We start from the raw sequence: 144,179 nt of genomic DNA, 5'->3' as shown, positions 1-144,179 counted from the left end.
TAATTTTTGGGTCAGGAGCACTAGTCTAGATGACACCAACATAAACTAGCATGCTACAAAGTGCTGACTGCACATAATGGCACCCTTAAAACCTCACAAAGATGCCATTAAATAAATTGGGACCTCAGTTGACCTCCACCTTCTGAATACATTTCCATGAACTTTGGCAATAAGCATTTATTCTGTGTACGGGCCGTCTCGCACTAGATCTGTAATTCCAGTCCATGCTGCAGAGATGTTTGAGTAGGCCTTGTTACTGAAAATGCAGTTCATTGTTCATATTGTTATGTATACAACTTTTACAATTGTGTTAGTATATGTTTAATATTATTAAATGCTGTAAAAGTATTGTGCATTGTTAGTTCATGCCAACTAATGCAGTTAACTAATGTTAACAAATGGAACCTTATTGTAAAGTGTTTCCATTTCTTTATAACATTTGTTAATCTTGGTCAATGGTAATTTTTATTATAAATCAATGATTGTTCATTTTAGTTTTGATCCATTAATGTTTACATGTAGCATGTATTTATATTGTGAAAAAATCTACAGCTAAATGTTGGAATTAACATGAAGATAAAAATGTGCTCCAAGTCTCACTGTTAGTTCACATTAATTTAAATGTTAACAAATGCAACCTTATTTTAAAATGTTACAGATATGTTGTGTTACAATGGATGAAAACTAAACCTATACTAAAATTAAAAAGTGTCAAAAAAATTAAAAACTATTTATGCAGCATTAAAACTAACTTCAACTAAACTGAAGAAAAAAAAAAAAAAAAAATTACGTTTTCAAAACTATACCCTTCCCATTCTTCGGATGAGACGTTAAACCAAGGTCCTGACTCTCTGGTCATTAAAAATTCCAGGGTACTTATACTAGAGTATGGGTGACCATGGTAGGGATGGGAATTGTAAAGAATTTAAAGATTCCGATTCCTCAACAATTCTGGTTCCAGTAATGATTACAGTAATCCTTTTAGTACTTTTTTTTTAAGAATTTTTTTGGAAATGAGAAATGCTACTATTATTGTATTTACTGCCCTCTGCTGTATGTTACCAAATGAGAAAGTATAACAAATCAGAAATAAATGTAATGCAATTCTTGTAAAAGGTGTGTATCTTTAATTATACACTGTCATATGAACAATGAGTCAGTAACTGCACTGCTTGTTTTAAGTCTCACAGGTCATCATTAAATTAACAGTAACAATTCCAGAGACAGTTTAATCTGTGTTATGTAGCCTAATGTTGTACTTCAGTCTTGTGAGACTTCAACAGTTCTTATTTCATTTCAAGTTGGACATTCAGAACTTACACATCAGTATAAGATTGCTTGTATACAGGACTATATTGGAAGTGCTCTGTTTCGCGCTGTAGATTCAAAAGCAACTGCTTATTAGATTATTTTGGGAATCAGACTGTATCAGAAGTGCTGTATGTTTTGCACTGTAGATTCAAAAGAACTAGCTCCTTTGAATAAGTCTTTCGGACATCGAACTATACCGGAAGCACCTATGTTTCGCGCTGTAGATTCAAAAGAGCCAGCTCGAGGGTCATTCAATCGGGAATCAAACACACAGGTAAAGCTGTGTGTTTACAGTGTAGAGTCAGTAGAGCACAGTGCTGCTGCATAAATGTGCTGCTGGAAACACTGTCAAAGTATTTCAGGATGGTGTTCCTGTCACGAAGATCATACGATTCCAGTATTTTTTAAAGAATGGAACTGTTTCTCGATTCCCAACCCTAAACCCCTGTATCCTGCCAAATTCCCCCCATTTGCCCTTATTAATCATGGCCTCCTAATAATACCCATCCATGAATTGGCTGTATCACTCTGGCGAGCTGGTGTGTGTTGAATGTACTGGCACCCTATGGCTGCCGTCGCATCATCCAGAAGGACTCTGGTGGTGGTTAAGGAGAACCCCCTGTTCATTATGTAAAGGGCTTTGAGTGCAGTCAGAAAAGCACTATAGAAGAGTAACATTCATTCTAGTGTTGGGTACGAGTCCACCTTAGTCGAGATCGAGTCAAGTCTGAATCTGTGGCGGAGCTAGGAAAACAAAAACAAACAAGCCTTTGTGGTTGCCGCCCCCCGAATAGCAATGGGAATGTAATTAATGGACGTAAGGTAATGATATATAAGGTGGAGTCACAGAAGGAGGAGAGGAGAGAAGGAAGGAGGAGATAGAGAGGAAAGCGAGTATCTGAGTGGAGAAAGACACAGCCTCATCAGCTGGGTGCACGCTGTGTTTAGTGCTGGAGCGATTGCGGGAGTGTTCCGAGGAATTGTGCTCTGAGCTTCAGATACCAGCGCAGAGCATGTGTGGACTCGAGCTGAAGTGTGTTTCAGCCCGGGTATCTTCCTTTCCCCTGGAAATCTTTACCTATGATTCCCTGTTCAAAGCTGTTTCCCCAAGTCGCCAAGAGTAGCAGTTCGGCTGAACGGCTTGCTTCACATGCACACATACCAAACACCCACACCACCTTCGCCACACGCATTAATTCATGCACCTCTCCCTTTGTTGTATGAGTATACTAATTTTCCTTTTTTATATATTAATTTCTTTTATATAGTGAACAATATTTGAATTAATATTGTTTGTATTTTCCCTTTGTTTTTTGTTTTTTTTGTTTTTTGTGGTATTTTTAATGGTTATTAGATGAGAACTGGACTGAATGCGGGATTAGATCGGATCCTTGGCCTTATCAACATTTACTATTATTTGTTTTTTTGTGTGTGTTTCTTTTTTTTCCTTTCCCCAACTGATTGATGAGACAAGGTGTAAAAGGTTCATGTAATGTGTTGTTTTGGTTGTTTTTGTGAAAATATGATTGGAAACTGATCTAAAAACCTCTTTTTCTCGTGAATTTATTTTATGTTGGTGTAGAGAGGTTAAAAAAAATATATATATATATTATTATGTATGTAACCGGTGGCTTTTAGAGCTTATCTGGGTTTTTTGTAATTTTGACAGGCTTACTCCTGTCTGGCGCCCAAACAATTTAATTTAGGTCAATTTATTTAATTATTGATTTAAATTGTTTTTTTTTTTTTTGTTTGTTTGTTTTTTTCTGGGAGCTGCCACCGTTACAGAAGTAGCATTCTAACAGGGACTTTAAAAAAAAAAAAAAAAAAAAAACGAATGGAATCACTTGAATGATTTGAACACTTTGTATTTACTTGAATTTTGAACTGTATTACAAATTGTGATTGTGTGATTATCTGCTAAGGTGTTTTATTGAAAGAAAAAAATATTGTTGTTTGTTATTTTCCTTTGATATTTTCCTTATTTCCCTAATTGCCCAAAAACTTGATATTGAACATATTAAACTTCATTTACTTATTTTATTTGTACAACAATTTGCATTGCCCATTTACTTTTACACACACTACAAACCTGGCCGCTTCCACTCCCCCTCAGTCAACTTTTTGTGGAAATTGGTCCCTCAGACATATCAACCCCAGTCTGGCCACCTGTGCAACAAACCCAGCAGCAACAAAGACTACTTCCTCCACCATGTGTTCCCACCATTCACTCCACACCTACTCCGTTCAGCAGCACCCCTCCAAGGGCCCAGGTGGGTTTTGCCTTCCCACCACCAGGCGCCAGATCTCCTTTCCAACTGGATCACATGCAACTGTGTACTTCCTCCAAAGTTTCACTACCATCTTCAGGAGCACAGCATGACCTGCCTGGCTTCCTCCCAACTCCTGGAAAGGACATTTATCAGCTTACTGCACATGTACTAGGGAACTTGGATTATCTGTTTGACTGTCTGAAACAGCAGGATAGAGCTGTGAAAGAACTTACCCAAGAATTTACAAAGACCTTCAAGATGCCAAGCTTGAGACATTGACTACAAAAACCATTGAGTCTAACCATCAGCGATTTCTGAACACAATAACTGCAAATAAACGCTATGAGGAAGAAAACGCAGATCAAATGACCAAGGCCATGAAGGTAATGGTGACAGGAGAACTACAAAAAAGGGAAATTACCTTAATTTCAGAAGTTCGCTTCATGGTGGAACAGCTTCAGCTGGAGCTGCAGGAGGACATTTGAGCCACACAGCAAAACTCTCGAAAGGACTGTGAACAGCTTTCCAAAGAGATTAATCAATCAACTGAATGCCCTACGAGACAACCTTAAAGAGCTGCAACTGGAAATGAGTAACTACTTCAAAACACCCAAAAAGGCAGTGGCAGACCTTCAAAGAAGTGTACCACAATCACCTCCCAACACCATTCCTTCTTTACCTCCACCTCCAGTGACTGCACCAATATCGCACCCTACACCTGCTGTCAAAAGTGATCATTTAAAGTTAACATTTCCCACAATCGGAAGACCATCTGATGACGCTGATCCATTGTTGTACTTAACTCGATGTCAGGACTTTTTGGCCTTACATCCCCTGGCTGACGTTGATATTTTGGATACCTTCTGCACTGTCCTGTATGGCATGGCACGTGATTGGTGGGGAGTTGCTCAATCCTCTATTACCAGCTGGGACGAGTTCGAATCAGCTTTCCTCTCAGCATTCCTCTCTGAAGACTATGAAGACAAGCTGGCTGAGTGTGTCTAAATTAGGACACAGGGAGAAAAGGAATCAATTAGGGATTTCGCCTTCACGTACAGAGCCCTATGCAAGCAATGCAAGCCCACCTTAACGGAGAGCGAACTGGTAATGATGATTTTTAAAAACATCAAGCCTTACCTTGCCAGCCAACTTCGCAGCCAAATAAGCACTGTGGATGAGCTAGTGAAACTGGGTCATCAGCTGGAAAAGGATCATGCACAACAGTTGTACTACGAAGGACGCATAATAACTCAACCCATACCACAAAGACCCACCTCTAACTGACTTGCTGAAAAACCTCCAGTCCAGTGTTGGAGATGTAAAGGACAACATCCGCCTGGAAATTGAACACACTGTTCCACCCTTCATTCCACACATTCTTCCAGTCAGCATCCAACTGCTGGAAGTAAGCGTTCCTTCCAACCTCAGAAGTCAGGAGGTCTGCCTTCTAACAATGCCACGTCTGTCACAGTTCCCTCAAAATCATTCACCAGGTACAAAACATTCACTTCCACTGCTTCTAACAAGTTTTTTTTTCCATACCTCAACAGTTAGTTGTTCCCATTAGTATTGGAGCCTGGAAAGGAAAGGCCATAATATATACGGGAGCAAGTTATAGCCTCCATGAGAGCCTGTGGTTGGAGCTTGCTCCACATGACAACCTTCATCCTTTGGCCATTGGTCCACTCTATTTGGCCAATGGCGAGGCCGAAGTACATTTAGGATGGACAAATATACAGATAACACTTCACAACAAAGGCTTCACCATACGTGTTGCCATTCTCACCTCCAAAGCCCTGGCTTATTTCGTAGTCCCAGGCTTGGACTCCATCTTTTCCTGTGGTCTACAGATAAATGTAGCCGACAGGATATATTAATTCAAGTCAACCCCCGATGAAGAGTATCCTTTTCAACCGGGCCAGGCCAGCATTCCAGTTGGAAAACCCCAGCATCTGAAAAGGAGACCACACACCAAAAGTTCAAACCAGACACTTTCTCTACTCAGTTCCATTCCTCCATCACAATTCCCACAGGTATCACAACCACTAGATAGCATGGATGACCAAACCTTAATAGAGGCAGCGGTAAATGAAGCACACTTACCTCTTGAAGGAAAACATCAATTACTTCACATTCTAGAATCCAACCCACATGTCTGTACCCTCCGGCTTGTAAGGACAACTGTTATTCAGCACTGCCTCTACACCACTCATCCAGTACCCATTAAACAATGTCCATATCGGTTAACACCTGAAAAACAAGCTGTTGTGAGAGACCAGTTAAAGGAAATGATGAAGAATTGTATAGTAGAACCATATCACTCTGCTTGGGCCTCACCTGTTGTTCTGGTCCCGAAAAAGGATGGAAGCCTAAGATTCTGCGTAGACTACCGTAAGTTTAATGCCATCACCGAGAGAGATGCGTATCCTCTACCGAACATCACAGAGATCCTGGAATCCCTCTCCGGAGCAGTCATCTTTTCCACAATTGACTTGAACAGTGTACCCAGAAATCTCAAAGAAGTTCAGCGGATTGAAGGGATGGTACCCAGACTCTCCCAAATAGCTGAGCCTATCAATGCCTTGAAGAATAAAGGATGTGCATTTCAGTGGTCAAGCTTTTGATCAGTTGAAGGCCTGTCTCATTTCTCCTACCATCCTAGGTTATCCCGATCTACAACTGCCATTTGTGGTGTATACTGACACCAGACTGGGTGCAGTCTTGACGCAGCAGAGAGACCAAGGTTTTGAAGAGTTTATCACCTATGCCAGTAGAACCCTAAACAAAGAAGAAATCAATTTACTCCACGACCGAAAAAGAATGTCTTGCGGTAGTTTGGGCACTGGAAAGGTGGCAACATTACCTTTAACCTAAACTATTCACCATTGTTACCGACCATTCAGCATCACAGTGGGTGAAGAGTTCCACAAAGACTACCAGTCATCTTATTCGATGGGCTCCCCACCTACAAAAAGTTGATTTTGTGGTCCAGTACCGCAAAGGAAAGCTCAATGTGGTACCTGATGCTCTTTCTCGGATGCACTCCAGACCTGGATGTAACCTGTACTCCACCCAAAAGGAGGATCCAAAACTTCCAGTTCTGGTTGCTGTCATCTAGATGGAACAGCACAAAGATCCTGAGATCACAAAAATATTTCAGACATTAGCAGAAGATAGTAATTAATTGAAAGATCAATATGAGGTAATCGAGGATAAACTAGATTACACGACTCACCTGCCCAGTGGCCAAGTCCATTACCGAGTATATATTCCTAGTAGCCTAGTCCCAATAATCCTGCAACACTACCATTCACATCCCTTAAGTGGTCATGTAGGAATCTACAAGACTTACAAGAGGTTGCACAATATCGCCTTCTGGCCTGGAATGTGGATGGATGTGGAACAGCATGTTAAGAGGTGTGTGAAATTTCAGACACTTAAAAGTGAGAACCAGAAACCTGCTGGAAAGATCCAACAAGTCACCACCTCACATCCAAACAAAATGCTAGGAGTAGACCTTATAGGTCCTCTGCCCTGCAGCACTCAACAACATGAATATCTCCTAGTTTTTGTGGATTATTTTTCACAATGGGTTGAAATGTTCCCCATGTGGAAGGCCAATGCCCAGATCATCGCATCACTTCTCTGGAAAGTGATTCTTACCCGGTGGGGCGGTCCTGATTTCATCTTGTCAGATCGAGGTACACAGTTTGTTTCGGCTGTGTTCCAAGAGATATGTGCAAAATGGAGTGTCACTCAGAAAAGGACTACCGCATATCATCCACAAACTAACATGACGGAATGAGTAAACCATACCTTAAAGCAAATGATCTCTGCATACATAGGTGACAACCACAAAAAATGGGACCAATATCTACCTGAACTGAGGTCAGCAGTAAAGGAGTCCATCGGAATGTCCCTAGCCGAGCTCCACCTGGGAAGGAAGTTACAAGGACCAATGGACAAGTTATTGCAGGGCCAGAATCTCTCTCCCACGTTCCCTCCTATGACATTGTCAAACATTTAACTCAATTGCAATCAAGAGCAAAAAAGTGCAGCAGAAAAGCCAAATTAAGACAAAATAGGAGTTATAACAAAAACAGAAGAGAGAGTACATTCAAAGAAAAAGACAGAGTGTGGGTGAGAAATTTTCCCCAGTCCAGTGCATTTCACTACTTCAGTGCCAAACTAGTGAACAATTGGAAGGGACCTTACCGAGTGATAATGCAGTTGAGCCCACTGAACTATCCGGTAGTGCTGGAGGCCACTGGAGAAGATGTCCGCACTGTCCATATATGTAATTTGAAACCGTGTTTTCCCAATGCCGAAAAGTTAGAATCCCAGGAAAAAAAGAAACTCCTTGAAATCTTCCACGAATCCTCTGACGAAGACGAAGAGTTTCTGGAGTTTTGAGAAATACTGTCCTCTTTAACAACCTGGGGTTGTTTTCTCCAGGGGGGGAGAGTGTGGCGGAGCTGGGGAAACCAAAACAAAAACAAACGAGCCTTTGTTGTTGCTGCCCCCCGAATAGCTGGGAATGTAATTAACGGACGTGAGGTAATAATATGCATAAGGTGGAGTCACAGAAGGAAGAGAGGAGAGAAGGAAGGAAGAAGGAGATAGAGAGCAAAGCGAGTATCTGAGTGGAGAAAGACACAGCCTTATCAGCTGGGCGCACGCTGTGTTTAGTGCTGGAGCGATTGCGGGAATGTTCTGAGGAATTGTGCTCCGAACTTCGGATACCAGCACAGAGCATGTGTGGACTCAAGAGCTGAAGTGTGTTTCAGCCCAGGTATCTTCCTTTCCCCTGGAAATCTTTACCTATGATTCCCCGTTCAAAGCTGTTTCCCCAAGTTGCCAAGAGTAGCAGTATGGCTGTAACCGCTTGCTTCACATGCACACATACCAAATTCCCACACCACTTTCGCCACACGCATTCATTCACACACCTCTCCCTTTGTTGTGTGAGTATATTAATTTTCCTTTTTATATATTCGTTAATATAGTGAACAATATTTGAATTAATATTGTTTGTATTTTCCCTTTATTGTTTTTTTTTTTTTTTTTATGGTTATTTTATGAGAACTGGACTCTTGAATCTGCCGATTTGAATACGGGATTAGAGCGGATCCTCGGCCTTATCGCAACATTTATTATTATTATTTTTGTGTTTTCTTTTTTTTTCCTTTCCTCAATTGAATGATTAGTCAAGGTGTAAAAAGACAAGGTGTTACTGACGTTACTGAAGCAAAAGATGCATTAAATTGATCAAAAGTGACAGTAAAGACATTTGTAATGTTTGCCCAGTTGTCCTGCACTCTTTGAATAAAGCTCCCGCACCTGGGTTCATACCTAATCTCCTCTCTATAGTATCATTACAGCCTGATAGTATTTTGCCATCCTTTTGCTACTGTTTAAGTAATAAAAAAAGGTCCTTAAACAGGTCCTTTTGAAGTCATTGAGACATTATGAAATAACTATTCCTGTGCCACTGCTGAATCTGAAAGTGATACCATCCAGTGAGTCTGGAAGCCATCTGATTATTTTCTAATGTTTTTGAGACATTTCAATGTATTTTGAAGTCACATGCTTTTACGGATCTTCAAGTGCCTTATATGTAGTCCCCTGGTATATTTGCCATAGTTGCCCTTTTGGGTCTGCTGCTTTGTCACCCTCTAAATCCAGTATTACTTGAAGTAAGCCATTTAAAAGAAGAATAGTAGCTCATCTCTCTTTGTTATATACATTGGACTGAAAATGTATATATTTTTTTATTCTTTATCAACACAAAAGCCTGTTCTTTTATGTAAGCCTGTTTTTAATAAATAGTATATAGTTATGCATATTATGATCAAATAAATATATTGTATAAATTCTATATGGCGAGACTAAAAAATACGTACTTTTTAAAGTGTACTAACATTATTGATGTTTCTGGATGAGAGTGGCAGAGCACGTGTGGCAATCTCTTTCACGCACACACATACAGCACACGCGCGGGCGAAAGAGAGAGAAAGTACATTACTGCTAAATGTAACATTTATGCATTAGCAATGGTGCGTAATATCACTACTTGTAAATGCATCATAAACAAAAAAAACAATATTTTTGGTAACATTTAACAATAAGATTCCATTCGTTATCATTGGTTAATGCATAAGGTATTATGACATGAACTAACAATATAGTTTTTCAGCATTTATTAATCTAAGGTAGCCTAATGTTAATTTATAAAACATACAGTTGTTCATTGTTCATGTTTGTTCATACTGTTAAAGTATACAACTTTACTTTTAAAATTGTATTAGTATATGTTCAAATTAATATTAGGCAATATTATTAAATGTTGTAAAAGTATTGTGCATTGTTAGTTCATGCCAACTAATGCAGTTAACTAATGTTAACAAATGGAACCTTATTGTAAAGTGTTTCCATTTCTTTATAACATTTTTTAATCTTGGTTAATGGTAATTTATTATAAATCTACGATTGTTCATTTTAGTTTATGATTCATTAACTAATGTTTACATGTAGCATGTATTAACATAATTTTTATTGTGAAAAAATCTACTAGTAAATGTTGGAATTAACCTTATGTTGCTCAGCCCAGTAATCAACAACCTGACTACCAGTCAGTTGCTCCACTTAGTGGCCAGCAACTAGCACAGCCCAGAAGCCAGGCCAATGGCCAGCCACTCGCCAAGCCACCAAGATGTCAGCCTTTGCCTGTTGGTTCCACACCTTTTTTAGGTACCAGGCCAGCCCAGAATCCAAGCTTTGGCTTTATCTTCAAGCCTAGGCATCCAATAAATAAGTTGCTACGTAACTCGGCACAGCAACGCTATCAATTTCTTACCCAGTACAGTAACCAACAACCATCGACCACCAGCTACCAGTCTGTTGCCCAGCCCCTTAGCCAGTTAGCTAGCAACAATAAGCCTGTAGTACAACCCAGTTACCAGGCCCCAGTAAAGACTGCAGAGCCTAGTTCTGGTTCTGTTTTGCTACACAACCACCAGCTCTCTGCTAGACCATTCTAGTCAGCATTTAAGCAGCCTAGCTACCAGCCCCAAATCTTTTCCAGCCTACTGCATCCTGCCCAGCTGGTTCAACCAAACGACAATCCTCTTGCAATGCCAGGACAGTCCCGATATGCTTCTGTGTCACAGCTAGCCCAAGCCAGCTACCAGAGTGTTGTTCAGCCAAGTAGCCATCAACAAGCACAGGTCAGCAACCAACAATCAAGTTACCTGCCTCTCGCTAAGCCAGTGCCATCCAGATATTTTTCCTACACAGCCAGCACAATCCAGCTACCAGTTTCAGGCACAGTCTGACAGCAAGCACTTTACCCAGGCCAACTACCAGTCTTTTACACCGTCCAGAAGCCAACACCCAGTACAAGCCAGCTACCAGACCGTTATGCAGCCCAGCAGCCAGCAACCAAGCTGCCTGGCTCTTGCAAATCTGTGACAGTCCAGTTATGCTACTGTATCTCAGCCCAGTGACCAGGTACTGCTAGGGCAAGATTCATACAGGCCTTCCTCCAGGTTCAGCTACCACTCCCTAGCTAAGCCAATGCAACCCAACTACAAGCACCCAAATAGAACGGATTCTTCCAGCTACCAGCCTCAAATACTGCCCAGCCGCTACACTTTAGCACAGCCCAGCTACTATCCCCCTGCCAAGCCAGTGCAGTCCATGTATCTGCCCAAATTACAGCCTGGATACCAGCCCTCTTCCATGCCAGGGCAGTCACCAATATCTTACCAGGTCTGGTTCCAAATACATGGAGGAGCTAAATGATACACCTCTTGCTCAAAGCTATGGCTGCAACCTGGCTTGCAGTCGTCAGTGCCGGAGCAAAGTCAAGCAATTGCAACAAGTGAATTCATAGATGTATACTTGTCTTGCTGTTTTAAACTATTCTGATTTTGGAATTATTAACAAACTTTACCAAGTGGCTTTTACATTTTTTTAATCACTTTCTTTGACTGATTCAAGGTGCTGTATGTACAAAGGAACTGGATATAGCAGTTTTATCAAACTATTATTTTTATTTATTATTTTTTTCTCCCCTTTTCCTCCCCAATTTGGAATGTCCAATTCCCAACGCACTCTAAGTCCTTGTGGTGGATTAGTGACTCACCTCAATTTTGCTTCTGTGTCTGAGACCGTCAACCCGTGCACCTTATCATGTTGCTCATTGAGTGCGTTACCACAGAGACATAGGGCGTGTGGAGGCTTCATGGCATCCACCGCAGCATCCATGCACAGCTCACCACGTGCCCCACTGAGAGCGAACCACATAATAGCGACCACAAGGAGGTTACCCCATCTGACTCTACCCTCCCTAGCAACCGGGCCAATTTGGTTGCTTAGGAGACCTGGCTGGAGTCACTCAGCACACCTTGGGATTCGAACTTGCGAACCCCAGGGGTGGTAGTCAGTGTCTTTACTCGCTGAGCTACCCAGGCCCCCCTTATCAAACTATTATTAAACTTTCCTGTACTTTGTTTGGTTTATCTGCAGGGAAGTTAGTGTGAAATGTGGGTTACCAATTTCAAGCCAAGTGTTCTCCCTTGGGTGCTGACATGTTTGTGTGATGTCACACTTGCATGAGTTGAAAGTTTCCAAGTTGGAATTCTGACTTTAAGTGGTGTTCCTTTGCACTGTTCATTGTAGGACGTTGGAAAATCTAACTTTCTGAGTTGAATAGAATGCAACATTAGTCACTTTGTCTTTCAAGTCATAGCTATGGTTTAAGTGTTAAGCAAGTATATTATTGCAGTTATCTCTCCAGCTATTTGGTCATCTCAGTTGTCAAATCTTACAACTTTTATGAAGATTGATCTTTTAAATGTCAGTGAAAACATTTTTAACAGTGAATCATGATACAGTCTGTAGCATTCATACTTATGATTAAAAAAGGGAACTAACACTCAAGCATTGCTAAACTCCTAAATAACAAGGAAACCATTAATGCCTTGTGATTAATTTTCTGCATCTTTTTCAGAGTCATGTGCACAATTTGCTTGAATATGTCGGTATTCAGTGCATTTCTACTGTTATCTCTTTTTCTCCAGATGCTGTGCATTATAACATTTAACAAAGAAAACCTGCATTTGGTGAATGCAAGGACTGCTGTGTGATAGCAGCATGGTAAGTGTCTATTTGCCACAGAATGAGACAGTGAGTGATCTGACTCTACTGTATGTCACTATCCTTAATTTTTTCTGTCAATTACACAATTTATATATATATATATATATATATATATATATATATATATATATATATATATATATATTATTATTATTATTATTATTATTATTATTTTTTTTTTTTTTTCTTAATTTATGGTGTTTTACATGGTTTTATTTGTACACAGCTTAGCTGTAACGCTTTGGCCATACAAATGTATAAATGTTTGTCACAGGTGCCCAGGATCTTTTGCTAGCTTTTGAAGCCTAATGTGTACTTGAATTAAAAGACTTGTAATATTAGACTGAAACTTCTATTATGGGATAATGGCAGCTACAGCTCTAGGAAAGAAGCTGTGCTTTAGTCTGTTTGTGCTGGACTTGATGGCTCTGTACCTCTTCTCCGATGGCAGGGGGACAAATAGACTGTGTCCTGGGTGGGTCTGGTCCTTGTTGATGTTGCAAGCCTTTCTGTGTAGTCGGCTAGCATACACAGTGTCCAGGTCTGGCCGCTCAGATCCTATGATCTGCTATGCTGATTTTACTACACGAAACAGATCTCTGCGGTTTTCAGATTTATAAATCCAGATTTCTGTGTTTAAGCCAGTACAACCCAATTACAAGCACCCAAGCAGAGTGGAACCTCCGAGCTTCCAGCCTCAAAAGTTGCCCAGCTGCCACACTTTAGCACAGCCCAGCAATAGGGGTGGAAAAATGCATCGATGCATCCCAGTGCAAAAAATTTTGATCCATCGATTATTACATTTAAGAATCGATTATCATTATGTATTAATTCCCAATGTGTCTGTCTCATATTACATGAACATTCTCGCAGCATACACAGAGCAGAGCACAGAGGTTAAGGGGAAAGAAAGCACACTTTGATATTTTTATGCAGACAAGTTCACCCGGCGAACCTACATAGGATAAAATGGATGGATGGATGGATAGATACTGTAGATAGATAGGTAGATAGATAGATGGACTGATACTGCAGAGTTCGAATTTCTGTGTCATTATTCAAAACTATTTGCATCCATTTGACCATGTAAGTTGTTGTTGCCTTCTACCCCGATTTTGATATATTATGTTAACATTGTTTTTGTATCTCCATAAAATGTGTCAATTCTCCATAAAACAGTTTAACGGCAAACAGAACTTGGCTTAAATAAATGTGACTGGCGGCAGGCATTGGCTGTGAATGAAAACACTCACTCGTTAATTCATTCTCTTTAGTGAATGCTACAAACAGGGAGCGATTTTAGAGTGTTCTGAAGGGAACTAATCAGTTGATTACAGTCACCTGTGATTGGCCAATGACACACGGCAGCCGCAAAAATATCAAACATTTTTATCTTTCATAGTGTATGCTGCAAACAGTCCTGCATGACAATATGATTGAATTCTCGTAAATGGGCTTGACAAGCGGATGTGTCTCTGTTTAGCCACCTGGCGCCTCTTTCCCTATTCCAAAATGAAGAGGGACCTCACGGTTACCACGTATTCCGTGTTACCATCTTTACATGCTACTAATATACAGTTTTTCATTCTATGACCCTGCTGACCCTGCTCGATTAAAACCTGGATCATATCTGCCTGCACATGACATTTCATCTGTAATTACTGGTTTCGGATTTCAGCGCCGTAATTGTTAGGTAGAGAATCGTAATCAAATTGAATCATTATCAGAGCCAATTGTCACACCCCTACCCAGCAACTATCCACCAGCCAAGCCAGTGCAGTCCAGGGGGTATTCCAGGAAGTGTGTTAAGCAACTTACCCGGGTTAGTTTACTCAGAGTAAGCAGATAACATAAACTTTTGGTTCCAAAAACTGAGGTAACTTTCAGGGTGTTAATAGCCATAGCAACTTACACTCTGAAATCACCTGCTCAAAGTAGGTTATATTCAGGGCTCCAGACTGTGACTAAATGGTTGCATTTTGTGACCATTTTTCCCAATAATGTGATTAAAATTTGCAAGAGGTCACATTAGAGCATCTACAAAGTTGGCCGACTCTCTGATTGTGCGTTGTCATTTTTTGTAGTGCATGAGAAATGTCAAACAGCAAACGTTCTAAAAAAGAAAGGAAACAGCTCTACCTGGATCAGTCAGCGCAGAGATGTGCATTTACATGAGGACTTTTACCTTTGGTTACTATGATCTAATTGCAAATACCACAGTTAAAACTATGGATAGCCTGCAATTGAAAAAAGGCTTTGTTTGTCTTCAGATGACTCTGTATTTTTATCAGCAAGATCCTGATGAAAAGAAACTGTGAAAGAAAAATAATTCCCACTGTTGTCCCACTGCGACACTGCGACATGCGATGAAAGGTAATTTTTTTATTTTATTTTTTTTTTTTGTCCTTACCTCCTAGCCAACATGTCCAAGTGGGCCCCACATGGGATTTAACTGGATAATATGGGCATCATCTGGGCATGGGGTAAGGGTGGGCTTTTAGATGGGCTGAATGTGGGCCCCAGCTTGGTTAAGGTTGTGGGCCACAGTTAGGCTGCCCAATATTTTTTTTTTTTTTTTAGGGTACTATTGGGCCCCATTTGGGCTATAGACTATATAAAAATTACTTAATTGCTGTTTGTATTTGCAGTTGATTTCATTTAATAGGTAATAACTATGATTGTATAAAATAAAAAATATTGATTCATTTTCAATTAATTTAATATAGTTAAAAGAATATGACATAATTCTGTGCATTTTTAAATTGTTTTGTGTGTACTGTGTGTGTGTATATACACCGATCAGCCACAACATTAAAACCACCTGCCTGATATTGTGTAGGTCCCCCTCGTGCCGCCAAAACAGCGCCAACCCGCATCTCAGAATAGTATTCTGACATGATATTCTTCTCACCACAATTGTACAGAGCGGTTATCTGAGTTACTTTAAACTTTGTCAGTTCAAAACATTCTGGCCATTCTCTGTTGACCTCTCTCATCAACAAGACGAGAGAACTGCCGCTCACTGGATGTTTTTTGTTTTTGGCACCATTCGGAGTAAATTCTAGAGACTGTTGTGTGTGAAAATCCCAGAAATACTCAAACCAGCCCATCTGGCACCAACAACCAGTCATGCGATTATCTAATCAGCCAATCATGTGGCTGCAGTGCAGTGCATAAAATCATGCAGATACGGGTCAGGAGCTTCAGTTAATGTTCACATCAACCATCAAAATGGGGAAAAAATGTGATCTCAGTGATTTGGACCGTGGAATGATTGTTGGTGATACTGGGTGATCAGTGGATATACTGAGTGTTCATTTGTTAATTTATTTAGTGATATCTTCACAAAATGTGCTGCTCAAAAACTATATTTTACTTATCTAAATAAATCACAGAGCACTTGCATGCAGTCCCCTCCCCCGCAAGCTTTGACAATTGACGTGCATCAGCATGCCTCCTCCCGCCTTTTCGTTTACAGTAAAATAAACGGTCACCACCTGAACACCATCATCTCCTGTGTGTCAAGGAATATAAACTCTCTTATCAAGGTAAGCTATAGATTTAACAAACACCTGACGTAATCTAGCAATTGAAAGATTAAAGATCATAACAATTGCCGTTAGCTAGCAAATTGTCCTATAAAATGTGGGGGTTACAAATAAAAATCACTTTTGACTCTTTAGCGGTGTCAGAGGATTTTTATTTATTTATTTATTTATTTATTTATTTATTTATTTATATATCTAACAGTTTTTCTCCCTTAAGGCCTCATGATAACGGCCGAGGCAGTGACGAGATCAGAGGGAGAGAGAGAGACAACCAGTTTACTTGAAATGACCAAATTCACATTTTCATAAATGACTCTTTTCCATTAAATATAACTACATTGTGTCAAGGTCCAAAAAAGTACCTTAAAAGTAAAAAAAAAAAAAAAAAAAAAAACCTAATCAACTTTTGTCACAGTTGTTTTCACAACGCACAGAGAAAAACTCATAAGAAGTGACATTTAGGACAAGAGGTGAAAAGTTGTTTATTTATTTATTTCACATTTGGTACAACATTATGGGTATGCATGGGGAAACAGACGGGTTTACTATGTTTTTTTGTTTTTTTTCACTAAATTTATATGACAAATACTTTTTTTGAACATTTGTCAAACAAATATTATAAATCAGTCTTCATGTTTAGGTATTTGTGACCTTGCCTGTGGTGGTCGCCTTTCCATTGAAGAGCTTTACTGAAGTGAATGATGTGCAGTTGAAGCTGTGAGTCTGACTTACAGAAAAATGGTGTGTTCTCGCATAAGCAAATGATACATTTGTTACAATGATACATTGAGTTCTAGATGCAGGGTGTGGTTCTGTGTACCCACTGGCTTCACTTACCCCACTTGCCTCTGCTGCACTGTAACCATTACGAAAATGTATTTTCTTGTGAGTAAATATATTTTCTACTATATATTTATTTACATCTCAACTTTAGGTCTAAGTCCTTGGGGACATCGGAGGGAGGAGCTACGAGTGTGTCCAAAGAATTACCAGGAATGTCTTTTTTTTTCTCTCTCTCTCTCTTTTTTTGACAAATGACCTTGCCCGTCAATTCAACCTCACGTGGTGCCATGGCAAACAATAATTTAGAAACCCATGTCTCTTTGATACTTTGCATGTTATAAAGACATTTCAACATCCTTCATTTACTTAAAGCTACACTGTGTAACTTTTTTTTGTTAAAAAATGAGAGAGTGCAACAAAAATCCATCTTCCAAACCATGTTTTTATTTTACCCAAATACACTTAACCTATATAAACCTATAATAATGATTTATATTTTAGAGCTGTTAGGATGGATTTCACAGGAAATTGCATACATACGTCATTCGCCCGTGCATGTTGACATCATATCTGTACACAGAGAAAAAAGCTCCGGCTACTGTAGCACGTGTATGGTGTGGGAGTAGCGTGAAGCTGAAAGTTTGTCACAACGAAGAGAAATATTGGCCATGGATCATTCAAAACGGCAAACCTCCGGGGAATCACTGGTTATAAAAACAAAGAAACCCAGAACAGAGACTACAAGCAAAAAGGGAAAGCGACAGAGTCTGTAATAAAACCCGAATCAACATCGGCTTGGCTTTTCAGAGGCGGCGACAACTCAGATGGCTTTTTCTTACTCAACAGGTAAGATATTTTATTGATATGGTATATGTATAGTTGTGTAATCACACACACACACACACACACACACACACACACGCACATCCTGCAGTTATAAAACTTCTATAAATTAGTTACTACCATGGTCTATTTGGCCAGAGTATCCTGCAATTATAAAAACTTTACAACGTTTGACCTTATCAGACTATCAATCATTATGTCTAATGTTAATCAAATGTTGCCTAACTTTTGTAACATCATTTATTTCAAAACATCAATGTTTCCAATAAGTCAAAACAACAGCATAAAATATGGCACTTATCTGCTCAGATGACATGTTTTCGGAAATCCGTCTTTTCCTTTCTTTCGTTATTTATTTGTCCATTTGCTCTGATAAAATGTCCTGTATTCATGTGTACACCAGTGCCTCGAACCACATTCATTCACACTGAGTAGCAGAGCCGAACCACAACTTACGTCATAACCAAAACTATGTTCTTCCGCAGACGCATGCAGTTTTATTTTTTTAACCACTAGAGGGCCAAAAGTTACATGGTGTAGCTTTAAGTAAACAAAGTTTTTTTTACATGGTATTTTTTTTTTTTTTTTTTTTTTTGTGCTGATAGGCCTATGCTTATGTAACTTGCTTCATAGCTAAACACTTTTGCTCTCTGTGGGAAATTGTTAATGGGTTTGATGAGCTGTGCCCTTGTTGCTGCAGTAGAAACCTTGACTTAAAATGAATGAATTATTTTGATTCACTGGTAACCTGAAGCAGAACCCTTTGTTGCAAACTGTCAGTAAGAAAGAACTGGATCCAGCCTTCAGTAAACCGTTTAGAAAATGCAAGAGACAGAGATGGCAACTGTGCCTTAAGAGCCCAGCAGGACCTTGAACAGAAGGCAGCACAGTCAGATTTATTCAGCTGTAATTTTTAACATCTTAGAACATGTGTTAACCAATCAGAATCAAGCATTCAATGGCACCGTGATTTGAGGAATATTAATTAATTTCTTAATTTCTTCTCATCATTATATCTTGGGGAACAATTCTACTTATACCAGATTTTTATCCCCCAAAACAGTGGTATAATAATAGGGATGTCTCTGAAGAATTGAATAGATATGCTTTTTTTTTTGTCTTTTATTTCATGGTACTGCTGAATGCTTGATTGTAATTGGATGACAGATGTTCCAAGGTTTTAATTTCTCCTATATATGTTAAAGGTACACTCAGTATTTTTATACAGAAAAAAGTACAACAGTACTTTTGAAAAATATGTTTAAAATCATGTACACATACACTATATTGACAAAAGTATTCGCTCATCTGCCTTTAGATGCATATGAACTTAAGTGACATCCCATTCTTAATCCATAGGGTTTAATATGACGTCGGCCCACCCTTTGCAGCTATAACAGCTTCAACTCTTCTGGGAAGGTTTTCCACAAGGTTTAGGAGTGTGTTTATGGGAATTTTTGACCATTCTTCCAGAAGCGCATTTGTGAGGTCAGACACTGATGTTGGACGAGAAGGCCTGGCTCGCAGTCTTCGCTCTAATTCATCCCAAAGGTGCTCTATCGGGTTGAGGGCAGGACTCTGTGCAGGCCAGTCAAGTTCTTCCACACCAAACTCGCTCATCCATGTCTTTATGGACCTTGCTTTGTGCACTGGTGCGCAGTCATGTTGGAACAGGAAGGGGACATCCCCAAACTGTTCCCACAAAGTTGGGAGCATGGAATTGTCCAAAATCTCTTGGTATACTGAAGCATTCAGAGTTCCTTTCACTGGAACTAAGGGGCCAAGCCCAGCTCCTGAAAAACAACCCCACACCATAATCCCCCCTCCACCAAACTTCACAGTTGGCACAATGCAGTCAGACAAATACCGTTCTCCTGGCAACCGCCAAACCCAGACTCGTCCATCAGATTGCCAGATGGAGAAGCGTGATTTGTCACTCCAGAGAACACGTCTCCACTGCTCTAGAGTCCAGTGGCGGCGTGCTTTACACCACTGCATCCAACGCTTTGCATTGCACTTGGTGATGTATGGCTTGGATGCAGCTGCTCGGCCATGGAAACCCATTCCATGAAGCTCTCTACGCACTGTTCTTGAGCTAATCTGAAGGCCACATGAACTTTGGAGGTCTGTAGTGATTGACTCTGCAGAAAGTTGGCGACCTCTGCACACTATGCACCTCAGCATCCGCTGACCCCGCTCTGTCATTTTACGTGGCCTACCACTTCGTGGCTGAGTTGCTGTCATTCCCAATCGCTTCCACTTTGTTATAATACCACTGACAGTTGACTGTGGAATATTTAGTAGCGAGGAAATTTCACGACTGGACTTGTTGCACAGCTGGCATCCTATCACAGTACCACGCTGGAATTCACTGAGCTCCTGAGAGCGGCCCATTCTTTCACAAATGTTTGTAGAAGCAGTCTGCATGCCTAGGTGCTTCATTTTATACACCTGTGGCCATGGAAGTGATTGGAACACCTGAATTCAATTATTTGGATGGGTGAGCGAATACTTTTGGCAATATAGTGTACATGAAATGATGACTCTAGTCATATCTTAAAGGGATAGTTCACCCAAAAATGAAAATTCTCTCATCATTTACTCACCCAAATGCCATGTCAGATGTGTATGACTTTCTTTCATCTACTGAACACAAAAAACGTTTTTAGAAGAATACTTCAGCTCTGTAGGTCCATGCAATGCAAGTGAATGGGAGCCAAAATTTTGACGCTCCAAAAAGCTCATAAAGGCAGCATAAAATTAATCCATATGACTTAAGTTGTTAAATACATGCCTTCTGAAGTGATATGATAGATGTGGGTGAGAAACAGATAAATATTTAAAGGGTTAGTTCACCCAAAAATGAAAATCCTCTCATGATTTACCTCCCTTTAAGCCATCCCAGATGTATATGACTTTCCTTCTTCAGCAGAACCGAAGTGAAGATTTTTATAAGCACATTTCAGCTCTGTATGTCCATACAATGGAAGTAAACAGGTGCCATCAGTGTCCTGGTCCAAAAGGCACATTTAGGCAGCATAAAAGTAATCCACATGACTCCAGTCAATCAATTAATGTCTTCTGAAGCAAATCGATAGGTTGGTGTGAGAAACAATTAGATAATTCAAATGTTTTTAACTTTAAATCGTTGCCTCCGGTTGCTGTTTGAAATGACCTAACTTTTGCATGACGTTCGTTCCTCTGTTGTAAACAAAGCGCTCTCTTCCAACTTCTCCCGTGAACGTGCCATTGTGCTTACATCACTGATACGTCGATTGCTGGCAGCAAGCGATTTTTTTTTAAAGTTAATAAAGTTTTAATTATCAGTTTGCTTCTGAAGACATTAACTGATCGACTGGAGTCATGTGGATTACTTTTATGCTGCCTAAATATGTCTTTTGGACCAGGACACTGATGGCACCTGTTTACTTCCATTGTATGGACATACAGGGCTGAAATGTGCTTATAAAAATCTTCATTTCGGTTCTGCTAAAGAAGGAAAGTCATACACATCTGGGATGGCTTAAAGGTAAGTAAAACATGAGAGGATTTTTATTTTTGGGTGAACTAACACTTTAAGTCAATTTTTGCTAGAAATTCTTCTCCCTGCCCAGTAGGGGGCGTATGTATGAAGAATGTGAATTACCAAAAACACAAGAAGAATGTGAAAGTTAAAGTGGAGATTGACTGAGCAGGGAGGATCATTTTTAGTAAAAATTGACTTAAATATAAATATTGTTTCCCACTCACACCTATCATATCCTCTGAAGACATTGATTTAACCACTGGAGTCATGTGGATATACGGGTGACTAAATGATGAGAGAGAATCTTCATTTTTGAGTGAACTATCCCTTTAAGTGACAGTTTTTTCAGTTGTGTAGAGATGAAATTCATTTGCATGGCCTGTTTATCATGAATGCCTTAAAGTGATGCTACTGTGAATTTTCTGCAGTTCTGGTAGAATATAAAATGGACTAAATTGCCTTTTCTATTGCTTGTCTTTCCGTGCTCTTCTTTAGGTATGAAGCTGAGGAGTCTGTTCAGGCCCAGGAATAAGTGCTTTTTGTCCAGATTTATTTCAGAGGATTATCCTGACTTTTTGTCTTGATGTAATCAACTTATAAATAACAACATGATTTACACTTTCGGATTATTATTTTGAAATCATGTTATGTAATTTCTTGGACATTAAAATATTAGAGCTATACACAAACTCGGCTGACTTTAGGCATTCTTGGTTTGGTAAGGAACAGGTTTACAAAAACAATGTAACAGAGTTGGAGTGGTTCAAAAGTGCAGAGTAGCAATTAACTTGACCTACAGCAATCAGGTTTATTTAATTAAAAGGGGCCCACTCTGGCCCCACAAAAGCCCCATATAAGAGGAAATAATAAGGGGCCATTGTGGGTCCAGCGTGATTACCCATATGGGCCCCTTAAGGGTGCTATTTGTAGCCCACCTTGGCCCCATTGTTAGCACCCATTTGGGACCCAAGTGGGCCCATATAATGAACATCCACATGGGTAACTTTGCTCTGTGTATGTGTGTGATCGTGTGCTTATCCCCTTGAGGTTTGCCGTAGAAAGTGTATGTCCATACGCAGCTTCAGTGAGAAAATGATTTATGTTCAATAAACAGACTGTTCCATCTGACTGTTGTAACATCTGCTTTTATTGTCATTTATAATCATTTTATTGTATGAATATCATGGTATCGTGTTGCGTCTGGTTGCCCCAAAGCGCAAGAATGGATTGAGTGTGCCAGAGTTAACAACGGACACGGTAAAGCGTGAGCTTCCCATAGCCTATGAGTGTGCTGGCGGATTCGAGTTTAATAAAACAACACATACCGTCAAGATTTTCACTAGAGAAGTTGATGATGACTCGTTCAACAACCCTCCTTTGTTTTTCATGGAAGAAGATTGGTGTTATTTCTATACTTACGTCTGGAAGACTTTGACGGCCATCCGAGACACACCTCTGTCCATTATCGTATGGAATGGCGTGACTCCAAATGTAAGATTCAGAGTGGTTGGTGATTTTATGTGGAAGAATTCAGACAGCTATGTCTCCATAGGCACCTCAGGGGTTCAAACAGAAGATTCTTCTGATGACGACTCTTCTTCAGGAGTCAAGTGACACAGATTCGGGTTATAATACAGACTATGAAGATGATGAAAGCACGTGATAATTTTGGATATGGCGGTCTCACTGTCTGACCCTGTTTTGGTCAGGTTGTGTGAGGTGTTCTAAACAAATTACATTTTTTTACTGGTCCGATGTACCGACATTAACACTTGTGCGTCAATAAAAAAAAAAGTTACTCAGATGTCCTTAGAGGACAAAAATATCTGCGTCAAAAAACGTCCATAATAATATTATATATTAATATTATTTTTTACTTTCTAGTTATTTTTTTTTAACCAACATCAGTCCTGATCATAACTACCAAATATTCATTCATTTTCAGGATTTTAACCCTTTAAATGCCAGTTTGTTTATATAATGCCACTGTTGTTTTTTACACACACACACACACATTTCTCAATACACACATACAAAACACACTCTGACATCAATACCAACACACCCACACAATTTTAGCTGCATCATTTATTCAATTGGCCTCCAGTGCTCTATAATACAGCAAACAGAAAATAGGAAAAAAGCATGTATTTGCTCCATATGCTCCATATGCTCCAAATTTGCTCTCTGTTCCCACGTCTATCTGTCAGTGGATTACCAGCTTTTTGACGGACAGGCAGCAGAGATGGGAAATTCACTTCCAGCACCTGTATAATCAGCACTGGTGCCCCTTCTACACCAATGACTGCATCACCATGGACCCCTTTGTCAAGCTCCTGAAGTTTGCAGACGACACCACTGTCATCGGCCTCATCCGAGATGATGATGAGTCTGCGTACAGAAGGGAGGTTAAACAGCTGGCCATCTGGTGCAGTCAAAACAACCTTGAGCTGAACACGCTCCAAACGGTGGAGATGATTGTGGACTTTAGGAGAAACACCCCAACATTGACCCCCCTCACCACTCTAAACAGCACTGTGGCAGCAGTGGAGTCATTCAGGTTCCTGGACAATACCATCTCACAGGACCTGAAGTGGGAGACACACATTGACTCCATTGTGAAAAAGGCCCAGCAGAGGTTGTACTTTCTTAGCCTGTCCTCTGCACTTCAGTAACTGTCTGGTTTGGTTCAGCTATGAAATCAGATATCAGAAGACTACAAAGGACAGTTCGGACTGCTGAAAGGATTATTGGTTGCCCCCTGCCCTCCCTTCAAGAACTATACACTTCCAGAGTGAGGAAAAAGGCTGGAAAAATCACTCTGAACCCCACTCACCCTGCCCACTACATTTTTGAACTGTTGCCTTCTGGCCGACGCTTCAGAGCTCTGAGCACCAGAACCGTCAGGCACAGGAACAGTTTTGTCCCTCAGGCTATCCATCTCATGAACAGTTAAAACTGCCCCACTGAGCAATAACTATGTGCAATACACAGTTTAGTCTTTTTATATTTATCCAACACATCCAACCTCTTCTGCCATTACAGTCCCTAGCACTGTATATAACAGATTGTATTTAAATCTGCACTACGTATGTATATGTGTGAATGTATGTATATATGTGTATGTATGTATGTGTGTATGTATGTATGTATGTATATATAATTTTTTTTTATTGTTATCTATGTCTTGTTGCTGTTTTGTATTGTTGTGTACTGGAAGCTTCTGTCACCAAGACAAATTTCTTGTATGTGTCAGCATACTTGGCTATAAAGCTGATTCTGATTCTGATCTGATTCTGATTAGCTATACATGAGAAAAATGGCGCCATCTGGTGGAAAATATTACAAATTTACATTTTGAAGCCAGGGCTCTGGAATGAAAGCATAATATCATAGAATTCATGATTTTATGCTTTAATGGCACTGGGATCAAATATTGCAGTTTTAATGTGTTTCAATGGGGACATTTTTGTCCTGAAGGTCCTGAGTGTAACTATTTTGTGTACACAGTATATTATAGGAACTGAGGTTGAAATATCAAAATTCCCCCAAAAATACACACTTTTGGCAAAATGTATGCCGTTGGCATTAACACAGCCAAAATAATGGAAAACACAAAAATAAAAAAGACAAAAATGTCCAGTTGTTTTAGTGACAAAAAGTAAATAAATTGTGTGTGTACTCACCTGTTTTGAGTGAGATGTACAAGACATTTAAAACATTAAAGAGGATTAAATGGTTTACTGTAACACCTGAGGCATTTGCCCTAGCGGCCACCAGAGGTTTGAAGTTTTGTGTTTACCTTCTTGTGTCTCTCCTGTTACCCTTCATGGATGTGACGTTTGTTCTGTTCCCGAGTTTTGTTTTTGTTCTATTCCTGTGTTCTCCCAGTTTTGTATCTTAACTCGTTTTCTTATTACATATAAGCTGCACTTAGATCCTGCTCTCTTGACTTCCTCCAGCAACCGTTACAGTTTACTATGGTTGTTTATTTTAGCTGTAATTGTGTATTCAAATAAAAAGTCTCTAAATTCGGGGGACTGGTTAGCTCAGTGGTAAAAGACGCTGGCTACCACACCTGGAGTTCGCTAGTTCAAATCCCAGAGAGTGCTGAGTGACTCCAGCCAGGTCTCCTAAGCAACCACATTGGCCTGGTTGCTAGGGTGGGTAGAGTCACATGGGGTAACCTCCTCCGGTGGGGTATGTGGTGAGTTGAGCGCGGATGCCGCGGTGGATGGCGTGAAGCTTCCAAGCGCTATGTCTCCGTGACAACGCACTCAACAAGGCACGTGATAAGATATGCGGGTTGATGGTCTCAGACGCGGAGGCAACTTGGATTCGTCCTCCACCACCCGGATTGAGGCAAATCACTACGTGACCACGAGGACTTAAAAGCACACTGGGAATTGGGCATTCCAAATTGGGTGAAAAAGGGGAAAAATCCCCAAAACAAAGTCTCTAAATTCTCTCTTTATTTGTATCGCTCTCTCTCTTTCCCTCAATAACACATCTTTTAGAGGTCTACTCTTTAACTTGATTCACCACTTCACACATAACCTCAACAGAACCTTCTGGACCTTAAATTTTAAGGCTGACCAGCCTACACGTGTTTGACCTAATGTGGGTTAATTTAACATGACATTATTTCTTGACATTACGTGCTAAACATTTTATTCTCATTTTACCTCCATCACACAGCATCAATAAATACAAAGTAAGATTTAAACAAATGTTTCATTACATTTAAATAAGTTTAATTCTACATATAAAATGAATGTTAAAACAAACATCGAACAATATCAAACTAAAACTTGTGAATTTACAAACTGTTTAAAGTGTAAACTCATTATGATAAATGATTTGTAATTATTAATCTGTTTAATAAATTTATTTTCAAACGCTTTAAAGTTCAAAGACTGCCGATATGGTTCACAGTTATTCTTGTATTCTAAATCCTGACATGTACAACATTTAAACATGATTATCAGTACAACAATTCAGATACAGAGAACTATTTCAAAGTAATTTAGTATATATTATTTTTAAAATATTTGTAAATTGTACAATGTTGATGATAATTAAAGTGGTAATTATATATTACTTTTAACATGATACTATAAAACACACTAACTTCTTATAATAGTCATGAGTTCATACTATTCCACAAATCTTTCAACAGTGTCCTCTGGTAATAAAACAGCAACTTTTAAAAGGCCTAGTAACTCTCTAAACATGAGTAAGCGCTCTTTGCCTCTCAATACCTAACAGAACCATAACCATAGTTATGGTCACGTAGTTTTCAGTTAAGACTGACCAGTCCTAAATATAACTTGACCATAGGCTACTAAACACAACATCCCATATCATACACTCTTCTACAAAAGAAAGGATTAAACAAAATGTTTAATTAGATTAAATACTTTTAATTCTACTAAGTTTAAAAGAATATGGATAAGCAAGAGTACTTACACTTAAACTAAAGTTTATACATCTCTCACTAAACTCCTCCTAATCCACACACACACACACACACACACACACACACACACACACACACTCTCTCTCTCTCTCTCTCTCTCTCTCTCTCACACTCACATATAACCTCAACAGAACCTTCTGGTCGTAAAACTTAAAGATAAGGCTGACCACTACCAATATGTTTAACACTGTTCACTCTTTCTAGACAGCGCACAGTAAAACATGAAGCTTATACCGGAGAAAAGACTTGGCGCTATGACCGTGACCCAAAATAGTCAAATCCATGTGATTAGCCCCCAAGACAAAACATACATCTCAATTTGGATCTAAATCACACTTTAAACACAGAAGATATGAGACACTTCCTGTTTCCCATTATAGTATAATTCTGACTGTCCAGACAGTAGCCTTTACTGCAGAAATGACCTGTTTTAAGGACATTGATGCAAGAGTCTATCTGACCCCTAAGACACAATATCAAAACAAGAAATGAATACTCATACTGTGCATTTGCCATTTGCCTACAGGATTCTGCTAACATTTGAGAATAAAAAATAAAAAAGGCATAAATCTTATTGGAGAGAATTTATTAAAACACATTAAACAAATACACAAGTACAAAGTGAAATGACAACAGTTCACTTATCTCTTTTCCATATTCTTATCTCTGCAAAATAGCAATACTGTTTACTGTTTTGCTTATACATAGCTGTTTAAAACCAGGAGAAGGACCTCTGGTCCAAAGTAATCTGGAGATATCTTACATGCTGTGTGTTCATTGATCCTGGTCTAACTGCGTTAAGACCAGGATCTTTTTTTTTTTTTTTTAAAGCTTTTGAAGCCTTATGTGTACTTGAATGAAAAACTTGTAATATTAGACTGAAGCTTATTAAATACTTCATACATTCATTCATTGGCTTCAGTTTGATTGCATTTAAATGGAGCTTAACGTCAATACCAATACTGTGATAAAATGTAAAAGGTACAAATGAAATGGTATAAACTCATCACAGGATAAAAATAAAACTTAATTTCACAACACATTTTATGCTGCTGGCTCTCTCTTCATAACCTCAGGTTTAAGGTCCCTTTACTCTTGAAGCTGTCTTTGTATTTCTTTGAAATCATTTGAGGTTTATCTCATGTGTGTGAGTGTGCGTGTGAACATTTAACTGCATTTAACCCACATTCGTAGTCTACACAAAAATGAGCATCATCTTAAAACGCTTGTTAAAACTACTCTGCGAAAGAAGCTACAGTATAATCAAGTTTACGGTCAGCGATGACACCTCTGTGCCATTTACGCCAGCGCTGAGATGCTAAAAACGAACAGAAATACTTCATATACATTAGAGTAATAAACTTGGCTAATACCACAGACTGAAACGAACTTGAGTATACAAGTTATCGAGAGAGGTTTTTACTGCGTTTGAAATGGCCCATTGGAGATGCCGTCTCTCCGGTCATGTCCTGTCTCCATGTAAAGTGCGCTGCTTAAAAACACAGTTACACAAGGCTTTTAATTTCAAAGTTAAATGAAAACAATCCATATCCACATCACTGATGGCACCAGAACAATCATGTCAATACTATCCATGAGCTTGGCTTAGAAAGTTTTTAGCAATTCACAAAATGTCGGGCAAAATGTGTCTGACAACAGAAGAATATCATTAAATAAAAAGGAACAAGTTCACAAATCAAAAATATCTGCATGTGAGCTTACTGAGTTAGGTAATGGTGACATGAACACTGCACAAGTTCACTTTTTTCCAGAAATTAAAACCATTCCTTTGTCCTTTGTGGGATGAATATTCTGGTCATGTCAGAATTAAATTTTGACTTGTGTACAGTAATGCACTTACAATCGAAGCTCATGGGGAAATCGTATTGGAGGATTTAAAAGCAAAACTGTGAAGGTTGTATTTTTGTTGAGGCACCTACAGTTAAAAAACAAATACTATTTATTTCGTACAAATTGTCTAAATTGTCCTTTTGATTATTTTTCTTGTCGCAGCTTGCCACAGAGGATGTCAGTAGCGCTTACATTCAGTTTAAGACAGAATATTCCTTTAAAGTTGTGTGTAAGCCCCAATGTTTCACAGCAAACAACACAATTGGGAATTTTCTTCCAAATTTTCGGTGTACAATATCAGCTCCAAGGCATGAAAACAGTGTTCCATTTGCCATTACTTGATTACTACTCTATCCTTTCACCTTTCTAATTGTAAACACTGTAACCTTTTCTCTATAAAGAGTCATGCAAACTGGAAAACAATCCAATACAATTCAAAAAGCAAACACTGAGGGCTGGCATTTGAGGTACTCTTCATGTAATCTTCTTACTGAAGTTTTCCAGAGACAATGACAGTTATTGAACTATTCTGCATTTTGATGCGCATTTACAGCAATAACCTGCAGGGGTAGCAAAAGCACACCATCCATGAGCAGAGCCAGGAGCAAAGCAGAGGCTAGGAACTAGTAGCACCTCCAGATGGCTCAACAATAGCAGAGATGAAAACGTCCTCCATGGCAAAAAAATAAGCCATTACGTAAAAAACAAAACTAAAGCTCAGAGGACTGTCAGAATAACAGTGCCCTCTTCACAAGTGTCCACAGTCTCTCCTTACTCGATCAAGACTTTTGCATTGCAGAAGTTAAAAAAGAACGACAAAAAAAGAATGTTACTGTACTGAATAAAACTTACAGGCGCATACAAGAACAGATGAACAGCTTCTTAAAGACAAAAGTGCAATTGATTCGATCTGCTGTTTAATATTCACTTTTTGGAGGAGGTCTCCATGGCTCTGTCCGTAGGTATCTTACAGAGAGAGGACAGAATGGGTGTGGGCTAGTCCTCGATGCATATGACATCGCTGGGTTTGCCTGATTTCAGATCAGGGGTGGGCACATCTCTCAGTGTGTCAATGGACTTTTTCTCCATGTGGCTGGTTGGGGGCGGGGGTCCATTTGAAGACACTAGGAGCCCGGAGAGAAAAACAGCTCAGACTTTATGATCTCAGGAATGTTATACAGCAATAAAAAAAGTATTTATTTGTTTTTTTATTAGTTTATACCTTCATAAATATATCATACATTAAACCTAGAGTAGTTACTACAAGTCACAGACCACCCACAGTCCGTTCACTGACTGTCTGGTACATATTGCACACAAAATTGGAAAGCACTTGTGAAAATCGCAAGCTCCAATCAGTCTTGCAATGCAAAACTGTTCACAAAAGAATAATGCAGGGATCTAAAGACACATTTTTAAAAATGTGAAACTTTTTTTGACCTGACACAGTGCCCAAAAACACAGAGCTTATGACTAGAGACGCTGAAAACTAGTGAGGCACGACACAACCAAAGTAAGATGCTCCAAAAATACTTCGACCAACAATAAAAAAATAGCGCTGACAGAGTTAGGCCAATAATAGGGTTATGTTCAATTATATAGAAATAAAATAATTTAAGCAATTTAAGCTTGAAGTGCCACCTGTTTTCAGCAGGGGGCAGTATGCAAAACTCCAGCTGTACCGGTAATGCGCAGCTGTACAAGAACAAACCACAGTCAGACTTGCTTCCCATTGTACAAAGGTGCCTCTAGCTGTGTCTCGTTTCGAAGGCTGCGTGCTAGGTAGGAAGCATCCTTTGAAGGCTGCAGTATACGGAGCGTCCTCCTTTAAATAAGCCTCATTTAAACGAGATGGCCTTCGTAGGACAAATGGAAACGGAACGTAACATGGTTGCTATGACAGCACGCCACTCTTTAACAAGCGCGAGCACTTTGGGTGAGAAGGGAACAAAGTCTCTCTGGAAGGGAATGTATGAGGTACATTTTAGGAGAGTTATAATGATGTAAAGAGAAAAGAAAACAGATTTTACAGGTGTACTTTTAGTCTAATACTTTATTTTAATTATTATAATATACTCATATTATATACTCTGCACCCATCTACTGAGGTACTTCAACTTGGGAATGAACATTCCTTGCGTTTGAACGTCATATTTACTGGGAAATTAGCATCATTTTTTTTAGACATTTCCGTTGAAGCAAAGAATTGTGGGTTGTGAGTGCCCACAAAGGATACACCTCATGCATCCTCCGAATTCCCATGAAAGAAGGTCGCATTCAAAGGCTGCATTCGAAGTGTCCTACTCGCTTTTCTGAAACAAGACAGCCTCAATGACATATGCGGCCGACAAATGCGACCTCTGGAGGATGCAGCCTTCCAAACGAGACACAGCCACAGTTTGTTTCTGGCAGGCAGCAGATGCCGTAACCCCGCCCCCACCCTAATCCTATTAAATGAATCCCGATTAATTAATCGGCATGCCATGTTATTTAATTTGATTTATTTTTATTTTTTATTTTTTTATCAATTGACAGCCCTTAAATAAAATAGAACTATATATTTTCTTTTTGAAAATAAAAAGAAAAAAACAATCAGTACTTATTGCTTTTAGCCGGACAGTAATTCTGATCACGAAGTATACAAACTTTTCTGCTTATTTCTTCCGTGTTTTTGGTACAATCGTTCATGAAGACAAATAGTTTTCTCCATGAAAGACAAATATTCTGTTATAATTAATTTAGATAAACCCACCCCTAAATGGCAAGTAAAAAAGACAAACTGTGGTTGGTTGCTTTACATGTCAGACTGTCTCTTCCTGCATGTTTACATATCTACGTGATTGGTCATTGGCAAGAATAAGCTGCAGTTAGGACCAGACTTTATGCTACAAGTCAAAACTGACTCGGTATGTCTACACTTAGATTTAACTAGACCATTAAGTAATTGATGCCATTTACATACTGTACACTTAAGAAAACGTCTCATTCCACGTTTTTTGCGGAAAGCGTGACTTCTGTGGCCATGTAAATGCATAAGCGGCGTTCTTATAGGTTTTAAAGAATGCATTTGTGCATATGCACTCAAGTACGCTGGAGGAATCATGGAGTATGACGTAAGAGGGAAACCCCACAATTGCAGCGCAATTCTGCAGCAGGTTGAGATGGAAAGTTAAGCAAACAAGCACAGCAGCAGCTGCGCGACATCTGGAAATAAAGCAAAGCAATGGAGAACAATTAATGGTGAAGTCGTCCTCAGATGCCATTTTCGTTATTTACACCAGCCTCACAGGGAAATTATGTAATATGCTCTTTGCTGTGGAGAAAGCTGCTTAATGCAGATCGAGCTGAATGTATCTGTTAACACAGTGCATGTTACATGAAAGTTGCTTTCACGAATTAATAAACGGCTTTCTGGTGTCCTTGTAAACAAGTTGATTTATTTATCTATGCTCTTTATTTCAAGGTTAATGTAGGTTTACTTAGGGCACTAACCACTAACATATGGCCCCAGGGGCATTTGGCTGTAGTTCACCATTGCGGTGCCTCCAGGCCCACGGAAACCTCCGGCAAAACTGCTATTATACATCTGAGAACAGCCAAATGATCCCTGAGGGAAAGGCTGAGGGGAGATAAAACAGAACATTCTGACATGAAGGCTCATCACACAAGGTCTATCTATTATTCATCTTTTAGATGCGACTGTGATATGATATGAGAAGGTGTCACCCTGACCTGCTGAGGTGGCGGCTCGTTGCCCCGGCTGGTGAGCCTGCTGAGAATCCCCCGCTCTGACATCTGCAGCCGGGCAGAAACGGGCGGGACCCGCGAAAGCATGGAGGGCAACCGTGTCACGTCGGCCTTCATGTCACTTAAAAGCTCCTCCAGCTGGTTCAGCACTAGAAAAGAAAAAAAGATCAGAAACCAGAGGATCTCAGAACAAAACATTTCTGTTGCTTAGTTTCGATATTTTTTTTTCATTACAGTATGCTTTCATAATACATTAAACTATTTTATCTCGAGAGACCAAGGAAGTTTTATTCCTGATTATATGACCCCTTAAAATAAATTGACAGCTTTAACGACTTGATTACAGAGACCCTTTAGAGGAGAGAGAGGGCACTTATCTGAAAAAAGTTTTGCATTTCCTCACAATAAGTTTTGCGTTCCACGTACCATGCTTTTACTACAGTAACCATTGCTGTACTATAGTATTTGTAATAAAACTATAGTAACTAGGGATGCACCGGAATTTCGGCCGCCAACATTTATTCAGCCGAAAATGGCAAAAAACATAATTCTCGGTTCCGAAAGCGAAAAAAAGACTGAAAATTTTAACAGAAACCTTTACTTGTGGTCGTTACTGTCAAGATCCAATATGAAATGAAAGAAGCATAACAAATAAAATAAAAAAAAACAATAAATGACTCGTGCATTTTATTCAAAGTCTCTTGAAGCCATACAATAGTTTTATGAAACACAGATGATGTGGATACAGTCAGCGCGCCTCAGTGAACTAGCACTACTCTGTTGTTGACCTTATTCACGCTAGCGCCATCTTTGATTTTTAATGGGAATGACAATGAGGATGTGAGGGATAGACTTACAGTCTGCAGGTTACACATTTTTTATGTAATTCTTCTCTCTCTACTCTATTTTATAATAAAATGCATTGTTAAATATGGTTTTGGTGCAACCCAAATGATAACTTTTAGAATTATTCCAAACCAAGTCTAATATAAAATAACAGTAATCATTTTTGGTTTTCAGCCCAGTATGTCCAGAATTTTAGGTTTCAGTTTCAGCCAAGAATTTTCATTTCAGTGTATCACTAATAGTACCCACAAAATTAACCATGATAAATTTGTGCTACAAGATTAAAAAAATAATAATAATTTTAAGATTTACGCATTTCAATTACATAACTAAATTCCAAAATTAAACTAAATAAGTTTTATTAATTGATTTTGTTAAAAAGGCAAAACATGGGGGCCTGGGTAGCTCAGTGGTAAAAGAATCCCAGGGCGTGCTGAGTGACTCCAGCCAGGTCTCCTAAGCAACCAAATTGGCCTGGTTGCTAGGGAGGGTAGAGTCACATGGGGTAACCTCCTCGAGGTCGCTATAATGTGGTTCGTTCTCAGTGGGGCGCGTGGTGAGTTGAGCGTGGTTGCCGCGGTGGATGGCGTGAGGCCTCCACACGCGCTATGTCTCCGTGGCAACATGCTCAACAAGCCACGTGATAAGATGCACGGACTGACGGTCTCAGACGCAGAGGCAGCTGGGATTCGTCCTCCACCACCGAATTGAGGCAAACCACTACGTGACCACAAGGACTTAAAAGCGCATTGGGAATTGGGCATTCCAAATTGGTGAAACCCCCCCTCCTAAAAAATTTTTTATGAAGTCTGTTTTTTCAAACTATGGTTCCCACCCAAAACATTCCCTTTACAAAAATGAACCATGGTTTCACCATAGTCGACCTGCAGTTACCATGTAACCATTTTTTTGTGGTAAGAACTATTGTTTTAAAAACTATGGTACATGCGTAGAGCATTTTAACCACAGTACTACTATAGTAGTTTTTTACTATAGTATAGTTTAGTTTAGTTTTTTCCTGATATTATTACTATGATTTTACCACGAATATCATGGTTCCATTTCAAATACCATAGTTAAACTATAGTTATTGTAGTATAAACATGGTATATTTTGTGGTTACTTTGATTTTACTACAAATACCATAGTGCAACTATGGTTACTGTAGTAAAACTATACTTACATTTTGTGAAGGGTGGATAAAAGTATTGCAATGGAACACAAAACTTGTTACGAGGGAACAAAAAGCTTTTTTGGAGGGAATGCAAAACATTTTCAGGAAAAAAGAGGCCTCTAAAAGGCTCCTTAGATTTGCCATTTTAAGTACAGAGGCTGACCAAAATGTTTAGTATTGGCTTATAAATTCTATACATTTACTTATTATATTTTAAGAATATTGCACCTTTGTGCAGCACAGCATTGGCTGGTTTGTTACCAGCCAGTGACTCTTTGGAGAGGTGCTGATGGGACTCAGCCAGACATTCCACCTCAGCAAACCGCGTGTTGAGGGCCATAGCAGGGTGACTGGGGTCCTGAGACATGTTCAGGTATGCTGCGCGTCGTAGCTGCTCCTCAATTACCAAAGCCTGTTCCAAGAGCTGATATGGAGAGCAGGGAAGAAACATTCAAGAAAGCGTTCTTTTTTTTATTAAAACATGAAGTAAAACATATGATTCATACTGTACCTTGAATCGCCTGGCAAGAAATTTGTTCTTCATCTCTAAGTAGTTCCCTTTGTGCATTTCTGTCTTAAAAGGCTCATTGAGGATGGCATAGCGCGGGTCATTCTGAATGTCCTGCCAGCGGGCATAGCCATGTCTGAGACACTTGCTTAAGGGTTTGCCTCATATTCTGAGAGGTTTTGAAACTCATAATGCAAAATAAAAAACAAATATGCAAAATGCAGTTTATGTCTGTTAAGAAATATTTATGGTCATCTGCCATTTGCACATGTTGCAAAAAGGACACTGCTTCTATAAAAACTGAAAATAAACAACTATATGAAGTGGCAATATTAAGAAAGCTCAAAAGCACGATTGTGGAAACTGTGAGGATACGTTACGATGCCAGCCAGCAGCCAGTAGTCATGGCGACGGTGCCAGATGTCGTACAATTTGCCAGATGACACAGCTGCACGCTCTTCGTTCTGCCAGAGTGTGTGTAACTCTGAGAACACACAGAAAACACACAAAAACACACACACACACATACTGTCCTTATCCATGCATTCTTTGCCGCTGTTGTCATTTGAACATCATTTTGATTCTGCTGTCCACGATACAATATGTATCCATTCTGGAATGCCTGTCAGAGGAAGACAACCAATCAGAACAATGTCAATAAGACTTTAACTCACCTGTGAATCCTCCATCTGCGATGTTGAACATGAAGCGCGTCTTGATGCTGGTCTTGTCATCTTTGTGGCTCTCGTCTACCACGTCGTCCCTCGCGTCTTTCTCTCCATTCAGTTGGCTCTCAGAGGGTTCTTCGGATTTTAAATCATCAGGAATGGCTGTGGAAACCAGATTAGTGGTTTTAAAGATACATGGCACATGACATTTTGTAACGAAATGTCATTAATTTTTTTTCCTCTTTATAAATGTAATAATTTACCTAGAAATTAAAAAACACAGATTATGTTTGTAAACATAAAAATGAACAATGTGGATAGAAATACTATTTAAATGTATCAACATTATCTAATGTGTGTCTGTTTTTAATTTTTAATTTTTCCCCTTTTTTCTCCCAATTTGGAATGCCCAATTCCCAATGTGCTTTTAAGTCCTCGTGGTTGTGTAGTGATTCGCCTCAATCCGGGTGGCAGAGGATGAATCCCAGTTGCCTCCACATCTGAGACCGTCAACCAGCGCATCTTATCATGTGGCTTGTTGAGCACGTTGCCACAGAGACATAGCATGTGTGGAGGCTTCACGCCATCCACTGCGGCAACCACACCCAACTCACCACACGTCCCACTGAGAGCGAACCACATTATAGCGACCACGAGGAGTTTACCCCATGTGACTCTACCCTCCCTAGCAACTGGGCCAATTTGGTTGCTTAGGAGACCTGGCTGGAGTCACTCAGCACACCCTGGGATTCGAACTAGTGAGCTAGTGAACTCCAGGGGTGGTAGCCAGCGTATTTTACCACTGAGCTACCTAGGCCCCCATGTGTGTCTGTTTTTAAAAAAAATTACTGGTTGGGCCTGGGTAGCTCAGCGAGTAAAGACGCTGACTACCACCCCTGGAGTCGCGAGTTCGAATCCAAATTGACCCGGTTGCTAGGGAGGGTAGAGTCACATGGGGTAACCTCCTCGTGGTCGCTATAATGTGGTTCCCTCTCAGTGGGGCGTTGTGTGTGGATGCTGCGGAGAATAGCATGAAGCCTCCACATGCACTATGTCTCCATGGTAACGCGCTCAACAAGCCACGTGATAAGATGCGCGGATTGACAGTCTCAGACGTGGAGGCAACTGAGTTTCGTCCTCCGCCACCCAGATTGAGGCGAGTCACTACGCCACCACGAGGACTTAGAGCGCATTGGGAATTGGGCCTTCCAAATTGGGTGAAAAAGGGGAGAAAATCCCAAAAAAATAAAAATAATTGGTTATGAATTTACATATTGCCCTAAAAATTTAAAAAAAGAAAAAAAGAAAAGAAAAATCTTTAAAGCTGTGTCCCAAATGACACAATGTACACTATGCACTTACAATATACACCATGCACTCATCCATGTAGGGTATGAATTGTAAATGTGTAGAATCATCCCAAATGAAACATTTAAAGTTTTTTTTTTATTACACAGAAGTATTTGCCATTTAACAGATGACAGAACTGACGTTTAAAACCCAAGCAATGTGTTGCCGCTAGCTTTAGCGCGTTCGCCAACCTCAGTTCAACACTTGCTTCTCAAACAATGTACATGTAAGGTGCTGTCTTCACTAAAGTTTCACTCGTTGCTACATTCTCCATTATTTTCAATTGTTTTGACCAGCAACGCAGCCAGGTAACTCCGCCCCTTCCGCTATGTACGGCAAGCCACGAGTGTTGAGTGCATGAAGTGTCCAATATTCCACACTCCGATTTGATGGTTGAAGAAGTTCTTCACATCTTTTTGTAGCATTTTCAGTGTAAACATACTACTCACACTACTTACACTACAAATTAACACAGAATAGTGCAGAAGTGTGGATTCACTCACAAAATCCATGTCTAAATGGACAATATTTTGGGAATACTTTATTATTTCCTATACTCATTTCCTTAATGTTGACAATCAGGATCCCAGCTAAAGTAATAAAGACTTTCAAGCTTGTAAGTTAGGAAGGAAGAGTTTTCCATCGTACTATTGATTAAATGTGTAATATTTATGTGGAACTACATTCACGTTCATTTATTCAGTTCTGCAGTATGACAGCTCCACAAAACAGTGTGGTTTTAGTATTTAATGATTTTCAGGTGTTAGCTTCATTAACATAATCACTGGCCAAGCAGAGGGAGACAGAGCTCCCATAGCACCTCTCAGTGGGAGATGGACTCCCAGTTGAGTTAATGCATTGAAACACTGAAAATACACATCCGGCTTGCTTGAAATTATCACTGGCTGTGGGTGGGGCAGGGACTCACCACCAAGGCAGTGACCAATGAGTGCAGTTCACATATAAAGTGTTTTTTTGCCAGAGCATGGAAGTGATTTTTTTTCTGAAGAAAAAGCATAAAAAAATAACAGTAAGTGTCATACAAGTTGTGTACCAGATTAAGGAAACAAGGGTTTTTTCAAATATTTGCCAAATTTAAATATACATTTAAAAAAATGTTTTCAAAATATAGAGCCAAACCATTTTGTTTTAATCAACAAAAGGTTAAGTTATAGAATGATTGTTTTTTTTGACTATTTGAAATAGTCTACTTTGACTACTTTTTCATGACTGAAAAGTCAAGGAACATGTTTGTCACCATATTTTGATAATTACTTGTCTATTTAATAATTTAAGCTGGTCATGTTAGCTGGTCATTATCACGAAATAAAACCGGCCAAGGTGACAATACATTGCCTACCCTATATTAATATCGATTTAGAAATGTTCACATGTGTGCCAAGCTATATTGTCCGCAGCCATGTAAGTTTGGTCATGCCCAACACTTTCGGCGCTTTCTATTCTTTCTGTGTGTAACCAGAAATAATAAAACAGAAAGTGCAGCCGCTGCCGCGAAACACTGCTTGCTGTTCATGTTTGCCTTTGTGTTCATATTTCGCCCGGAGGCGGTGCTCTTGCTTTTATTTCCGCAAGCTTAAGGTTGATTGGTTGTGAAAATGGGGCATGACAGTGAAGCGCTGAGAAAAGTCAAAGGCAGTTGTTAAGTGTGACACCTTCCCTCTGTTTTTAATCTGTAAATGTGACTAGGAGGGCAAGATTAGTGAAAACAGTCATTAAGTGTGACACCCCCCTCCCAATTTGAGTTGTTCTGAGTCTGCTAGTGTAGAGCCAGCTTAACTGTTGGAATCGATGTGTCAAAATATCTGAATTCCTTGAAATGTCCTGCATTGTGACATATTTTCCATTTTAAATATGTACATTTGAACCCAAAATCTTGATGGTCACCCCTTTTTCTCCAATATCATAAACATATTTCACTAATACTGACCTGGTTTTTGCTCCTTGTCATCTGTTTTAACAGGGCTGGATTTATTTTCCCCTCTCTCTGGAGAAGACTCTTTCACTTTACCAGAGTCTGTAAAATATGATTGTAGTTGTTTTTTTAATAATTTATTTATAAACAGAAAAGTTTTGCAGAACTATTACATGCATGGTGAAAAAAACGCTCACCAGAGGGAGTCTGATTGGCTGACTGCTCACTAGGTTTAGTGGGTGCCTGTGCTTGATTAGACGATGGCTCTGATTGGACAAGTGGCATGTCATTCTTCTCACTTTCTTCCATTTGCTTCTCTTCTGCGTTGACACTCTTTGGCTCTTCACTCTCATTGATCTTCTCTGGTGCAGAGAAGGGCTCTGGAATAACTGGCTGCTGTGAGAAGACAAAGAGACATTTTAATACACACTAGAGAGATGAGAGACATTTGAGTATTATATGCTGCAGTCCGACCTCAGTATCCGACGATTTGGTGCTGCTCTCTGGTTCTGTAATCTCCTTGTCTTCTTGAGAACCAGATACCGACTCAGTCTTATCTGTAAAAACAGAAAATGTAACTGTCCAGCTGACCAAGAACAACCACTAGCTGGATTTCCATCCAAATTTTTTTACACAAATTTTGGGATATCATATCAAAAACTCTGGATGGAAATACCAGGATGCCATTAAAAACGTATACGCTAGTTTGAGGTGAATCATTTTTTCATCTGCTAAGGAGACATATACATAAACTATGATGGAATCACATTTACCAATAATTTAGATAGGAATATACACTGATGAGCCAAAACATTATGACCACCTGCCTAATATGATGGGTTTTTTTTTTTATAATTATATTTATTTATCACACATTTGCACATATATAGTGAAATCCTTTTTTTTTTGCATATCCCAGCTAAGCTGGGATCAGAGTGCAGGGTCAGCCATGATACAGCACCCCTGGAGCAGATAGGGTCAAGGGCCTTGCTCAAGGGCCCAACAGTGGCATCTTGGTGGTGTTGGGGCTTGAACCCCTGACCTTCTGATCAGTAACCCAGAGCCTTAACTGCTGAGCCACCACATCCCACAGATGCTCAATCAGATTGAGATCTGGGGAATCTGAAGGTCAGGGCAACACCTTGAAGTTTTCATCATGTTCCCCAAACCATTCCTGAACAATGTGTGCAGTGTGGAAGGGTTGTCATGATACCATGATCATATCTTATATTTTGTCAACATAAAAATAAAGATATTGTAACATTGAAAAGACGGTTTTGAGTAGCTGTTTCATTATTATAACCGCTTCGGCTCCGGTCTCCTGGTAAACAGCAGCACGAATGCAGAATACACACACTGATCGCACGGCTCAGGGACGTGATCTAATCATAAGTGCAAACTTAGGGAAGTTGCCGCCACCATGCATTTGTAATTGGAAAAAAAATTAAACAAGTGCATCGTTCGATTTTTCAGAGAAACAGTAAATCTGTAAATGTTAAGATAAGGCATTTAGGTTAAATGAAGTGGCACTAACCTATGTGTATTCTGCAGAAGCAGTGGGACGTGTCCAAATGTGTTATAAGGTTGCTGGTGTTTCCCCTTTTGGCTTGAAATCTTTGGAGGCATTCACAGCAGATGGTTTTCCCAGTCTCATCAGCCAAAACCCAAAATAATTCCAAATCTCACTATGCGAATTGTTTTGTGTAAAAAGCTTCTCACTCTCTGAAGTTTTACTTGAATCCATATTATCCATTAGGAGACCCGACCGCCAAATTAACACACTGGGATTCAGACGTGTGTGTTTGATGCATGGGAAAACCACTCATTGAAAAATAAACAATACCATGTAAGGGGCAAATTCTAAACAGCATTTTGCACTCTTAAAGGGCACTGCGTGAAGGGGACGCCACTTGAAAAGACTATTTTGTAATGTTATTGCAGACATAGGTCTGATTTAAATGAAGGTTTTAGCGAAAATAATATTTACTACCACACGTACAACATAACTTATGGTACTACTGTTTAAAAAATACTGTGGCACCGCCGGTATTTTGAAGCTTTAGTATTGCAACACTACCATAGCACTGGTATACCATGCAACCCTACAGTGTGGCAGGCTGCATTATCCTGCTGAAAGAGGCCACTGCCATCAGGGAATACCACTGCCATGAAGGGGTGTACCTGGTCTGCAACAATGTTTAGGTAGGTGGCACGTGTCAAATTGACATCCACATGAATGGTCAGACCCAGGGTTTCCAAGCAGAACATTGCCCTGAGCATCACACTCCCTCCAACAGCTTGTCATCTTCCAACAGTGCATCCTGGTGCCATCACTTCCCCAGGTAAACAGCGCACATGTACACGGCCATCCACGTGATGTAAAAGAAAACGGGACACATCGGATGAGGCAATCTTCTTTTACTGCTCCAAGGTCCAGTCCCGATGCTCACGTGCCCATTGTAGGTGTTTTTGACGGTGGACAGGGGTCATCATGGGCAGCTACACAGCCCCATATGCAGTACAGTGCAATGCACTGTGTGTTGTGACACATTCCTACCATCACCATCAATACAATTTCTGTGACTTGTGCTACAGTAGACCTTTTGTCGGTTCGGACCAGACGGGATAGCCTTCATTGCCCTCACACATCGATGAGCCTTGGCGCCCAACACCCTGTCACTGGTTTGGTTTGTCCCTCCTCGGACCACTGTTGGTAGGTACTTACCACTGCTGACCGTGAGCACCACACGAGCCTTGCCGTTTCAGACCATAACAGTTTGTCCCTTGTCAAAGTCGCTCAGGTCTGTACTCCTGCCCATTTCTCCTGCATTCAACACGTTGACTACGAGAACTGATTGTTCATTTGCCATCTAATCTACCCAGACCTTGACATGTGGCCTTGTTAGGAGATGATCAATGTTATTCGCAAGCTCTAAACCACAAGTAATTAATTACATTTAGTAAAAGAGCCACAGTGGCTTCAACTTTTAATTTTTATTTTGCGCCAATTTCCCCAGAAGAGACACTGAAAACACTGCTTTATTCACAAATTGTTTTTGCAATATTCTGATCTTTAGCATTAATTCAATTCAGACTGTGACTATTGTCCAGTAGACACACATTTACATACCTGATGGCACAGGAGTGCTGGGTTGAGTCGGAACAGGACTGGCTGGGACTGGAGTGTTTGGGTCTGATGAGACACTTTCAGTTAGTTTTTTCAGCTCTAAGCCTGCGGGAATCAAATCTGGCATGCTGAACTTTCCATTCACATGCTCAAACTCCTGAACCTACACACAATAAAAAACAAGGGGATATTTCAATAGACTTCACAGAGAAGATGGGATATTTAATAATATGCCGCAAAAAAACAACAACAACATACTTAGATAAACTAGTTGACTTAACTAAACTAGTCAGCCGTTCTGACCTATCCTTTAATCGACACCCAATTCCATAACTCACTGACTTTTGTTGCATCAATTAAAATATAACAATAATAATAGTAAGTTTAATTTACATACAGTAGCGCCTTTTTAAAATGTAAAGTTGCTTTACAGAGCTAGAAACTAAATGTGAATGCAAGACAAATAAAAAATGTACACAAAAAACAAGCAAAAAAAAAGAAAGAAAAAAATGGAGTAACAAGCAAATAGAGTGAAATAACCAAGATCAAGATAATATAATGGAGCAACATAATTCAGATACAAAGCAAATGCCAAAAAAAGAAAAACATAATATTCTGACACCCTGTCTACACCGGGTACGACCGTTGTTGCGTCGTAATGGCTTAAGGTTATCAACACTGGACACGTGGAAGCAAATTTCTAAAAAGATGACATTTACCGACAATCGGTATGTCAGAAATAGAATGCGGCATCCGGTTATTGTCCGCCTGATGCGATGGATGCATCCTGTGCAGACAGCATCATTGAATATATTGGGAGCCATTTTTTTATGTGATGTGATTAAGGTTCACGCAATATAATGTTCACGTAATTTAAACAAATGCAAAAACCTCAGTCCTACAATTTCTTTTACAGCTTCAAATTAGCTACTCATGTCGATCAAGTTACAATACAGTTTGCATGGATTACCTTCTTGCGGACCAGAGACATAACACCAATCCGGGTGAGAACGTGTTGGCGGGATAGCCCTTCCCTCGGGACGCCATCTGCAAACGTCTCGGCTCCATCTGCCCCCGGCTCACACAGGTGCCTCATGAACAGAGACACATAAGCCCTAAAGAACACACACGAAAAACTGAATGTTTCATATGTTCACGGAAAAACATGAACATACCGTTGCTTGGGGAAAAAAAACAAAAAACATCTCGAAACATCCTGGTCTAAGCTGTCTTAAGCTAGTCTCCAAGCCTGGCCAGCTGAAAAGTGCCCAAACCACCCAAATGATCATTCTGACCAGCTTAGACTGCTTTTAGCTGTTTGTTTTAATTTTTTTCAACAGATTGAGGCACTGATGAGTTATTTAAGATGCATGAGATATAGTCAAACTAAAACTTGTGCACGGTCAGACAAACGCATTACCTGAACTCCTTCTCGCTTTTTCCTCTCAGGTCGCGGACCAGCCAATGAGAGTTGAAGGCATCTTGTGGCGGCATTCCCCAGCGCATAATCGCGTTCAGGAAGGCCTTTCGCTGGCGGGCGTTAAATCCCAGCACCTGAAATCCCAAAGGTATGTAAATATCACGTGTGAAGCCAAAGCTTGACCTGAAGACAGAAGGTACAGGAGATTCACCTCTATGTTTCCTCCGACTCTAGCCAGCAGTGGCGGCAGCGGTTTGTCCCGATCGCTCTTCAGCTGTCTGCGAGACTGTCTGCGCCCCCCTGGAAGAAAAGGATCTCGTATAGTAAAGAGACTTTGGCGAATTCACAACACATTTGTGCCACTTTAGCACATGGTATTTTAGCGACACACCCAGAGTTATTATTCACAAGCAACAGCAATCCAGTTTATGCAGGCACAAAATGCACTGAAATAGTGCTGTGGTTTTTGGTGTTTGGTTCCCAAACTTTTTTGTCAGCCGAACCCCTTTGACCTAAATGAATCACTTGGAGTACCCCCTGATAATTTAGGTAATGTTTATCTTTCGAAATATAATTAATTTGACATATTTGCACTTTATTTTTCTTATTATCGTTATATTTTAATTAACCTTAATACCCTCTATTGCTTTTTTCTTATAATATTTAATTATTTATTTTATTGTATTTACCATTGGCATTTCTATCCCAATCAGAGATTGCAAGGCAATCACAGTAGTCAAATTATTTAAAAAAAAAAATAAATAAATAATAATAACAACAACTTGTCAAATGGTCTAGTTTTATCTGTCATTTCTTTTTTCTTTTCCCTGAAATTTTTACAAACTTGTGTCATTCCATTTGTGTATGTATTACACAAATACATTGTGTATGATAGCACATAATTTACTTTTGCTTAAAAATGGTCATTTCCTCACCGTCAGCCCTATGTCTTCTACAGTCCAGAAATGTTTCAGAAAGGGTGCCTACCTTCTGGACGCTCCTCAAAATCTTCATCCTCGTCCTCGGAGCCAACAGAGTACTCAGACTGATTGTCTGAAAGATCATCCTGCCACTCTGAACACAGGATTAAGAGAGGGAAAACATGTACTCTCATATATGCTTACTGCAGTACTGCAATGTCAGCATCTCTCTCTCTGTCTGTGTGTGTGTGTGTGTGTGTGTGTGTGTGTGTGTGTGTGTGTGTGTACCTTGGTCCTCCTGGGAGGCATCATTGTAGTTGACCTGCTTGCGGATTCGTTTCCCTTTGCCCAGGTTCCGAGCCAGATCCTCCTGCTGCTGCTCGTAATGGTGTCTCAAGAGCTTCTCCCAGTAGTCTGGATCAACATTCTCTTCCTGTTTAATAATCTCCCTCTGGACCTCCTCCTACACACACACACACACACACACACACACACACAACACACATTTACTTAGAAATCTAAATGGGGTCACACCATAGACTTCTATTGTTTTTAGTTTTTTATAAGCTAACTGTAGTTCCTGTAGACTAATTCTGGCCCTAATCCTTAACTTTTGTATATATTTGTATATGTAAAATACAACATTTAGTCCCTTTATGAAGCCGTTGTCTTCATGGGGACCATGAGATCTCCATAATGTAGGTGAAAATATAAATTTCTTACAAAAACTTACTGTAGCGGTACAGGGGTACAGTGATGATATCAGATGGTAATGCCATTGTGCTTCAGTACTGTTTATACCATAGTACTGAATGTTTATTTAAACCAATTCATTTACATAACTGTGCGAACAAACTGATTCACTAAAATGATTTGGACTTTGCAATGCTACATATAAGTGAACTGGTGAATCGTTTATTTGAACTAATTCATTTACATGAACTGTGCGAATAAACCGATTCACTAAAATGATTTGGACTTTGCAATGCTTCATATAAGTGAATTGGTGAATCGTTTATTTGAACCAATTCATTTACATAACTGTGCGAACAAACCGATTCACTAAAATGATTTGGACTTTGCAATGCTACATATAAGTGAATTGGTGAATCGTTTATTTGAACTAATTCATTTACATGAACTGTGCGAACAAACCGAATCACTAAAATGATTTGGACTTTGCAATGCTACATATAAGTGAATTGGTGAATCGTTTATTTGAACTAATTCATTTACATGAACTGTGCGAACAAACCGAATCACTAAAATGATTTGGACTTTGCAATGCTTCATATAAGTGAATTGGTGAATCGTTTATTTGAACGAATTCATTTACATGAACTGTGCGAACAAACCGATTCACTAAAATGATTTGGACTTTGCAATGCTTCATATAAGTGAATTGGTGAATCGTTTATTTGAACCAATTCATTTACATAACTGTGCGAACAAACCGATTCACTAAAATGATTTGGACTTTGCAATGCTACATAGAAGTGAATTGGTGAATCGTTTATTTGAACCAATTCATTTACATAACTGTCCGAACAAACCGATTCACTAAAATGATTTGGACTTTGCAATGCTTCATATAAGTGAATTGGTGAATCGTTTATTTGAACCAATTCATTTACATAACTGTGCGAACAAACCGATTCACTAAAATGATTTGGACTTTGCAATGCTACATATAAGTGAATTGGTGAATCGTTTATTTGAACCAATTCATTTACATAACTGTGCGAACAAACCGATTCACTAAAATGATTTGGACTTTGCAATGCTATATATAAGTGAATTGGTGAATCGTTTATTTGAACCAATTAATATACATGAACTGTCCGAACAAACCGATTCACTAAAATGATTTGGACTTTGCAATGCTACATATAGGTGAATTGGTGAATCGTTTATTTGAACCAATTCATTTACATAACTGTGCGAACAAACCGATTCACTAAAATGATTTGGACTTTGCAATGCTACATATAAGTGAAATGGTGAATCGTTTATTTGAACCAATTAATATACATGAACTGTCCGAACAAACCGATTCACTAAAATGATTTGGACTTTGCAATGCTACATATAAGTGAATTGGTGAATCATTTATTTGAACCAGTTCTTTTAAATTAACTGTCTGAACGAACCGAAACAAAAAAATTATTTGGACTTCCCAACGCTACATATAAGTGAATTGGTGAATTGATTTTTTGAATTAATTCGTTGACATGAAATGTTCGAATGAACCGATTCACTAAAATGATTTGAACTTCCCCTCACTACATATGAGTGAAATAGTGAATCATTTATTTGAACCAATTAATTTACATGAACTGAGCGAACAAACCCGATTCACTAAAATGATTTGGACTTTCCGATGCTACATATAAGTGAATTGGTGAATCGTTTATTTGAACCAGTTCTTTTATTTGAACTGTCCGAACGAAGAAATTCACTAAAATGATTTAGACTTCCCAACACTACATATGAATGAACTGGTGAATCATTTATTTGAACCATTTCATTTGCATGAACTGTGCGAACAAACCGATTCACTAAAATTATTTGGACTTCCCAATGCTACATATGAATGAACTGGTGAATCATATATTTGAACGAATTAATTTACATGAACTGTCCGAACAAACTGATTCACTAAAATTATTTGGACTTCCCAACTTTATTTATAAGTGAATTGGTGAATTGTTTATTTGAACCAGTTCATTTACATGAACTGTCTTAATGAACCATTTCACTAAAATGATTTGGACTTCCCGACGCTACATACTGTATAAGTGATTTGGTGAATCTTTTATTTGAACAAATTAATTTACATGAACTGTTAAAAGGAAACGATTCATTTTCAAGGTAAAACAAAAACTTCTCAAGCATAAAATCCAAATCTAAGTTTGTGAGCAAACAACAAACCTACAAAAAATCTACAACTGATTTGCACAACTAGTCCCTCTTTAAAAGAGTAAATAAAGCACTTTTCAATCAGTTTGAATGACAATGTTCAATTCAAATGTCCATAAAGAAAAAAACATGGTTGTCAGTTCAAAACGATACACATATTAAATAGCAAAAGGCATGAAGAGCAAATTGAAAATGCAGTTTTTGTCTCTCACCTCTCCATCCTCCTCTCTCACCACATACTGAGCAACCTTGAAGGAGCTCAAATACTCGTTCATGTTCTGGATCTCTGTGTCTTCAGTGGCATCCTGACTGCGGTCCAGAAGTTTGGAGATGGCGTTATCGTCATAATGGATCACACTCCCCTCATCTCCGTCCTTACTTTCACCTAGATGAGAGACATACAATGTTTACATTCATTTATTGGACAGATGTTTTCATCCAAAGCAACTATCAGTGCATTCAAGTGATATACAGTATTTTAGCAGTGTGTATGTTTCCTGAGAATCAAACCCATGACCTTGCACTTCTAGTAGGATTGCGTATTGCTACATTGATACATGTAATGGACAGATTACAGTTGCAACAGCTACTTTCAGAGGGACACTTGGGGGTAGGGTGCAAATTACACAAACAATCAGACAAACTTTCTACACCACTCCACTTTTGCTCACCCATGGTTCTGGCAGCTTCCACATCATCTTTGAAAAGTTCCTCCGTCCCAAACTTGAGGATGTCGTCTAGTTCCTGTTTGGACATGGAACCTGTCTTAGAGCCCAAGCCGGGACGCACTACCAGGTGGGTCAACATCATCTTTCGCTTGGCCACCTGAGTGATACGCTCCTCTACTGATGCCCGCGTCACAAAACGATAGATCATCACCTTTTTATTTTGGCCGATACGATGCGCCCTGCTGAATGCCTGCAGAAGGATGAACAGAAAGACAAGAAATAGACCTAAGCAAGAATTTTAACTGGTACATGTATAATGGAGGGGGAAGGTACTTAGGGTAAGCTGTAGTTTGTAAAAATGTATAAAGAATTTATAAAAATTCTTTATAAAATGTACTTAATCAAAATGTAAAAACGCAGAAAGGTTTGTGTAAGGGTTAGAAAATATCATTAGCTCTGTATGATAACAACAGAAGTCAACGGAATGAAATTCTGTGCTTGTGTGTATTTGCATTACCTGAATATCATTGTGTGGATTCCAATCAGAGTCATATATGATTACTGTGTCTGCGGTTGCTAGATTGATACCCAATCCTCCAGCACGTGTAGACAGCAGAAAACAGAACTGCTGAGCCCCAGGAGCTAAACACAGGGTGACAGCCAGTCAATTTGAGTGCCTCAGTATTCACTATAAAACACACACAATCACACACACTGCAGTTTCACTACCGGCATTCTCACCGTTAAAGCGATCGATAGCCTCCTGTCGCAGCCCACCAGTGATGCCCCCATCAATACGCTCGTATTTATACCCCTCGTACTCCAGGAAGTCCTCTAGCAGGTCCAGCATCTTTGTCATCTGAGCGAGGGATCAAAAGTTCAGGTTGTGACGCAAACAGGAAAAACAATAATAGTATCCAGCAAAGGGACATATGGCAGTTTTAAAAGGATTGTTCAACTAAAAATGATAAACCTGTCAACATTTACTCACCCTCATGTCTTTTAAAACCTGTATGACTTTGGTGGAATAAAAGAGTTATTTATAGAAGAATGTCCAAACTGCTCTTTTCCTTACAATTAAGGTGAATATGGGACTGTTAGGCAAGATTTTCAATGAATAAATACTTGTAAAAGGAATATTCCAGGATCAATTCAAGTTAAGCTCAATCAACATTTGTGGCATAATGCTGACTGACACACACACACACACACACAAAATAAAAAAAAATATTTCAATTTGTCTCTCCTTTTCTTTATAAAAAAAAAAAAAAAAAAAAAAAGCAAAAATCGAGGTTCCAGTGAGGCACTTACAATGGAAGTGAACGGGGCCAATTTCTGGAGGGTTTAAAGGCAGAAATGTAAAGCTTATAATTTTATTAAAACGCTTGGATTAATTCTTCTGTTAAAAGTTTTGTATTATGTGAGCCGTAAAGTTGTTTAAATCAGTGTTTTATGGTTTTGGGGTTTATGGCATTACCTAACACAGATTTTTACTTGTCTTTGTTTTTTAAAGAAAAGGAGAGAAAAGTAAACATTAAAGGGATAGTTCACCCAAAAATGAAAATTCTCTCATCATTTACTCACCCTAATACCATCCCAGATGTGCATGACTTTCTTTCTTCTGCTGAACTGAAATGAATATTTTTAGAAGAATATTTCAGCTCTGTAGGTCCATACAATGCAAGTGAATGGGTGCCAAAAATTTTAAGCTTCAAAAATCACATAAGTCAGCATAAAATAAATCCATACTCCAGTGGTTAAATCAATGTCTTCAGAAGTGATATGATAAGTGTGGGTGAGAAACAGATCAATATTTAAGTCCTTTTTTACTATAAATTCTCCTCCCTGCTCAGTCAATCTTCACTTTCACTTTCACATTCTTCTTCTTGTGTTTTTTGGTGATTCACATTCTTCATGCATATCGCCCGCTGCTGGGCAGAGAGAAGAATTTCTAGCAAAAAAGGACTTAAATCAGGGGTAGGGAACCCTTTTCCTATTAAGGGCCATTCGACTCTTTACAAAATTATTCGCGGGTCAAAAGAATGATTGGGGGTTGAAATTAACTTATGCATTCCATTATGAGCACGTGCCCCAAGAAAAAAAATAAAAAAGATCTTTCTATTGTACAATTTATTACGTTGTTAATATTTTCTAACTACTTATAATATATATATATATATATATATATATATATATATATATATATATATATATATATATTATTTTGTTTTTTGTTTTTTTACAGTTAATGGAATCAAGGCCAGTGGCCTCGTAGCCTGAGGCAGACGTTACCCACCCTTGACTTAAGTATTGATCTGTTTCTCATCATATCACTTCTGAAGACATTGATGTAACCACTGGAGTCATTTGGATTACTTTTATGCTGCCTTTATGTGCTTTTTGGAGCATTAAACTTTCACTTGCATTGTATGGACCTACAGAGCTGAAATATTCTTCTAAAAATCTTCATTTGTGTTCTGCAGAAAAAAGAAAGTCATACACATCTGGGATGGCATGACGGTGAGTAAATGATGAGAGAATTTTCATTTTTGGGTGAACTATTACTTTAATGTTTGTGGTAATCAACATTATGCCTCAAATGCTGTCGATTGTGGTCAACTTGAATTGAACCCGGAATATTCCTTTAAATAGCTTCAGAAGATTTGGAATATAATGCATATGTCATATTGAGTACATTTTGGAGTGCTTTTTTGTCCTTTTTGGAGCTTTACAACCCCCGGTAGTCATTCAATTCTGCTGTATGGAAGAGAGCAGCAAAGACATTCTTCAAAACTTCGAAAAAAGAAAAACAAATGGGTTTAGAAAACATGAGAGTGAGTAAATATGTTAAACATATTGCTGAAGGAGTGCTTGCCAGCTACTAAATTCCACCCATGCAAATGCAACAAAAAAGGGGACAGAAACAGATCCCTCCTCTTTAATTGAGCTTGAAGGACTGAACAAACAGATGATGTGTTCAAATATTAATTTGTACAGTATGTTTATTCTTAAGCCCTTGAGGAAAGAAAAGGGTGGTAAAATGAAAAGTCATCCACCCACCCTTTACCTGTGCCATTCATCAAAGCAATGCACTGATTCTGCAGGCAATTTAAAAGACTGTGGACTAAACAATACAACGGAGATAAATCTAAGCCCCACCTTTTCATTTGTCAACTCCATTTAAAAGATGAATGAGCTCCGCTCTTATTTTCTATTCACAGTTTACCAAATAATTAATCTTCCACTGAAATACAGGCAAGACCACTGCATATTTATGCTTTTTTTGTTATTCACTGGGTAATCTGAGATTGTGCTAGTAAGAGAGGGAATAGAAACTACCTGAGAGAAGATGAGAACTCTGTGGCCTTCGTCTTTGAGCTTCTTGAGCATCTTCTGAAGCAGGGTGAGTTTGCCTGAGGATTTTACTAGCAGGTTACCATCATACGAACCGTTGGGCAAGACTGGAGCTTCCTGAACACGTAAAGAATGGACATTAAAATAAGAATTTGACAACATAACTTAATTTAAGACTTAATGATGTTAGGATCCAAGGTGTCAAGTTAATTTTTGAACTGTTTTTTAAATATGCTTACATAAATATAAAAATAATATGTATAAATATTATATATGTAATATAATAAAAAATAATTATAAAAAACTGTAATTAATTATTTACAGATTTACATATTTCAAAACAAGTAATCTTTAACAAAATAAGATACAAAATAAATACATATTATTTTTTATTAATTTAATTTAGTTAAAAAACACAATTCAATTTGATGGAATTTAGTTATACATTAAAAAGTGTACATTTAATGTGCATAATATTAACTAGATTCTGGATTTAACTGAACTGTTCAAACGATGCACTAAAAGGATTTGGACTTCTGAACACTACCTAAAAGTGAACTGGTAAATTGTGTATTTTAACCAATTTATTTACATGAACTGTCCAAATGAACCAATTCACTAAAATGATTTGGACTTTTGAACACTACATATAAGCGAATTGGTGAATCGTTTATATGAGCCAATTCATTTATATGAATTGTCCAAGTGAACCGACACTAAAATGATTTGGACTTCACAATGCTACATATATGTGATTTGGTAAATCATTTATTTGAACCAATTAATTTCGGTGAACGGTCAGAAAGAACAGTATATATATATACGCTGGTGGCCAAAAGTTTGGAATAATGTACAGATTTTGCTCTTATGGAAAGAAATTGGTACTTTTATTCATCAAAGTGGCATTCAACTGATCACAATGTATAGTCAGGACATTAATAACATGAATAATTACTATTACAATTTGAAAAAAATGTTCAGAACTTCTTAAACTACTTCAAAGAGTTCTCATCAAAAAATCCTCCACGTGCAGCAATGACAGCTTTGCAGATCCTTGTTATTCTAGCTGTCAGTTTGTCCAGATACTCAGGTGACATTTCACCCCACGCTTCCTGTAGCACTTACCATAGATGTGGCTGTCTTGTCGGGCACTTCTCACGCACCTTACAGTCTAGCTGATCCCACAAAAGCTCAATGGGGTTAAGATCCATAACACTCTTTTCCAATTATCTGTTGTCCAATGTCTGTGTTTCTTTGCCCACTCTAGCCTTTTCTTTTTGTTTTTCTGTTTCAAAAGTGGCTTTTTCTTTGCAATTCTTCTCATAAGGCCTGCACCCCTGAGTCTTCTCTTTACTGCTGTACATGAAACTGATGTTGAGCGGGTAGAATTCAATGAAGCTGTCAGCTGAGGACATGTGAGGCGTCTATTTCTCAAACTAGAGACTCTGATGTACTTATCCTCTTGTTTAGTTGTACATCTGGTCTTCCACATCTCTTTCTGTCCTTGTTAGAGCCAGTTGTCCTTTGTCTTTGAAGACTGTAGTGTACACCTTTGTATGAAATCTTCAGTTTTTTGGCAATTTCAAGCATTGTATAGTCTTCATTCCTCAAAACAATGATTGACTGATGAGTTTCTAGAGAAAGCTGTTTCTTTTTACCATTTTTGACCTAATATTGACCTTAAGACATGTCAGTCTATTGCATACTGTGGCAACTCAAAAACAAACACAAAGACAATGTTAAGCTTCATTTAATGAACCAAATAGCTTTTAACTGTGTTTGATATAATGTCAAGTGATTTTCTAGTATCAAATTAGCAATTTAACATGATTACTCAAGGATAAGGTGTTTGAGTGATGGCTGCTGTCTAGATTTGATCAAAAATGACTTTTTTCAAATAATGATGGTGCTGTTTTTTACATCAGTAATGTCCTGACTATCCTTAGTGATCAGTTGAATGCCACTTTGGTGAATTAAAGTAACAATTTCTTTCCATAAGAGCAAAATCTGTATATTATTCCAAACTTTTGGCCACCAGTGTATATATATATATATATATTAGAATGGTTAGTAGTAGTATAGAATAGTTCAACTATTTTTAGCTAGTTTAAAACTATATTTTTAAATACAAAAAATGTGAGTAGTGCTTTCCCATGCAAAACTTTGTTCTGGGTGGTTGCCAGGGCACTGCTATGCAGTTTTCTAAGGTGTTCTGAGTGGTTGCTAATGAATTACTGTGCGGTTGCTAGGGTGCTCTAGATGGTTGCTTATTGGCAAGTCCAAAGAGCCCATCCCCTCCTTCAATATAAGCCTGGATTTATTTTTTTTTTCTTTCTCCCATTTCATAATCCACCATGCAAAAGGCATATGTTCGATTGCAGGACCAGTTACATGCTCAGTGGTAAAAGACACTGGCTACCACCCCTGGAGCTCGATAGCTCGCTAGTTCAAATCCCAGGGCATGCTGAGTGACTCCAGCCAGGTCTCCTAAGCAACCAAATTGGCCCAGTTGCTAGGGAGGGAAGAGTCACATGGGGTAACCTCCTCGTGGTCGCTATAATGTGGTTCGTTCTCAGTGGGGCACGTGGTGAGTTGAGCGCGGATACCGAGGTAGATGGCGTGAAGCCTCCACAGCCGCTATGTCTCCGTGGCAACGCGCTCAACAAGCCACGTGATAAGATGCGTGGGTTGATGGTCTCAGACGCGGAGGCAACTGGGATTCATCCTCCGCCACCCGGATTGAGGCGAATCACTACACCACCACGAGGACTTAAAAAGCGCACTGGGAATTGGGCATTCCAAATTGGGTGAAAAAAAAAAAAAGTGATACTAACTGTACTGGTTGAAGCAACCAATGTTTCTAAGAGTACATAACATCAATATCAGAACTTTTTTGTCCTTGAAAGCAAGAACATAAGAAATAAATACAGTAAGGCAGATACTGTGCATCAATTTCATTGCAGAAACTAAGAAACAATACTCTTGAAAAAAAGGTTCTGAGTGACTTTAAATAGCTCCTATAAAACAGATAATGTATTGCCATTACATTTGCTAAAAATACAGCACAGTCTCCTTATAGCGGTGGTATTAATTATAAATCATCCCCTCTCCTCCTCACCACTGCAGCTACTGGAAACAGGTAAGGATGGTTGCAGCATTTCTTTAAGTCCATCATGATGTTGAGAAGCGACACCTGGTTCCCTCCTCCCTTGGAATTCAACGCCTCAAAGTTCCGCGTTAAAATGAACTTGTAGTATTTCCTGTCAGTGAGAAAGCACAAACACTAGTTAGACACTGATTATCTTACATATGAAATCGTGAAATATGATACTGATTAATGATAAAATAAGTTTGACTGAATAATTTAGTATGAGGATCAAAAGAACTCGGGTAGACTGACTTCTGCATGGGACTGAGTTCGACTCGCACTATAAGTTCAGTTTTTGCCGGCATGTTCTTGAAGACATCGGCCTTCAGTCTCCTGAGCATGTGCGGCCCCAGAAGGTCATGCAGTTTCTTAATCTGGTCTTCTTTTGAGATGTCCGCAAACTCTTCCAGAAAACCCTCCAGGTTACTGTGCAAAAACAACATATTCTTTTGGATTTTGGAAGTTGACAAATAATGTCCATTATCTCTTTTTTTTATTATTATTCATCATCAAGATTTTATGCTGAAATATACATATTTGTAAAAGGAAAAGAGTATATTATGGGACATGTAAATGTAAGCTGAAGTGTGTATTTTCTGCGCCACAAGTGTCACCAAACGGATTTAAAAGAATAATCACTGTTTTCAAACAGATTTCTGAAAACTTTTCCAGCTTCCATTGTTTGTACAAAACAGCCCCGCCCTAAATTCACGTTATTGGTCAAGCCAATGTTGCTGCGTCAGGCTGGATGTGCCGCTTAAACAAACAGAGCAATGTTTTGATAACTCCACAGAGACACACTTTGACATTTTTGAGTGTAATCAATCAACAAATGGCTAACTTAGACCGCATTTTAAGCTGGGAAACTTTAGATTGGGAAGATTGGGAAATTTGTATTTATTTATTTATTTGTCACATTTTGCCTTCATTTGTTAAAAATACATTAAAAAAGTACAAATATTCTATGTTGTTTTCAAAATGATATGAGGTCATGAAATTGTCGATGCAATATAAATATAGAAAAACTGGGAAATTTTGTTTAACCTCCTGAGACCCACGTGTGGCTGCTGTGTGCATTTTCCATTTTCCTTTTTGATTTGTAACTAGTAGCCCCTAATAAACAAGCAAAGAAAAACTTTCTTAAGCAAATAGTTTTCCTAAAAAAGGATGTCCACGTATTTGGACAGCGGGACTAAGTTGTGAAATTGTAAATAATACCAAGCTATAGAAAGTCAGATTTTCAAATTGTTTATTATGTTTCCAGAAGTATTGATTATTTATGTTTTTGAGACGATACAGACATTACATGACATCTACATTACATGTAGATTTTCTGTAAAGCTATATATAAAAAACGATACAAGTAAAAATAATTTCACTTGATTTTACTTTTATGTTACAATGTTTTTTATACTTTGACAATAAAATCTCAATGTTCTCTCTTTGCACTGTCAAACAAACAAGTGATAGCCAGTGCTGAAGCATTTTACCAATCAGAAATTAGCATAAATATTTCTGATGCAAAGTAATGGCAAGCATCATCCAATCACTGCCAACCATATTAAAATAAATTTTACATTATAAATTCTGAATCTATGTACTGATTACACTGTGTAACAACCTTTTTGTTGTTGTTGTTGTTGTTGTTCCTGGGTAGTAAGTGTTATTACCTAATTGCTTATGCCTCAAAAGTATAGAAAATGGCTATTGTTCCCCACAAACTTTGCTTTTGTGACCAGGACAGTGATATTTTGAAATGTACCTATTTCCAATGAGAAAACAGCCGAATTTGTGTCTTTTCGTTCACATAAAGTCAGAAAAAAATCCAAATGAACATGTATTTATACTAAAGTAATATTCAAAGCTGTGCTGGTCCATAATGGTAACAAGTAACCCGTCTCTTCCCCTGGCTCACTCGATGCACCTCAAAGAGGATTACAACAGCATCAAGACCTTGCTGGACGCCTTGAAGTATGATGAGTACGGCTGTGAGGTCATAGGAGACTTCAGAATGGTGGCATTCCTGATGGGTCTCCAAGATGGTTTTACCAAGTTTCCTGCTATCTTTGCCTTTGGGACAGCAGGGACACCAAGGTGCACTACCACAGGCGGGATTGGCCACAGCAGACCGAGTTCACTGTGGGGAGGAACAATGTCAAGTGGGAGCCACTGGTGGACCCCCCGGAAGGTGCTGATGCCACCACTGCACATCAAATTGGGCCTTATGAAACAATTTGTCAGAGCTCTAGATAAGGAGTCGGCAGCCTTCAAGTACCTTCAAGACTTCTTCCCTAAGCTGTCTGAGGCAAAGGTCAAAGCCGGTGTCTTCGTCAGACCACAGATAAAGAAGGATTTTGGATTCATATGTTGTTTTTTTCTGACTTCATGTGAATGAAAAGACACAAATTCACCCGTTTTCTCATTGGAAATAGGTACATTTCAAAATATCACTGTCCTGGTCACAAAAGCAAAGTTTGTGGGCAATAATAGCCATTTTCTATACTTTTGAGGCATAAGCAATTAGGAAATAACACTTACTACCCAGGAACAAAAATTGTGTTGCATAGTGTTATCATTGTCCCATGTCTGCCAAACATGTTGAGTGGTCCAAACACCATCTGCAGCCTGAAACTGAACTTTTGGTTGGATTTTAGGGGTGAATGCACTTGGCTGCATAGGAAATCTAAAGAATGCTCTCTTAACCCCTATTTAGTGAATGACTTTACTAAACTGGGATTGGTCGGTTTAAATTATGCATTACGCATAGTGAAGCCAAAACACATTGTCCGCACAGAAGGACGCGGGGTCGCACTGAGATAAAATAAATGTAGATGAATTAAAGCATGGCACACCGAATAACACAACTGAAACTAACTAGCAAAATATAAAACATGGAACTCACCTTTGTCTATTCCTATGACTACGTTCCTTTATAAGCCATATGATCACTCTATAGGGAGTCTTTATTCTATGAGCCGATCTGAGAATCACCACATAAATCATGCAGACTGCAGTCTTACTTGAAGCGCTCTGGGGTGAGAAAGTTGAGCAGGTGAAAAAGCTCTTCTAGATTGTTCTGCAAAGGGGTTCCAGTTAGGAGCAGCTTATAGTAGATTTTGTAGCCATTCAGAATTCTGAAAAACTTTAACAAGGTAAAGACAATATTGATATTCCAAGTATAAATTAAAGTCTATTACACAATTATTACAGAGTGCACACAGTCATATGATTTCACAATTATACTTAGAAATTGAATGAGATGCCAATGTTTTTTCTGCAAAGTAAAGCCTTCCTTTAATTCTGTACCTTTGATTGATTATTTTTTAGTCGGTGGGCCTCGTCCACAACCAGACAGGCCCAGGAAATCGAGCCAAGGATGGCCTGATCAATGGTGATCAGTTCATATGATGTCAGCAGGACATGAAACTTGATCGGACTGTCCTTCTGAGGGAAAAATAAACAAATAAAGACATATTCACACTGAATCCAAATTTCTTGCCATAAAAACATGCTAAAAAATATTTTACGACCTAAATATAGTACTGCGAAAATCTGGAGACTAAGCTGACTTTTTAAAATGTGTGGATGTAAATAATGAATTCAGGTAATGGTAGGGCTGTCACAATTATGACATTTGGCTGATGATTAATTGTCAAACAAATAATAGCGATTATTACAATTAATTGTCTGTTTTAGGGCTATGGCGATTAATTGTCATATACAGTAAATTGTCGTATTTCTTAAGGTGCATGTGTGCTTCATATATTCATATTTAACTTCAAATACATAAATAAAATAATAAAGTAGGGATATATGACTTCCTTTAAAAACCTATGAATCATATGACAAGTTATGTTTTAAATATACAAATATTTCTAAATACTTAAAATTGGGGGTGAAATATCTTTTTAAAGCTGGCTTGTATTTTTTATTCCAACATGAGTTTTACTGTAAAGTGTGTAAGTTCTGTACCACTAGAGTCACCAAACAAAATTGCAATCATAATAACTGTTTTCAAACAGATTTCCCGGGCCTCTCAATTACATTGGGACAAGAAAAAGTATGTTAAAATCAAAACACTTACACACATCCGCTTTAAACCAGTCCACAACATTCTCTCACCTTTATGCGGAAAACTTTGCGACCTGTTTTGACACCGCTGTCCTCGAAGGTTAATTCATTCTCGCGTATGACGGCCCTGCTGTCTTTGTCTCCTGTGTAAGTGACCACATAGAATTCCGGAGCCCACATTTCAAACTCTCGCTCCCAGTTGATGATGGTGGAGAGTGGTGCACTGACCAGAAACGGCCCTTTGGAGTGACCCTGAAATAAGAACAACTAACTGTTACACACGTTCTCTTTCAAGTACATTTGATAGACAGTTCAAGTGGTGCCCAGACCTCTTTGTAGAGTGAGTACAAGAACACTATAGTCTGCACAGTCTTGCCAAGCCCCATTTCATCAGCCAGGATTGTGTCGGTTCCTTGAGTCCATGAGAAGCGCAACCAGTTCAAGCCTTCCAGTTGGTAAGGGTGCAAAGTTCCCCCTGTGTCATCGATGTACCAGGGCTGCTGTTCAAACTTGATGGTGGGCTGCGACCAACGACATAAAAACAGTACTAATCTTATCAACAAAATTATTGATGAAAATGCTCGATGACAAAGAATGTTTCGATTTTGTCAACAAAGATGAAAAAGATGCTAAAGATGAAAATCAAACACTATTAATGATAAAACATACTCTTGACAAAAATATGATGAGAAAAAAATGTTGCAAGATATTAACAATGCACTAACAGTTTTTTTTTATAAAACAATATTTAAAAATGTATTTATTATATATATATATATATACGTATATATATATACAGTACTGTGCAAAAGTTTTAGGCACTTGTGAAAAAACTTTCAAAGTGAGGATTTCTTAAATAAATAATCACAAATAGTTTTCATTAATCAATTAAGATCATACAAAGTCCAGTAAACAGAAAAAGAGATAAATCAATATTTGGCTTCAAAACAGCACCAATTCTCCTACTTACACCTGGACACAGTTTTCCTTGGTTGTTGGCAGATAGGATGTTCTAGGCTTCTTGGAGAATTCACCACAGCTCTTTTATTTATTTAGGCTGTCTCAATTACTTCTGTCTCTTCATGTAATCCCAGACTGACCCGATGTTCAGTGGGGGGCTCTGTGGGGGCCATGACATCTGTTGCAGGGCTCCCTGTTCTTCTATTCTAATCTTTTCTATTTGAAAAAGTAATGTTTGGGAGTCTAACATTTATATTTCCTATTGATGCACTAAATCTGAAGATATAAATAACCATCTTATTAGGCACAAACATCATGTGTGCCTAAGACTTTTGCACAGTACTAATATATATATATATATATATATATATATACATAGATCAGCCACAACATTAAGACCACCTGTCTAATATTGTGTAGATCCCCCTTGTGCCACCAAAACCGCGCCAACCCGCATCTCAGAATAGCATTCTGACATGATATTGTTCTCATCAGGTTTACAGAAATACTCAAACCAGCCCATCTGATGGTTGATGTAAACATAAACTGAAGCTCCTGACCCGTATCTGCATGATTTTATGCACTGCACTGCTACCACATGATTGGCTGATTAGATAATCGCATGGATGATTGTTGGTGCCAGATGGGCTGGTTTGAGTATTTCTGTAACTGCTGATCTCCTGGGATTTTCACACACAACAGTCTCTAGAATTTACTCAGAATGGTGCCAGATATTATAATATTATAACTTACATCCGCACAAAGAAGTCAATGAACAGGTGAACTTGAATTAAGTAACGCGCAAGTCAGAATGTGTAACTTGCGCTGTGAATACGCCGTTTACTTAGAAATGCACGACACATACTAAACGTGAGGAATTCACAGCAGAGTAACTTAGCTAATACTGCTGTTATTTCAGGAGGTTAGGTTTTCAGGACAGTTTTGTCATGTTGTTTAATCTTACTTATTTTTTAATATTTTTGATTCATGTTTAGATAATCGTAATTAGTTTGTACATTTTTCAAAATATTTGAATATCTGGTTAAAGTTTGGTCTGTTACAGTTTGATACATGTTTTTGTCATTTTGCACATTATTGTCAACTAAAATGTTGTTTTTGTCGAATACAATTCTATGCCATTTTCATTAGTAAAATGTACAAAAATTCATGAATATGACATGAGAAAATATTTACTATATTTAAAGGACATTTTCGTCAAAAGACAAAAATTTAACAAAAAAAAAATAGGAAAACTGTGAAAATTAACACTGTGTATAAAGAGAAGAGAGTGACATAAGAACACATACAAATGTGCTGTAAATATATGAAGCAAAAGCGATCTAACTCACATCCACAACTGGAGTGTCTGGAGGAGGTTCCCTCCTCTTTACTTCCTCTTTGAGTCTCTTTTCCTTTCTGAACAGCAGGGGGTGATGGTTCTCACCGAGGACCTGCTCCCTGGTAGACACAGAGTAAGTCAACGTGGAGTTTGTGTGTGTGTGTGTGTGTGTGTGTGTGTGTGTGTGTGTGTGTTTATGACTAAATCAACATGATACATTAATGCAATAGCTCACCTGTGTTCCCAGTAGGCTTGTTTAAAGCTGTCATAATCAGGGATGTTAAAGTTATCAGTCTCCCAGGTGCACTGATCATACGGCAAATCTCTCCACTTAATCAGGAAGTGTACATCTCCATCCTTGTCAAAACTTCAACAAACACAATCAGAGTCAGTATAAGGGGAGACTTTGCAACACTAAATATATATTCCTACAGCTGTAGGAAATTAAGTCCAGTATTTCAATTAAAAGAGCCAATCCCCTTTTTGATAAGAGGAATCAGCACATTAGCTGGACCAGTCTGAAAAATACAGTTTTTAGTGTGATTTGAGGCAAAGAAGCAACATTTATGATGATATTGTTGTTACACATATTTAAAATGAAACATTGAAACTCTATTAACTCATTCACACCAGTTTCGAAATATCGTATTGTAATGATTTGTTTTATTATTATTATTCTGATTCCAGATTAACTTTTTTAAATGTTTGAATTAGAGCTTACGAAATGAATGTGGTAAGCATGTGATTAATTTAAAACTTTTAACATGTTTATTTTTCTTAATCGTGATTAACACATTTACAGATTTGACATTTTATTCAGCTACGTATGAGTTCTGAACTTGCAATAGGGATGAAACTTTTTCGATGCATCCGGGGTTATTACAGTGATGCACACACCACAAACACGAACAAGAATGATTACGTATGAATGATCAAGTGTTGGAGAAAGGACCTCTTATCCGTATTTTTTGTACAAAACAAACCTAGATGGGACCTGTGAAAAGCTGCATTCACATGACTTGCTGGAGTGAAGCATCAGCGTCTCCCAGGCACCGTGTTGCGTTTCCATCTAACTGGACAATTTGGATAAAGTATCATTTGCCTGCGTAGTGCCAATGCTAAAAGCAAAACAAGATGTTCTCTGCAAGCGCTTTTCATGTGGAGTATAAAATAGCGCAAATCATGTAAATGCGACTCCACAATTTTAGTAGCAAAGTGGATAGCCATGATTATTATTGAGGAGGATGAGAGTTTAACCCTAAAATGCCGTATGTATCAAATATGATACACAACGTTTGACAGCTCCTATCTCACTCTCTGTTGAAGCTCAATTGCCAAAGAACGTATGGTAGTACGTTTCATATGTTTATGGCATCATCTACTCGTTATTTGTGAAAAAGTGGTTTCAATGTTTATATCGATCTATTTAAAATGGCAGCGGACTTCCGCAAAAAATTACTCTTATGTTGGGATAAATGACAGCTTATTTTAAGTAAAAGGGACTAATGATTATATTGTTACTGATATTTTAAAATGAGTATTTGCTGAATATAAGCAACTTATGCTTGGTTAAAATGTTGTATATTATTTTATTGTAAAAGCATGTTGAAATCACATGTATCAAAAATGATATAAGATACAACAGGCTTTTGAGGTATATCTCTACATCACCACTACATTCCATTCATGCCCACTATAAAAAATAAATAAATAAAAATAAAATAAATCAGAGAGCTTTGAAAATTCTGACATATACTTTTTATAAGATATTTTTAAAGTGTGAACTAATATTTCTGTGTATTTTCATTTATGCAGTCTGCTCTGTCATTATAAAGATCTCATTATTTTACATTATAAGCTATTATGATGTTATTTTACCATAAGTTCCTGAGACCCAGCGAAAAAAAGTTTTACAATTTCCCTTTTTTAAATGTCAATATAGTGTTTGGTGCATAAAATACATATTATATAGATTGTTTATTGGAAAAAATAATATTCATATTGTATTTGATGTGCTGAATTGAACTGCGATACATTTCAATCCAAGGAGAGGAAGTTGTCATGGCCAAACTCTCAAACATTTGTTATCTCAGAAAAGCCCAGGGAGTCCTCTGATAATACCCCAAGATTTACCACTGTAGCATGTATGGGCTAAGAGAAACTTCAGTAACAAATGTCCTATACAAAAATGAATTGCTGGGCCTCAGAAGGATAATGACCTTTAAGGCCTAATATATCAAATATGATACATTCAAACCAAACATGTGCAATTGTTGTTGTTACAGGGTTAAGATAATTAATGCCCATTGCAATGAATACTTAACCAAGTTTTTTCCAATTAGTCAACCTCTCACTTAGACTTTGTAAAACGTTTAATGTTATATGGTGCTATTATAGTGCATTTCTGTTTTTATATTGAGGAATACTTTGGAAAATGTCAATAAAACAGTATTGTTACATATTGTTTTCTCTTTTTTTAAAGAAGAAACTAATGCATTTTGACAGGAAAAGAAGTATACTGTATATAGAGTCAAATTTAAGCACTTTCGAAATCAGCGATCAATCGCAATTAACTATTAAAAACCATGTGATTAATCGTAATTAAATATTTTAGTCGACTGACAGCATTAGTTTGAATGCATATACCCCAACTTTTTTCAGAGAATATTAAATATTTGGCATCGATCGGAATGGTTTAGTTGCCCCAAAATGTTTGTAGATATTTTATTGTTTTTGTGAATTTTAGGCAACATCCACAATAATCCATTTTAAGTTTTCTAACGGCATTGTTTTCCAAAGTATGCAGTAATGGAGAGTGTTTTCAAAAGGCTCCATTTTGGCTGGAGGAGAACGCTGCTGAAGTTTGGATCAGAGGCGTAAACACAGCAAAATCAATGCATTTTCAAACAAAAAATAATTAGTGTGGACGTGGCTTTAGTCACATAGATGCATCCGATTTGGTGCGCACAGAGCTTTGCAGTAGTCTAGTCACTATGCGCACATATGCGTTCAAAATAAGTAAACTTTCTACAACAGAGCATTAACAGCGGTAACCGCAGCCCACACTACCTGTGGTTGAGAATGCGATGAATGATCATCCACTCTGGCTTGATGCCATAACGATAGAATCGCTCCTCCATGGCTGCGTAATGAGGATCTTTGCTCCTCCTCTTCTCGCTGTTAAGCTCCTCCTCCCCAGAACCGTAGTCGTACGGGGGCGGTTCGTCCATATCATTCTTACGCTGGTAGTTACGGTACATTACCGTGTGGTACAGTTCCAACTGCATCAAGGTAAAGATCACCAAAAAATTATTTGAAAAGGCACTAAAAAAAACAGGAATGAGCCAAAAGAGAACTAATGGCTAAATTAATGTTGGCCCTGGTGTGGTAATAGGGAAATCCCACCTGTAGTTCGCTGACCCAGGAGCAGTGCCAATAGGACAGGCCAGCCCATTTTACAAACAGCTGCCTCTCTGGACGACCCTTGAGTGGGGTTTTGGCCAGAACGCCTACCTTCTCTCCATCCTGTCCAGGGAGAACATCAAGTGGCAAGGGGGGATCTCCCCAAGCCCAGTGTAGAATCTTCTGGACTTTCCCTTTAAGTGGTGGGCACTGGGGCAAAACATGGATTTATTTACAAGTTCATTGTTAATTATGATTCCATTAAATTACATCATAGATTGTTCAGGTTCTATCTGCGTTTTACGTTAACATGAAATCAAAATTGACCCAATACACTTTCCTAATACACATTCCAGGTCTTTAGGTGCATGATTCATATAATCAAGTCCCTACATTAGTTTTCTAGTTTAATATACTTTTCAGTCGGAAATACAGAGAAATTAGTTGTGAATGTCATTACATGTTGACTTAATGTTTTCACACCTAAGCCTAAACTGGTCTTCTTTCACACTTAAATGCGAATTACGGTACATTTTACGATGCCGTTTTAGTCACACATATATATATAAAAAAAAAAAAATGATTTCTGGAATAAAAATAGTAACATTACGAGAATAAAGTCATGATTATTTTATAATAATTTCATAATTGGCCTTTTACTAAAATACAGTCATAAAGATGAGAGTTAAGTAATCTGAAATAGTACCCAGTGCTTCACTTTGCTGTTCTCCACATCCAGCTTATTAAATTACATTATTAAGTCTTTATTCTCATAATTTCACAACTTTAATCTCGTAATGTTACAATTTTATTCTCGTAAAATTACGACTTTCCTCTCAAAACATTACTACTTTAGGCTACGTCCACACTAATCCGGATAAATTCAAAAAGCATTTTCATTTTTGAAACGCTCTCCGTCCACATTGTCGTTTTCCAAAAGTTGCTCGTCCACTGAAACGTGGTAAAAGACGCTGGCTACCACCCCTGGAGTTCGCTAGTTCGAATCCCAGGGCGTGCTGAGTGACTCCAGCCAGGTCTCCTAAGCAACCACATTGGCCTGGTTGCTAGGGAGAGTAGAGTCACATGGGGTAACCTCCTCGTGGTCGCTATAATGTGGGTTGTTCTTGGTGGGGCGCGTGGTGAGTTGAGTGTGGATGCCGCGTTGGGTGGCGTCAAGCCTCCACACGCACTATGTCTCCATGGCGATGCGCTCAACAAGCCACGTGATAAGATGTGCGGGTTGACGGTCTCAGACACGGAGGCAACTGAGATTCATCCTACGCGTCAACGGGGACTTAAAAAGCACATTGGGAATTGGGCATTCCAAATTGGGTGAAAAAGGGGAAAAAATCCCCATGTTTTTATTTTAACATGGCACTAAAATGCCATCGTACCTTTACAAAACTTGAATTCAATTTTTTCTAGTTTTGGGAAATTGGTGTTACTCCCATTGCTAAACTATTGGCAAAAAAACAATGCTAAAAATACGTTATCAACAGCAATTCGTGTTCAGATTGGGCTCACATCGACCAGGAACTGAGCTGTGGTTCACATGAACCCTTTTGAAATGTTCTCCAGTGCAGTTCGATGGTGCACACCTGAGGACGGAGAATAGCTTTCAAACTACTCAAATGATCCAAATGTTATGATCAACTAAAGTGTGAAATCGACACCTAGTATGAAAGCATTCTAACTGAGCTGAGCTATGCACAAGTCTCTCACCATGCATCGTGGACACAGCCACTCTCCGTTGGGGATCTCAGGCAGTGGTGGGTTGAGGCAGTGGATGTGGTAAGAGGAAGGACAGGTGTCACAGCACAACAGCTCTCCTCCATCCTTACACACTCTGCAGAACTCCATGTGGTCATCTTCCTCCTCCCCAATGACCTCATCTTCTTCCTCATCATCATCTTTGGCCTCCCACTGAATGCCTTCTTTTTCCTGAGAGATGAGGAAATAGCCCATACTGAAATTGTATACATGGCAACGCATGTAAATACATATATAATATGTATGTCACAAACATGTACATATATGCAACATACATTTCTATGAATACGTATATTAGACTGTATACATGAAGAACCATGTTCTTCGCTTCATGTTTGCACATGCACTTTAGAATAGAAGTCACCAACAAATAGTGGCCATTTCATGTCCCAGCGGTTGAGTTTCATCAAAACGAACAGACTTCAAATGGTTTTCTTTTTGTTCAAAGGTCTTATTAAAACTGAATTGGAAACTTTCGACCATGCCTTCATCCTTTATTTTTGCTACTTTTTAAATGTATAGATTTGACTGTTTTAGCCTTGTCCCAGACCTAGACTTTTGATATTAAACTATGAAAATCCATTATAAAAATACTTATAATAACTTAAAATTATTACATGTTGAAAACTACGATAATCTGAACAAAAAGTAAAATAAATATAAATCATTTCAGAATTGTGTGAAAATTATTTTGTATCAATTTTTTAAAAATTACGACTGTCCCACAGATTAAATATAACTTGTGAGCAGAATATTTTTATTGGGCGTCATTTCAAATCAAATTGCCAAATTTGGCAAAAAGTGTGAAAATCTTATCTAATTATGTGTATTTAGGAAACGTATAATTTTAGCAATAAAATTTGTTTTAGCAAGACAAATGAGTCAGCCATTTCAAAAACGTAAAAAAATGCCATTTTCATCACCGTCATTTCCACCACAGAATTCTATTAAACACAATACAGAATTTGAGATGTGCTGGAAATTACACTGTGAATTCTCCTGATTTTCAGAAAAACAATGACCAAAATACATTTGATTTTTTTTAGACATCCACAGTGCTAAAAGTGTCCGAAGTTGTAACACCTTTAGTTCATGGTTAAGCTTCAAAGATACTCAAATGTGAGTTTGCGTTTCTTTGCATGTACAGTATATGTGTGTTATGCCAGATGGGATTTCCTCACACAGTGGGGGCAGCTCCATTTGCCTTCGGGGGCTTTCTCCAGTTCTGGATCCAGGCATACCAGGTGATATGCTCTGGGACAGGTGTCACACAGAATGATCTCTCCTCCCTGCTGGCAAACCTCACAGTAGTCTTGATGGTCTGTCTCGTAACCATCTCCATCCTCTCCTACATTAAAAGTAAGGTCGACATTGTGTAAAGAACATTTGTGTAAAGGTATTGTGCATCAGTGCCAATTCCAAAATGTCAAAACTTCAATTCATACAACAATACATATTTATAACAGTTCATAAATACATGTATTATATTCTTATATGTTTTCAAGACATGCACCAGTCAAAAGTTTGTGCACACTTAACTGAATTTGTTTCTCATGTTTTTACTTAAATGCTCAAAATTAGTTTTATAGACAAATATAATCTGTGCCAACATATACATTTCTTTACACAACTAAAATTGTACTTATTTTTCACATTTTAGTTTTGAAAAAAGAGAAAAAGTTCACTCACAATGTCCATCGAAAATGTGCCAAAGTGCTCAGTGAAAAAAACGTTTTTTTTAATTATTATTATCTTCATCAGTGTCCAAGTTCAAGCTGCACACCTGCTCCCATTTATAGCTCAGAGCAGGCCCAAACTGTTTACTGTAACACTTCTAAGAGAAGTTTCCTTAATACTGAGCAACTATCATAGATCTCTGTTGTACTTTTATAAAAGTAAGTATGGCACCTCATGAGGTTGGTTGAGTGAATTTGCAAAGCAGTGATCTAGACAAAGAGTGGCTACTTTAAAGAAGCTAAAATGTACGTTTTATTTTGTTTAATGTGTCGTGACTGTGTCCTGGCCATCCGACATAGAAACACTGACTCAACCAATGGCGTGAGTTTGGGGCGGGACTACCTGTTTGTTCGCTCAATGGCAAACGGGGGCAGTATTCGGGAAACCTGTTTGAAAACAAACTTAATTTTGGCCATTTTATTTGGTGGCGCTAGTGGTGCAGAAATTGCACACCTCAGCTTGAACATTTTGAGTCACTGCATAATAAATCATTTGTGTTATTTCATAGGTGAAAACTTATGCATATGGAAAATAGTGAAAATAAAGAATGAGCAGGTGTGCCCAAACTTCTACTGGTAATGTAAAAACAAGAGAATTAACGAATTTAGACATAAAACTCATTAGTACAACAAAATGAGCAAATAATTAAAACAAACTACTTTTTCTTTTTTTTCGTCCTCGGCAGGCCGTCTTCTTTTTGGGTGCCGCTGATGTGTCTGAGCGTACAGAGGCACTGTGAATGCTGATGTCATCAAAGTCTGAGAAGTCATCCAGGAAATCCTCCTCACTCTTGGACATAAGGCACAAAATCCATGAAAACAATCCATAACGTAATCAGCTCATACAAAAATGCAGCAGTTTATGTAAAAGACACTGCCTCTGATCAGAAGCTACCAAACTTGAAAAGGGTCTAACACAGAAAAATGTTCCGGCTTCAGAAAGAACCTCACAGATCTGGGTGGAACCAAAATTATAGCACACTATTACGGTGCCTATGAAAAGTATTCACCCCCCTTGGATGTTTTTATATTTAATTTTTTTTTTAAATACAATTCTTCAGTATTCTCCTTTTCTCAAGTCAACAGCTATGGGGAATCTTTTCCATGTGATAAAGGTTAAGCCCTACAAAGATTTCCATGCAAAGACATTCTCACCGAAGAGCCTTTTTTCCTTTTCCCACCCTGGCCTGCTTTCGATTTGGACTTCTTCGGTTTCCCTTTCTTTTTTGAATCCTTCACAGTCTTACTCTTTTTTTTAGCACCGGGCCCTGCAATGCAGTCCAGATGAGATAAACAAGTGAGATTTTGAGGACAATAGTCCATTCTTTATAACTTATATGGGTTGTTGGTTCATAACGTGTCCATGCACTTTTTTCCACATCAACATCAAGATTTCAGGTTAAAATTTACATGAATGTACAGTATATGGGAAAGTGTGAATGTTATAACTGTTTACAATTTCTTTGAAGAATTTCACTATTTTTAAAAACGTTTGCCTTCACTAGTTCATTTTGAATGGCCTGTGGTGTGAAAAATTAACTTTTAAATGTACAAATATTCCATGTAGTCCCTAATTCAATAAGAGGTCATAATAGCTGCATGCACAACAATACTTATAAAATAAAACTTAAAATAGTTTTACATGGAATATAGCATGTCACCTCCTCAAAAGTATTTCACATCAACTACCCATTTCTCAAATTCATATAGTCCTGGAACGCATTAAGGTAAATGGATTTGGCATGCTTTCCATAACCGAGGGGTTTGAGCACAGGACTGGGCTTGAGCTCTGAGATCCCCCCCCATGGACTATCTGACTAAAGCAGGAAATAGAAAGACAATTTTGAAATAATATTTGGGCATTACAAAATTATAAAGGTGGAGATGGGGAGGTGGAGGGATGCCGAAAGAATCGTCAAAATTGCGAGGGAAGCAGCCGCTTATATATCCATGGGATATGATTGGCAGGCATCGATGAACAAGCTTCTCCCTAACTTACATTTGGAACTTCATATAGAATACAACAAAATCTAATGTTTGCAAAAATGCATTTTTGTTGACCTGACACACACATATGAACACTTAGGTTGCACTAAAGCAATTGGGATCATCTAGCATGTGCGAAGCCAGGCACAAACGCAACACCTGAACCAATCATTAATCACGCTACATGTGTAAACCATGTAAAACCCTCTAACTGCTTTAGAAATCAAACCCTAGATACAAATCCCAATTTTATGTCAGCTACAAAAAGCACAACTTTACCCTTTCCATCTTTGGTTTTGGCTTTTTTGATTGGCCCAGATGATGAGATCTGTTGGATACTTCTAATGCCGATAGGCGGAGCCACATTGACCGTCTCCACGGCAGCAGCCACAGCTGCCGCCACCGCGGTTGCAGAGGTGCCTTTGAAAGGGTTGTTCGCACTGAACTCTCTCCATTTCGCCCCAAGAACCGTCATCATTTTTGACATGGGGATCTTGGGGTTCTTCTTGGCAATAAGAGGCCTGACCAGAACATAAAATGGAAAAGAGAAAACTACACAGTAAGTTAGTGTTGGCTGTAAATGGTTGCAACATAGCAGCTTGGTCCATTAATAAAAAATACACACTTGCAGGTGTGAGAATGTGGCCCATCCAATCGGAAATAGAGCGCAACAGTGCCTGCCCACTTGTTCAGCCATCTTGGTTCCGGAAGAGTTTTTCCCATTCATTTTTTCTAAAGGGATTTTATAAAATCCTTCATATAAGAGTTCTAAGCCATGAACCAAACCAACCAGCTCTGAGGTGAATAACAACATTAAAAATTTTGACTTGAAGCATAAAGCTATTACTTCCGGAGCCTGACTGTTGCGTTCTATTAGAGTCTGAAGTATCTGTTTTAAAAAAAGAGTCAAATATGAATCAAATATTATGGTGTTTAGGGATAAGATGCAATGTTATATCCAACATTGACTGCAGAAACTGGCATGGTGCAAGGTCTGACAGTACATCTTGTTTCGATGCCTGTTATTATAAAACCTCTCAACATAATGTCATCACTTCATATAAGCATTTGCGAAATGGAACGTTTTAAAATAGAACAAGACAACTTGACAGCAGGGCATTAAAATGTCTATAAATAAGGGAAACCGTGGAGTCCTACCTAAGAAATTGGCTGAAGGCTTTGTAGTTGGTGATAGTTTTATAGTCGTCCTCTGAGAAGGCATACTGCACGTCCTCCAGACCCCACTCATGCATGAGCTGACTCGATGACTTTGGTTCCTGGTGCCATAAGAGAAACAGTAATTGAGTTATGTAAGGGACAATGTATAGTCGGCCGGTTGTTATCACAAAATAAACCCTGACAGGGTGACCAGGACCACGACGTGAAGCAGAGAGGTCTTGTATCATCCTGAAGGGGTTTAATTTGCGGTAACATCCAGCTGACTGTACATTATCCAGCTTATTACACGGCTACTTGCCAAATGCATAATAAATAAATGGACATGAAACACTGATTTGCATTGATATTATGTAATTATGTGAGAAGAAAGAAATGGCTGAACAGCTTAATTCCACCTCCAGTTTGTATCAGAGTTTTGTTGGTGTTTATTTTTAAATTAATGAATGTCTGACTTCTCCTTATCCAGCTCATTAAAAGACTGCTTGCCAAGTAAATAAATAAATGCCCATGAAACACTGATTTGAGTTGAAATTATTTAATTAGCTACATGTAGAGATTGCACAGTGATCCGAGAAGTAGTAAAGATGGCTCGCAATACCCTGATGACCGGTATATATGCCGGATATGTCTTAATCCCCGGATGTGCGATTGTTACTCAAAAATATCAGACCGATAGATGGCACCATTGACCAGTCAGATTCAAGTGTTTATTTATTATTTAAATTCTAAAGCATGGCAGTGCTTAAATAAGGTTAAATAATCTAATATTTCTAAATCAGGAGTGACCATACCTTCATGTTTCCATTATCGTCATCATCATCATCCTCATCTTCATCTTTCTTTTGCTGTTTTGTTTTTTTCTCCTTCTTCTCTTTGGGTTTCTTCTTTTTCTTCTTCAGGGAGCTGTAGGTGCTGCTCTCACTTCCTGACCTGTGACCCCGATCTTCTCTATCTGACATGTTGTCCAGCTCGGTAGGAAGCCCCTGTGAGGTGCAGGCTTATTGAAAACAACACTACAAACTTTACAGTAAACAATCGTGAACGGAATTCCTTCATTAGCTACTTCAGGGATGCAGCAGAATTTAAACATACAGTGCGAACAACAGCAGTAACAACAGTTCAAGAAAAAAAATAAAAAAATAAAATAAAATTGTAACTGTAGTGGAATACAGTTACTTATATTTTGAATTTTATATACGTAATCCCGTTACATGTATTCTGTTACTCCAGAACACTGCATCTATATACACACACACACACACACACACACACACACACACACACACACACAGTATTTAGTGACAGTCAAGCCACTCTTCTTAAACTACTCATAAAAAAAGTAGTTAGCTACAATACGAGTTACTAACAAGACTACATTGAAGCTAATTTAAGAAAGAAAATATTTTTTAAATATAAAATAAATTATATTATTTAATTAGGGCAAACAATTAGGGTGACGTCATTAAATGGAACATATAAATTAATACTAAATACCACTGGGCAGAACTGCAAAAATAAACACTGTTTTCAAACAGACTTCCAGTATGCACCCCAGTCTTCCGTTCATTGAACACACAGAGAGTCCTGCCCTAAACACATGGCAATGGTTAAATTATGTCTGTCTGTCTGTCTTGTCTTTGTCAAGCTAACATCAAGTTTTGCCTATATCTAGTTTATATTACATACACACATTTGGCAGACACTTTTATCCAAAGCAACTTACAGTACAGTTTAATTCAAGCTATAAATTGTATCAGTTTGCGTGTTTCCTGGAAATCAAACCCATGACCTCAACATTGCTAATGCCACATCTAATATTTGAGACTTGTTAGAACTCTCAACTTGGCGAGATGTCAGTTGGATAGTGAATTTTTTTTGTGTATTTTGAGTAACTATTGTTCAACTGTAGCATGTTTATATCCATATTATGCTGGCAAGCAGCCATCCTGCTCTATAGATATTGGTCTTGCGGCAGAAAAATATAACTTAAGTACTATATGCAAGTATTAAAACTGAGATTCTTCTATTTGGAACAGCTGCTGCATCTATGGACCTTAATAAAAAAATAAAAAAACAGGCATTTAATATGCCATTACTATTGATAAAGGTAAAATCAACCCCATAATAAAGGAAAAACCAGATCATTACAGCACTCTTATTAATAACATCTGGAAACAGGAAACGAATCAAAATGATCATAGTGCTAGGGAACTCATGTGTCAGTGGGTGAATTACTGTGTGTGTGTGAGTGATTGGAGAAAGCCTGTTGCTGTGCTGCAGCTGTACTCTGGCTGGCAGACGTCTTCTCGGCACAGGAAAGGATGGCATTGCCGCAGAGTGCATGAGCTCCACCAGCAGCTGTTCTGTGTTGCCATGGTAACCAAACTGTGCAGTTGGGGGGGGGGCTCTCTCTCTGCTGCAGCAGCCAATGGAACGATGCCATCCAATCAGAGACGTTTGCATAATGAGCTTGTTATGCAGAGTCCCCATGGTTGCAGTGCCTGTGTTCTAGGGCCCGTCTAGACAAATCTCAATCACGTACATGGGGGGAGGGAGAGAGAGAGAGAGAGAGAGAGAGAGAGAGAGAGAGAGAGAGAGAGAGAGAGAGAGGAAAAAGGTACAGAGAGAGAGAAAGAAAGAGAGAAAGAAGAAATGGGAGGGGTGCTCATGCAAGAAGCAAAGAGCAGAACTGCTAAAGAGCTTCACAGCTGGAGCTGAAAGGTCTCCCAAAATCACAACCACATCTACTGTATCTGTTCCACCAAGCTGTCCCATAGAAAATGCAGTATTTAAAAGAATATATATTCTGAGTCATTATGTACTCACCCACATCATGTTCCAAACCCATAAGGTTTGACTGTTTAATGCGTAAAAAAAAAAGCACAAAAAAACCTAATTGTTTGGAGCAGCGCACGCTTCTTCATTACACGCGACGCATGTCTCGAGTGTAATAAACACGGGAGAGGATTTACTGCACGGAGAATGGTGACTGGTGTAAAGCCAGGTGTGAAGTATCTCTTCGCATCACACGAATCGCTCACTGAAGGTCCATGTCTGTAGCGTGGTGAGCGAAGGTAAGTCGTGTTTTTAATTTATTCCAATGAGAATCTACCTCGCGAGCGTGGCGCTTGGCTCCTATTGGAATGTATTGAAAACAACCGCTCAGCTTCACTCACCACGTGCCAGTGGACACCTACGGTCACTGTCAACAGAATCAGTGTTAAACGTGAAACTGCACGAGAGAGACCCAGCGTGTGCGCGGCAGAGTCTGAACGGTACAGTACCCAGAGAAAATAATAGTTTTGAGATTGTAAATTTCAGCAAATTAAAGTTCAGCATTCAATATGTTTTATATCTGTATGTATAGTGTCTAATAATGCATTGACAATGTCCTCTTAAGTTTATTTTGCCAATAAAGCTTGATATGAATTAAATGTGCCCATTTGATCCTATTATTTTATTTTTTTATATTTTTCACCCAATTTGGAATGCCCAATTCCCAGTGCGCTTTTTAAGTCCTCGTGGTCGTGTAGTGATACGCCTCAATCCGGGTGGTGAAGGATGAATCCCAGTTGCCTCTGCATCTGAGACCATCAACCCGTGCATCTTATCATGTGGCTTGTTGAGTGCGTTGCCACGGAGACATAGCGTGTGTGGAGGCTTCACGCCATCCACCGTGGCATCCGCACTCAACTCACCACACGCCCCACCGAGAACAAACCACATTATAGTGACCACGAGGAGGTTACCCCATGTGACTCTACCCTCCCTAGCAACCGGGCCAATTTGGTTGCTTAGGAGACCTGGCTGGAGTCACTCAGCATGCCCTGGGATTCGAACTAGCGAACTCCAGGGGTGGTAGCCAGCGTCTTTTACCACTGAGCTACCCAGGCCCCCCATTTGATCCTATTATTAATAAAATTCCTCTGGAAAACAGCAGAAGACTTTGCCCAACTTTTAATTACAGAATGTCCACTGATTTTATGGTGTGTATACATATTCTTGTATCAAAGATTAATACCTGTAAACATGTGTCTAATTAACCCTATTCACAAAAAAAAAAAAAAAAAAAAACATTTTAACGTACATATTTACATAATTAAATTAAATGACGACTAACCAATTTCTTGCAAGTTCGTTGAGAAAAACTATAAAGTAAGTATATAGTATTTATGATGATGATATTTTTCATGTTTGTTGTAATGTACCATGTACCATAATTTAATCGCAATTAATTAAAGGAAAATTTGTAATTAATTAGTTAAAGAAATGTAATCGATTCACAGCTCTAACATACATTTAATAATTCAGACAATTAAAATGAATTACATTACTGTGGCAGACGAGTAAAGCATTGATAAGACAATACAAAAAGTGTCTTTACAGTCCAATATATTGTTTATTTCCAAATTATTTAACATAAACCCATTATTGGTCTGCAATTTATTTTGCAATTGAATTCGTCAATCTGTCCGAGATTTATTATAAATGTGCTTTCCTAAGGGCTAAATTATACTTTCCTAACGGTGAGTCAATAAACACATGCATAAGACGGACACTTTTGGAGCACCACACTTTGGTTACGTCGCGTCATACACACATCTTGAGATCCCTTCATTCGGAATTGCGCTCCGTCCAGCTGTGTTTGAACACAGGAATGCATCTGTCCTCATCTTGTGCTGTGTCGCTACTGTCAAGCAAGCCTGAGTGTAGTTTGTTGTCTGTACAGCTGCGTGTTGCCTATACAGCTGGAGTTGCGCTTACTGCCCCCTGCTAAAAACAATTGATACATCAAGCTTGAATTGTTCCAATGGTAGGAGTATTCCTTATTACAGTCCAGGGAGATAATTAATTGTGCTATTTTTTTTGATTATTTGTTATATTTTATGTAATTATTAACATGGATTAACATGTTAAATTGTTGAAGTCTTTCATTTTTACAAAAACTTTTGTCTTAAAAAGGTTATTTTATATATTCTGCTTTTAATGTATCAGTAGGAAATATCAATTTTAGATTTCAACATTCCCTGTGCATATAGAATTAAATGGAAGAACAAGGAGCCCTAAAACAGATGGTATGGCCACCACAGAGCCCGTTTCTTAACATCGAGTCAGTCTGGGATTACAGGAAGAGACAGATGCACTAGAAGAACTGAATTAGAAGAACTGTGGCAAATTCTTCAAGATGCTTGGAACATCCAATCTGTCAACAACCAAGAAAAACTGGGTCCAGGTGTACCACGAGAATCGGTGCTGTTTTGAAGGCAAATATATTGATTTAGCGTTTTTATGTTTACTGGACTTTGTATGACGTTCATTGATAAATGAAAACTATTTATGGCATTATTTTGAAGACATCCTCACCTTGCAACATTTTGTGCAGAAACCTTTTGCACAGTACTGTATATTTATATATCCAACTTTAACACATCCAGAATAGAAAAAAGAAAAACTAATCTCTCTACTGAAATGTTACTTATCATTGTTTACATCTGACAGAGCATCAATTCTGACTCCTCTCTTCCAATCCCCATACTCTCCACAGTCGATCAGGCTCTGGTGCAGGTGGCCAGCTTTGGTGATCTGAGCTGTTAGACTTGTGGATAGAAGAAGTTCAGGGGGTGGTTTTGACCCGCATTGATCTGAACCCGTGTGTGACAAGGCACTGCAGGGAGCACATGACTCGTCAGTCAAGCAGAGCACTTAGCTGCTGAGGGGAGACCTCTCTGCCCTCTCCATGGCACATTTACCACCGCTGAGAAAGAGAGAGTGCTGATAGAGTGACTAAATCTGAAAGAGGAGGCAGGGAGCATAAGGGAGAGAGAGAAACAGAGGAGAAAGAGAGGAATCCCTCTCATTATCTCAATGGTGACTACAGTCAGCTGGGGGGCCTGTGACCGACTGACCTATCAAATCGCACTCCACGGCGCAGGCAAAACAGCAGGCACGAAGGGAGAACAGACAGGATGAAGGGGATAATCAGTTAACAATCTGATTCAATATTTTTGGGTCAGGCAAGTTGTTTCATATGGATCATTCACCTCATGGGAACAGCGTTTACACCACGGCATAACAGCATGACTGCCATTTCTTATACTGGCTGTAAAGCTGGATCAGGATGCCACCTGTTATATGGATGGTTTAGTGTCAGTGTAATCCAGGTGAAAATGCCAGGATCTAAGACTTGGGAAAGCCCAGCTCCCTATGGCCATGGTCCTGGAGGCTCTGACCACTAATATCCACTACTGTCCCCCATATACAGTAGTTTAATAACTTAATGACGTCCTTGACAACACACTCTCATAATGAGACGTCATTATAGCGACATTTTGCCTGCATCACTAAAAGGTCGCCCTTGACGATGCCGTATTCAACTCATTTCGGAGGATTTCAATACTTTGCTAAAGGCTAATTCTAAAATGAAATTAATTCTGTCATGATTTAATCATTGCTTTATAACAAAAAACTGTATTATCGATTGCCATGAGAGACAAATGGAGTTTTTTGAATGTCCGAGCTGTGGCTCAAATAATAAGAAAAGCACCATAAAATGATCATAAAAGTAATGCAACATATGTGCGTTGCATTACGGATCTTCTGTTGCCATGTGATCACTTTATGAGTAACAGATATAAATTGAAGTCTTATTTTAATGATCAGTGTTCCCACCCGCCATAACAGTCAGATCGCGACCCACCTGTTAATTTACCTGCCTGTTACATGTTTGATATTGTTGATAAGTGATATGTTTAGGAATGTGGTTGGTTCTAAAATACAGATATTATAGTATAATGTAACTAAACGAATATATTTATAAGTATAATGAAACATATTGCAGTTAAATGCGCACAATAAATCCGAAGATAGCCGAGTCTGGGACGGAATCCTCTGAACTGAGGAGAGGACGGAATGACATTTTCATGATGCACGCAAAAAGTCGCTACGGTGACGTCTACGTCATCAGACTGCCATTTCCTTGGTTAACTAGCTTCAACAGAAAGCCCATGCTGTTTCATGGTAAAGTGTCAGCAAGGCAATGTTGGTCCCCCTTACAAAAATTAACTACAGTAAAACTGCAGTCTGATTGCAGTATTACTGCAATCTATGTAGTAAAAAGTGCAGTTTTAAGTAGTACAATGATGTTGTACTGCACAATGACAAACTGTACTGCACTTACAATGCCTTTTAACTGCAGTACTGATATAGTACACTGCAGTACAATTGCAGATCAGTGTTGTACTACTAAAGTTCAGTGAAGTGTATCTGCATTTCACACTAGTATACAGTAACTGCAGTACATTGCAAAATAATAGCAGTTCAGTGTAGTACAATTTCAAATCAGTGCAGTAGAGCTGTAGTTTGTGTAGTTCACCAGCAGTTCAGTGCAGTTAAACAGCTGCACTGCAGTATAAATGGAGCTGCAGTTGCAAATGCAGTTTTCACATTGAACAAAACTGCAGTTCTAAAGTGTCTAAACCTGAGCTGTCGAAATTAACACATGTGATTAATTTACAATGTTTGACGCATTTATTTTTTTTTCCACAATTAACGTAATAACCAATTTGACATTAGATTCTGCCATTCTATTCAGCTCTGTGTGAGATCTAAACACTGGTTGCAATAGGACGGAACCTTTGCGATGTAACTGGGGAGACCATACACAGAGACGTACACCCCACAAACAAACACACAGCAGCAATTAGTTGGTGATCAAAGTGATGGAGAAAGGACCTATTGACAGCATTTTTTGGTACAAAACAAACCCAGATGCAGCAAACTAAAGCCACATTTACATGAGTCGTTGGAGTGAAGCAGCCAGCGTTTCCTCGGCGCCTCATTGTGCTTTCATTTTACTGGACTATTTAGAAAAGTCTCATTATGTGGACAGTATTAGCGCTAAAAGCAAACAAAGCCCTATTTGGATGGTCATTGTCATATGTCATATGTCATTGTCGGATGGCCTATCAGGATGACATCTGTAAATGAAAACGCATGCCTTCAGATGACAATTAATTCATGGTGAAAGAGCGGGTTCAGTCATCCTACAAACCCGGAAATTTGCTTCTCACATGGTCAGTCGCATGTAATATTTGTATTAGGGGGTGTACAGTTAAGTCGGCTAGTTGGTTAGTTCTGCCACGCGTTGAGTTCGTGCCTACTAGTCAAGGATCACATGAATTAAGTTGCGCTTGTTCCATATGGTGACAGCAAGAGGAAAATTTGTCAGTCCACAAACTGCGTTCTGTGCATTTTGTGAAAATGTATTTTCAAATAAAGGCTATGCAAATAAATTTGGAATTACGCTAAAGTGTAAATAGTGTGAACACGGTGCATTTTGCTCATGCTTTCACGTGCTGAGATGAGAGTGCATCATCAGTTGTGCACACACTCTCTCTATCTCTCTCCAGCACGCAATCAAACACACACAGAAGTTCGTACAGAGAGAGAGAAAAGCCTCACATATACCAGGTACAGTAAAGAAAATGTGGAAAATTTCTGGAAAAGTTATGTTAGCGCAACAATGTTTTTTTCTATTTTTCTTCTACGTAAGTGATCCCACTCAGTGTAGTGGAACGGGATGTAACTTTATTAATGTGAATTATTTCCAACATTTCTACACATGCACATTACCATACATCTTGACAAATAGTAACCACAGAGCACTTGGCAGAGATCAAAAAGGTTTTCCAAAACAATTATTGGATTCCTGCTTTTAAAACTCAAGAGATGTGGATTTGGATGGAAATTAAATTACCACACGAACTTGGTATTTGTCAAAAAACAGTTGGTAATTCAGCTGGGAATTTTCTCGTGGGTGGTGGGAGAAAAACACAGACATTTTGGATTAGGACAGTAATAAAATCACTGACTAGCCCCGGCAACTGCTGGAATTACCTTACATCCCCATGTAAAACAATTAGCGTCCTTACAGCGATCAAGACGCAGCGCCTTTCATATGGAGTTCAAAGCAGTGCGAATCATGTGAATGCAACTTCAAGATTATTGTAGCAAAGTGAACAGTCACAGCCTGTCGGATGATTTATATTGTGGAGAATGAGTGTTTAAGAGGTTTAATGTGCATTGCAATGAATACGCAACCTATGAAGTTATTAATTTGTGTACCTCCCACTTATACTTTGGAGATGTTTTATTTTACTTTGTGCTATTTTAGTGTAATTCTATCTTTATACTGTGAAAGGCTTTGTTTGGAAAATATTAATAAAACATTATTGTTGCATATTGTTCTATTTTTGTTCTTAAGTAGGAACCAAATGTATTTTGACATGAAAAGAGGTATACAGTATTTCATATTTCAGTCATTTTTCAGAATTTTCGAAAGTCTGTGATTAACTATGAAAAATAATGTGGTTAATTGCAACTGACAGTGCTAATGTTTATCCATTTATACCTTTCCAATTTTTTCATGTTTATTTTACAACACCAATTCAAAAAAGTTGGGAAGTTGGGAAAAATGCTAATATAAACAAAAATGAGTCATTTATCAATTATATTCACCCTTTGCTATATTGAAAGCACTACAACTAAACATTATATGATGTTTTACCTTGTGAATTTCATTGTTTTTTGAAAATGTACAATACTTTCAAATCAGATGATTTCAACACGCTCCAAAAAAGTTGGAACAGTCGAGTGCTTACCACTGTGAAATATCATAATTTCTTCTAATAACACTTATTACACATTTGGGCACTGAAGACACAATTTTGTTAAGTTTAGAAAATTCAACCATTATGCAGGTCTTCAGCTGCACAATTGTACAGGGTCTTCATTTCCGTATGGTGTGCTTCATAATGCGCCACACATTCTCAATTGGAGACAGGTCAGGACTGCAGGCAGGCCAATCTAGCACCCACACTCTCTGCTTACACAGCCATGCACTTGTTATCCAGGCAGTATGAGATTTGAAGTTGTCCTGCTGGAAAATGCAGGGATGTCCCTGGAAAAGACGTGCTTGGTGGCAGTATATGTTGCTCTAAAATCTGTAAATAACTTTCTGCGTTAACGGTGCCCTCACAGATGTCTGAGTTACCCATGCCATGTGCACTGACACACCCCTGGCCCATACAGACACTGGCATTTGGACCTGATGCTAATAACGGCTTGGATGGCCCAGAGAACACGACGGCTGTTTTTCAAAAAAAATTTGAAATGTGGACTTGTTGGACCAAAAATCACGGTTCCACTGTTCTAATTTCCATCTAAGATGAGACCGAGCCCAGAGAAGTCGGCAGCACTTCTGGACAGTGTTGATGTATGGCTTCTGCTTTGCATTGTAAAGTCTTAACTGGCATCTGTGGATGCAGCAGCGAGTGGTGTTGACTAACAAAGGTTTACTAAAGTAATCCCAAGCCCATGTTCATGATATCCATTACAGATGAATGACGTTATTTAAGACAGTGACGTCTAAGGGATCAGAGATCACACGCATTCAGAAGTGGTTTTCGCCTTGCCCTTTACGCACCGAGATTTGACCAGATTCCTTGAATCTCTTAACTATATTGTTCACTGTAGAGGGTGAATTGCACAAAATCCTTCCAATTTGTCTTTGGGGAACATTGTTCTCAAAGTGCTGGATTATTTGCAGAAGCATCTGGCAAATTGACAAGTCTTGAATGATCCTTGCTCTTGAAGAACTAGGCTGTTTTTGGAGGATCCTTATATACTATGACATGGTTGCCTCACCTGTTTAACATCTCCTGTTTCACATCACCTTGTTATTTCAACTCATCAAATTGTTATTAGTCTTAAATTGCTCATCTCAAAATTTTTGGAGCGATTACTGTACATTTTCAAAAAACTATGAAATTCACAAGTAAAACTTCACATAATGTGTAGTTATAGTTCTTTCAATATAGCAAAGGGTAAATATAATTTACAAATCACTCCTTTTTGTTTTTATTAGCATTTTTCATACTGTCCCAATTTTTGGGGAATTGGGGTTGTATACTTTTATATTTGCTAGAGTATGTTTAGTTTGAAATATTGCGTTGCTGATGCTCAGGTGTCTTAATGGCCAGGCACATCTTTAAAAGCTTTTAAACCTTTTTTAAACATTTTAATGTCAGTACATGCTAATGCTAATGACCTGCATTGTGTTTGCAGTCATTGGTCTAGTTTTGAAGAATGTAGGGAAGTACAGAAAATGTATTATGTGTAGGATTGCAGAGTGCAGTTCTAGAGAGCAACAACAGAACTGCAGTACAAGTGTGGTAATTTGGACGCAGTATTCCTGCAGTTTTCAGTACTGCAGTACAAGTGTGGTGATTTGGACACAGTATTCCTGCAGTTTTCAGTACTGCAGTACAAGTGTGGTAATTTGGACTCAGTATTCCTGCAGTTTTCAGTACTGCAGTACAAGTGTGGTAATTTGGATGCAGTATTCCTGCAGTTTTCAGTACTGCAGTACAAGTGTGGTAATTTGGATGCAGTATTCCTGCAGTTTTCAGTACTGCAGTACAAGTGTGGTAATTTGGTTGCAGTATTCCTGTAGTTTTCAGTACTGCAGTACAAGTGTGGTGATTTGGATGCAGTATTCCTGCAGTTTTCAGTACTGCAGTACAAGTGTGGTAATTTGGATTCAGTATTCCTGCAGTTTTCAGTACTGCAGTACAAGTGTGGTAATTTGGATGCAGTATTCCTGCAGTTTTCAGTACTGCAGTACAAGTGTGGTAATTTGGATGCAGTATTCCTGCAGTTTTCAATACTACAGTACAAGTGTGGTAATTTGGACGCAGTATTCCTGCAGTTTTCAGTACTGCAGTACAAGTGTGGTAATTTGGATGCAGTATTCCTGCAGTTTTCAGTATTGCAGTACAAGTGTGGTAATTTGGACACATTATTCCTGCAGTTTTCAGTACTGCAGTACAAGTGTGGTATTTGGACGCAGTATTCCTGCAGTTTTCAGTACTGCAGTACAAGTGTGGTAATTTGGACACATTATTCCTGCAGTTTTCAGTACTGCAGTACAAGTGTGGTATTTGGACACAGTATTCCTGCAGTTTTCAGTACTGCAGTACAAGTGTTATAATTTGGACACAGTATTCCAGCAGTTTTCAGTACTGCAGTACAAGTGTGGTAATTTGGATGCAGTATTCCTGCAGTTTTCAGTACTGCAGTAATACTGCGTCCAATTTACCACACTTGTACTACAGTTAAAAAACGTATTATTTTTTATTAGGTTATTATATTTTATTAGGTTATTTTTTGTAAGGGCCACCAGCTAGACGAGCACTAGCCAGCATAAACTATCCTGGGCCAGCAAGGAAATTCTTCAAGCAGGTTATCAATCCCTGATATGCATATTTAACCTGATAGATCTGTCACAAAAAATGCATTGCATTCTGATGATGTCATAATGACACCTGCACATCCATGTTTAAATTAAATAACACTCGTAAGGCTGTTCCTAACCTCCTTCTTCTTCTTCTTCTTCTTCTTCACTTTGGGCTCTTTGACCTCTGTTATCTTGCTGGGCTTCTTCTTCTTCTGCTGTTTAACCGAGTCATCCTCAGAGAAGAACCTCTCTAGAGGCAACATGGGGACAGTCCTCTCACGTTCACCTTCCTCATCCTCATCTGAAGAAAAAATAAAAGTATACAAAAGATTCAGCAACAAAGCACGCCAACACAAGCCTTCAACATATCCCACATCATTCTCCTTAATTTCATTGGATCGATCTATCTATTTTCTATCTTACTTATTTTGCAAGAAAACCCTGCTATATTATTAATTAGTTACACAGCAGAATCTTCTTGCAAATAAAATCCTTCAATTAACTTAATCTATCTATCTATCTATCTATCTATCTATCTAATTACATTCTTCAATTAACTTTTATCTATCTATCTATCCATCCATCCATCTCTGCTGAGGGGAGGGGGGGGGAACTCCTTCACTTCGTGACAGGAAAAGCAAAGATTCTTGTTGACACACTGAAAGGGGAGCGATGGGAGAGAGGTGAGGTCTCTGCCATCTGCTGAACTGTGAATCTCTTACAGTAAACAAAAACTACTGTCTGGCAGCGCATATGCACTCTTAACACTTCAATACCGCCATGCTGTCAAAAAGGCTAAGCACAAAAAAAGACATCAGGGAGGCATCCTCTGCAACCGGAGCTGTACGGTACGACTCCCACCGACTGTCTATCTTCAGCTCAGACTGTGGCCCATGAAATATGCAGCGTGTGCGGTGGAGTCAATCAGCTAAAGCCCTGCCCTGCAGCCCAACACGCCCCATGGGAGCTGCCGGAGATGGGGCTTTCCCAGCCTCTTGGATGATATCCTCCAAATCCACTTAACCTTTATTTAGCTGCCACTGTTTGAGGACTTCAGCTCCGGTGAGAGCCGCCACTGCACGGTTCAAGCTCAGCTTGCAGCTCTATAGGGCGTTTTGAGTGTTTACTCACGTAAATACAGAGCTTCCCGTCTTTCTGTCAACCGCTGGGAGGTTTTCTTTTTTTTTTTAATCTTCTGCTGCACATGAACAGAGCAGTTGCCTGCGAGATGATGGATATTTAGGGCAGCGCGTCTGCAGTACATCTCACAGTGAGGCTCTTTCATGTCTGAAGAATGTGTCTGCTGCCTGCCAGGCGAATCAGGCTCACATCTCTTGTTCATTTATGTCTCACTTACAGTCATGGTGATGCAATACAGCAGTCTTGAAGTAAGAATATCTGGCAAAGGTAGTACATTGTCAAAATATGTTTTAAGTGGTTTGGATTTTATTGCTTTTATGTGAGGGTTATCTAATATTTCTGGAATTCATATTTATCAAACCAATATGAGTATCTATACCAATCAATTCCAATATGATCAATATCAAAGTTAAAGGCAAGCTCAACCAAATGGAAATTCTGTTGTTATATTCCTTGTACCGTTGAGGACAAAAAGAGAAATCTTAAAGAATGTAGATGCTGCAGAGCAAAACAAAATCATTTTCAACTGAGAATTTTTGTATCTTTGTCCTATTTTAAGATAAAAAGAAAAAAGAAAAATCAAAATATACAGTACTTAAGACATGAAAAAATTACTTGAGAAGCAGAATGACATAAGATATTAAGTCTTGCTTTCAGAGAAATCCAACAGAAATTGGGGAGGTTATACTTTAAATTACACAAAACTATCTGCCAATTGGGTAAGAAAAATAAACTCTCTTTGAATCAAGTTTTTTTTTTCTTACCCCACTGGCAAATATTTGTTATTTATTTATTTATTGTTATAAGCCTAAACATTAATAAATTTTGTTCTCTCAAAACAAGACAAAATATTTTATGTCATTTTGCCTCTCAAGAAAATTTACCTTGTTTTAAAAAATACAAATATCAGGAAAGTAATTGGTATGAGGCTGTCAGTCCCTAACATGGAAGAACGTCATACAGGTTTATATCATGGAGGGTGAGTGAATGATGACAGGATTTACATTTTTGGGTGAACTATCCCTTTTACACCAATACTAACATGAAATATTCTGTGTTCTTTTAAATCCCTTTGCTAATGTGATAACATCCACTGCATTGTTATTTGCCAAACTAAGTAAATCACAAAGAAAAATCATCTAATAAAAGAGGCAATGGATGCTGTTTCTCATGAGGGTGTAGTCACCGCAATAGGCATTCACAATCTGTGCCATGTTGCCGAGTAAACAGAGGCTCTTCCAGGCACTGCCAGGTGATTATAACTTGTGCCACTGCCATTGGCTCCTGGTAGCGGGCCTTAAAATATCACAGCTGCAGCCACACATTTCCGTCTCAGCTAAGCACGGATATTGGGGTAATTGTGACCTTCCAGCAAGCACTGGGTCATTGCCGGACTCCATTAGAGCAGAGATTCTTGGCCGTGCTCACTGTTAAGAAGAGAAGCGGTTACAGGAAAGCACATTAGCTGTCTGACAGATTGCATATGTTAATAGTGCCCCCACCATTTATATGATGAGACAGCATGTTACTTTTAGACAGCATGTAAATTTTATAGGCTGTATCTGTACTTTCTGAATACTACACCGCAGTCTCCGGCTGTTCCGCCAACCTTTGCTTTGCCTTGCAAAGACAGACACTGCGTTCCAAATTGCACTTCATGCACTAAGCGGTCATGACTTTATTCTACGTACAGTAGCAGAATGGCTGGGGTTACCTGGTTGCAATGCTGGCCTGACAAAACCAAATTGCACATCAGTGCCCGCCTACTTTTTCAGTCGTCTTGGTTCCAGAAGTATTTCTTCCATAGGGACTTAATAAAAGTCTTCATAACAGAGTTCCAAGCCATGAAGCAAACCATCCAGCTCCGAGGTGAATCACAACTTTACAAACTTTGATTTGGAGCAAAAAACTATTTGAAAATCAGACAAAGAGACAAAGGTACAAGACTGTGTACTTACTGTCTTTCATGAGGGAATGAACTACAATCTCGTGAAGCATTGCGAATGACATTATCAAATAAAAACAATAAAAAAAATTCAACTGTTGATTTAAAGTTGTTGAGTTTAAGTATAGAAAAAATATATTTTGATTTCATTGCAAAATATTCAAATATTAAATAGACTGACAGTGTGGGAAGACAGACTCGATTGCATCTTCATGTGAGTGGGCGGTCGGTGCAGCATTCCTCTTTAGGATTATAGCTAGTGTAGTTCTTCAACAGGTATTCCAATATTAAACATTATATTTTGAAAATGAAGTTGAAATAAGGTGGACTTAACCTCAGAGCTCATGGTAGCACTGTCTTTAAAGGGTTTTTTATGTTATCCTTAAAAATAAATTCATCTATGCAAAAAATGTATGGGATTTTTACCTGAGCCTAACTATTGTGCTCTATTGTAATTAACAGTGAATGTGGCAACTACCAAAACTTCTGAGAAACCTTAAAAAAAGTTGAATGCTTTACCATCACACCACACTCTGTAAATACATACAGTTGTGATCAATAATATTGGCACCCTTGGTAAATATGAGCAAATAAGACTGTGAAAAATATGTTTTTATTGTTTATCCTTTTGATTTTTTATTCAAAATATTTACAAAAATCTAACCTTTAATTGAAGTAAACTACTTGAAAGAGGGGAACAATCTCATAATTAAATAAATATTTTTTTTCTCCAAAACATGTTTGCCACAATTATTGGCACCTCTAGAAATTCTTATGAGTAAAATATATCTGAAGTATATTCCAATTCATATTTTACATTTTTAGTACACCTGGGTGACTAGGAACATGAAATTGTTCAGCCATGACTTCCTGTTTTACATGGGTATAAATACGAGGCAACACACAGGCCAAATTCCCTTAGTCATCCATCACAATGAGTAAGACATAAGAATATAGTTCTGATGTGTGGCAAAATGTTGTTGAGCTTCACAAAATGGGAAGTGGCTATAAGAAAATAGCTAAAGCATTGAAAATGGCCATTTCCACCATCAAGGGAATAATTAAGAAGTTTCAATCAACTGGAGATGTTACGAATCGGCCTGGAAAAGGACATGTGTCTGTATTGTCTCCACGCACAGTGAGGAGGATGGTTGGAGTGGCCAAAAATTCTCCAAGGATCAGAGCTGGAGAACTGCAGAAATTAACTGGGTCTTATAGTCAAAAATCTCCAAAACTACAATCAGATGTCACTTACATCACAACAAGTTGTTTGGGAGGGTTTCAAGAAAAAAGCCTCTGCTCTCATCCAACAACAAACGCAAGCATCTTCAGTTTGCCAGACACTACTGGAACTTCAAATGGGACCGGGTTCTATGGTCAGATGAAACAAAAAAAGAGTTTTTGGCAGCAAACACCAGAGATGGGTTTGGCGCAAACAGAGATGAAGAAGTACCCCATGCCCACGGTTAAATATGATGGTGGATTTTTAACCTTGTGGGGCTGTTTTTATGCCAGAGGTCCTGGACATGTTGTTTGGATAAATGGCATCATGAACAGATAAAATACCAATAGATTAAAAAAAAAATCTAAACCTGACTGCCTCTGCCAGAAAGCTTAAAACAGGCATGGTTGGATCTTCCAGCAGAACAATGATCCAAAACAAACATCAAAATCAACACAAAGAAATGGTTCTCTGACCACAAAATCAAGGTTCTGCCATGGCCATCCCGGGGTCCCTTGACCTGAACCTCATAGAAAACCTGTGACGTGAACTGAAGAGGAGAGTCCACCAGCGTGGACCATGGAATTTGAAGGATCTGGAGAGATTTTGTATGGAGGAATGGTCTCAGATCACTTGCTATGTGTTCTCCAACCTCATTAGGCATTATAGGAGAAGACTCAGAGCTGTTATCTTGGCAAAGGGAGGTTGCAAAAAGTATTTTAAATAATTTGTCACATATATATTTGTCAAAAATATTAGTTTTTTGATAAAACTCCATTAGAGGATAGATTTTTGTGAACATTTTGAATGAAGATCAAAAGGATAAACAATAAAGATATTTTTCACAGCCTTCTTTGCTCATATTTACCAAGGGTGCTAATATTTTTAGCCATAACTGTGCATTATTTGAGATATTCCATAAGTGTTGAATTGAGGTTAACTAACATGCATAAGCTAGTGGCAACAGATGGCGTGCATTTGAAACGTTGCTATTGTCAACTGAAAACCATTAAAGACCGTATTTGAGATAATACTATACTTAAAGAATTTATACTCTAGATCGCCAAGTGCATAGTGCATGGTACGTCATTTGGAACACAGTAATACAAGTCGCAAGTACACAACCAGTAAAGCAAAGCAGTCTAAAATGTATGTCCTAATAACCTACAAACTCAAAAGAAGCCAATGTAATTGAGTTTAGTCAGTATAATTATTTTATTGCTGTATATACTCTCCTCTTGAGAAACCATGCAATTTGTTGGGAGAATTCTCATGATTCTTTTTTTATTTGACACTGTAGAGTGTGATGCAAGGATTGATGACACACAGAAAAGAGTGTGTGATGCAACACTGATTTACACAAACTTAGACATGCACAAACTCTAGCGAAGAGGAAGGGGTGTCAGCTTTCACAGTGCAGCTTCCAAAAATAGCCCCCACCAATCAGAGCAATGGCTTCACTGAGCAGAGTAATCTTTCAATTTCAAAGGAGATAAGACTATGTAAAAGAACACCAGACTGAGAGTGGAGGGAGCGGTAATTAGAGAAGGCAAAACTCAAATGATTTTGGGTCAGTTTCACCCTAATACTTCCTAATGAGGACATATCACAGGTGATCCTTAAATCAACAAAAACACAAACTCCTACCAGCACCACTTGGGAATGACTAGCAGATGAAACTGTTTTAAAGGGATAGTTTACCCAAAAAAGGAAAAATACTCTCATCATGTTTTCACCCTAATGCCATCCCAGATGTGTATGACTTTCTTTCTTCAGCAGAACACAAAGATTTTTAGAAGTATATTTCAGCTCTGTTGGTCCATACTATACAAGTGCATGGTCATCAGAAAGTGAAAGTGGAGATTTAGAGAAAAAAAGGACTTAAAAATGTTTTGTTTCTCACCCACAGCTATATTGCTTCTTAAGATATGGATTTAACCACTGTAGACTTATGGATTACTTCTGTCTTCCTTTATGTGATTTTTGGAGCTACAAAGTTCTGGTCACCACTCACTTGCACTGTATGGACCTATAGAGCTGAGATATTTTCTAAAAATCTTTGTTTGTGTTCTGCAGAAGAAAGAAAGTCATACATATCTGGGATGGCATGAGTAAATGAGTAAATGATGAGAGAATTAATATTTTTGGGTGACCTATCCCTTTATCATATGAAAATTATTTTTATTTTTAGACAATCTGTTCTGAAAGACTACAAACCACAGGTCCTATTTAGTCATTCTGGGAATAATCACTCTTTCTCTCTAGAGCTCATCCATCCTTTGTTCTTGAATCGCAACACTATGTGGACTCAAGTTGCAACAATTTAAAACCAACTGATTAAAATGTGCATATCATAACAGAACTAATGCATGTCTCTTTTAACCAAATCCAGTGGAGGTGAAATAATATTCCAAGTGCAAATTCGGCACTTGTCTGTGAATGACATTCTTTATTATTTGTCTCTTTTTTGTTCTTGAGTTAAGGCATGCACCAGTGATCATTGTGTTCACAATGTGTTCTGTGTTCAGTGTTTGAAGCATGCACACTGCTTTGACACATTATACATGCTGTATTTTCAGTATTTGTCCTGTGCTTTTGCTTTTTAGATTAGCTGAAATTAAGCTTAGCTTTTGGTCCAGACTGATCTCGCAGTAAAATAACGGAAACAGTAGGTTGACTTTTCTTTAGCTAAAATTGGTCAGTGCTTACCAAGATTTGAAACACTGCCTCCTGTGGCCAAATCAGTAAGAGTTGTTGGGCATATGGGCATGTGTGAGTTTAATTTTCTTTTTTTTTTTTAAATGTCCACAAGCCAGATGTGAAGCGAGAAGTTTTCAGCTGTACAGGCTGTTATACAGTGAAGAGGAATGCATATTTTATAAACAGAACCCCCCAACCCAAACCCTAAACCTAACTATCAGTGGAGTAAAAATCCGAACCCGGGTCTCCCACGTTGCATTCGCAACGCGTCTCCAGTCACGCCACAAGTGAAGGTAAGAACGCTTGAGCCGATGCAAAAATCTAAATAAACTGAACATGAATTTTCTTGCAAGAAAATAAACTTAAACAGATAGTTCACCCAAAAATGTTCCCAAACCAGATGACTATCATTCTTTTATGGGACACAATAAGAGATTAATGTTAGTCTGTTACCATTCACTTTCATTGCATCGTTTTCCCATGCAATTAAAGTGAATGGTGACTGAGGCTGAGGGTGATTCTGCTTAATACCTACTTTTGTGTTCCTCATAAGAAAAGAGTGTCATATGAGTTTGAAACAATATGAGAATGAGTAAATGATAAAAAAAAAAAAAAAATCATAATAATTGAACCATCATTGCTGAGGAGATAAATTGCAATCTGATTGCACAGGAATTATCCACTGGTAGTTCTTCACAGTGAAATATTCAAAACTGGACTGAAAATCAGCTTATCTCGAGTTCAAGCACAGTTACAATATGTTATCTCACCAAAAATTCATCAACCACCTTATAAAAACATCAGTAATGTAGTGGACCCCATGAAGACGTTCTGCCATACATAATGAAGGCACTGAAAAGAAATTGCAATAACACTGAATGGAACCAAACAGCATAGCCAAACATCAGAGCTAGTCCTCTGCTGCTCAAATTTCTCTCATTTTCAACACATGTGGGGGCTTACCATGTACACGGAGAGAGCCCACTGTGTGGTTCAAAAATTATTTTTTAATTATTAATTATTGTGCATATTGCACATTATTTCAACCCGTTTGCAGCCCTCGGCAATTCTCATCTCAGACATGTTGCTAATCACTGCCTCGTAAAAAAAAAAAAAGAAAAAGAAAAAGAAAAAAGAAGGTTAATATGAGATTGGGTTGCAAATGAGAACCCATATTCAGGTTGGTCATGTGACTAATTCACGACTAACTGGGAGGCAGCTTAGACCTGGCTGTGGGCAAAAAACTATAAATGTATTGATTTTATTTAACGTGTGCCATGAATGTATAAAAGGCAGCCAGCCAGAGCTGAGTCTTACTATATGGCCACCATCGTGCATTGCTCTAACAACCTATTGATTTCATACCAATCTATCATATATATATATAAACAAGATTGATGAGTCTTTTTTTTTTTTTTTAACCAGGCAGAACACATAAACAAATCAGAAAGTCACTGCTTTGGGCTTGACCTTGGATGCAACGGGCAACATAATGTTTCTGTTGTCTGACCTGAGTATCAGAAATACACCATTAAAATATTTTCTGTAGAGCAACTGTATCTGCCAGGTCTCCTAAGCAACCAAATTGGCCCGGTTGCTAGGGAGGGTAGAGTCACATGGGGTAACCTCCTCGAGGTCGCGATTAGTGGTTCTCACTCTCAATGGGGCGTGTGGTAAGTTGTGCATGGATTGCGGAGAATAGCATGAGCCTCCACATGCTGTGAGTCTCCGCGGTGTCATGCACGACGAGCCACGTGATAAGATGCGCGGATTGACGGTCTCAAAAGCGGAGGCAACTGAGACTTGTCCTCCACCACCCGGATTGAGGTGAGTAACTGCACCACCACGAGGACCTACTAAGTAGTGGGAATTGGGCATTCCAAATTGGGAGAAAAGTTGATAAAATATATTTCAAAAAGAAAAAAGAAAGAAAAAGAAATCAAGGTTACATTAAGGCACTTACAATGGAAGTGAATGGGGGTGTTTAAAGGCAGATGTGAAGCTTTTTATAAAAGCACTTACATTGATTCTACTGTTAAAACTCAAACACTAAATTATTTGAGATGTAAAGTTGTTTTTACGGTTGTTTTAGAAAATGAAGGGTTTATGGTAGCAACTCGGGACAACGAAGTTGCTAAATTCTATACAACTTCACGGAAAAGATATGCAATTTTATCACACTAAATGTTAGCACACATATTGTTTACATCTTGATGCTATACTTTTGAAACTGCAAGTTTTACATTTACGGTTTGGCCCTGTTCACTTCCATTGTAAGTGTCTCACTGTAACCCAGATTGTTCCTTTATTTGTATTTTTTGTAAGAAATTAAGAAACAAGTCCACATTAATTTTTGTGGTAATCAACATTATGCCACAAGTTATGCATTTTGCTCTTAACTTGTATTTAATCCAGAATGTTTCTTTAAGGAAAGGCCCCTCTTTCAGTCAATTTACCACTAAAGGAGTTGTAGAAAACTGGAAACCTTTGGAGATACTGAGGGGTTAACTCGGCTCAAGTCTGTGCCCCTGAAATAGACCAAAGAGAGAGAGGCATTGTAGCTGATGTTTTCCTGTCACACGTGGCTCTATCAGGCACTTGCAACTTTTTCACCAAGACACTGTGACCATGAAGAAGCTCCTCAGTGTTCCTCATAGGAATCACCTTTGTGGAAACTGATCATGGATAAATCACAAAAAGATCAGAGTCTTGCATTGTATTATTTCCATTAGTATTATGACTGCTCATAGTCATGCACCAGACTTTTTACATCAGAACATTATGACACGTTTAGAACTCATTGTGCATCGTGGGTGCAATAGCTGTCAGAGCAGACTGGCTTGAAAAGACAAAACGGGGAGCATGCATGACTCATTTATATGCACAGAAAATGCGCGTGTACAAAAACTGGCTGATGAGAGAATACGAATCTCAGCACAGACAATTGAGAAACGGGCCGTCGCGCTTTGGTGACTCAAATACAGTTGGACAGTACGCCGTTATTTTTGGAAGCACGGTGTCCGGTGTGAGACTAGAAGATACATTGCGACTGTTACCGGTTACGCGCTACAATAAATTGCATGCGCGTTTACGACCGTAGCGCGAGCCCCGTTTCCCCGCATTCAACTAGGCGTAACAGCGCAGTTGTGAAGGGCAGAACTCTCCCTCCCCTGTGACTCTTTACCCCCTCACCTGGCACGTCGTCCTCAAAATCCATGTCGTCTTGCCCCTCTTCTTCATTGCTTAGCGATCCGGGCATCTTTACCGCATAACAAGAAATTCACATCCGAGATAATGGAATAAAGTCCTGAAACTTCACCCTCCGAATCCCCAAACCTCTAAATGCCTCGCTTTAGAAGAGGAGACGTCCACTGAAGGTGAGGCAAATTTTCTATATTTTAATATGGTGGAAAATATAATAAAAGATGGCTGCCCTATTTTTTTTCCTCAGCTGTCCCCCCCCAAAAAAAATCTATTTTCCTTTCTCTCCCTCTTCTCTATCCAAGTCCTCCAGTCTGAAAATAAGAAAGAGACAAAAATGGAACACACATGCCCAGATTGTGACGTCTGGTCGGTTGCCATGGCAATCCATCCCATAGTTTCCCGACACAACTAGTTAGTGGTGTTCTGCTGGTCACCGGCTTAACTAGTACAGTGCAGTGCTGATGCGCCGTCTCGCGTTGGCATTGCCCCTTACCCGCTCTTAAGTTCGCGGAATGTGAGGTTACACGGGGATACGTACGGGAGAAAGTTCCCTCACAATCCCTTTCAGTCAGGTTGGCAAGGTTTGCCTTTGCCCTCGCCAAGGGAAATATAATAAGAGCGCGAAACTGCATCCTTGCAGGAAAATATCATTGCGCCAAGTATTATTGTTTTATTATTATTTACAAATTTGTGTCGGACGAATCCTGTTTCCAAGATCACAGTTTAAAAGATCTTGAAAGATGAGGCAAGTTTACTGGCATTCTTGCTGGCGTTTCCTTGACAACTGCTCGTGATTCGCGAGTTGTCCTGAAGGCAGGGCCGTACCCACCATAGAGATGGAGGGGGACATGTGCCCCCTAATATTCATAATAGTGGTCTACTGATATGGGGGTTTTTCCATGGTTGATTAAATTAGAGGGTTCCCCCCAATCCTGAATATGTGGTTGCATCCTTGCCTGAAGGACATAATTAAATAAATTCATAAATTAAATGGGCTTGTTTTAAACGTTTAAGGATAGTTAACCCTGAAACAAAAATAGTCATTTACTTACCAAAGACAAATAATTAAGCGTGATTTTTGAAGTGCAGACTTCAAGACATGACGTCATACATTTCTGTAACGCTTCTTCGAAATGCGTATTGTGAAAAGCCCTATACAAACAAAAACTTGACTCAGGCTCTATAACCTTTTGGTCTTGATGTAAGGGGGGAAACTATTCCCAATATCCTACCAAACATCGTCTTTTGTGTTCCACGGAAGAAAAAGTCAAGAGTTTTCTTTGAGAACAACATGAGGCGAGTAAATAATCACAATTGTATTTTTGGGTGAACGATCCCTTTATCGCTTAAAATAAACCCAGGCTTCTGTTATTGGAGGGATAAGATAAATGTACTTTATGAGTGAGTTAACACCAAAGTCTTTCTAGCAAGTCAGTCCACTGTCGGCCATCTTTGGAATGGTCCCGGTAGGCTATTTCCAGTCATGCCAGTGCAGCTCCTATCTACTTGAATGGGGGGGAACACCGTAATGTGGTCAAGATTACGATCAAAGAACATACTTCAAACCAGCAGTAAAATCTGACAACGCTGGTATCATAAATTGTGCTTCTGTACCTCAGATTACGCTAAAAAAACTAAATTTTCCCAGCTATTTTCCATATAGCTAATGCGCGTTATCGGGACGATTGAAAGTCGATGTCTATCTACAGGGTTCGTACAGCTTTTTGAGAGTGGAATCCAAGCCCTTTTCAAGCACTTTCAAGGTACCAAAATCATCTTTTTCCAAGCACCTCAAAGCTTTAAATATGATAAATTCTAAACATTACTTGACAAAAACACAATGATAGATAAAACATTTTTTAAGAACACTGTCAATGATTTCAAACACTGCCCAATTTCCTTTACACCCAAAGCTAAGACTAGAATCATTATTGATGATTACAACCAAAGTTTGCATTAACACATACAGTCGGCAATGCCGGTCATCTATAGGGCTTGATTTAGTGTGGGGGGGGAAAACAAATTATGTAGTTAAAATATTTGGAATATGAAAATAAATGTAAAATAAATTTGGCAAACATTTTTTTAAAGAGTTTGTGTGTTATTTTTTACATAAAAGCAAAAAATCTTGAACTGGTATTTTGTCACCAGCTATTTGAATAAAGGCTTAAAGACTGCTTTGAAAAATACAAGCAAATCAGTTACAATATATCAGATGCATGTGGAATCTCACCTTTAAACATACACATCTGCAGCAGAAATAAATTCAGTGTGATGGGATTGTTTTCCCCCACAGCAGTATAAGACCTGACTGCAATTATCAGACTGATTTGAAGAATATACTGAATATGATAAGTGTTTTCAGCTGTTCTAACAGCTACAACATGTGAGGGATAATTGTACAGCCAGGCTGGAGCACACATTCAACAAGGAATATTCTGGGTTTAATACAAGTTATTTAGATATTTAAATTAATTGCAGCCATTTGGGAGGTTTAATAAATCACACTGGGCCATATTGCAATTTCGATTTTATTTTGATTAACTGTACAGCCCTAAACTTATTTACTGCATGCGTTAACTTACTACCCTACTTTTAAGTAATACAAAATATTGACTGTAAATTATTCCAGTCAATTCAAGTTTCAACGAAATACTTTTCTCAGCATTTACCTTCAGAAAGTCCCATAAGGGCTGAAAAGTGCAAACATCCATTGATGTATTGTTTTGCACACAGCTGAAGTTAGAAGTTTACATTCACTTAGGTTGAAGTCATTAAAACTCGTTTTTTAACCACTCCACTGATTTAATATTAGCAAGCTATAGTTTTGGCAAGTCGGTTAGGTTACATCTACTTGTGCATGACACAAGTAATTTTTCCAACAATAGTTTACAGACAGAGTGTTTCACTTTTAATTGACTATATCACAATTCCAGTTTACATTAAGTTAACTGTGCCTTTAAGCAGCTTGGAAAATTCCAGATAATGATGTCAAGCCTTTAGACAATTAGCCAAATAGCTTCTGATAGGAGGTGTACTGAATTGGAGATGTACCTGTGGATGTATTTTAAGGCATTCCTTCAAACTCAGTGCCTCTTTGCTTGACATCATGGGAAAATCAAAAGAAATCAGCCAAGACCTCAAAAAAAAATAAATAAATAAATAAATAAATAAATAAATGGTGGACCTCCACATGTCTGGTTCATCCTTGGGAGCAATTTCCAAACTCCCGATGGTACCACGTTCATCTGTACAAACAATAGTAAACACCATAGGGCCACGCAGCCATCATACCGCTCGGGAAGGAGACGCATTCTGTCTCCTAGAGATGAACGTAGTTTGGTGCGAAAAATGCAAATCAATCCCAGAACAACAGCAAAGGACCTTGTGAAGATGCTGGAGGAAACAGGTAGACAAGTATCTATATCCACAGTAAAACAAGTCCTATATCGAAATAACATGAAAGGCTGCTCAGCAAGGAAGAAGCCACTGCTCCAAATCTGCCATAAAAAAGCCAGACTACAGTTTGCAAGTGCACATGGGGACAAAGATCTGACTTAACATCTGTATAGCCTTATATCAATCTTAAATTCTAAATAATTTTAAATCTTTTATAACAGTCAACCTAAGGAAAAATCAAGCATTTTCAAAGAACATATTCAAAATTCAAGCATATTTCAAACCTTGAAAACTGAACTGTGAAATCAAGCATTTTCCAAACATTCAAGGCTTTGTATGAACCCTGTATTTAAGAGGTGATTGGCTCTTTTACCTTTAAGGCAGGGCTTCCTTTCTACATCCGTTGACCGTTGGGAGCTAGAGCCTCTTGGTTGGGTGTTCCAATTTCTCCCATTCATTTTAATAGAAGTGGCCCGTCTTAGCTATATAGTCTCTGGTTACACTGATTTTTATTATTTTTTTAATCCATCTGCATTAAAACAAATGGCTTGTGAACCTCTACTTCAGGCCAACCCGCAAATAATGAGCCATTGCCAAGGATATGCGAGTGACACACTCCAAGATCACGTGAGACGAAGACAATTAAGAGGAGCTTCAAGAGCACCCAGAGCAAAAATTTACATTAAAATCCATATAGACATTACACAAGTTTTTCCCCCTCTAAATGAACTTACTGAACACTGTAATTGAGAGTGAACTTTACAGTTGCTATGGAAACTTTTATTCCTGTCTAACTGGTATTAGACTAGACCCTATCGCTATTCTGCAGTAATAGAAATAAACTGATTTTGTTGCTCAATAATCTATTTGATTTATAATTGTAAATTCTCTTCAGAGCAAAAATCTCTATTTCATGAACTTGTTCAAACAGTTGACCCAGAAAGAAGCAGAAATGGACTTCTTTTGTAAATTTTATTGAATTTACAAAAGAGTGGCATGGATTTAATCTTCATCGTCTTCCTCCTCCTCATCCTGGTTGATCTGGAAGTAGCGCAGTTCATAACTCTCCTTGGTGTTCGCTACCACACGCAGCCAGTCACGCAGGTTGTTCTTCTTGAGGTACTTCTTGGTGAGGTACTTCAGGTATCTGCAGACAAAATAAAAGCTTTAGTTTGTTGTGTTAAATATTATAGCAATCTGAAATTACTCGTGACTTATTACATTGATTTATTTTTAAATGCAACAATTTAATCATGTCAAATGAAAAGACAGTTCAGTAAATTAGTAGTACTCTGTTCTATAAAGGGCGCTCCCATCAGATCTTGCTTGTTGGGGCACATATATTCTTAAAATAAATAACTAAATGGATGTGTGTCAGATAGGCCAAAAAAAATAATCAGATTGTTTCTACCTGTGTGAACAGCCTTAGCCTCAGAAGGCAAGCCCATGGACTGCCCACAGTCCGTGCTCTAACGGTCTGATGCACATCGCACACAAAATCGGAAACCGCTTTCTTGAGCAACAGCACAAATGTTATTGGCTGATTAGATGGAACTTCCACGAGAAGCAGCACACAGGAATTTATCAGCCCACCTGGATGCAGAGGCTGCATCCGAAACCAGAAAAATGCTGCCTTCGGAGGCTGTATATGGAGGTAGGAAAGGATCAAGGCACATCCGAATCCAATGTTCGCATCGTATCCTGTCTACTGAGATACCTTCATCTGATCGATTTTTGAAGGCAGCATATGTGATACGTACATGTATATGATACGCCCTTGGCTGCTGTATTGCGTCTCATTGTTCCAGTGTCTCGCCTATTCATTATTATAGGCTGTTACAATGTAGTCTGTTACAATAAGTACAAAAGTTGGGATAATCAAAATATAATGTCTCATATTTTGTCATTAGGTGAAGACTTGCTGGCCAGTTCAATAAAACAATAAGAACATGTGTCTCTGCTCTTTACATTCAGGTTACAGTAATAAGCTTAGTACACGTGCACCACTGTTTCTGAACTGTTTTTCTGCAAACCGCGGTTGGCGTGACTCAAGACGCCATAACCATCGTGTTTTTAAAACAGTGTTAAGTTGAAAATAGTTTTGAAGACCCTACGTTCTGTTACCTTCAGCTGCGCTGCAGGTGTTTGAAAGAGTTCGCCTTGTGTGTGTGTATGTGTGCGCACTTCTATAGAGTGTAGGAACGCCGTCTCTGCCCCGGACAGTAAGTCACGCTGCGCTCTGATGGAGTTTGTGTTGCTGTGATGATTTATGCTGCCTTCAATTTAACTCTGAATTTCAAACTTCCTACTGGGAAAATTGCAATGGAACGGCACTTTATATCTGACTTGGAACTTGGAAATTCATGCGGAAATCTTCAGCCGAGATGCATGTGTGTGATGTCATGCAAACATGTCGGCACCGAGGGAGATATACAGTTAATGATAAACCTTTACCTTTATTAAATAATATACATTGATGTGTCAAAGTTTCTACATTACATTATAATAAAACTTGTTCAGCAAACTTTTGCAGAGACAGGTGTTCAAAACACGGCGAATTAAACTTTCTTTTGATTATCGTAAACCTGTAGAACAAATGCTAACATTGCAGCATCGTTTATCAGTTTGATTGCTATGAGACGTCTCTGTTGACAATCAAGGTACCGCATAAATTCACAAAAATCATACGTAATCAATAGTGGTCGACAGATATGGGGGTTTTAATGGCTGATGCTGATATCCAGAAAGCAGGGTGCCCGATAGGCCGATACAATGCCAATTTATCACACAATTTAATATAGTAAATAAACATAAAATTGCTAAGAAAAAAAAATTAAAAAAAACTCTTATTTAGCACTATATTTACTAAATTTTACACAAAACAAAACAAAAAATATATATATTGTATTTTAAACGGTAGATAGCAGTTTCCTTAGATTTTTTTTTATTTATTTGCACATTAAGAAATTGTTAATATATTATGAAGGAAATAACAGTACACACAGTAGTCCAGCAATCATGGATGGCATGTCCATGTTAGCTATCGCATTTACTCAAAAAATACAGAATCAAACCAATTGTACATACAGTGCATAGTGAATAAGACATTTTCTTATAGCACACGTGAAGCGCTTTTTGGGCTGCATCCGAAAACATAGGCAGCTGACTTGCTGCCTAATCAGTTAATGGCTTAACTGACAGGTGTTTTGAATGAATGGAACTCTTATGAAATATAGCCCCCGGAGGCAGCATTTTCCTGGTTTCAGACTCGGCCTTGAAGTTGCACTCACACGCTACTACGGATTCATCTCCTGATAGTTTAAACAGCCTGGATCGCCTACTTGGTGACCGGATCATGAGTGACCATCATGATTTGTGATTCAGACGAACTTTTGATCCTGATCCTGAAGTTTTTGATTCTTGAACGGATTACGTGCTTCAGAGGAAGATATTAGATGAGCGTTCGACGAGAAGAAAATGCTGGATTTTCGTGAGGTTTGTGAATTACATCTGTTTAAACGAGATATGCGCATATTTGCAGACGGTATATTATATTAGTTTTATTGATATTTGCCTTTTAACATTAGACAAGACAGTTTAAAGTTACAGGGAACTGATGAGGACAGAGAAGGAGAATAAAACAGGTGAGCACTTTAACATTATGAGCTCAAACGCTTCTGCCGCGGCTCTGATATGCGGACCATTTAAATGAGACTGTGTTGCACACCGGTCTATTATTGTAGTAACACAATGGCACGTAACAACAAAATGAACTGTGACTGGTCGTTTACATGTCTCAATCGCTTCACATGCAAGCAGGCGATTCTCAGCGCCCTCAAGAAAAAATCTGGCCAAATGGGAAAATTTATCGGCCTCTGCGATATATCGGTCGACCACAAGTAATCAATATCAAAATTGTCAGGTAGTTATCACTGAATTTCGAATTTAGTGAAAAGTCATGTTACACATTTTCATTACACTATGTAACACAATTTTTGTTCCTGGGTAGTAAGTGTTATTTCCTAATTGCTTATGCCTCAAAAGTATAGAAAATGGCTATTATTCCCCACAAACTTTGCTTTTGTAACCAGGACAGTGATATTTTGAAATGTACCTATTTCCAATGAGAAAACGGGCGGATTTGTGTCTTTTCGTTCACATGAAGTCAGAAAAAAACAACATATGAATCCAAAATCCTTCTTTATCTGTGGTCTGACGAAGACACCGGCTTTGACCTTTGCCTCAGACAGCTTAGGGAAGAAGTCTTGAAGGTACTTGAAGGCTGCCGACTCCTTATCTAGAGTCCTGACAAATTGTTTCATAAGCCCAATTTGATGTGCAGTGGTGGCATCAGCACCTTCCGGGGGGGTCCACCAGTGGCTCCCACTTGACATTGTTCCTCCCCACAGTGAACTCGGTCTGCTGTGGCCAGTCCCACCTGTGGTAGTGCACCTTGGTGTCCCTGCTGTCCCAAAGGCAAAGATAGCAGGAAACTTGGTAAAACCACCTTGGAGACCCATCAGGAATGCCACCATTCTGAAGTCTCCTATGACCTCCCAGCCGTACTCATCATACTTAAAGGCGTCCAGTAAGGTCTTGATGCTGTTGTAATCCTCTTTGAGGTGCATCGAGTGAGCCAGGGGAAGAGACGGGTACTTGTTACCATTATGGACCAGCACAGCTTTGAATATTACTTTAGTATAAATACATGTTCATTTGGATTCATATGTTGTATTTTTCTGACTTTATGTGAACGAAAAGAGACAAATTCACCTGTTTTCTCATTGGAAATAGGTACATTTCAAAATATCACTGTCCTGGTTACAAAAGCAAAGTTTGTGGGGAATAATAGCCATTTTCTATACTTTTGAGGCATAAGCAATTAGGAAATAACACTTACTACCAAGAAAAAAAAAAAAAAAGAAAAAACAAATGTTAAACAGTGTTATTGATCATTGTTTTCATGATCGATCATTGCTGTCACTTCCGAGTACTCGGGTGATCATGCCCATCTCTAGTTACAATACTGCAGTAAAATCATGGTTATTCTATGAATACTACAGTATTACTGGATAAACCATGATTTCTGCTAAGAAAACCATGGCGACAACAGTCATGGTTATTACAATATTACTATAGTAAAACCATGGTTAATTTTTGTTATCAGTCTGGGAAGGGTTACAAAGCTATTTCAAAGGCTCTGGGACTCCAAAGAACCACAGTGAGAGCCATTATCTCCAAATGATGAAAACATGGCACAGAGTGAACCTTTCCAGAAGTGGCCGACCTTCCAAAATTCCTCCAAGAGCACAGTGACAACTCATCCAGGAAGTCACAAGTCAAGGACTGATGTATCTCATGATTTGAGCTTACCTGGACATCGACTGTGTGTGATCATGACGTGATCACACACACATAACGTGCCATTTTCATGTTGATATGTTATACGATTAAACATTTAAAACTGAAATATTACTTGCTTTGATGAAGATAAACAACACTCGTATTCACATATTTTTAATTTTACACTTTGTAACAGCTCTAACTCTGTTACCTTAGAGGTTATGTTTTTCCATGCCATTAGGGGGCGCTAACTATCTTCATGGATGAGTATTTAGCCAGGTACTATACCTGAAGAAGTAGGCAAGCATTTGAATAGAGGAAGAACTGGCTTTCTTGTGCTATTCCAACTCTATTTCTGAGGTCCTATGTTTGAGGAATTTGTTTCCTTTTGGTCAATCAGTGAGCAGTGTTGGTTTTTTTTTCTTACATGCACTGTATGGTTTTGGTGATTTGTACTTAATGTGTAACTGTTGGATTGAGTATGTATTGAGCATTGAGCTAGTCATGCATGCTAATTGTGAATGCGTCTTTTATTTAGATTGACCTTTTATTCCTGTGCTTTCTTTCATGTGAGGAAAGTAGTTCAAAATGTTTGCTTCCACGAATTGCCTGCTTTGTTGTTTGTTGCTGGACACATGAACACTTGGGACGTTTTACATGAGTACAAAGAGGTGGTGGAGTTTACATGTGGAAGACAGGTGGACTCTTTTTTGCACCAAGGTTGGCTTGTTTACGTCAACATTGGATTACCGCTAATTGAACTTTGCTTTCTGAAAGTGCTGACTTTTGCATGGACATCGTAATTTCAACCATTACCGGCTTCATCTTCAGCTAAGTTTTTACCATTCTCTTTTTTGGTTCAGATCACTCAACACTGAACATTTCTTGATTATCTCGGTAATTCGATTTCTTAATTTCTACTTTGTTATTTTTTGTGTGCTTTGTAAATGATTGGGTTGCTGAATATAATACACATGCAATTCACTGCAGATTTTGGGTCTGTTACTTCATGTACATTGTTGGGTAAACCAAAGGAGATTGGTGTGGCGTAGTGGGCTAAAGCACATAACTGGTAATCAGAATACCGGTTCAATCCCCACAGCCACCACCATTGTGTCCTTGAGCAAGGCTCTTAACTCCAGGTTGCTCCAGGGGGATTGTCCCTGTAAGTCACTTTAGATAAAAGCGTCTGCCAAATGCATAAATGTAAATGTAGATTAACATTCATCTTTTAATAATACCTAAGATAGTATTAAGCCTTTCCGTCCTTACTCTGATATATAATTTAAGCCTAAAAAGGGGTAGAAACACAAACCTCTAACTACACATTATTTCAATATAAATGTATAGCTTATTAAAAAATCTTTGTTGTTAACTTGTCTACTGGATAGTGTAGCAGCAAAATTAACAGTAATTCCAGTCTAAGTATTCAGTAGAAAAGGCGGCAATTTATTTTTTTACATTTTGTATCTGGATTTTAAAGGATTCAGATCTATTTTTTTGTTCAATTTAGTTGTAAGATATCAGTTCACTTTTCATTCACAGTTATTTTTTGGAATCCATTCAACTTAAATATTATTAAATTATAAATTATTATTATTACTATTATTACTGACTTTTACCATTTTAAATACAACAGTAATATTTCTTAATTGTGCACCTTTAACTTTAAAACCCTCGGGCTTTTATTTTGACATTCTGAACTCTCCAGGAAGTCCTGTATGTGTCTGTTTGTTGGCAAATTCACAACAGTTTAATTCACTTCTTATTCAAATTCTGGTAAAATGCTCATCCGGTGCCATTCTAAATGCATATTATAAATGAACCGAACTACTGAGCATCTACACCTGAGATGTTGTTCGTGAGTAGCGCTCAAATATTGCACACGGCGTGAAGGCTAAAAATAGCCGCGAGTGTGTATGTGTCAACAGAGCAGCGCCATTCGCTAACAAAGCAATCGCACGTCTTCAAGTGGCTTTGAATAAAATGCTTGAGTCATATGAACTACTTTAATGGTGTTTTTATGGTTCTTTTATGTCATTTTTGGAGCTTCACAGTAACGAACATGACATAACACAGTAACGGATTTGGATCGGGCTCGTCGGACCGATACACAATCTGTCTAAAAACATCAGTATCGGAGCCGATACCGATCCAGGTATCATCCCTAATGTTTATATTATATTGTACAGCCTCAGTTGATAATGCAAGTGAACCGTAATACTAAAAAGTATGTCTATGAATGCACACAATATCACAGTAAACTAAAAACATAAAATGAGCATTCAATAATGATGGGGATAAAATATACTTTATTAAACATTAAAATAATATGCTTAAAAATGCAATATAACAGTTAACAGTTCATTTCAGAAGTCATAAATATTGTTAAACATGTCACAGTAACTCCCCCTGACAATGTAGATATGTCGCGATCGGTTAACACACGAGTATTGTTCGATTCATACAAGCATGATAAGCAATATTAGCTTCAACAACCTTACCAGACAACATATCCAAGCATTAAAGCAGGTAAACAACTTTGCCAAACGGATAACAGATAAACACCCATCCAGATTAGTGTGATGCTGACCAAACAGTGCGAGTGTGACTGACCAAACTGTAGTTTCTTTCTTCTTTTTAACAGCTACTCACAAACTAAAACAGTGCATTACCGCCATCTGTTTACATGGGAACAAGACAGCCGGTTCACGGACATGACGTAATGATGCAAGGATGTACGTCATAAGCCAGCAATTTCACGCCAAATCGAACCCGACAGCTCAAAATACAAATAATTTTTATAGGCTTACCGTAGTGAGTCGGGGTAAGGTAAGGACATTGTTTTGAACACAAAACAAAACAAATTTACAGTACAGGTTAACTTTGGTATTGGCATCACCCCTATCTCTACTTCATATTATTGTTGTCCGATGATAAACACGTACAATAGTGGCCAACAGATTTTGCTGTTTCGGATGGAAATTGGTACTTTAATTCACCAAAGTGGCATTCAACTGATCACAAAGTATAGTCAGGACATTACTGATGTAAAAAACAGCACCATCACTATTTGAAAAAAGTCATTTTTGATCAAATCTAGACAGCAGCCATCACTCCAACACCTTATCCTTGAGTAATCATGATAAACTGCTAATCTGGTACTAGAAAATCTCTTGACATTATATCAAACACAGTTGAAAGCTATTTGGTTCATTAAATGAAGATTAACATTGTCTTTGTGTTTGTTTTTAAGTTGCCACAGTATGCAAAAGACTGGCATGTCTTAAGGTCAATATTAGGTCAAAAATGGTAAAAAAGAAACAGCTTTCTCTAGAAACTCGTCAGTCAATCATTGTTTTGAGGAATGAAGGCTATACAATGCTTGAAATTGCCAAAAAACTGAAGATTTCATACAAAGGTGTACACTACAGTCTTCAAAGACAAAGAACAACTGACTCTAACAAGGACAGAAAGAGATGTGGAAGACCAGATGTACAACTAAACAAGAGGATAAGTACATCAGAGTCTCTAGTTTGAGAAATAGACGCCTCACATGTCCTCAGCTGACAGCTTCATTGAATTCTACCCGCTCAACACCAGTTTCATGTACAACAGTAAAGAGAAGACTCAGGGGTGCAGGTCTTATGGGAAGAATTGCAAAGAAAAAGACACTTTTGAAACAGAAAAACAAAAAGAAAAGGTTAGAGTGGGCAAAGAAACACAGACAATGGACAACAGATGACTGGAAAAGAGTGTTATGGATCTTAACCCCATTGAGCTTTTGTGGGATCAGCTAGACTGTAAGGTGCGTGAGAAGTGCCCGACAAGACAGCCACATCTATGGCAAGTGCTACAGGAAGTGTGGGGTGAAATGTCACCTGAGTATCTGGACAAACTGACAACTTGAATGCCAAGGATCTGCAAAGCTGTCATTGCAGCACGTGGAGGATTTTTTGATGAGAACTCTTTATATAAAAAACAAAAAAAACAAAAGTGGCATCAGTTGAATGACACTTTGGTGAATAAAAGTACCAATTTCTTTCCATAAGATCAAAATCTGTACATTATTCCAAACTTTTGGCTGCCAGTGTATGTCCACTTTTAGCAATTTTGAGATTTCACCATAGATGGAATGCGCTGAATAACCTCTTCCTACTGTTTGAATTGTGCATCGAAATAAAAAGATGTTTAATCAGGCCATCTGTTTAACAAGAATCTCCATTGGCCTTGAGACGTGTCCATCAAAATCACGTATGTCCCGCCCTTATGTTTTGAAGAGCGTCACCTAATTTACCTCAGCTGTCCAGCTGTCACTTGAGTCGGTCTGCTCATCTATAACACCACCACCAAGGTAGAATATCTCCTCTTGTTCTTTGAAAACAGCCATATACGGTTGCCAGATTTCCATCTTCGCAAAACCGCGAGTGAAAGCTAATTCTGACAGGCGATTTATGCGTTGGACCCGGAAAAACCAAATTGCCCACTCAACATCCGGACTAGAAACCTCAGTCATAAAATTTATTTAGATCTTAAATTCTAAGTGAAAGCTCGGATTATATCCCAAAATAAATTCTCTAGCAATCGATAACCTACCAACTGAGTTCTGGGAACATGAACAGTTAGACTTGAGTCTTTAACTGAACATGCGCCATTCGAACTTATAAGAGAACCATGTCTGTCCAAGTTCGCTAAAAAAATGTGTAACGATAGAAATCTATTTATGGTGCTAAAGGTGACTAATGTTATTTTCCATTCATTTTGTAAGATTGTTTATGAGAAAAAGTGTTTTTCCATGCTCTTGAAAAGTATTTTTGGAGATACGTGTTTTTCATCAGACAGCGATGATATCTTATAATATTTTATGCTGGCATTTTCACTATAAAATGGGTGCCAAGTCATCCCATTTTTGTGTTTGCATTTCACTGGCTGATACAATTGCGGTTCTGGATTTTATGTTGACATGTATAAGCGTGGATGCAGCACCAAACAAAATCAAACATTTCTGGATACCAATGCCTTTATACAACTACCCTATTCACAGGCATATATGTCATCAATAATAAATTTATAATAGGGGGGTTATTGAGTAGTATTCAGCTGGTCCTGTCACCTTTACTTTGCTGCAACCATGAGTTGCCAGTTTACACCTCACAAAAGTTTACTGTTTTAAAAGTAATATTAATTAGAAGTAAAACATTAATGTAAATAAAATACTTATGCACCTTGAATGTCATATGTTTTTATGACAGTGCATTAAAATACAGAAGCTCATATGGTCATGACCATATTCTATTGACAAACTATGTGTGACACCATGCAAAGTGTGAGAAAAGAGCTCTCAAATGGAGATTACCAGCTCTCACATGGAAATGCATTGGATATTCTGACAGTAAGAGCAGTAGACCATCTTAAAGTCTTATGATGTTCATATTTCAGCTTTGCAGGCTGTTTAAATCTGCACTGAAATTCTCAGTTCCAGTATCTAATACTTTTTAAAACCTTTTATATTACTGAACAAGGCTGTCACGATTATAAAATTTGGTAGACAACTGGAATAGAAATAATTCTGATTGACTATTAAATTGTTTTGTTTTAGTGCTTTCACGATTACGATGATTAATTGTTACACAAATTGCCATACTTTTGTGTATGTGTATGTGTGCTTCACAGAAATGTACCTTAAGAAGTCATTTATTATAACATGCAGTATATGTCAAGTGGATTTTTAACATCAGACCTACCTCTTAGAGAAGGGGACCTCTGATGTCACTGTGATTTTGCTCTTGCTTCTTTCGATGGAGACCACGCCTCCACCCAAGTTACCAGCTTTCCCATTTACTTTGATGCGCTCCTGAAGGAACTGCTCCTGTAAGGAGATATGTAAATATGCTCATCAGACAAAAAGCATCAAACGAACAGTCAATAAATTTTAAGCAGTCCGTGGGCGTGCTTCTGAGGCTGAGACTATTGCCTTTATGTATTTAGGTATAAATATATTCATTAAAAAATAAAAATAAGAGGGCTCATAAAAATTGCATATATATTTTTTTAATTTAGTACTGCTCTTATGAAGCTATTTAACATAACACATATTTACATATATTCCAAAAAATAACTGAATTTGCACAAATTATCCTGCCCCTTTGGTTCTTAAAATGGTGTGTTGCTTCCTCAACAATCATTCACAGTTTGTCTCTTTTGTTATAGCTGTGCATGAGTCCCAGCTTTGTCCTGAGCGGTGAAGCTGCCCACTGATCTTAAGAAAAATCCTCCAGGTACTGTGTGTTTTTTGGACTTTTAAACATCATCTGTGTGTTTAAGTTCTTCCCAATAGTGGCTATATGAGGTTTAGATCCAGCTTTGACTCTTGGGACAATTGAGGAACTCAATTACAAAATATTACAAAAGGTGCAAACGTTCATTGATGCACAAAAAGGCAACACAGTATAATAAGAACCAAGGGGATGTAAACTTTTGAACAGGGGGGTATTCCAGAAAAGCAAGGTTACCTTACCTTAACATAAACTCTGAACTTTTGGTTGATTAACCCAAGCATCGCTTACTCGCTTTTCTAGGTTCCAGAATGCCAGTTCTGGGTTAGTTCACTCAACCGTGAGTTTGAAACTCACGAAATCGTGCATAAATAGGTGTTGTGTACACCTCTGTATGAAATCTTCAGTTTTTTGGCAATTTCAAGCATTGTATAGCCGTCATTCCTCAAAACAATGATTGACTGATGAGTTTCTAGAGAAAGCTGTTTCTTTTTTACCATTTTTGACCTAATAGTGACCTTAAGACATGCATTTATTTAATTAGATCCTATTCTTTTGAAGTTTGATAATCACATTCCTGTCTTTCCATCCCCAAATTTAAGACCTGTTTAAATGATAATTAAGACTTTTGTTGTATCTTAAGATAATTAAGACTTTTCATGACCTTAAATTTTGGAAAACTGAAATTAAGACTTTTTAAGGCAGTCACTTAGCACTCCCTGGATTTGAACTTGCGACTCCAGGTGTGGTAGTCAGCATCTTTACTTGCTGAGGCTACCCAGGCCACCCATCATTTCATATTTAAATACGGGACGATCCCGTATTTTACGGGAAGGTGGCAACCCTACCTGGTAATACATTCTCATGAGCAAAGTGTGAATACAGAAAATCGTGAGTTTATCGGGAGAAATTGTAAATCGGGAGTACAGTGGGAGGAGGTGTGGAAAAACCCAGTAAAATCGGAAGTGTTGGCAGGTATGCATTTGCAGCTCCAAGTGATGTAGAGGAGGCTGAGCATCAGAAAGACGCATCTTTTCAGTGAATCACTTGACCACCAGCCAAAAGAGGGCACTGTAGCTGACTCTAAATGACAGCATATCTAATTTGTATTTTCATATAATTGAGTACAATAAACAAGTCTGGAAATGTGTGCACTTACATGTACAGTACATGAATTAAAGTGATAAAAAATAAAATCTCTAACCTCTATGCTATATATGTGGTCCATGAAATGATCACATTATCTAGTTAGTGAAGAATAATGGGCGATTAACTGCGTACGCTTTTAATTGGCAGACATTACCTGCATATTGATACTATGTAATGTCTTTTTATAAATAAAATTAATATGCACTGACTGAAGGAACTGTAAAAAGAATATGGGGCTATAACAAATTTATTCGATGGAATTTATCAAATAAAATGTATAGAATTTCAATTATTTATTAGAAGGGCTAAATGTAAATACATAAAGCCCTCTCTTTACAGTGAAAAGTGTAGAAGCCTTTCTAATGTGTTCTACGTTTAAATATTACAGTATTAAAAAATTCCCATTAAAAGATAAAGCACAATGTACACAATTTGTTCACTTTTTAATGCAAATCTGTGGAGTGTGAGACTGGACATGCCTGAGTAAAGATGATTTGTGAGGTAAAGATTGCAGTTTACCATAATAATGCTTTAAAAGTATAATATTGGGCATAATCTGAACATTATTAAAAGGGTACGCATGCGCTGACAGCCTCCGAAACTTACTGACTGTTGCCTGAAATAAACTAACTCTGAAACATAACCTGCTCCGGAAAGAAGGGTAATTAACCTGCACTCTGGAATACCCCACAGGATGATGTGCAGATTGTTATTTTGTCTCGTGGGGTACATGGAAATATCTGTTATGTAGCTACTAGCTTTTGAAAAGCTGTTTTTTTTTTTATCTATTGTACTTGTTTAAATTCTAAAAGGGATATGCAAACTTATGCACTCAACTCTACATACCCATATATCTCTAAAAAGGCAAGCATATAAACAAGCATGTACACTTACAAAGTTAGCAGCATCCATGATGCCATCCTCCACAGGGTGGGTGCAGTCCAGGGTGAATTTCAAGACCTGCTTTTTCTTCTTCCCACCCTTGGTCACCTGCTTTTTCTGTCACACACAATCAGATACATCATGTGGAATTAATACCATTCAGTGTTCACATACAAGGAATCACAAGGTTAAAACAGTTAAATGGAAACAAATTTACATGAAAAAAAATACACTAAAAGTCTGTTGCCTTTAAGTTACTGAGATCAAAACGGAAGTGATATAATTTTGAAAGCTGAGATTTTATGTTTTTACTTTATTGAATAGAACTTAATGTCACAAGAGGCTCAAAATGATGGAGTAGATAACACAATGACCTAGTGTAGCACAGATATAATGGCAATAACAAATTAAGTTATTAACCCTTGTTCAACCTTCGGACACTTGTTTTTTCCTATCATTTTGGCTGTGTTTTTGCCAAAGGTGTGTATTTTGGGGGGAATTTTGATATTTCAACCTCAGTTCCTATAATACATCTATAATACACTGTGTACACAAAATAGTTACACTCAGGACAAAAATGTCCCCATTGAAACCACAATATTTGGTCCCAGTCAATCAAATCATCAAATCATAATTCTATGATCAAAATGTACATTTCCACCAGATGGCACCATTTTTATCATGTTTAGCCTATGGAGCAAATACATGCTTTTTCCCTATTTTCTGTTTGCTGTATTATAGAGCACTGCAGGCCAGTTGAATAAATGATGCAATTAAAATTGTGTGGGTCTGTTGGTATGGATGTCAGAGTATGTTTTGTATGTGTGTGTGTGTGAAAAAACAACAGTGGCATTATGTAAACAAACTGGCATTTAAAGGGTTAAAATCCTGAGAATGAATGAATATTTGGCAGTTATGATCAGGACTGATTATGGTTAAAAAAAATCTAAGTCAGTGAAAGTGGAAAATAATATTAATATTATTATGGCAGTTTTTAGACGTGGGCATTTTTGTCCTAGAAGGACCTCCGAGTAACTTTTGGACGGTTTAAACGGTGAAGAAAAACGTAAAATTAGCCTAATTTTTCAGCTCAGCCATCACCTCTTGTCCAAGTTACATACATGATTTCAAACATTAACAAGGTACAAAACCTTGTGTTGACTACAAGATATGTCAGAATTATTTAAAAACATGCAATATTTCAGCAGAGATCATTTGCTTATGCTCACAGAAATGCTAATCGGCTAACTGCAGTGATTGCTACAACGTGGTTGCTCTCAAGCAAGCCTCGCTCCAGACCTGCCATAAACAAACGCTCTTAAAAACAATACTGAAGCACAACATCGTTCGATAATGAAGCCACTTGAAAGTTTAATGGTTCGGGTTTAATTTGCATAGGTTTTTAGCGCTTCTCAAGGGGCGTGACACGATTTATTTGTCGTTTTTCAGAAATTTGCTCGTACTCACAATCGGAGCCATGGCCAACAGTTTGGCAGAAAGGGAGAGAAGAAGGAGCGCATGCGCATTGAAAACTTCCTGTTATAATCTATTTCAGATGTAATCGATAGAATCCGTCACTCTGTGATTGATTCTTACAATCGTCACATGACTGATAATTTTGAGTGGAATAAAAATTAAATTGACGTGCATTCTACATTGGAATAGAAAGTAAACATATATTATTTGTATCATATATTATTTGGGATTATCATGGTGAATAAAGACAATGAGTTTATTGAATAGGCCTATATAAAACTGCAGAATTATTATGGAAAAAATCTACTCAATCACAAAGGTAAATTTATCAAGATACAGCTTTTTGTATTATTATTATTATTTCAAGCAGATTTGTTTTAATATATTTGAGATTTATTAGCAATAAGAATACCACATTTATTGAAAATGACTGGAAATTACTCCATTTTTGTTTATGCATAATGTCATTGTATTTTATTTTATTTAACTGATTTGTTGTTGCTGTTGAAGTCCCAAGTTGAGTGTCCTAATGTCTTATTGCCTATTTGTAAAAGCTTGTTTTAAAAAACAAAACAAATAAAATAATAATAATAATAATAATAATAATAGTAATAATATCGAATTAAATAACAGGCTAAGGTTTATAATCTCTGGTCAATAATAATAATAATAATAATAATAATAATAATAATAATAATGGAATAAAATTATAGGCTATGGTTTATACGATAATGTTTATATTATTATTATTATTATTATTATTATTATTATTATTATTATTATTATTATCATAATCATCATTATTATTATAAACCTTAGCCCAGTATTTAATTTCCTATGTTTCCCTATTATTTCATATTTAGGTGGGTTATTAGACTCTCTGACATTTTGATTGACACATCACAAGTATACGTATGTTACAAATTTGACCGCTGCTCTTTGAAATGATACATTATACTAAAATACATAGAAGATATACAATCAACATGATCTACAATGTTGTATTTATCAGTTGGATCACAGCTCAATGTCATAATATACTGTAGGCCTACCCCACAACATACATTGGCAATAGAACAATAACTTTTGTAACAAGAACATTGACATCCCATAGCACAAATATTGTAAGTGTAGAAATATTTTTGCTGCCCTTCTAAAAGGAGTCATAGTATCTTTCTCATATTGTCAGGCTGCGGTTCAGCTTTACATTTTGCAACCCCTTCAGTCTCCCTTTCTATTCAACCCTCCCCTTTACAGTCAGCTGCCTGGCATCAGGCTTCCGACGAAGAGCCCCAGAATTGCTGTCATTCCGGCAGTAGATAGTGGTCAAGACAATAGCGGTAATCCACTAACCTCCCTGACACAAGCCGAATTTACTGTGCAGGCAACTGTTTTGCTTGTAGAGAGGAAATGAGAACTGTCTCACATACACACACTCAAGCCACTTAGAGAGATATAATACAGATATTTTTCTTTATGGTCACTTTGTGGATTCCATAGTCAGCATTGCAGTATGTTTGGAATAGCCAACATGTAAACTTATATTCGGACCATCTTTCAGCTTGGTTCTTATGTGGATCAGGTAAGATGCTTTTTTGGAATGTGCATAGTGTTAATGAACTGTTCTCTCTAAAAAGGCAACATTAGAAGTAAAATTTTAAAAACTGCGTTAAAGACAGTGTTAAGTAGAGGATTTATGGCACTAATTAAAACATCTTTATTTGAAAGTTAATTCAATCAGAGCACTGGTTAGTCAAAATTAAATATCAATATACGCACATTCTTTCAAAGACAAATGCACACTATGACACATTTATGATCATGTGGCTTAATGTGCAGAAAACCTTGTTGTATGTACTCTGTAACTTTATTTCTCGTAAGAATGAGTTTTCGCTACAGTTGCATTTTTACACTTACATTATTTTTTACGATTTCTTTATTTTTAAGATTACTTTAGAAAAACATTTCAATTTCATAACAAATTTCCATCAATCTGAATTGTGTAATCTTTCACAAAATAAAATTAATAAAATGTATATAAATATTGACAGTATTATTATTATTATTATTATTATTATTATTATTATTTAATTTTGGTAAAAATTACCGTGTTATGAAATTAAAATGAGTACAAGTTTTTTGTAGAAGTGTGGAAGTGGAATATTATGGATTTGAAAGCAAATTATAGAATATAATTTATTTATAGATCTATTATGTTTATTTTATTAATATGTGTTTTTAGTGTTTGCCATATGTGCATTTTCAACTGTTTAGACATTTTACATTCAAAAAATAATTTTAAGATTTATACATTTTAATTTCATAATAACATTTCATCAATCTGAATTAATTAAGGGTACAACAGGGCTAAAGGCCCCCAGGGCAAAAGGAATTTTGATTTTATCTTCCAAAAAACTAAATAGCAACAAAAACTACCACAGCACTTTCCTAAACACCTGTTTGTCACTATGAACTACAAAATGTTCCTGTTCCATGAGATCATTGCATGTAATGTCTGGAGGTTGAGTTTACGGCATTTTGATCTATTATTTAACACGTTTTTAAATTGTTGCAAATTTATGTAGCTAACGAAAATACCTGAAATGATCACATTTATTTTGAGACAAAATACTTAATTGTTATTTTTAATTTTAGAACTGAGGAGAAAGTGAAAGGATAATATCTGGGGTAAAATATCTTCTGTTGCAGGGGCTTAAAGCCCTCCTAAAACACATGGTTTTTCTAAAGTCGGGAGAAAATATCTGTTATGAAAAATGTTTAAAGTGGGCTCACATTGACTAATCTAATCACAATGGAGATAAATTTGTTTATAGAATGCTTGAGACCTTATGTAATGCCAAATGTGTTTGAAATTAACAGGAAATCGTACACCCTTTTCTGAAGAATAAAGTGTGCCGTTTTACTTAAGGTGTGCCTTTAGCCTCATTGTACCCTATTCTTTAGGAGAATAGAATAAAAATAATTTTGATAAGTTTTATTAATTTAATGTAAACTATTCCACAATTCAATTTGATGGAAATTTATTATGAATTTGAAATGCATAAATCTGAAAAATAGTTAAAATAGTTTTTTGAGGAGTGTATAAAAGGCTAGAAATGTACATTGTTGTTGGCTTTTGTGCATTGAAATTTTTTTAATTCATGGAAGAATGTTGAAAACATCTTTTAAAATTGCCAAAATAATTGCCAGTTATCATGGATTTGAACAGTAAACCGCTCAAAATGTATGTTTAATCTGGCTGAACGCATAGTTGACATTATTCTGCAAATAACTGCATCCATTTGAATTGATGCTGAATACTTAATCCTCTTCTACAGATGGCAGGGAGAATCTTCCTCCCTTATGACGACCTGTAGAACCCAGACTATGCCAGCCTTCATCCCCTCGTCTGTTACCAGGCTGTGTCTTGAGCAATACCGGCAACCGTGTCTTCTGGACTGCTACCACATCTTATGTGCCAGCTGCCTGCGTGGCAGGGCCAATGACAATTGCCTCAATTGCCCCCTCTGTGGGTAAGTAAATAAAACACATTTGGAGAGGTCAAACACACATAAATAATAGAACTAGTGGTCAAAAACAGAGAAAGTAATCATCATAATGTGTATATTTAATTCTTGACCAATGATTCATATTTGTTCCACATTTGAACATTGTGAATTTGTTATGATATAGAGTTACCATAAAGCTTACATGCAACAATTAAATATGATATATTTGACCTGAATGAGGAAAATGTAGATACTGAGAAAGTCCAAGTGCTTTTCTGAGATCTCATTTGAACTGTACAAGAACCTTCACTTCAAGGACTGTGGAAGTAATGAAATGGAAATCATGACAGAGGTGTTCAATCAGAACCAGTCACCGCGGGCAGCAGCCAAGTTCCTCAATAATGGTTACATTTGTGTCTCCACTAATTCAGTTTCCTCAAGCTGGTTATTAGGTTATTTCCAAAACCTCTTTGGCAAACCGAGGTTTCTATGATCTTACTTGTACGACCCACCCATTTCTCTTTTGTTTATATGACCGTCAAGTCTTCTGCTTTGAAGAGCTGCCCAAGTTAGTGATGACTAACATCTGTTCTTCTCATTGTATGATGCATTATCTTTTTAATCTCTGTTGATCTGTGACAACTTTAATGTATTTTGCTGTCTTAATCATCATATTTTTGGTCTTAAATTACATTTTTGTGTGGTGTATAAAACAAGCGTCATTCTTCCAGGGCAGTGAGGTCCCTGGCTTGCACTATGCACTATGTTAAAAGCAGGCTGGGATAGCTGCAGAATAGCCTAATGTTCTGATTTTAGCACCAAAACTAGCACTTCACATGGTGGGCACTCCAAATGCATCACTGCAAAGTCACTTGATAAAAGATCCTCACGCAAGCATCAAGTGTTCCTCAGGCTGCATTGATCCCACAGCTTACAACAATTATAAGCAATCTGGTGCTGACCTATTTTGTCTTGTTTAGAGGTGACTCAGAGATCTGCTGTTTTTTCTTGCATTATTATTTATTTATTTATTTACAATGTTCAGGGCAAATCAAACTGGAATGGCACATTTTATATTAGCCTGTCGTATTCTTGAAAGAATATTCCAGATTTATTACAAGATATGCTCAATCATCAGCATTTTTGGCAAAATGTTGATTACAACAAACAAATCAATTTGACTCCTTTTCTAAAAAAAAAGAAGAAACAAAAAAGAGCAAAAACCATATAGTTTTATAAAAGCACTTACATTAACTCTTCTGTTAAAATTGTGCATTATTTGAGATGTAAAGTTGTTTAAATGGTCATTTTTATGGTTGTTTTAGGGTTTTAGGGTTTACAGCATTAGGTCATCATGGCAACGATATTGTAAAATTGGATATGACTTTTCACAGAAAAAAGGTTAGTAAGTTATTTGCACACTTAAATCAATTACACACCGCTAAACACATATATGGCTAATGTCTTGTGGCTATACTGTAACAGTAAGTATTTTAATCTTTACAGAAAGGCCCCATTCACTTCTATTGTAAGTGTCTTAGTATAACCACAGTCTTTTCTGTTAATCTTTTGTTAATAAAAAGTATGCTGTAAATGCTGTTAATTGAGTTAAAATTGTTTTAAACCAGGAACATTCTTTTAATGGGATAGTTCACCCAAAAATGAAAATTCTCTCATCATTTACTCACCCTCACGCCATGACTTTCTCTCTTCTGCTGAACATAAAAGAAGATTTTTAGATGAATATCTCAGCTCTGTAGGTCCATATAATGCAAGTGAATGGGTACCAAAATTCTGAAGCTCCAAAATCCACATAAAGGCAGCATATAAGTAATCCATACGACTCCAGTGGTTAAATCCATGTCTTCTGAAGCAATATGATATAGTAGGTGTGGGTGAGAAAGAGATCAATATTTAGGTCCCTTTTTACTATAAATCTCCACTTTAACTTTCACATTCTTCTTCTTTTGTTTTTGGTGATTCACATTCTTTGTGCATATCGCAGCCTACTGGGAAGGGAGGAGAATTTATAGTAAAAAGGACTTAAAATTTGTTCTGTTTCTCACCCACACCATCATTTTGTTTCTGAAGATATAGATTTAACCACTGTTTTGAGTCTTGTGGATTACTTTTATGTTTGATGATACAGTAGAAAAACAATTCCCTGCTAAATTTCTCCAATGATTTCCACTGAAAACTTGCACATGTTGTGTCTAAATAGCCTGGCTTTACTGGGCCAATGTACTGGTACCAGCAGTTGTTCACAGGTTAAAATCATACTGAAATACACCATATTACCACAGTTTAAAGGTGTAGGTTTTCCTCCACCATTCACTTTCATTCTGTGGAAACAAAGATGCAATAAAAATGAAGGTTGACTGCTGCAAACATTTTGCCTAACATCTCCTTTTGGTGTTGCACATAAGAAAAAAGGTTGGAATTTAAAGGAATATTCCAGGTACAATACAAGTTAAGCTTAATTGACAGCATCTGAGGCATAATATTGATTAATACAAAAATTTATTTTGACTTGCCCCTCCTTTTCTTTAAAAATAGTGAAAATCTGGGTAACAGTGCGGCACTTCCACAATAGAAGTCAATGGGGCCAATCCATAAACTTTCAAATACTCAGTGTTTCCAAAGTACAGCCACAATACGCAAACAATATGTGTGTTAACATGATTTTAGTGTGATAAAATCACTTACTAACCTGTTCTATGTAAAGTTATAGCCAATTTTACAACTTTGTTGCCATGACGATGAATGTCAACAAACCCTAAAACCCTAAAATGACTCTAAAAATTACAATTTAAACAACTTTACAGCTCAAATAATACACAAGATTTAACAGAAGAATTCATGTAAGAGCTTTAACAAAATTATATGCTTCACATTTCTGCCTTTAAACCCTCCAAACATTGGCCCCATTCACTTCCATTGTAAGTGCCTCACTATAACCCCGATTTTAGTTTTTCTTTTTTTTTTTTAAAGAAAAGGAGGGACGAGTGGAAATAAATTTTTGTGCTAATCAACGTTATGCCACAAATGCTGTCGAATGAGCTTAACTTGTATTGAACCCGAAACATTCTTTTAAAAGAGAAATATGAGAAGGGTGAAAATAATTTTGAGTGTGTTTCAAGTGTCTGTTAGAGCCAAAAATGTAAACTTTGTTTCGTGTGTGTATATTTGTGCACAGGATTCTGAGGCGATGTATTACTGTAAAAAGTGCAGCTAGCCACTGTGTGGACAGTGTAGAAAGCTCACACACAAAGCCAGGATGTTTTCCTGCCATGATATTGTGTCCCTTGCCAAATGTGCCAAAGAGGGCCACTGCAAGTGTTATGGATTTGACCCATAATTTCTGCCCCAATATGTACTAACACTCAGAAACCAGTGTGCCATAAAAATGCTTTAGCGAATGCATATATAAGAATAACTTGTGGCGGAGTAAGCGATTTCTTGTGTAATGAAATTGCACACTCTTACTGCCCATTCTGCCCCCTGTCTGCCATTGTTCAAACAGGTAGTCAGGCACCAAACTCACAGCATTTGGTGAGCCAAAAGTTGAGTTTGGGGCGGGGTTATCTTTTCGTCCAACCAATGGCACACTAGGGGAGTGCTCAGGAAACCTGTTTGAAAACAGAACATTTGCTGTGTTCAAGTCCTTCTGGAATGTTCATACTTAGAAGGTAATAAGGTAATAATTTAAAATGATTTTCATGTACTGTCACACACAGGATGGGTTTTTAGTTTTGTAGCACAAGCCTGTTGCCTCCTAAACCAGCTAAATAAGTCTTATTTTCATGCAATGTTATTCTTCATCGACATTACAAAAATGCGTGCAAATTAAACTGAACAGTCAAAATCCACAAGTCATTTCTACATGACTTGTCTGCACCAATTATTACTGCAATTCCGTATAGTGATGATAGTGTCTCAGAAATGACACATTTCACCTTTAACATTGAAAACAATTGCAGACTTCTCCTCTTTAAGTAATACAAGTCTTCAACTGATGTTTTGCATTCCCATTTAGCACTCCATGAAGAGCTGTACACATCATGTTTCCAACAGAGAAAAGGTCCATACTGTGTATCAAGTGTTTCCGAGACATGCAAATGTAAAGCTTTTAAAACATATAATACATTAACAGATGTTCAGCATTGAATCTGGAGAGGTCAATTTATCTTCATGTCCACTGATATAGTGAGAGTCTTACCCACTGCATTGACATTAAGACTGCATACGGGCAAGGATGTGAAATACTGGATCAAGCTGTTCTGGTAAGTACTGTACATGTCCAGAAACTGACAGTCACTTAAATGCATTAACTTCCCATTTACAGTATCTACACTGATTTTTGTAGATCTGTGTTATTTCCTAATTGCTTATGCTTCAAAAGTATAGAAAATGGCTATTATTCCACACAAACTTTGCTTTTGTGACCAGGATAGTGATATTTTGAAATGTACCTATTTCCAATGAGAAAACGGGTGAATTTGTGTCTTTTCGTTCACATAAAGTCAGAAAAAAACAACATATGAATCCAAAGGAACATGTGTTTATACTAAAGTAATATTCAAAGCCATGCTGGTCCATAATGGTAACAAGTACCCGTCTCTTCCCCTGGCTCACTCGGTGCACCTCAAAGAGGATTACAACAGCATCAAGACCTTGCTGGACGCCTTTAAGTATGATGAGTACGGCTGGGAGGTCATAGGAGACTTCAGAATGGTGGCATTCCTGATGGGTCTCCAAGATGGTTTTACCAAGTTTCCTGCTATCTTTGCCTTTGGGACAGCAGGGACACCAAGGCGCACTACCACAGGCGGGACTGGCCACAGCAGACCAAGTTCACTGTGGGGAGGAACAACGTCAAGTGGGAGCCACTAGTGGACTCCCGGAAGGTGCTGATGCCACCACTGCACATCAAATTGGGCTTATGAAACAATTTGTCAGGAGCTCTAGATAAGGAGTCAGCAGCCTTCAAGTACCTTCAAGACTTCTTCCCTAAGCTGTCTGAGGCAAAGGTCAAAGCCGGTGTCTTCGTCGGACCACAGATAAAGAAGGATTTTGGATTCATATGCTGTTTTTTTCTGACTTCATGTGAATGAAAAGACACAAGTTCACCTGTTTTCTCATTGGAAATAGGTACATTTCAAAATATCACTGTCCTGGTCACAAAAGCAATGTTTGTGGGGAATAATAGCCATTTTCTATACTTATGAGGCATAAGCAATTAGGAAATAACACTTACTACCCAGGAACAAAAATTGTGTTGCATAGTGAATAAACCATGATATAGCAGAGAGACAAAAGTATAAATTGATGAATATAATGTGTGCACCACTTAGAACTCAAACTCTTTAAGTCAACATGAATCAAGTCAAGTCAAGTCATTTTTATTTGTATAGCGCTTTTCACAACACACATCGTTTTAAAGCAGCTTTACAGAAAATCATGCTTTACATAAAATGAAACTGTCATTTCTATAGAGTCATCCTTGTGCAATCAAAATTGACACTATTTACTTTCTTAATACATGTTACTGGTCTTATTGTAAATGATTCATAATGCATGTTATTCTGGCAAAAATCTGGGTCATAGACTTTACAAACAAGTGAATCACATTGCAGTGTGCAATGCAGCGAGCTGACCTTGCCTTGTAGCCTACTAACCTATCTTGTCCTGCAGATGGTCAAAGAGCTGCAGACATCAGCCAGAGAGGCCATGGTTCTGCTGAAAGCCATGCTGGGTAAAGTGCAGACTAATGCAGAGGAGGAAAGTGCCATCTGCACGCTGTTGAACAGCTTGCAGGTGAGGTACCACACCAGAAGGGGGCGCACTGGCACAGCATACTGGACTAATGGGCAGCTTCAGGGCTGAATACTTGGACATACACTACATGGTCAAAAGTAGGTGGACAACCGGTTTGGCTATTTCAGATACATTTATTAGTATTTTAATTAACTATAGATAAATAAAATCAAGCATACAGCCATGCATCTCATAGGAGGACCAACACTCTATAACTGTAATGCCCATGGGTTTGAGCTGAAATGTTTAACAAGCAAATACAATATGGATTGGTTATTGAGGTGTCCACATAACCTACTTTTGGCTGTGCAGATCATGTACTTTCCAAACCACACAGTTTATGGACTATACAGTACATATTTATGATATCATCCTAAATTTAGTCAGATATTTAAAAAGATCCTTTTTGTTTGTTGCTTTTGTGCCCCAGAAATACTGTTCTGTTTTGTGTGGTGCAAAAACAATAAAGACTGAATCATGGGGACAATTAGGGTGACAATATTAAATCAAACATGTTAATGTATTCGTATACTAAATACAGCAATTCAATCAAGAAAACAGTCTTTATATATATATATTTGCTCATCTGCTATACATCTATAAGATGTTTCCTCTCAGATGTCAAAAGGACATTCAGCAGATGTCTTTGAGATGTTTATGATTACATTTTTTTTGTATATCTGACCTTTTTAAGATGTTCAGCAGATATTAATTAGAATGTGATGCTTTCCAGATGAAGAGTGTTTCATCTGGACGCCATTGCAATCTAATTAACATCTGCTAAACATCTTAAAAAGATCAGATTTACAAACATTTTAAATAATATCAGCTAAAGGTCTCATGGAATATATCAAGTGTATGGAGTGGTGGTGGTGTAGTGGACTAAAGCACTGAATGGGTAAACAAAAGGTCGTTGGTTCAATCCCCACCACCATTGTGTCCTTAAGCAAGGCACTTAACTCCAAGTTGCTCCAGGGGGATTGTCCTTGTAGGAAGGGCACTCTAAGTTGCTTTGGATAAAAGTGTCTGCCAAATGCATATATGTGAACACACACATCAAATAGATGTCTGGGTGTTGTATGTCTGCTATCAGTGTCCTAATGTATAAATGAATCTGTTTATTGATTATTTTAACCTATTCAATTGTCCAAATGAACTGATTCACTAAAATGATTTGGACTTGGTCAAGTCATTTTTATTTGTATAGCACTTTTCACAATTCAAATTGTTTCAAAGCAGCATTACATAAATCATACTGTAATGTCTGTATTGTAGGTACATGTAGGCTACTGTCTGAACAAACTGATTCACTAAAAATTATTTCACCTCCCCAACGCAACAAATAAGAGGTGTAGGGGAGCACATTTGATTCTAACAGCTGTATTTCTGTGTGTGCTATACAATGTGACAAAATTAGCATTTTGTGACGCTACACAGCTACTCATTGGAAAACATTGCTTGTAATTGGAAAAGCTACACTATTCTAAAAATAGCTGTGCTACTGTCACACTACTGAACAATGTAGTTAAGGTAGAAGCTCCTTTTAGTTAGTTACTTCCAAACAATCCCAGGAAGCGTCCTCACTTTCTTTGAAATCATCACCATAGTTGAAAGTTCAATGTTGTAAACATAAATAGAATTTTGACCAAGACAACAATTCATTTTGTTAAAGAAACTGGCATGTTTTTTTTTTTCTTCTTCTCCTCAGCAGTGGCCAGAAACAAAACTTTGGATATGCATGAACTAAAGCACAATGAAGTGAAATTAATAAAATAACCATTAACAACCATTGCTTCAATTTCTTTTTGGCTATAATTTTTTTAAGCTCTGTATAGTTTAAATTCAATGGAGTAAGTTGCCCTGTTAATATTTAAAAATATGAGGCTTAATAATTCATAAATAATAATAACATTTTAAAATGGTTCATCATTATTTTCCAAAATATGCTAAAGACACAAATATAAATGATGGTACAATTTGCACAATACAGAAACCATTATAAAAATACACCAGTTTTTAGTTACATTCATTGGTTAAAAAACTTAATTATGGAAAATAAATAAATCAGTAATGCATTGTGTTGAACAGAAGAATGCACAACTGTAAGAAGATTCAAGACCTTTTTTGAACATTCTTTGTATTTATGGAGTACAGGGAGGTTTGATTCATAATAAAAAAAAAAAAGAAAAATAACACTATTACGTAAATTAAGCCAATATAAATAAAGGATGATACCATGTCTGACATGATGCAAACAGTAAAAAACTGGCATTTCATTTACGAGTGAAAGCTTACATTTTGGGTGGCAGTTGCACACCCTGGCACACATGTGGCTACGCCACTGCTCCTCAGAGGAAAAACTTATAGAGAGGAAAATGGCCCTCTTAAAAGCTGCTGAAAGGTAAATCTTTTTCAAACAATTAAGTCTTTGCTTCCCAGAAGCTCACAGTTGTCCTGGGTACACATGATGCTCACCCCTTTTGACAGCTCATTCACATCGATTGGGCAGAACAGGGAGTTGTGGAATGGCCTGTGATGGAATAGCGCAGGATTGGGTTGCATTTCATGAGTCCTGTGATTTGTTGAGAATTTTTTTCTCTTCCCCCTTCACATCATTGCCTGGAAGTTGGCTATGTCTTCCAAGAGTGAAGCTATTTATGTCAGACTGCAATCTAGGACTCTATCTAGTGTGTGTGAGTTTACATCAGGGAAATACAAAAGCAAACAAAGGACAAAATATTAAAGACCCAATGAAATAGCTTAATGAGCACAGTTTACCTTAATTTTTTGTGATATTTCCTACTGAAACATAAAGTTGGGGAAGTACATAGCAGTGGGTTCGTCCCTTTTAAAGGGGTCATCATGACACATTCTTGTTATACAGTTGTGCTCAAAAGTTTGCATACCCTGGCAGAAATTGTGAAATTTTGGCATTGATTTTGCAAATATGACTGATCATGCAAAAAAACTTTTATTTATTTAAGGATAGTGATCATATGAAGCCATTTTTATCACATAGTTTTTTTTGCTCCTTTTTAAATCATAATGATAACAGAAATCACCCAAATGGCCCTGATCAAACGTTTACACACCCTTGAATGTTTGGCCTTGTTACAGACACACAAGGTGACACACACAGGTTTAAATGGCAACTAAAGGTTAATTTCCCACCCCTGTGGCTTTTTAAATTGCAATTAGTGTCTGTGTATAAATAGTCAATGAGTTTGTTAGCTCTCACGTGGATGCACTGAGCAGTCTAGATACTGAGCCATGGAGAGCAGAAAAGAACTGTCAAAAGACCTGCGTAACAAGGTAATGGAACTTTATAAAGATGGAAAAGGATATAAAAAGATATCCAAAATGCCAGTCAGTACTGTTCAATCACTTATTAAGAAGTGGAAAATTCGGGGATCTCTTGATACTAAGCCAAGATCAGGTAGACCAAGAAAGATTTCAGCCACAACTGCCAGAAGAATTGTTCGGTATACAAAGAAAAACCCACAGGTAACCTCAGGAGAAATACAGGCTGCTCTGGAAAAAGGCGGTGTGGTTGTTTCAAGGAGCACAATACGACGATACTTGAACAAAAATGAGCTGCATGGTCGAGTTTCCAGAAAGAAGCCTTTACTGCGCCAGTGCCACAAAAAAGCCCTGTTACAATATGCCCAACAACACCTTGACATGCCTCACAGATTCTGGCACACTGTAATTTGGAGTGACAAGACCAAAATAGAGCTTTATGGTCACAAACATAAGCACTATGTTTGGAGAGGGGTCAACAAGGCCTATAGTGAAAAGAATACCATCCCCACTGTGAAGCATGGTGGTGGCTCACTGATGTTTTGGGGGTGTTTGAGCTCTAAAGGCATGGGGAATCTTGTGAAAATTGATGGCAAAATGAATGCAGCATGTTATCAGAAAATACTGGCAGACAATTTGCATTCTTCTGCATGAAAGCTGCGCATAGGACGCTCTTGGACTTTCCAGCATGACAATGACCCTAAGCACAAGGCCAAGTTGACCCTCCAGTGGTTACAGCAGAAAAAGGTGAAGGTTCTGGAGTGGCCATCACAGTCTCCTGACCTTAATATCATCGATCCATTCTGGGGAGATCTCAAATGTGTGGTTCATGCAAGACGACCAAAGACTTAAATGACCTGGAGGCATTTTGCCAAGACAAATGGGCAGCTATACCACCTCATAGACACCTGCACGCTTTCATTGATGCTAAAGGGGGCAATACACAGTATTATGAACTAAGGGTATGCAGACTTTTGAACAGGGGTCATTTCATTTTTTTCTTTGTTGCCATGTTTTGTTTTATGATTGTGCCATTCTGTTATAACCTACAGTTGAATATGAATCCCATAAGAAATAAAAGAAATGTGTTTTGCCTGCTCACTCATGTTTTCTTTAAAAATGGTACATATATTACCAATTCTCCAAGGGTATGCAAACTTTTGAGCACAACTGTATATACTGTATATATATATATATATATATATAATACCCATCACAATATAGACATCGTAGAATAATATCACAAAAAGCACTATAGTTTAAATTATGCAGTGACTGCTGTCAGTGTCTATGATTCGCAATCGAATGGAACCACACATTGACATTCAAACCTGTGCAGACTATGCAGAGTCTAATCCTAATCATACACATAAAGACAGACTTCCAAACTGAGTTTACCCGCTGTGTGGAACCTCCTCTGATGTTGGACCAGCGATGGTCTGGCTTTGTGACGGGAGGAACCGTCATGAGTAACAGGTGAGATGTTTACCTGTTACATCATTCAGCATATACGTTGTAGAAATATTAAATGGAAATGCTGTTACTTGACTGCTGTGTTTTGCTGACATGATAACAAATCCAACTTGCATCCTACCACAAATGTAAAATCTTTCATGCATGAGAAAAGCTTGTTTACACTGGCATGCGTGTTCACCTTGTTTTTACCGTGTTGTTTTAAGTGTGAGCCACTGCGAACGAGTTTCTCTCAGCGCTCATGAACACTCAACAGATTTTCACTGAAAAATTACTTACATTTCATTTTTTTTGTCACCAAAATCTATCATATGCCTTTAGAAGATTTGGAATCTGACACACAAGTCACATGGACTAACCCTAAATCTACCACAAACATTTATTTCGACTAGTCCCTCCTTTCCTTTAAAATAAATAAATAAATAAATAAAGGCAAATATCTGGGTTCCAGTGAGGCACTTAGACAGTATTGTTTTCTTTTTTTAAGGATGTTTATATATTTATTTATCTTATATATTATATTTATAAATAATTTTTGTGCATTTTTGGGTTTCTGAATTAATCTAGCTTTAAATATTAAGTCTACAGCCTTTACTTTTTGAATGCAAAATGTGTTACGTTCACTTGTGTTCACCTTATAAAATTGTGTCCTGCAAAATTAGATTTTATTTCCTGTCTTAACTCTGTAATTTGAGTAGGATGGACCTAATTTGCATTATTGTTTTTACATTGCAAGGCTATGATTAGGGGCGTTTTGCCTTCAAATTGTTATTGTCTGAGGCCTGGCATGCTCTTTGCAGCCATTGAGCAGGTCTGGAAAACAGACATCAGCAAGGAGACAGTGGCATTATCCGGGTACTCACTCAGCCAGTCATTAAGCTCCTGCCTGTAGAAACATTTATGTAACACACCCTCACATTTGCACCAGGTGGCAACTGCCCTGTTATAGCCAGAGTTAGTCCAATGTCTGTGAGGTGCCAGGAAATGAGGTGACAACAGGAGGCCGAGGGAGATGGGAGCCAGACTTCCTGGAAAGCTCTCAGGAGGAGGGCTCACAGAGATAAGCCACAAACTGGATGGCATCTGAGACATATTCATTACATAGCTTCAGACATGAGGACTGTTTCCAGATCGGTTTGGCTGCTTAACTTGCAGTGACAGCAGAACTCTATCCTTGATCAGCACTCTAGTCCTCAGGATCTATATGAATACAGGCTTAATAGTATTTATTCAAAAAGAATTGTGGTGTATCAGTGCTGTGTAGGATCCATTTTTATGACCAAAATGTATATGAGCACAACATACAGAAGAAAGGAATATCATCCTGGATTGGCATTCAACAAATGCACCCTCAGATCTTGTTGCAGCTTAAGACTAGTTTGTGTCAAACTCCTGTTGCTGGGTTATGGAGTGAACTGATTTGGAGATTTTACAAGCACTTTTCCCTCCTCCTTCCCAGGTTTCAGTACCAATGTAATGGGTAAGGGATGGGCAAGGAGGAGATGGGAACTGGCAGAACAGTCAACGTAAACTTTAATGACTGCTCTGCACATTTTCATAAAAACTCAGTAATACGTCCTCTATACAGCTACACTGACCACTCAAGGTGACAAGAGATCAGAATGGATACAGCCGTTCTGCCACGGCAACCTCCATCTCTCCACTGAGAGTCCATGACGCAAGTCCCTGGGACAACTTTCCACATCAGTCATCTTTACCGTTGAAGTCCTCCACCAAACCCCCCCAACCTCTTCTGCACTCTGGCCCCTCCTCCCTCTCCGTGCCAACAGACAGACAAGTGTGGGGGGTCAGGCTTCTCTCACTATTTTTAACAGAATTTCAGAGAAGTGTCTGGGATTCAGCTCGCTCACACAAAGGTGGTCGGCCATGAGAGCACTTTGTTCCGTGATGTCTCGCTGATGTCACTGCTGGTGCCAAAATGTTAAATTGGTAAAAGTTAGGGGGTTGGGGTTGTCACTTACATTACGAGATTGAAAGGCGCATTGTCCAGACTCACTCGAGGGACTTGAACTGCCACGGTACATGTGTATTAACCAAGGAAAAGAGATTAAAGGAGCTTTGAAACTAAGGTAACTCTCTTTATTTTTAATGTTTTTTACTAAACTTTTAATAGGTTGCAGAAGCTTGGAAATTTCCATGTTCCTAAAGATGGAGATTATATGCTAGTGTTTTAATGGTCTTTTTGTGGCTGGCAAATAGTTTTCTGGGGCACTGCTGATTGGTGGATACTGAGGTGGAAGTGTTGTCACTTCAGTGGTCATGGAGCTGAGAAAATGTAATTAGTAATAAGTGTCTGGGTTTAATTTATGTTCAGAATAGGACTTGCTGAACTTCAGTGTTTTGATGGTTGTTACATAATCCACTAATGCTCCACTTAGAAGTTGAAAATTACAGTCTTTGTTTTTGTGAGGTTTTAATAATGAAACAAATCATGCTTGTTTATTAAAGGAATATTCCGGTTCAATACAAGTTAAGCTCAATCAACAGCATTGTGGCATAATGCTGATTACCACAAAAATATATGTTGACTTGCCCTTCCTTTTATTTTAATAAATACAAAAGCTGGGTTACAGTGAGGCATTTACAATGGAAGTGAATGGGGGTCCATTTTTAAACGTTAAAAAACTCATGTTTCAAAAGTATGGCCACATTACATAAACCATCTGCATGTAAACATGATTTTAGTGTGATAAAATCACTAACCTTTTCTATGTCAAGATAGAGACAAATTTTCAACTTTGTTGCCATGACGATAAAGGCAACAAACCCTAAAACGACCTTAAAAATGACAATTTAACATACTTTACAGCTCAAATAATATATGAGTTTTAACAGTAGAATTGATGTAAGTGCTTTTATAAAATTATAAGCTTCACATTTCTGCTTTTAAACCCTCCAAAAAATTGGCGGCATTCACTTCAACTGTAAGTGCCTTACTGTAACCTCGATTTTTATTATTTTAAAGAACAATAGATACAAGTTTAAATTACTTTTGGTGGTAACAGCATTTGTGGCATAATGTTATTTACCACAAAAATGTATTTCGTCTTGCCCCTTCTTTTCTTTAAAAAAAAAAAAAAAAGCAACATCGGTTACGTGAGGCACTTACAATGGAAGTGAATGGGGTCAATCCGTTAACATTAAAATACTCACTGTTTCAAAAGTATAGCCACAATACATAATCAGCATTTGTGTTAACATGATTTTAGTGTAATAAAATCACTTGCTAACCTTTTCTGTGTGAAGTTATATCCACTTTTACAACTTTGCTGCCATGACGACATAACGTCGTAAACCCTAAACTGGTCGTTTGAACTTGTAACTTGAAATAGAAACTTTACAGCTCAAATAATCCACAAGTTTTAACAAAATAATTAATGTAAGCACCTTTATAAAATTATAAGCTTCACATTTCTGCCTTTAAACCCTCCAAAAATTGGCGCCATTCACTTCCATTGTAAGTGCCTCACTGTAACCTCGATTTTTATTATTTTAAAGAACAGTAGATACAAGTTTAAATTAATTGTTTTGGTAACAGCATTTGTGGCATAATGAACCTGGAACATTGCTTTTAATGCCAGGATGAGGGTTAAAAAGGTAAAAACGAATTCTTGAAACACAAAGATGGTGAACTGCAGCCACAGCATATTACTCCATCTTTGTTGTTTTGTGCTTTGGTCTGGTTAAGTTAAGTTAAGGTTAGGTTTGTTTATTTATTTTGTTTGTGCTATGTGATCTGTGTATATTTGCATAATTTAGGACTGCTGTCGTTTTGCTTTTCTTCTTATTTAATGTCAGTTCTCTGTTAGATGCTGATTCCTCATATAAATGGTCATGTAAACACCTTGAACGGTGAAAGGTCATAAACAGTTTAAGCAAAAAGCACAGATAGATTTTGCATTGCAGGTAAACACCTTTACTGGCATTCTTACCGGCTTATCCAGCCTGTTACATTTGAGGAGGCATGAAAAGACAAGTAAAATAATATTTTCAGAGATTATTTAGAGTAGAGAGTTCCCATATGTTCCTCTCTGTCTCTTTACAGGCTGCAATCCCCACTGTCTATGTCGTGCTCGTCCCCTTCTCTCAGTGACATGCCTTTAGGCCGCAGGCCCACCTCTCATCGATACATCTGCACCAAGGTGTTGCTGGCCCAGGGTAGAGAGTCACCCTTCACTGAGCACTGCCGAAACTTTGAGGAGAGCTACAGGGTGAGAATCATCCCCATTCATTAAAAACTGCAGCCATGTAGTGCTTTAATCTGTCTGGTGTTTGAATTCTTGGACTAAAGCACATCAGTTGGGTTCTGGAAGGAAAGATCCCATTCATTTTCCCCACAGAGAAATTGATTTTTAGCTATGATATAAAAATCCTTTCTAGACAGACCTACCCTGAGCTCTGAGGTTTTTTGGCAATTATATATGCTTCTGTAGGAGCCACAAATAGGGTTGATTTTAACGTGAAAAAATACACTACCCATAACAGAGCACAACAGTTCCTGTCCAGTTTTTAAGATGTCTTTGTTCCAGAAGTAAAGCATTTTTTACCCATTTATTTGATTCACAAAATGACAAACTATAATCTGAAGCAAAAAATCAATAAATATTTAAAAATCAGACAAAAAGACAAAGGTACACAACTGTGTACTTCACGTCTTTCATGAGGGAATAAACTACAATCCCATGAAGCATTGTGAATGACTTAACCATATTAAAAACAATGAACAAATATACGTTTCTATCTTGCTGATTTTAAGTGTAGAATCAATGTATTTCAAGTATGTTGCAAAATATTCAGACATTTACAAATATATAAGTTTGAGAGTGTAGAGAGACCGAGTTGCTTCATTAGCAGTGCGTCATGCGAGTGGTTGGACGCTGTTGAGCTCATTTGGCGTTCTTTGTTTGCTCCGATTGTCTGATCCATGGAGTGTTTTCCTTTTAGGATCATGGGTAGTGTAGTTCTTTACCAGAAGTTATGCTATGAAACACAATTTTTGAAATAACACAGACTGATGGCTTCAACAGAAGCATATACCATCCAGTTACAGCCTCAGAGCTCACGGTAGGTCTGTCTTTAAAGGTTTATAAGTCAATGTTAAAAATGGATTCCCCTTTGGAGTAAATGAATTGGATTTTTACTTCCAGAACCAGACTGCTGAACTCTATTAGGGGGCTTTCTCACTCAGATTCAGACAGCAGCAAACGTGACCAGTATGAATACCATCTTACACTACCCAAGAGAGGTCCACCAATCAGAGAAGTCACTATTACCATAGAAACAGCAACTGCAACATAATAGAGTCAATATCTCTACACTCTCAAACAACTTATACATTTAAATATTTAGCAAAAAACTACAAAATATACTGTATTTTATATGTATAATTAGATATAGTTTAAAGGCAATAGCTTTATATTTTACAGTAATTTAAGATTCATTTTTATAATTCATAAGGATTTATGGATGAGTAGTTCATTCATTAATAAAATATCACTTTAATATTTTTTAATTATTTTAAATATTGTAAAAAGGTTTTCATATTGTAAATCATCTTGAAGCTCATTGGTTTGGTTCATAGCTTAGAACTCTTTACTGAAGAATTTTTTGAAAAGCCTATGAAGAAAACAAATGGTGAAAAAGTGAATGGTCACTGTTGAAGACGAACACCTATTACACTTAAAATATTCACTTTTGTGCTTCATTACCTGATTCACTGAACTCCTTTACTGTTTTTAGATACTGCTGCATATTTTAAGACCTCTGCAACCACGAGAAACAAATGTTATTGTATCCTGGATCTCATTATGAAATAACACAGTGTCTGATGTGTTCATTTATTAATTCCATACATATTCAATGAGTCAGGCTCTTCAGACAGAGGTCCAGAAGCTGAAGGATCAAGTTCAGGAGATGCACAGAGACCTTACTAAGCATCACTCGCTCATCAACACCAACATCATGGGTGAGATCTTGGAAAGCTCTCTGCTCATTGGCGAACAGATCGCGTCGCAGTACTCCGCCACACAGACCCAAAGGGCAATATTTGAGGAGGTGAGACCACAAGCAATTTGTAATTCCTGCAAAAAATCATCACCAAACATGAACTTTAGCATACTATTCTTTCAAAACACAGCAGAAGCTTAGAATATTCTGGCTGTTTCTAGATATGGGATGTGACCTTTCAAAGAGTAACCAATGAGCAAGAGATCTTTGAAGGTGAGAAACACAAGTTTTCTTTGCCTCCTCAGGGTTCTGGGTTGCTTATACAGTTTTACCGCTAATTAGTGCACTAATTAGTTTGCTAATTACAGCACAGCTCCATGACCTTCTTCAGCTGAAGCAAGAGAACTCCTACTTGACAACCATTGCACGACAGATAGGGCCCTACATCTTGTCCATAGCAAAAGTAAAAGAGCGCCTGGAACCCAGGTTGTTTTGTAATTTTAATATTCAATTATTCATATTTTATATTTGAATATTTCTACCCAAGCATCCCATGGGTAGTGGAATGTTTTGGTAACTTAATGGGATTTTGTTGATGTATTCACAGGTTTCAAAAGCCACAAAGGCCCGAGGAAGTTCACATGGACACTCAGGTGAAGGTTTGTGAGAATGGTGCAACAACTGCAAAACAAAACAGGTGATGTACACCAAACACCATGGCTGCATCCAAATTCCTGTATTTTAATAGTTTGTACTAAATTCAATAAATCAGCTATAAGTGAACAGTCTGCACATGCACATTATGTGAATGACATTTGGTTTCTTTCACCAGCAGCAATGAGGAAAGTTGCACTGCAGTCTACAACTGGGGCTCTGGCACAGACAACGCTCTTATCCTGGAGCCTGAGAAGATACAACAGAAGTGCGATGACTTCTTTTGGCAAGGAAAGCAGACAAATAGTTCCGAGACCTCCTGCTGTAAAGAGCTGCCATTGTAGATCTACATGTTTGGACAATGGTGAACACTGACCGCAAACGTGGCGTGTGATTTCAGGCATGTGTTAGATGTCAACACATGAACATGGGGCTTACCGTAACTGAAAGAGAAGGACATAAATGGAATATTAATAGCAAAGTGTGCCAATTCACCTGGACTTGAGCAAAATAAAAGAATACTAATTGGATCGAATTATTTATAAATGTTGGGAAATTGAGAAATATTGATGTGATTTTGTTTTATGGACTGATAGTTGTTGTTTTTTTTTTTTTCCTGTATTTTGAAATGCAAGAAAATATGTTCTAAATGTGTACATTTCAAAGATTATATCATGAAAAAAATATATATTCTGCGTTTCTACGTGTTTTACTGAACATCTGTCAAATTAATAGCCTATTGCTTATAAACAGCCTTTCTGATGTTTCATAAATTAGAAAAATTATATAATTATAAAATGTTTGGCCATCTTTTCCTGCACAGGAGGTTTTAAAAACAAAGTTTAAATTCCAAACATGATTATAGTGGCAGTGTGAATATTTTTTTTTTATTGACCATTTTATTAAAGGAATATTCCGGGTTCAATACAAGTTAAACTCAATCGATAGCATTTATGGCATAACGTTGATTATCACAAAAAGTAATTTTGACTTATCTCTCCTTTTCTTTACAAAAAGCAAAAATCAAGATCACAGGACTTACAACTGAAGGGAATGGAGCCGTTTTTAGATGATTTAAAGGGAAAATGTGTAGCTTATAAGATTGTGAAAGCACTTACATGAATTCTTGTGATAAAACTTGTGCAATATTTGAGCTGTAAATTTCTTTAAATAGATTTTCTTACGGTTACCCAGATTTTTGCCTTTTTTTTTTTTTTTTTTTTTTTTTTTAAGAAAAGGAGGGACGAGCCTAAATTTATTTATTTATTTATTTTAATTTTTTATGGTAATCAAAATAATGCCACAAATGCTGTCGATTGAGCTTAAATTGTATAGAAACCAGAATATTCCTTTAGCATTTTTATTCAGAGAAAATATTGGCCACCAGAATTGATTTTAAGGGGCTTTTTTTCCTATATGAAAACACCTAATATTATTTTTATTTGTCAAATATGTCAAATTGATTCAATTAAATAAAATAAATTCTTAATCTGAAGAATTATGGGTGTAACCTATAAAATCAAATCAACATCAATTCCAACAGTAGCTTTAAAAATGCACAAGATATCATAAAACAATAAATGCTCTGCTAAATTTATTAGTTGGCCTGTGTTAGATTATAGGGAGTGTTTTCTTCACATTCATTGATTTTAGAGTGGGTGTTATTTTTTCCCTAATAAAAAAACCCACTTTATATTTGTTACACATTCAACTACACTTTTTCAAAAACAGATATAAAAACAGCAGAATTCACAACGGGAACTTTTTTAATGCTTTAGGGGAAATATTTGCAGCAATCCCCTGTTTCTGGCCCTTACACTGTAGGTACAAACTGAGGTTGTTAATTAAGCAGAGACAGATGTGTTCATACATTTAGGAGCACCCATGAATCCATTTAAAGAACTCAAGTATATTGTTTTGTTTCACCTAACCAATCAGATTGTAGATACTGTTTTGCGTTGCATAGCTTAACACCTTTTACCTTATTTTTTATTATTCTTAGGTTCGGTAAAGTCGAATCTGGCCTAAATTGTAAACATTTTAAAATTATATTTACAACCTGGACTGAAGACTCCTTGTTCACGATCTTAAAACTTTAAAAATCAAAGCCTCTGTTGGCAAATTTCTTATAATCAATCAATAAATAAAATGCAATTTATTGGTAAATGTTTTTTTTTTTTTTTTTTTAGCAGACCAAACGTTCTAGGTAAATACAAAGTAAAAATAAAGTACAAATATAAAAAAAGTTTTTTAATCAAAGGCAATATCAACAAGGCATCTAGCGTTGGAGATACAGTTCAAATGAAGCAGCATCTAATGTAATCATCATTGCATCAGTCTTTTATAGACAACCTGTCTATCGGTAACTGCCCAGTTGGTGTCATCAGTTGAGTCCTCCTCCAAAAATGTCTTTAAACAGTCTTCACTTTGCCTCCTCTGTCAATGATGACGAGTTTTTCTCCGCTGTTGTCCACAAGGTTTTCCACGGATTATTTCATCAATCTCAAACATCTGCTGATCAGGAACCTCCACAACAACAGCAAACAACTGCATGAGGGATTCACATGGATCTCTAACCCCCGCTGCTCAAGAACAACCATAGCAACAACAACAAACAATTGTGGTAAGTCATGGCATCCGCTCATTGTTGCTTCCTTCATTGCATGCCACATGTTTACTATAGCTTCTTCCATCAGCAGTGAGGGATTTACTTGTGATAAATGTAGGGAATTAGTCAGGCTGACAGAGAAGGTTAATGAGTTAGGGACACGCATCAGAACGCTAGTGGAGGTCAGTGAGAAAGAGAAGCCGGTAGATACTGTTTCGGATGCGGGTGGAACAGTGAGCAACACACACACTTTGGTTCCGGCTGTAGAGCCCCCACAGCAGGGCGTTTGGGTGACGTATCGGCGTCATACTCGCTCAGCATGTCGGCACTAACGATGTCTGGCTTTGCCAGTAGGAGATCACTAGAGATAATGTGATGGTGTGTGAACTTGCAAAAATGATGTCAGACACTGTAATATGCTCTGGCCCCCTCCCTGCTCATTGTGGTGACGAGGTTTATAGTAGATTAGTGTCACTGAATGGCTGGATGTCTGAGTGTTATCCAGAGAATAGCATAGGATTTATTGACAATTGGAACAGTTTTTAGGGTAGACCTGACCTGCTAAAGAGAGACAGTCTCCATCCCTCCAGGGAAGGTGCCAATCTCCTCTCTAGTAATTTGGCTCATAGACTTAATAGTGATAGTATTTGACTAACTGGGGCCCAGGTCAAGAAGCAGACAAACTGGTTAATCCGAACGTCTGCTAGCTGCCTTGAGACGTCACATAGGTCACATAAACTACAACATATAGAGACTGTATCACCTAGATACCACATAGAGACTGTCTGTTCCCTGAACTACCAAACACAAACCCCTCACTAAATAATTTAGAAAAAAACTGATTAATGTAAAACTTGAAAATAACAACAAAATCTCAAGATAAATATCATATAAAGGTAGGGCTACTTAACAGACTACTAAATAATTCTGATTTCCTTGTTGAATTTGCTAATTTTCTATCAGATCTAGTAGTTACTGTGGATAGAGCTTTAATTGTTGGTGAATTTAACATTCACATAGATAATGAAAATGCCACATTGGGATTAGCGTTTATTGATATTCTCAACTCTTTTGGAGTCAGACAAAATGTGACAAAACCAACTCATCACCATAATCATACGGCATATTTAATTCATCATATGGAGTTGATATTGATACTATAGAAATTCTGCCGCACAGTGATGACATCTCAGATCATCACCTCGTCTCTTATATGCTGCGATCAGCTAATGTCACTCAATCTACACCACACAATCGTTCAGGTAGAACTATGACTTCGACAACTAAAGATAGCTTCATTAATAATCTTCCAAATTTATCTCATATTCTCAGTAAGCCAAAAAGTCTAGAAGAACTTGAGGTGAAAACAGAAAATATAAATACAGACTCCTCTAGAACTCTTGATACTGTCACCCCCCTTCAGTTAAAGAAAATTAAATAAAAAAGCCCCGCACCATGGTACAATGATCACACTCATGCTCTCAAGAGAGCAGCTCGGAAAATGGAGCGCAAGTGGGAGAATACAAAATTAGAGGTATTTTGTGGTGCATGGAAGGATAGTGTCTGTAGCTGTAGACAGGCACCAAAATCTGCCAGGTCAGCATATTATAGCAAACTCATAAAAAATAACCACAACAATCCTAGGTGTTTATTCAGTACTGTGGCTAAATTGGTTAGGAATAAATTCTCGACTGAACCAGATATTCTGTCACAGCACAATAGTAATAACTTCATGAATTTCTTTACTGATAAAATTTAAATCATCAAAAATAAAACTGGAATTATGCAATGGTCTGTCACAGTACCTCAGAAAACAGAATCTCATAAATTTAAGTTGATAAATTCAAATTCAAACTTTCGCTGTCTTAGGTCATGAAGAGCTACATGTATGTCAGATCCAATACCAACTAAGCTCTTAAAAGAGATATTCCCTGTAATCTCAGAACCTCTTCTTAATATTATTAACTTCTCACTATCCATAGGACATGTCCAAGAAACTTTAAAATGGCAGTTATCAAACCGCTTATTAAGATGCCAAAGCTTGATCCTGGAGAATTGGCTAATTACAGACCAATTTCAAATCTACCGTATATGTTGAAAATATTTGTATTTGAAAATATGTTGGTGCACTACTAGAACATATCAGTGTGTTATCTTTCTCAAGTACAAAGAATAAAGATATCATATAAGAGTTTCTGTGACATACTGTGCAAAACAAAAGACCTAATAAGGCTCGCCAGAGTGTCAGAGGAGTGAGAGAGTAGCAAGGAACTAATGTCTGGAGGACTGGCAGTAATAGTACAGTTCCATGAGCCCTAGTCTGAGTTGGCCACTGAGAGCCATTTTCCTGATTTAATCTGTTTGTGTGTGAAGGAAATAAATACCAACCTCAGCTGTTTGCTGTCTCCCGACTCCTCCATTGCCCACAAACCTGGAACTTACACATATACATACACAGACATAAATAAAGACAAACTGAAGGATAAACAACTAGCCAAACATGTTAGCTAGTCCATACCTACAAGGCAATCAGTCATTTGTTGAGGTATTTGAAAGGAAAGGGGATAATCACAACGACTACTTAATGAACTATGTTTGCTAATGCTCAGTTTTGAAATTGTCTTAATTTTTACAAATGCAAATGTGCTTGTTCCTCTAATCATGCAGAAAGGGATAGTTACAAAAAAATACAGCCACTAGTGGATGTTATCGTGGTCCAAACATATTGGAAAATTTAGGAAGATTACAAATGACACTCTGCATGTGCTCTTTAAGTTATGTGCACTTCAACTTTATTTTACTGAATTGTACTAAATGGATCAAATGCATACTGTTTTAACAATAGCTATGTATAGTCATTTTTTAGAAACTCTCTCTCTTTGTATGAATGTGTATTTAAAGTCAGTTTGCCTATGTTCTTCACTCATTTTTGACCAGAATCACTTTTGCTGATTTTTTTTAAATTTTAATTTTATTTTTGAGGATTTTTCCCCTTTTTCTCCCAATTTGGAATGCCCAATTCCCAATGTGCTTTTAAGTCCTTGTGGTTGCGTACTGATTTGCCTCAGTCTGGGTGGCGGGGGACGAATCCCCGTTGCCCCCGCGTCTGAGACCATCAACCGGCACATCTTATCACGTGGCTTGTTGAGCGCATTGCCACGGAGACATAGCATGTGTGGAGGCTTCACGCCTTCCACCGCGGCAACCATGCTCAACTCACCACACGCCCCACCGAGAACAAACCACATTATAGCGACCACGAGGAGTTTACCCCATGTGACTCTACCCTCCCTAGCAACCGGGCCAATTTGGTTGCTTAGGAGACCTGGATGGAGTCACTCAGCACGCCCTGGGATTCAAACTAGCGAGCTAGCGAACTCCAGGGGTGGTAGCCATCATATTTTACCACTGAGCAACCCAGGCCCCTCATTTTTGCTGATTTAATAAAAATGGTTTTCTTTATCTGAGCTGTTCAAGACTTGGTGACTTTTCCTCCACTTGCCATCTGAACATAATAATAATAATAATAACAATAATAATAATAATAATAATAATAAATTGGCCATGATTTGAAAAGTCTAAGTGGTTTTAAAAAAGGTAACACCTTTCGTCTTTGTGGTCAAAATTGACCACTGAAAATGAATGGGAAAGACCATAACATAGACCAATTTTTTTGAAATGTCAAACACAATAAATAAATCAGCCACAATGCAGAAAAACACATGGAAATTAAAGGGTGAAACTATAAAACATCCAGAGTGAAAAAATACACACTGACTCACACACCCACACAAATGAACTAGTGAGACTATAACACAGAATATTTTTTTATTTGTCAAATAAAACCTCTAAATCAGCCACAATGCTCAACACACACACACACTCAGAAATGAGGGAGTGAGACAACACACACACATACACACACACACACACAGAAATGAATGGGTGAGACTAAAACAGCCAGGAGGCAGAACACACAACATAACATAACACACACAGTAAAAAAAAGGGTGTGTACCGTCTCCCAAGAGACATTTAAACCTGCATTGTGTGCAAAAAAATGCATCTGCAGGGTACATGCCATCATAACTACACACTGCCATGGACACAAGAATGCATAAAGACATTGCATCATTCTTTACTGTTCTTACTGTATTTATTGTTTACTGTTTGTTCTTTGTTTTACATTTATTGTTGTTCATTACTGCTGATTACCTCATTGACTTTTGCTATTTTTGCTATAGAAAGTTTGAAATTGCAAAATGTTCACAGATTTTTCTGTTTTAGACTATTACTGAATTTCCACAGTTCTGCAGTTCATTTCTGTTCACTGCAAAAACTGACACTTCAAATCAATTTTAAAATGCTAAACTTTGACAAACTATAGTTTGATAATGTCTTAATATATATCTAGGTGCATTAGACTATTAGACTACACAGTAGGTGGCTGCATTGAACACTGCAGCCATCTACTGGTTATTATTGTCACAACATTATTTTCAAGTCATGTTATTAATATTTTGTTCACTGGATAGCAGCAGTCTGCCTCCAGTATATGTCACATTCTCATATTTTCTTCATGTTTCAAATTATAGAAGTGTAGGTTTTTACTGTATTAAAGTTTCATACATTTTCTTATTTGCATATGCAAATTAATGGTAAAATGGAGAAATTTACATGTGAATAAGATCAAAATAGCATAAAATCCCAAAAGAAGTGCAAAATGTACTGTTATTACTTCAGGGAAGAAGAAATGGTATCATTATCAGCATCAGAAATAATAATAATAATAATTATGAAATAATAAAAAAAATAATAATGAAATAATACATAAATAAATTTGGTGCTTTAACTACAAGAAGCACTTGTAAAACATAAAAAATAGATAATATACAAGATGGATTTCTATCATAAAGACAAAAGTTTCTGCATTTTAGCACCACTCCTGTAGAGTCTCAGCTTAATGAGACACAGGTGAAAACAACAAGCTGAATGATGAACTCACATCTGATTGGTCAAACAGTATCTTCAACCGATTCAAATGTGAGTATAAATAATGCAGTGTCTGCTTGTTAATACATTAATGGTCATAGTTTATTTAGTTTTTCTCGCTAATCATTGTGATTTTATTCTTGTGTGAGTAATAATTCTACTTGCCATGTGGTGGGTAAAAGTGACAGTGCTCTTCACAATGCTGGCATTGACAATGTTGGGCTCTTCTTTAACAATGGGTCTGGAGGCATTTTCTGATGTACACATTCCTTCTGGAGTCATCTTGGAAAAACAATCCAGTTTTGGCAGACTTATAATTGGCAGTGGTGCCCAGGGTATGATTTTTTTTTCTTTTTTTTTTTTTGGCTTTTTCAGAGATTTCTAAGATTAAATTTGAGATCTTTGTTTACTAAATGGGTGAGTTCTCACGCTGTTTAGTGCGGTCCCACCTTGCTGAGACCAAGTTGAAACAAATGGCTCCCTCTGTGCAATGTGGTGATGACTCTATGACCCTGCGTGTTCCAGGACCAAGAACGCCACACTTCATGGTTGATGGAGGTGAGGGACCATTATGCTGAACCTAAGCCCTTGCTCAACCTGAGAAATGTCATAAATGTGACTGCTCTGGAACTTGTCTTTGTGACCTGTGTCTTCCACTTAGGGAACGGCTCGACAGTGCCTCTGTCTGAGATGCCAGCCAGCTGTGGTTTCTCTGTGAAGCGGGTACGGAGAGATGTCTCATTTGTCGCTCCATACCGTGGCTGTAATGTCCAACAAAAGGTGAGTGGGTGGCAAAGCACACCTTAGCTTTGCTTCAACCATGTTTTGCAAACTGGCGTCATGTAATTCAAGGACACCTCCATCTGTGATAGGGTGGAAGCTATGTTCTGCCACTCATAATATTGGGGACACCAGTGCAGATGTCTTGCCCTGTGACTCCACCCCTCCCTAAGGTTTCTTGCTTTCCCTCTGGCATGGTTATCTCACTTGGCGCAAGGGCAGATACTGTTCAAATTAAAGGTGAGACCCTTGATTCCTGGGTTAATTCTAGTTTATTCAAGTCCATCTTGAACCCCTCTTTCCACTTTAGTTGATGGAACATGGCAGCCTCTGCTTCTGACGTACTCCCAATGTGGGTTCACTTTGGACACTACTGGTGGCACGCTGGTTGTCACTGCACCGTTCACGGGAAGCTGTTGGGAAATCCAGGTAACCTCACTCAACAGCGCCCATTTGAGTTCAAATGCTATACTGTGCTTTAAGGCACCATCATGCAAGCCTGTTTTCTTCAATGTTCATGTCTTCCTCCAGGATGGTGATAGGCACCTCCCTATACTATATGGTGACCGGGAATTGACTCTTTCTTGTCCTTCACCACCAACGAGTGCCCCTATTTCTGCATCCCCCACAACAACTGCTGTTGCCCCTACAGCCCCAGTTACTATCCAAGACCCAGTTGGCACCCCACAACTGCCACTTTACCCTTTCCCAATTGGAAAAATGCCACCATGGTTTCCATATTTCCATCCACAACCTATGCCTACTCGTCCACCCACGACGACTGCTGCAACAACTGCTCTTTATGACCCTGTAACCTGGCATCCCATGTTCCCTCATTACCCTCCTTATCCCATGCCAATGTTTGATCCACATCAGTTCCACCATAGCCAGCACGGAGCACCACACCAGCCAGGCTGGCACCCAATGTTTCCCTTCAAATTTATCCCAGCTGCTACTCCTGAACCCACGACCACTGGCATGGCTGCTCCTCCTGAGCTGTACCCTGGTTATCCCCAAGTGTACCAGATGCCCCAATTTCATGGCCCTATGCCTCCTGTTAAATACCCCTTAGGACCCCAGTATCCGTTTTATCCTCGCAGTCCTAGGTCTGCGCATCATCGTGAAGAGGCTCATGTGTAATTTCAGATGTAATAAAGACTTTGCAACACTTACAGTGTCATTGCCTTTACTATGCTGTCTGGGTTAATATTTTGCTGGACTGTGGTTTCTCAATTTCCAGTGTTTGTAGAACAGCTTTCCACCTCAAATATTGTTGCATTACAACACATGATCTGTTGCCGATGCCACACCAATTCATGACATCAAGGCTTGTTTGTAATTCATTACAGAGAGGATGTCCAGCAAGTTCAATCACACTTCAACTGTTCCAAAATCTAGCAGCTAGAGTGCTGACTAGAGCCAAGCCATATGACCATTACATTGGCTACCTGTTAACTACATGCAAAGCTTTGATCTAGCTCAGTAGTACTTGAGTGACCTTCTGCCATGCTATATTCCATCACATTCATCATGATTGCAAGATTCTGGCTTGATAATAGTTCCTAGAATATCCTCCATAAATGGTGGTAGATCCTTTTCCTATTTGGCACCTAAACTATGGAGTAGTCTGCCTAACACTGTTTGGGATGCAGACACACTCAAGTCTAGACTAAAGCCTCTATCTAGCTAGGCAAACACCTAATTTAGTCATCTCTCAATTAGGGTGCTATAGTTATGTCCACTGGAATAACTCTACCAAAAGAAAAAAAAAATTGGCATCCACACTAATATTCTATTAGTTTCCCAGTCACAACCACTGGATTCATAACCAAATATTATCAGAGCTGGCCTGATCCAGCTCTGTTCCTGCTTCATGTCAGACTCCACTGCTATGTATCTGAGTGATGACTAATTGAGGTCGGTGCCTGAATCTTGGATTTAGGATAGACCTCACCGAAATGACCTGTCCATTGAACTGCAATGCACTTCACTGATATCTGCTTGTACTACCTTGGTCTAACGATGGACTACACTCATAAAATGGAATATATAGACTATCAATGAATTGCCAAAAAAAGCCTTTCATCAGCCAACTAAAGGACAATGCATCGGTGAACTTCTGCAGATAATCCAGGATGGACTTCAAAGGCATTAATCTTACAGTTCATACAAAATCTTTGTTTAACGTCTTAACATCCGGCCTCTTTTTGTGCATGAGCTTGAAAGCAACATACCCAAAGTAAAACTCTTCCAGTTCTTGAACCCTGTGGTCTACAAACATGAACTTGGGCTCGTTTGAAAGTAGACACTTAGGCGTTTGTTATTCAAGAGTAAAAATGTATCATTGTAGTTGGAAAAAACATTAGAGCTATTCAAATATTTCAAATAGTGACTGCAAATAATATAAAATACTTTTTTTATATATATGCGAGACTATGCTCAGTGCCTCAAAAACACATCTGATACAAAGCCACATGTCTGATGAAGTCGATATGCCCAAAAACCCTTTGTTCCATAATGATTTATGTAAGTGTACTTCCAAAAAATGTCCAATTGGAGGCACCAATAGACCACTTGTAGTAACTCTGTAAACCAGTTATCAAAATGGTTCAAAACATATTTCAATGTAAAAAAAATACCACACAAACCAAAATATACATGAGGATATCATTTATTTTCATTATTTGGGAATATATTATAATGCATTTCATATATATTTATGCATTTTATATACAATGTTAAAAGAACATTGCAATTTGAAATGTTGCAATGGAAATAAACTTTTACTTACAATAAAGATGCTTCTGTTCATTTTCTCCCCATACAAATACAAATAAACTTACAAATTTTTCAGAGCTTTTGCTCTGCCATTCACCCAGGGTCTTTAGACACTGCCTCAAGCCAGGAAGCCTTGTTCTCCCTAGCTTCGATTACTGTCAGTGAAGCCTGGAGCACACCTGCTCCCAATGCAAACTGAATGAAAAGCAGTGGAAAAAAGTCAATGCATTGGGAGCGCGTGTGCTCCGGGGTCTAACTCAAGGTGATCGA

General features: G+C 38.0%; 3 protein-coding genes across 8 annotated transcripts; 1 reads left to right on the top strand and 2 right to left on the bottom strand.

The window, feature by feature from the left end:
- Positions 1–27,494: 27,494 nt before the first annotated feature.
- On the bottom strand, positions 27,495–93,633 carry LOC127427563 (chromodomain-helicase-DNA-binding protein 5-like). 2 transcript variants are annotated; one of them, XM_051675195.1, is made up of 40 exons: positions 93,496–93,633; positions 83,434–83,597; positions 71,793–71,984; positions 70,981–71,099; positions 70,102–70,343; positions 68,992–69,104; positions 68,497–68,626; positions 67,282–67,448; positions 66,053–66,271; positions 64,334–64,540; positions 63,998–64,209; positions 61,164–61,295; positions 60,939–61,047; positions 58,959–59,150; positions 58,681–58,881; positions 57,865–58,002; positions 57,579–57,700; positions 54,811–54,984; positions 54,529–54,670; positions 51,396–51,527; positions 48,798–48,915; positions 48,574–48,698; positions 48,060–48,306; positions 47,601–47,773; positions 44,758–44,932; positions 44,537–44,623; positions 43,761–43,849; positions 43,550–43,683; positions 43,100–43,244; positions 42,133–42,292; positions 39,477–39,559; positions 39,200–39,398; positions 39,018–39,104; positions 35,726–35,881; positions 35,427–35,535; positions 35,055–35,187; positions 34,772–34,967; positions 32,509–32,672; positions 32,269–32,395; positions 27,495–29,900 (listed from the first exon to the last, which is right to left on the bottom strand). In XM_051675195.1, exons 1-40 carry the CDS (start codon positions 93,560–93,562, stop codon positions 29,773–29,775), a joined length of 6,009 nt encoding a protein of 2,002 aa, XP_051531155.1. In that variant the 5' UTR covers positions 93,563–93,633; the 3' UTR covers positions 27,495–29,772. The 2 variants fall into 2 exon arrangements, with proteins under 2 accessions (XP_051531155.1, XP_051531157.1); XM_051675197.1 differs by having other exon boundaries at positions 39,200–39,395.
- On the top strand, positions 93,579–134,216 carry LOC127427607 (RING finger protein 207-like). 5 transcript variants are annotated; one of them, XM_051675289.1, is made up of 11 exons: positions 93,634–93,680; positions 108,460–108,527; positions 115,370–115,564; positions 119,694–119,823; positions 121,235–121,357; positions 130,197–130,362; positions 132,020–132,205; positions 132,319–132,370; positions 132,466–132,583; positions 132,705–132,794; positions 132,930–134,216. In XM_051675289.1, exons 6-11 carry the CDS (start codon positions 130,216–130,218, stop codon positions 133,093–133,095), a joined length of 759 nt encoding a protein of 252 aa, XP_051531249.1. In that variant the 5' UTR covers positions 93,634–93,680; positions 108,460–108,527; positions 115,370–115,564; positions 119,694–119,823; positions 121,235–121,357; positions 130,197–130,215; the 3' UTR covers positions 133,096–134,216. The 5 variants fall into 5 exon arrangements, with proteins under 5 accessions (XP_051531247.1, XP_051531248.1, XP_051531249.1 ...); XM_051675287.1 differs by lacking the exon at positions 108,460–108,527 and having other exon boundaries at positions 93,579–93,680; XM_051675288.1 differs by lacking the exons at positions 108,460–108,527; positions 119,694–119,823 and having other exon boundaries at positions 93,579–93,680.
- LOC127427614 (60S ribosomal protein L22) lies at positions 97,860–112,084 on the bottom strand. The gene is made up of 4 exons (XM_051675295.1): positions 112,023–112,084; positions 110,568–110,672; positions 107,994–108,118; positions 97,860–98,053 (listed from the first exon to the last, which is right to left on the bottom strand). The coding sequence occupies exons 1-4, from the start codon at positions 112,032–112,034 to the stop codon at positions 97,909–97,911; spliced, it is 387 nt and encodes a 128-aa protein (XP_051531255.1). The 5' UTR covers positions 112,035–112,084; the 3' UTR covers positions 97,860–97,908.
- Positions 134,217–144,179: the final 9,963 nt, after the last annotated feature.

Source organism: Myxocyprinus asiaticus, chromosome 37 (genome assembly GCF_019703515.2).
Source record: "Myxocyprinus asiaticus isolate MX2 ecotype Aquarium Trade chromosome 37, UBuf_Myxa_2, whole genome shotgun sequence".
NCBI classification, from domain to species: Eukaryota; Metazoa; Chordata; class Actinopteri; order Cypriniformes; family Catostomidae; genus Myxocyprinus; species Myxocyprinus asiaticus.
This window is presented reverse-complemented; position numbering and strand designations above follow the sequence as displayed.

Coding starts and splice junctions, on each gene's coding strand:
- LOC127427563 (XM_051675195.1), bottom strand. CDS start 93,562: ATGCCCGGATCGCTAAGCAATGAAGAAGAGGGGCAAGACGACATGGAT. Junction 69,105..70,101: donor CAAAACCAAAGATGGAAAGG/GTAAAGTTGTGC, acceptor ACTGCATTGCAG/GGCCCGGTGCTAAAAAAAAG. Junction 48,916..51,395: donor GAGTTCTCATCTTCTCTCAG/GTAGTTTCTATT, acceptor TCCCTCGCTCAG/ATGACAAAGATGCTGGACCT.
- LOC127427614 (XM_051675295.1), bottom strand. Junction 108,119..110,567: donor TCATGGATGCTGCTAACTTT/GTAAGTGTACAT, acceptor ATCTCCTTACAG/GAGCAGTTCCTTCAGGAGCG. Junction 98,054..107,993: donor GAGGTCCCCTTCTCTAAGAG/GTAGGTCTGATG, acceptor TTTTGTCTGCAG/ATACCTGAAGTACCTCACCA.
- LOC127427607 (XM_051675285.1), top strand. CDS start 128,174: ATGTGTATTAACCAAGGAAAAGAGATTAAAGGAGCTTTGAAACTAAG. Junction 132,206..132,318: donor AAAGGGCAATATTTGAGGAG/GTGAGACCACAA, acceptor GGCTGTTTCTAG/ATATGGGATGTGACCTTTCA. Junction 132,371..132,465: donor TGAGCAAGAGATCTTTGAAG/GTGAGAAACACA, acceptor TGCTAATTACAG/CACAGCTCCATGACCTTCTT.